We start from the raw sequence: 116,047 nt of genomic DNA on the forward strand, positions 1-116,047 counted from the left end.
ACATATGAAAAAGAATTTAGAAAGACATTAGCAAAACAGATAAAAATTCAAAAGAAAGAATGCAGTTAAAGCCATATACCAGACATGAAATATTTCCTTATTTGTATCTGTGATAGCAGTGGAGTGCATTATCCATTGTCAGTTTCATAAGCATTTGATATAATGAAAGGTGTTGCCAATCTGAGTAGAGAAACGCTCCAGCTTGTTAATAGTGCAACCTTATGCTTTTTTTAGACTTTGGAAAGTAAACTTGTGGATTGACTTTTAAAAGAGCAACTTTTCTTCCTTTCCTCTGATTTACAGATGCCTCGTTATCTTTTATCGCCAAAGGATATATTCCTGAAGGTGCTCTTTGAAAAGCTCTATTATTAACGCTCTTTATGTTGTACAGTTTACAATTTTTAGTGAGATATTACTGGTTTATATTTTTAAAAGCTTTGTTGAAGTATAATTTACATATAAAATCCAATTTACGTTGTAAATTTAAAATTTATTGAGTTTTGATAAATTTTTTGTTTTTTGTGCAATTTAAAAAAATTTTTGAGACAATAAATTAAAATGTAATTTTAATTTATATTATAGTCAAAGGGTTACTCTACAAAATAGACCAACAAGCAAAAGGTTAAAGATCATAGTTCATGAGGTTTATAGGCAAAAATTATAAACAATAATCGAATGGATGTTCAACTTTATTCATATATAACACATTTTAAAATAGTCACAGATGATTGAAATGATAGCAGCACATAATTCTTAGCAACTTGTTTGACAGATATTTAAAACAAAGTTTGACAAAACACTGTATTTGTGATAAAATTTATACACTCTAGCATTTTATTTTTATTTTTAAAAATGAAAAAAAAATTAGCTCCCACATATAAGGGAGAATGTGCAGTGTTTTTCTGTGTCCAGCTTATTTCACTCAACATGGTGCAAACAATAGTCCCTTAATCACCAAAGTCCAGTTTTGGAATTTTTTTTTTCAGTTTTGGAGTTTTTTTTTAAGGGAACATTTCTTTTATCTAAAATGTTTTCTTATGTGTGTGCTCTTATCCCCCGCCATGGGAAATCACTGATTTCTGTCATTCTAGTTTTTTATGTGATCATGCAGCATGCATGCACTGCTTTGTGTTGGACTGCTTATATTTAGCCTGCCTTTGAGGTTCGGTAGGTTGTAGCAGGTGTCGATACTTGATTTCTTCTCATTGCTGAATTGTATTGTGATTCTTAGAAAAAAATGTTGATGCACTAGTTGATGCACATCTGTATTGCTCAGATCTTTTTTTGTTACTAAGAATAATGGTTCTATGAACATTTCTGTGATGATGCATTTTAGTTTCTCTTGGATAAATTTCTAAGAATGGCATTGCTGGATTGTAGGACAATTTGTTGTTTAGTTTTATAATAAATTGTCAAACTGTTTTCCATTGTTGCTGTATCATTTCATGTCTCCACCAACAATGTATAGCAGTTCTACTCTCCCCAAACCCTTTCCATTATCAGTAATGCATTTTCATGATTGTTGCCATTCTAATAGATATTGAGCAGTGTGTTATGGTGGTTTTAATCCATATTTTCCTAATTTTGAGCTTACTGGCAATTTGCATTCTCCCTGTGGTATAATGTTCAAGTGATTTTCTCATTTTTTAAAAGATTTATTTTATTGGAGTGGCAGATATACAGAGAGAAGGAGATGTGGAGAGAAAGATCTTCCATCAGCAGGTTCACTCCCCAGGTGGCTGCAATGGGCAGAGCTGAGCCAATCCAAAGCCAGAAACCAGGAGCTTCTTCCAGGTTTGCCTTGTCGGGGCAGGGTTCCGAGCTTTGGGCCATAAGCAGGGAGTTGGATGGGAAGTGGAGCAGCTGGGATATTAACTGGCTCCCATATGTGATCCTGGTGGATGCAAGGCAAGGATTTAGCCAATAGGATTTAAAGTTAGGTAGCTTGTCATTCCGTAAATCGAAATACTATTTTTTTTTAAAGATTTATTTTTATTGGAAAGTCAGATAAACAGAGAGGAGGAGAGACAGTGAGAAAGATCTTCGTCCGATGATTCACTCCCCAAGTGAGCGCAACGGCCAATGCTATGCTGATCCGAAGTCAGAATCCAGGAACTTCTTCCAGGTCTCAAACATGGGTGCAGGGTCCCAAGGCTTTGGGCCGTCCTCAACTGCTTTCCCACGCCACAAGCAGGGAGCTGGATGGGAAGTGGAGCTACTGGAATTAGAACTGGCGCCCAAATGGGATCTTGGTGCGTTCAAGGCGAGGACTTTAGCCGCTAGGTCACGTCCCCGGGCCTGAAATACTATTGTTGGGCTGAGCTATTGTTCACTCCTTAAAAGTTATTTATATTCTATAGCTTCTTGTTTTTGTGTTTACATAATCTTTATCTTTGTTTAATCTATAGCTTCTTTAAAAGTTTATGTAGTGATTGTTTGTTATGTCCCTGAGGTCTTTCAGTGTATCATTTTACCACTTTTTTGAGGGGGCTATGTTATCCAAAGTTCCAAATATATACGATAAGCAAGTCTAGAGATCTAATCTACAAGGACTACAGTTAGTTATATTGTATTTAAGATTTTTGCTGAAAGAGTACATTTTAGGTGTTTTGCCAAAAAAAAAAAAAAGTCATGATGTGAGCTGATGGATGTGTTAACTTACTTAACTTTAATAACTCTTTTACTATGTATACATACATAAGTACATCCTGCTATATATCTTTTTTAAAAAAAGATTTACTTATTTTTATTGGAAAATCTGATTTATAGAGAGGAGAAGAGACAGAGAAAGATCTTCCATCTGCTGGTTTACTCCCCATGTAGCCACAACATCTGGAGCTGAGCAGATCCGAAGCCAAGAACTTCTTCCGGGTCTTCCATGTGCATGCAGGGTCCCAAGGCTTTGGGCCATCATCTACTTCCCTCCCAGGCCACAAGCAGGGAGATGAATGGAAAGTAGGGGAGCTGGAACATGAACTGATGCCCATATGGGATCCTGGCAGATGCAACAGAAGGATTTAGCCACCTAGCCATTGTGCTGGGCCCTGTGCTATATATCTTAAATATCTACAATAAGAAAATATATACAATAAGAAGGTAACATAAAGGTTATGTGTTTACAATACTCACAAAGATCTATTAATACACAGTAAGCAGAAATTGCAATTGAGAAGCGTGAATAAGGAATTTAAAATGCAAGGGAGGAGTTATTATATGGGATATTGTGTTGAGTGATACCAGAATTGAGAATGTGGCCCAAAGCTGGCACAAAGTTGGCACACACTTTTGGTGTCGCAGACTCAGAAGCTTCCCCGTGTACTCTGGAACAGACACCTTCTGAGGCTTAGGACAGAGGGGCCAAACCAGCTCTGCTGCTTCCAGCCACCGAGACTATCACTTCATCTCTGTCTATTAAAAAAGGCAAGGAAGGTGGAGATGAGGTGATTCATCCAAGTTGCTTTCAATAAACCTGTAAGAATGATAGTGACTCAAAATGCAACAGGGCTGGGTCATGAAGTAAACAGATAAAATAGGGGCTTTATTTCCCACACTGTGGCTTCTCATGCCAGTTGCACGAATGGAGCCTTCTCATGACACAAATCCTTGAGCAAGTGTGCGAAGTTTCACAGATGCACTTCAGAGAAATGGGCATCCCCACAGTGGTAAAAAGAAGATTTTGGAGAAAAGTCAAGTGCAAAGCTGGGCAACTTTCCATTTGGTAAAAATCAGAAGAGCTTTTGGTTAAACCCTTTCTAATGTCAAGTGGGAGCAATTTGGTAGTCAGTGTACCCAAGGCTGCTAAGTGGTCATCTGGCTTGGATCTGGACCAACACTGAACCTGCCTAAGGGATAGAAATGTGGCTTGGAATATTGTGTAAAGATGATGGGAGAGGAACTTCCTTTCTTTGGTGGCTAGTTACTAGCTGTACTGTAGGTATCTAGGTATTGATTGAAGTCATATGTTTCGCTTCTCAGAATGCAGGAAGCTTTCCTTCATCTAGTAGAAGATTGGATCAATATTGAAAAACAGTGCCAAGGATGAAACTCCCCCCACCCTCTACTTCTCTCTCATTCTCTGGTTCCCTCTTCCTCTCTTTCATTATGCAAACACCGAGCACCTGATCCATCATGTTTCATGGTTCACTCTTCAGGAACTTCATCTGCTTGGTGTATGTGAGTTTGAGTATCGTTGCTGATCCCTGCAGGATCCTGAGGAATGTACGATCTTTGTGATGATAAACTGATGATAGCTTCCAATTGGTTCTAGTGTTAGTGGGGAAATGGTTGAAGTCTTGGTTGTTTTGAGGAACTCATTGGGAAGATTTTCACTGGTGGTGCCAGTGGTATAGCGGACCTGTTTCAGAGAACCATAATTTTGGCTTGTATCTTTGCCTAGATAGACATAATTAAACTATAAACATTTTTTCAATGCAAGTACTTTTTAAAAAGTGAGTTTCTTTCTTGTTATTCCTATTTCAGATGGTTTATGAATTGGAAAATTGAGATATGCTTCAAAGTATTTAAGCAGGTAAGATCTCTGCAGGGTTATAGTTGCAATTGCTCAAACTTGATGGCTAGGAAGGTGTTCAGAAACAAGCATAAACTCATCCAAATAGCTCTGAGCAGAGAGAAAAAAGAAAAAACCCCAACACCTACTTGACTAAATATCAAGTAGGTTTTTCTTTTCTTTTTTTTTTAATAAGTCAACTTAGGGCAATGCTGCCTTGATGTTTATGATAATGAATCACATTTATAGAAGTATTTGGGTCAGCTGTAAACTACTACCCGTGTTACGTTCTTTGGAAATGACTTTCTTGGGGAAGAGCAGAGCAGCTGAGACAATGTGCTGGTCTGTGAAACATATGCTAATGATTGACGGTTGAGCAGGTGAAATGATTCCAAATGAGGCACTTGGAATCAGGGTTTCTAAATGTGATACCCAGCACAATTGTTTGATAACTGAATAACTTTGAGTAAAGTTATAAAGTCTTCTACATCACAGTTTCTCCATCTATACGTAAGAGAGACAACCCAATAAAACAAATACCTTGTTTTCAACATTAAGTAAGATTATTCAAGCTGCTCAAGAAATGATTAGTACTTAATAAATGCTAGTTTGATAAGTGTTAGCTGCCAATTCATCTCCTTGCCCATCCTGTTCCCCTTATTATCGTTTGTAGGAGTTGAATTGAATAGAGTAATTCTCTGTGTGTTTCAATTGAAAACAGATGACATATTTAGCTGGGATTTTCAAGGAGGCTTTTAAAAAATGTGTATAAATCTTCCACTAGGAACAATTTGGGGGCTTAGAGAATTACAGAAAAGTTGCAACGATAGTATATGAACATCCACATGCCTTTCATTCAGGTTAAGTTTCTCCAGATTGTTTTTATCTAATCAAGGAAACCAACATTTGTATGTGATCAGTGTGGCAGGCAGAATGCTAAGAGGGCCTGTGTATAAACAGCTTCTGCAGGTATTCAATCAAATGCTAACGTAGGTGTTGATGAGAAGGAATTTTGCATGAGCAACTGAGGTCTCTAAGCAATTGATCCTTTAATAGGGAAATTAACAGAATAGGCCTTATCTATTCAGGGAGTCCTTAGAGACCTAGGACAAGAGTGACATCTGCTCACTTGGCAGGTGGATGGTGCTGGGTGGTGAGGCTGAGAGAGCAGCTCACTTGGCAGGTGGATGGTGCTGGGTGGTGAGGCTGAGAGAGCAGCTCTCGCTACAGAGAGGGCTCCTCCTGCTGGTAGTTTGTAGGGAAAAGCGGTCTTCACACCTCAACGTGGAAGTGAGATTGTGACCAAGGGCTTGGCCACGAATGGTTCCCGATAGTCTAGCCGACTGCCTGATTTCAATTGCGTAAGACAAAGAACAGATAAATCAATCTCACTCTAACCAGATTTCTGACTTGCTGGACTGTAGCTAATGAATTAGTGGTAATTAGTTAGGCAGTAAAAGAAAACCAAGACATTGCTATTAGCTAACTGCTGTTCTTCTTTCATACTTTACCAGCGTTTCCACTAATGTCTTTTTGTCTGCTTTACAATGCAGCAGTCATTCTTATCATGTGAAAGTGTTCTTGACATTCTCGTGACACACTTGCAAGGTTAATCTTGAGCCCTTGATTCAGACTGTTTCCAAGATTTCTCCACTGTAGTTTCTATTTTTGCCTTTTCACACTACATTATTTGAAATCAAGACATTAAGTCCAGCTCATTTTCCTGAGGGGCTGAAGTAAACTTCCCTTCCTGAAACACAAAGTGTCTACATAATTATTATTTGGATTTTTTTTTTTCTGCAAGGACATTCAGAAGATTCTTTTAAGCAGTCAGTAAGATGTTTCAGTCAACTTTGTGAAAAATAAAATTTATAATACACAAAATACACCCAGGTAAAGGATAGGATTTGATGAACTGTGACAGACGGATACAGGCATGGAGACATCACCATAACTAGCCACAGAACACCAGCACCTGGAGTTCACTTGTTCTGTTTTTTCGTCAACCAACCCTGTGTGACTTCAGCCCAGGCAACCTCTGATTTGCTTGTCCTTGCTGCAGGGAATGGGACCATTTGTCAATTCTACATGATCTATCTTTGTAGTATTTTCTTATGAAATTCATGACTTGATTTGAAAAACAGTTATAGACAAACCAGAGAGAACTTCCAAAATGTTCTCAGTGACATGGTCGGCTGAGGTCCGGAGCCTAATTCAGGCATCTTGTAGGGTTGGCAGGGATGCAAACACTTGCAGTGTCACCATTGCTTTCCAGCATTTACAACAGCAGGAGACTGGACTCAGGAGCTGGTGGCGTGTATTGAATCCAGGTACTTTAACCATGAGTGCACTAGCCAACCCCTTAACCTCCAAGTTTGAAAGCCTGTCTTCCTTCTAGGCTTTATGCAAAGGATTCAGGTAATATGTACCTCTTTGTGTTCAAATTCTTTTGCTCGGTATTATATTTTTGAAACTTACCTATGTTTTGGTGATAACAAGGGTTTGTTACTTCCTATTGACAAGCAATATTCCATTGCATAAATAGGCCACATTTTGTTTGTTTACATGTTGTTGGGTATTTGAATTATTTCCAGTGTTTAGCTATTATGGGTAACAGCTTTGAACATTTGTGGGCTTAAGTTCTGTGTGGGAAGACTTTCATTTATTTTGGGTTGATAACTAGAATGAAATGACAGAGACATGTGATAAATGTAAATGTACATCTCAGGAGGCTGTCAGAGTGTTCTCCAGGGTGGGTGGTGGTGGGTTGTGTCATTTCATGTTCCTCTCAGCACAGCATGAGTTGTTTCCATGTCTTTGCAGTTGTAGATTATGTTGCTATAAATATAGTACAGGTCTCTTTCTTACATTCAGATCTCATTTTCTTTGGATATATTTCAGGTGAGCTCTGACCATTGCAGTCACTTGGGGAGTGAACCAGTGGGTAGAAGATCTTTCTCTCTGTCTCTCCTCTCTGTAAATCTGCCTTTCCAATAAAAATCAATAAATCTTGAAAAAAAGAAGAAACATGACTCGGAATAACCATTGCAAGAACTAAACTTCAATTTGAATTATATTTAGCTAATATGTTCTTTGCTTCATTGACCTTATGTATTGTTCTTTTTGATCTCTACTTGGTTTATTTCCTCCCTCATTTTTGTTATTCATTTTTTACTGCTAATCTTGGGATTGCTTTGGGTCCTGCGCAGTGGCTTAGCAGCTAAAGTCCTTGCCTGAATGCTCCAGGATCCCATATAGGTTCCAGTTCTAGTCCTGGTGCTTGATTATGTCCCATTGTTTTGATATGTTGTGTTGATGTCTTCATTTACTTCAAGCACTTTTTTAATGTTCCCTTTGATTTCCTCTGTAACCCATTGCTCATGTAATAGGATATCATTCAGTATCCAAGTATTTGCATGTCTGCTGGGGTGTTTTGACTTATTGGTCTCTAGTTCCACTCCATGATGGTCTGAGATGATGCATGAAATACTTTTGATTTTTAAAAATTTGTTGAGGTTTATTTTGTGGCCTATAAGATGGCCAATCCTGGAGAAAGTTCCATGTGTTGATGAAAATAAGTGTATTCTCTGTCTGTAGGATGAAAGGTCTTGTAGATATTAAGTAAGTCTATTTGCTCTAGTGTCTGGATGAGCTCTGTTCTTTCCTTGCTTAGTTTCTGTTTTGTCAATATGTCTGTCGATGCTAATGAGTTATTAAGGTCCCACACTTATCATATTAGAGTTTATTTCTCCCTTTAAATCCATTAAATCCTTTATCATTTGTTTCACATAGCTAGGTACCCTGGCATTTGGTGCATATGTATTTATTATGGTGATCTCTTCTTGCTGAATGGATCCTTTGATTATTATATGGTATTCTTCTTCATATCTTTTAATGTTTTTCACAGTATCATCTGATATAACAATGACTACATCAGTTACTTTTTCTTTTCTATTAGCCTGGAATACCTTTTTCTATATTTTCACTTTCAGTTTCTGCTTATCTTTGTTGGTGAGGTATGTCTCCTGTAGGCAACAGATAGATGGGCTTTGTTTCTTGATCTAATCTGCTAATCTATGACATTCGATTGATGAGTTGAAGCCATTTGCAGTCAGGATTAAGATGGATAGGTAGTAATTTGATCCTGTTCTTTTAGCAATGGGTTATTCATTGTTTGATTTGGTCTTCTTTTGTCATTCTATTGGGATGCTTCCCACATTTGTCTTTGCTTTTGGTAGGTGCTATTCCTTCTCTCTGTCAAGAGAACATCTTTATGTGTCATTTGTAGGGCAGGTCTGGAAGAGGTGAATTGTTTGAGCTCTCCTTTGCAGTGGAAGAATTTTATTTCATTTTCAAAGATGAAGGAAATCTTCGCTGTGTGCATTATATGGGTTGGCAATTTTTTCCTTTTAGAATCTGGAATATGCCATTCCATTCTTTTCTGGCCTGTTGAGTTTCCTCTGAGGTCAGCAGTGAGTCTGATTGAGGTTCCTCTATATGCCAATTGATGTTTCTCATGTGCACATTTAAGAATTTTTCCTTTTGTTTGACTCCAGAGAGCTTTATTATCATGTGTCATGGTGAATATTTGTACTGGGTGTTCTGTGCCCCTCCTGTATGTTGTTTCCCAATTCTTTCTCCATATTAGGAAAGTTTTTTGTTTATTATTTTGTTGACTACAGATCTGAAGCCACTTTCTCTTTCTGCACCTTCTGGAGCTCCCATATTTAGGAATTTTATATTTGGCCTTTTAATAGTGTCTTTTAATTCCTGAATGCCTTTTCAAAAAAAATCATGACCAATTCCCACTTCCAGCTTTTTGATTTTTTTCACCACTGAGGCAAGCAATATCTTCCAATTCTGAGATTCTTTCTTCTGCCTCATTCATTTTATTAATGAAGATTTTCTACTGAATTTTTAAATTGCTCCCTTGTGTCCTTCCAAAGCTTTCTTCTTCTTCTCCTTCTTCTTCTTTCTTCTTTCATGTGCTAAGCACTGTTTATTTTGCAGACAAGGCTATGAAATGTACTGACAAAAATGCAGGCCGACCACTGTGCGTGGCCATGACTTTAGACACGGCCAGCTATCTTCAGTGACCACAAAGAGGCCTGACTCTCATGCCTTCTCCGTGGAACACGTCTATGTCTACACTGATTCTTTACTTCATCAGCCACCTCCTTGCCACTCAGCGCCTAGACGATGGCTAGTGCGACCTCGAAGCTGGTCTCCAGGCCGCGGCTGGTGAGAATCAGGCCATCCCTCTCCACGAGGCTCTCCGAGTAGCTGTAATGACTCCCATTCATCATTTTGTCTTTGGCAAGTGGGTGCGTTGTAACTTTGCTTCCAAAGCCTACCTTGTGAGCCAGCAGAGCCGTGGGACCTGAACAGATGGCTGCTATGAGGCCCTTCCTCTACTCTTGCTCCTTCAGGATCTCCTTCATGGTAGCTAACTCACTTAGGTTCTGTGCACCCGGGTTACCTCATGGTAGGACGACCACATCATAGGGGCCCTGCTTTCTCGCATCTTCCAGGCTGGCATCAGAGCAGATGACGACATCCTGGCTACACTGCACGGGTTCCTTCCCAGCTAGGCTGGCAACGGTGACCTTGTTGCCAGCTCACCTCATCACGTCCGCAGGAATGACCATCTTCATCTCCTACGCCCCTTTGGCTAGGATGACCAGAGCTCGCTTAGCAGCCATTTTGGGTTTTGCTTTTCTTTTTCTTTTCTTTTTTCAGAGAGGCCCAGCCCCTCAAAACTTGCTTAACGGAAGTAAAGGTTAGTGGAATGTCTTATGAGGCAGAAGGTTTTCTACAGTTACTGATGATGGCTGTGACCCCTGAATTATCATGAATACTTTTAGAAATTGTCAAATTTCCACCTTGCTTTATCAGTATGTATTCTAGGGCCAGTCAGATGGTCATTCAACCTTTGATAGAGCATCCATAGATTTACATACTGTAAAAGCTAGGCTGTAGTGTGGGAGCAGGTTGCTCCAGGAAAGAGTTTTACAAGTAGCTTCAAGAGGCATAGCAAGATTTTCTCCTGCTATGCTGAAAGGACTTAACATTGATTAATATAGGACTTCTGAGAGAATCAGGAGAAAAGTAAAATATGTCTGCTATAAAGTGCAACAGCCTTGATGTGATAAAAGCAAAGACTTCACTTATTGTTTTGCTGTCTGAAGAGACATATGAGACCTTTAATTTATTCACAAGAGCATGCAGATTTATCTTATGTCCATACTTACGAAGCGGTGAGAATTTAATTATTGATAAATGCACTCAACTCGGGGTATCTTGTCATTTCACTGTAGCAGGAATGCGAAGTAGCACCGACATGGTCCTCTCCACTTAGGCTGCAATTGGTGAGTCTTCCTCCCATTTTCAACAAAACCAGATCTCCCGGAGAGACGGAATTTCTGACTTTTGGGATCTGGCACAGGGAGAATTTTGCTACTGTGTTCCATTAGAGCCTTCTGTACTTGACATGGATTCATCATATGCTTTATCTGATCTTGAGTTTCTGAATCAAAGAAAATGTCAGAGGTTGAGAGAGGGATGCAGGACTTAGATGCCATTCTTATCCTGAGGGGGGTAGTAGGCAGTAGTTTAAACCATGGTTTTGAAGTCTCTTGGCAAAACTTACCTGTTATTTAAGGCTGGTGTTATCTTTCTCAGTTTCTCTGATGAGCACTGTCTTCAAGATGCATAGAGATGACAGAAGATCCATGGAGAAAGGGTTGTTTTCTGAGTTACTTCAGACGTAAAGGAGGGTCCAGTGTCACTGCCACTTTAAGTCAGTTTAGACACTGCCTATCTTTTATCCACCCTCTGATATCATCAATAAAGACTGAATCTTTGTAATTATTTGCTGAGGGCATAGTAGTGAAACATATTTGCCAGCCTTCACTTTTGTGTAGGAGTGAGAATGGAAGTGACCTGATATGACCGTTAGTTATTTCATAAACAGAACAGGACCGGGTTACTTCCCCTGTGACAGTGTGTAGCTTTTTCCCTTGAGAAACAATTGGCACTATTCTCCCCTTCACAGTTAGGTAGAGTCGCCTCTTTCCTTAATAATTTTCCATGGAGAGGCCATTGAGAACATGACCCAATGATTTAAGTCTATTACTCACCGACATAGTTAGACTAACTTTGTTGCTGAGTTCATCCTATCTCAGGCACAATATACTAAAGATTTTTATTCTCAGCAGAGGCTGGGGTATTAGAGCCATTTCTACAATCTTTTGTGCAGTAGCTTTTTTTGCTGCTTTATCTGCTAACACATTTAGTTTGCTTGTATGGTTAGCTCCCTTCTAGTGTCTCCTGAAGTTTATGACAGTCACTTCCAGTTGTTCTATGACTGTCATGCTGTTGGAGGAGAGGTAGTATCTCTTTCCACCTCTTTCTCATGTTTGATGGGAAAGTTTCCACTCTCAGCAGACTTCTTTCTCTCCAAATCGCAGCGTGTACATGTAACATAAGGGAAGCATATTTGGAATCTCTGTAAACATTAACTCTTTGATCTTTTCCTAATTGTAAGTTAAAGCAATAAATGTAGCCTATTGTGCTGAAATGTTAGATTTCAATCCTTGAGCTTCGATCACCTGAGTGTGACCTACTATGAAATAGCTTGGTTTTCTAACTCTTTACTTCATAAAACAAGGCCATTAGTAAGTCATTCAGCATCTGAATTTTCCAGAGATTCATCCCATTATCTACACAAAAGTGAGTTAATTCTGCAGTATATTCAGATGTTAGCAAATTGGCCTGACTGAGGACTTAGAATACCTTGAGGTTCACCTCAGGCATCTTCCTGCTGGCCATCAGTGTCCTCTAATTGCTAGAACCCTTGCACCTGATATGTAGCTTGCATGTCAAGTGATTAGACTTACGTAAACTTGGTGGTTTCTTCCACTAAAAGCCCTGTAGCAGCAACTGCCCTTAAGGACACAGGCCATCCTGCAGTCACTGAATCTAGTTGCTTAGAAAAATAGGCTGCTGGACATGAATGTGGACCCCATATTAGAATCAGGGTTTCTAGAACTATTCTTTGATTCTCTGCTCCAGCGTGAATGACTTGTCCAAATTAGGGAATCTAAGAACCAGATCTTCTGTTAATAACTCTTTAAACCTTTAGAAAGTTTCAGGGTGCTCTATTGTCCATTTTAAGTAGATTTGCTTTAGGACCCAAACCTAACAGAAGCATTTGGTTCTCAACCTGAATCTTGGAATCCATTTTCTACACAGATCTTCCGTTCTCAGGAATGTTCTTTGCTGTATTTTTTATTTATGGTGATTCTATACATAATATTTCCTCTTTCTGTCAAGTCAAAGAGCATTCCTTCCTGGGATCAGACTATACCCTAAGTAGTTAGCTTCTTGCTTAGAACACTTTGTACCCAACTTCCCTAAAACGTTTGAGAAATTGATGGTATTTCCACGCGAGCCTTCTTAGAGGGGCTGCAAATAGGAATTTCGTCTATTTTGAAAAGTCTCAGTATTTAACTGGAGCTGTGAGTTCCTTTGCACATTATTAATGTACAAGTGGGGACCATAGATAAAGGGTTACCTTCTTTCTTTTTTCAAAAGGAGCAGCATCTAGGCTGGATTCTTGCTTGCCTCAGTCCTTGCCAGCATTGTAACAACTCACTTAAGAGTGATTTACTTGAGAAAAGCACCAAGGATGGCACCCAATCTCTTCCAAGCAAAGGAGATAGACATTAAGACATTGCCCAAAAATAGTGAGATGCAAGAATATCCTCTATCTGATACACAGAAGCCAAAGTCAATCTCTGAGGGAGAGGTTTACCATCAACTCCCATCATAATACATCTTTTTGACGATGGCGTCCTGTGTGGGAAGTTAGCACAGGGTGACTCATGAATAAGTTTAAACAATTAACCCTCTTACCTGAAACATCAGTGATCACCTGGGGCTCTTGGCATGAGATGGCTCTGCCTGTGGAAGCCTCCTGAGTGCTCAGGTCCCATGAATTCAAGATAAGACCACAGAGGCGTGGGAGTCCTCTCTTTCATTTAGACGAGGTGATGATCCTCTTTCAAAGCACACTTCTCTTGCATTTGGGGCATGGGCTGGGGTTGTTCTGTGGAGGAATACTGCTTGCACCAGTGTCTTAGCTTTCCACACTGTGCTTCTCTCAGAAGCTGATTCTTAGAGGACTGGTTCCAGCCACTGCCATTCTATGAGTCTGCTGTCTGCACTGTTTTCCACAGTGGAATACCCTCTGCCTTCTAGCCTGCAGTCACCCGTAGCCTAGAAGCCTATGAAGAACTGCAGAAGAGTAAACATGGCTACCTCAAATCCCTAGTATTACATGAAATTTGACATCCCCAAATATTCTTTTTGCACCCCAAGTTGGGTGGGTGGGTCATCAATGGTTTAGGCTGTTTTGGGGGTCCATGATGGTTTGTTTAGATCTAGTATATTCTTATTCTATCAGTCCTGAGGTACCAGTGCTCAAGACTAAATGTTTTTGGGGACATTTTAAGAATCATTGCACCTAGAGCTTTTTACCCCTAGAGGGCACTGCTGTGACTGAGGTTCTGATAAACCAGAGGAGGCAGTTGATGTGCACCTGAGATGCAGATCTCAGAGCTTTTCCCAACACCCCAAATATTTTTGGGAGCCTGCAAATATTTAGAGATTTCAACTTCAAGGAAGTAGTAAGCACACACCTGGAGTCTATGCTACAGAGTGGTACCAGGAGAGAAAAATAAAGGCCAGCAGGTTTTGCTGATGTGGCAAATGAGGAGGAAGTAGAATGAGATGTCCCTCTTTCATCCAAAGAGGAAGTACCATCCTCCCTTCACAGCTGGATTGGGAACCTCCACCATAGTTAGGTGTCTTGTCTCCTGATGCCAGGCATGATATTTTATGCAGCAGAACTGCTTCCCACCCCCCACCCCTGGCCCCTCACATCAGACAAAAGAATGTGGTTAACAAGATGGGCACGGATTTGAACATGGGTGAAACCTGAGTTGGAATCTAAAGTACCACCTAAGTTTTCTATGTGAAATCCATCTGTGCCTGCTTCGCAGTGGGGACTAACTCCAGACATTGCAAAAATGAGGGCACTTACACATTATCACGGAAGGCTAAGAAGTGGCATGCTCTCTCTCTGAATTACAGTCAGTATATTTGCTGCCTAATTACTCCACCTTATTATGACTGCCCTGGGAGTTGGCATCCCTTTCCAACTCCAAAGGGTTGAAGACTGACTGGCCTGTGTCCTCTGAGACTGCTACCCATACAGACCCAGAAAAATGCAATTGTGGGTCAGTGCAGTGAGCCCAAAGCAGATTCAGAATGAAATAACTAACAATCTACCTGGCAGTGAATCTTATTTTTACAACTAATTAATGTCAGCCTCACCGAGCATGGACCGATGAGTACTGATAGTCTCCTGTGAGGTTGGAATGCTCTGCGGTTGACAGGGCTGTGAGAGTCCTTGGAGAAAGCTGTGCACAGTTCAGGGAGTGTCACATTTCTCTTGAGGTCTACCTGTTTTTAGTGGGATGTTTTGGTATCTGGTCTTAGTTCTACAGGGTGAATCTTACTTTTCAGTTGCTGCAGCCATAGATGATCAGTTTTCAGTGGTCTAGTTTAATTTGATTCGAAGAATACTCAAACAGGTGCTGTAGAGACGATGACCATGACTAAGCAATCCCTACCTGGGAAGAGTGTCTGGTTTGGTAATGGCAACATGCACATGAAGAAGTAGCAGCACTCACTGACTTTAGTGATCTGGAGGACTAGCATTTGGTTCAGCGGGAGGTTAGAGTGTAGGAAGGCTTACACCAGGGAGGGATGAGAGAGGTGTCTGGGAAGATGATTTCTCCTTACTCAAAGCTACATGTCAGGTGTACTAATTGCAAACAGGTGAATGTATCTATTTGTGTGTGGCTGTATTGTAAACCATGCTTAGTCATCTTGGAACTTCTTCCAGCTGGACAAGTATATATTCCAGACAAAATTATAGTTTGGAAACTTGTTAGGCAAGTAAAGGATTATAAAAACAAAAATGATGTTCCTGAGATGATGACAGCGTATGTAGAGCATGACTTGGATTTGTGAGTCGTCTTTATTTAAAATTGTGTAGTTTTAAATTTTACTTATTTATTACAAGGACACTCACACACAAATGTACATACACACACACAGGCTAAAACTGGAAATCAGAAATTCAGCCAAGGTCTCCTCCACTGGTGGCAGGGAACCAATGACATGAGCCATCGCCTGCTGCCTTTCAGGGTGTTCACTAGCAGGAAGCTTGAAATGGGAGCTAAACCACATTCAAACTTAGCATTCAGCTGTAAGATGAATGCATCTCAACCAGTGATGTGACCACTAGGTCAGATGTCTGCCCGGAGTCTTCCTGATTGATCCTGCACAAGATGGCTATTTGAATAGATACTGCTATATTTTTAGTTATTTTTTAATACTTTTCATGCAAAACTGCATTGTAGGTTCTTCTATCACGAAGGAGAGATTGTGATGATAATCTATCCTAGAGTAGATATATTTTGTGACATTCTCTTTCCAACAGAATATTGGAATCACAGCCCATGAATTCCAAGCATGAGCTGCTACTAACCTGTGAATCATCCTTCCCAAGAAGGCTATTTTGTTGAACAATGTCCACAACATAACATTAATTTCAGAGTTTGTATTTTAGAAAGTGATATTTTTGTGACTTTGTCTTGAGGTTGGTAGTGCCCTGGATACTAAATATAATTAACTATTTTAAACCAAATCAGGGCAACCTGCTTGTTGGAAAATGACGGAACTGAAATGCTCAATATTGATAACCATGAGGGAAATGCAAGTCAAAACCACAGTGGAGTTTATCTCACCCCAATTAGAATGACTATTATTAAAAACTAGAAAGCAAATAGTGGCAAATGTTAGCAAGGATGTGCAGAAAATGAAAATTAGTACACGCATTATGGAAACCAATTGGAAGCTCCCGAAAACTCTCAAAATAAAAGTGCCATATCACACAGTTATCCTGCTTCCAGGAATATTCCCAAAGGAAATATAATAGCCATAGGAAAAAGATAGTGTAATCTTGTATTCATTGGAGCACAAGAGCCAAAACATGGACTAAACCTGTGTCCAGTGATGGATGAATAAAGAAGAAAAATGTGGTGTAACTACACAATGGTATTGAGTTATGAAAAAGATTTGAATCATGTCATTTGCAGCAAAATGAGTGGAACTGGAGGTCATTATGTTAAATGCAATAAGCAAGACACAGAAAGACAATGTCATATGTTCTCTATCGTAAGTGGAAGTTAGAAAAGTAGATCTGAACTTACTATGGTGATTATTTGAGGCCGAGAAAGATGGGACAGGGAGCACAGGCAGGCTAGATAATGTATACCAAGATCTAACAAATAAAATTGAAAAGCTCAAGTGTCCCAAAATACAGTGGTGTGATTGAAGCGCACAGTAACGCATCATATTCTATGTGAGGCTGTGAAAGGGAGGAGCGAAGAGGCTCTCAATGCAGAGAAAAGGAGATGGAAGCCTCCTTGCCTGCTGGTTAATTTATGCTGTAGAAATGTCTTGAATTTCAGAAAAAAAAGTCCGAGTATTACATACTAATAAAATTTTTAAAATAAAAAAAATATATTTTAAAGTAAACAAATGGGATTACGGAATGGTAAGAAGCTTCTATACTGCAAAAGAAATTGTCAACGAAGTGACTAGGCAGGAGAAAGAAATAGAAAGTGTTTCAAACTATGCAATTGATAGAGGATTCATATTCAGGATCTATAAGGAGCTCAATAATCTCAATGATAACAAAGTAAACAATCAAGTTAGAAATGGACAAAGGACATGAACAGACATTTCTGAAATGGTGAAAAATTTTAAAGATTTGTTTATGTTTATTGGAAAGGCAGATTTACAGAGAGAAGGCAAGGCAGAGAGAAAGATCTTTCATTTGCTGATTTACTTTCTAAATGACTTTAACAGCTAGAGCTGCTCTGATCCAAAGCAAAGAACCTGGAGCCTCCTCTGGATTGCCTACAGGGATACAAAGTCCTAAAGCTTTGGGCCATCCTCTAATGCTTTCCCAAGCCATAGGTAAGGGGCTGTATGGCAAGTGGAACAGCTGGGACATGAACTGGTGCCCACATGGCATTCTGGTGCTTGCAAGGAGGGAGTATTAGCTTACTGAATGATTTATTTTTAACATGAAAAATTGTTCAGCTTTCAATGGCCATGAAGCGATGTAAGGTGGTAATGAATCACCTAAGGTCAGTGTTTCACACAGATACTCATTCTTTTCCTTAGACTCTCCCAGTGAGTCTTCCCATGTTCTCAGCACACATTAAAGTGTTGGAGGTATCAGAGCTACAGGAAGCTGAGCTCCAGCTGCCTGGAGGTTCTGAGGGTACCGCATCTCAGAAACCTGAAGAATCATCATCTTTCACATGAGAAATTAGAGGTGAGGAAATCAAAGCTGTTCACTCTTGATGTGGTCCCAGGGCACTCCTGCTCTGAGACTCCTCGTAAGGTAATACCTACCGGTTTGTGCATTGTACATCATATTAGGTACTAATAAGAAAACACAACTTCCTTCTACAATCACTGGTTTTCTTGGTGTATTCTGCAGCGGGATCTGGTGGGACAATGTACTCTCTCTAAAATTGTGGAATGTATTGAGTACCATAACTAAAAAAAAAATCTCTTTCCAATTTAGAAATCCTCTTTGCAATTGTATTGAAGAGTACATTTTTTATTGCTGAGTAAGAATTAAACTGACAAATAGCGTGCATCACAAATTATCTATGAGGAGATAACAAAAGCAAAAGATGTTGTTTTTATGTGGGCACATAGACATAACCCATGGCATACTCGTACTGGAGATAAACAATAACTAGTCCTTGAAGAGGATTATTTGACAGCTCTGCTGGTCAGACTTGATTCATTCTAGATTCACCCTGTAGCTGAGGAGGCCATCTTGGTTAGCTAATTGACTCATACGAGGGAAATTAAATTTCTCCTGTAATTATTACTGCCAGCCACATGGAGATATTGTGTTCTTGATATGTGGCTAATAGACAGAATAATTGCAATTTTCATTTTTAATAATTAATTTAAGTAGTCACATGTGGTTAACTCATAGGGCATTGGACAATGCAGAACTATAGAAAAATGTGCTGATACAGTCTTATTAATGTATTTTTAATTTTTAAATTTTTATTGGAAAGGCAGATACATAGAGAAGAGGATATACAGACAGGAAGATCTTCCATCTGATGATTCACTCCCCAAGCAGCCAAAATAGCAGGAGCTGAGCCAGTCAGAAGTCAGGAGCCTGGAGCATCTTCTGGATCGCCCACACGGACACAGGGTCCCAAGGCTTTGGGTCATCCTCAACTGCTTTCTCAGGCCACAAGCAGGGAGCTGGACGGGAAGCAGGGCCGCTGGGACACAAACTGGTGCCCATATGGGATTCTGGTGCCCGCGAGGTGAGGACTTTAGCTGCTAGGCTACCGTGTCGGGCCTTATTAATATATTTTTGAAAACATCATTTGAGAGAGAGAAGAGGGAGAGGAAAGAGATCATTTATCTGCTGGTTCACCTCTCAAATTCCTGTAACAGCCAGGGCTAGGACAGACCACATCCAGGAACAGGGAATGTAATTGGATTTTACCACCAGGGTGGCAGTGATCCACCCTTTGTGGTATCACCCGCTGCCTCTAAGGGTGTGTGTTAACAAGAAGCTGGGATGGGAGTGCAGCCAGACTCGGGCACAGGCACTCAATGTGGAATGGGGGTGCTCCATGTGGCAGCTTAACCACTGTGCAGCATGCTTTCCCCTGTTAATGTGTTTCTCTAATACTGTAAATATCAGTACTAAATAAATTAGTATCAGATAAAATTATAAATCTGTAGAACAAGCTCATTTCCCATATTTCAGTATTCCAAAATTTCCTTGATTTTCCAAAATTTAAAATTAAATATGTATAGTGGTGTATCTGTCTACCATACCACTCCATATTCTTGTTTCTTTTTTAAATCTCTACTTGACTGATGTGTGAGTAATTCTAAGTTGTCCTGTTTGTGATCAATTACTTACAGGCTATTGAAAAGAAAAGGGCAAGGCAACAAATACTTTGAGCAAGTCAAAGTTTTATTGAGAATGTATTTCATAGATTCACAAAATTTATAAATATATGAAGGGTTCCAAAAATTATCTAGAGAAATGAGGAATTCTAGGTTAATAAGTTTAAAGAAACAGTATAATTTGGGTTGATTCACTTGAGATTGATGACACATTGAATCATATTTCAAATTCAGAAAATAAGGTATTAATATATCCTTTTATCTTAATGTTTTGCCCCAAAGGAAATTTTTAGGGGTGAAAAGGTAGGCTAATGTGTGAAAATAGAGAATGATACAGACATGCTATTTTCACCATTTTTAGTAATGGGTATGACATCAGAAAGGAAAATGAGATAGGAGAGCCTGTTGCTGGCCACTAGAAATGTACAGGAATGACCCTGTAAAGTTTTCCTCAAAGTAATGACCAGCTACTTGCATCTAAGGGGAAGAGACTCGACCAAAGAACAGGATGCTATTGGTCTTATTTTGCTTGATGAAGAATAGGAAAGGGTGATTACAGTAGAACTGCTCTTGCACTGGCATTGATGTCACCCTGGTTACCAGGCCAGTGGCTGCAGCAGCCTCTGTTCCCTCCTCCGTCACCTCCACGAAGGACTTGTGTAGGGCTTCAGACACCACAAGGCCTCGGTGCTCAGCCAGGCCAGATAGGTCGGCATCCCGTGGATTGAAGGCATCCACTATCCCCATGGCTTTCAACATGGAGTTGAGTTCATAACTCTTTTCCATTTTGAACTGAGGTAGGTGTAAATTAACTTCCACATTTTCCATATTCTCTGAGCTCATCCACTTGATTAATTTCTCAGCCGTGAGATGCTGTTCAAGCTACAGAAAGGGAAAAAATTTAAGTAATGTGAATAATTATAAACCATGATCACATCTTAACAATGAGTTGAATATGTGGAAAATCTTCATCTTAATGAATGTAAAATATAAAAAATTCAATTTACTGCATGTTATTTCAATAATCAAAAATAAGAGTTCTGAATACTGAAGCACATTTGGTCATATATGCATTTACATATGTGCACATATGCATATATTAATTAAATCATCACACAAATTTATTCAAAATAGACTGAGTATCAGGTCTTGCTCTAAAATAATTGAAACAGAATGATGAATCTCAGCACCTTGCTTTGAATTTTCCATGATTTTGGAGCACCTAGGTCTAAAAGAGTTCACCTTGTTTATATCTAGTGCCTCAGGAAGAGTTTGCATGACAGGAGGAATTGCAGGTACCAAGTTTTACCTTCTGCAGCCCTTCTACTTCATTTGGCAGCAGCACAATCATGCTCAAATCTTTGCCTTTGTATGGTATTTCCAGAATCCTGGCCTCTGCATCTTCCAGCAAAGCGAAATTGAAATAGTCCACTTGTTTCATCATCCGCACAGGTTTGCTGGTATCCTGCAATGAATCACGCATCAAACGCATACCCAGTTGAGAACCGAGACAAAAAAAGGTAACATTCCGGAGACAGCAAATACATCTTTCAGTTTTGAAGAGAAAACCTGGGAATTTTGTGAGGCAGGATAATACTGTCTTCAAGTATTTGTTAATTAGAGTTACAGAAAGAGAACAAGCCAGCCACAATACACCCTGTTTCGTACTTGCAGTGGTACATCCTATCAGATATGGTAACTAAAATATATTATATAAATAAATATAGACAATACCTTGGTTAGCCAGAATTCGGCCTCCTTGGTCTTGTTTGTATAAAATTTCTGGTCCCACTCCGCTTTGAAATAGATTGCGTTCACCAACACCAGTATGGTGCTGCTGTCAAGAGTCCCATCAGGAAGTAGGTTCTTGATTTTTCCTACAAGAGAAAGCGAAAAATAGTCTGTCATGCAAGGTGCAAGTGGTTTGCCTGAAGACACTTGACAAAAGTTTTCTAGTGATCCTTGATTCTCTCAGATGGCCACCTCAGGGACCCAGCAGCCAGTGCTTCGCTGGAGTATGTTGCCCCATGGCTTCAGCCTGTTAGAGTTACCTGTGATGGAGGAACCCCTTCTGATGGCAGAGGAGTTCACAGCGGCATACAAGTGACTTCATTCATGACTTTATTTACTTTTTAACATTTTAAAAATTTCCTTCTCCCCCCTCCCCATGTTTTCTCTTACTCCTCCCTTCCCCAGCCTTGGGCTCACTCCCCACAGGATATAGGCTTTAGTTGTTCTCAGGACAAATAACATGAGCTCCATCGTCTGAACTGTGTGCTCTGTGCAATCAGACACTACTCTTTGGGGGTAGGGGGGTATTTTTCCATTTATCCTCCTGCGAAATTGCTGTAGGTTTGACCTGAAGTGAGGGGAGTGGGTAGGTTAGGAATCCAGAGGATGGAGGCTTGTTACGCTCCATGCTTCGGATGGGAAAGACAGCTGCACAATTCCTGGGGAGTATGTAGATGGAGCCAGGATTCAGGTGGTTCCCATTGGGATGGAAACAAGAGTGATTTATAGGGCCATGTGCAGACAGTTCTGTAGTATTATTTCCATAGCATTGGCCTTCTGCAGTTCCTTCTTTTTTCCCTTGGGTTCTCTTCATACTTGCTTACTCTACCATCTGCATTGTCTCCCTTGTATTCTCAGCAAATCCATCTAAACACCCTGCCCCAGGTGTAGAACTCACAGAAGGTACTCGAGTGTGTTTCTGTGGAGATCAGCACAATGGCTCAATTGGCTAATCCTCAGCCTATACGTGTTGTCATCCATATGGGCACTGGTTCGTGTCCTGGCTGCCTCACTTTTCATCCAGCTCTCTGCTTGAAAAAGCATCAGAGGGTGGCCCAAAGCCTTGGGACACTGAGCCCATGTAGGAGACCTGGAGAAACTCTTCACTCCTAGTTTTGGATCAGTTCAGCTATGGCCATTGTGGTCATTTGGGGAGTGAACCAGTGGATGGAAGATTTTTTTCTCTGTAAATGTGCTTTTCCATAAAAAAAAATAATAAAAAGAATCTTAAGAAAGGAGTGTTTCTCTAAGTGTTTCTCCCATACTCTACCGTTTGTTTGACTCTCCACCCAGCAATTAATCTTCTTTTCATTTTCTTCTGCATCATTTACAAAATCAACAGATTCTGCATTGGCTAGGTAGTATTTGGTGATAGCATCCACATATTTCTTTGATATATGAAAGAACAAAAGAAGAGGGAAAGGTAATCTTATCGGCAATCTTATCAACAACTGTAGATTACAAGACAATTATTCATAATTACAGCAAGCGGACTCCAGACCCAGATCAAATCCTCTAAATGGCCATTCCCATATTTATGCAAATGCCATGTTGAGAGTAACAAAGGGAAGTGCAGACATTGGGTTACCAGGTTTGATGACATGGGAGAAAGCAGCAGTAGAAGTGGCTGTGGGTTACCAGTGGGGAAACAAGTTGCTCTAATGGAAATGAATTTCTCCTGTGCCCTCTCACGAGGGATCTCAATCCTTACCTGTTTTATTTTTGATTTTTAGGAATTCAATATTCCTTGATCTTGTCCATGTATCCCCAGGGACTCACCCAAACCTGTACATTCCAGTCACAGCCTGTTAGTCACACATTTCCCACGAAAGCATGCTCTGTGCAACTGAATCAGCGCCAGCTGTACGTGTGTTATGTGATCAACTGTTCCCTAACCTCCTCTTTCATTATAAGACAATTTCCAAACCCACACGTCCTTTGCCATTGTATTCACAACCTAGGACGTGTGTTGGTTAAACAAGGGATCTGATATTTCCTGGGCAAATATTGCCCTGTGCGTTAGCCGTGTTCTCTGCCTCAGTCTCTCCTATTTGGCCAAGACCCAGAATTCAGATTAAAGGTATGTAGAACATAAAGAAGACTTACCTGAGAAAATGGAAAAGTCTTTTCTCCATAGAACTTGTTGGCAATCTTCAGCTGATAGGCATCAGTGGGTTTGCTTAAGTCAGTCACGAGCTCTTGGAAGTGGAAATGCACATTTTCTGACCCCTCAACCTTCAACATTCAAAACAAGAGCACATTGACTATTTTGTCATGGTAAATACTGAACCTGTGCGAAGTTTGTAAGATCAATACCCAATCAGTGGCACTTGCAAAGATAACCGATAACCTTTTGCTTATGTGCTGAGATTGGAAGAATTTTATCTCAGATATTATTTAAAGTCCAAGTTACACTCAACCACTTCCAGGAAATTCCCTTTTCCTTCTCTAATTCAAACTTTTCTCTTTTGAACTAAAGTCTACAACTGGATAATCCTCTCAGTGGTTTCAGCTGTCAGGTTTAACTTTTTATGTGAACTCTTAAAGTTCCTTAAGAATTGTTTAATTTCTGGTACCCATGAAGGATAGCTTATATTGATGATTAGATATTTAAATCTGTTACAACATGAAGCCCTACTAGATTCTCGGTTGTATCATCTTCTAAATGCGTTGACTGCAATGCATGGCTTGATTCTCATGATTATCGTTCTGTGTGTAAGGACAGCAAATGCCTGGCACTCAGCTGGGGCTTTACCTCTAAGCCTTTGTTCCAATCTATGTGAGAAGAATTCAATGACCACTCCAAGGAGACATACATGAAAGGAGCCTAAGTTTTAAACTAAGCCTGAGTGAATCTGGAAACTTACTTGCTAACAAAATTTTGTGATACTATGGTCCTGAAGCTAACATTGTTTACTGCAGTTATTATCCAAAACATCCTTATAGATGTGCTTATTCAACTTGATTCTATCAATGCGTTGTTCAGAATGAAATCATCTTGTCAATGCTTTTGTAATCACCATAATTATTATAACCTTGTGAGTAATAATAACTAGCACCTTGCTGTCTTCTCTAGGCTTGGGACTGCTGTAAGCATTTGCATGTTTTTGGGTTTGGTGAGGTAGATCCTTTTCCTGTATGCTGGAGAAGTCACTGTGACTCAGAGCAGTGACGTTGCCTATATTCACTATCTCAAAGGGCAGAGTTGGATTTCTTTTAATTCCACTTCCCAGGAATGTTGTGAAGTACTCTTGTACAGTTCCAAGCTTCTTGTAAAATAAGAGCATGGGATAACAACTAGGAACATGAAATGTAAATCATTCTGTTTCCCATTGTTTTGCTTCAATTTGTTCCCCGAAGCTGCATTTTTGCATTTTACATGAAATTCTCAGTTTAAACTATGACCCTCTCAGATATTTGGAACTCCCTCAGATCAGAAATGCTCTGTGGCTCACGTGGCGGGTTGACTCTTCTTTTGTGTTCTTTGTGTCTTCCTGAAGATGAAGGACCTAGAAGGGACAGGAGGTGGGGCAAGAAAGATTTGCTCAGGATATTTGGCACAGGGTGAAGAAGACAAAAAACAAAAACTTTAAAACAAAGCAAAGTAAAAACAAAACAACAGAGAAAAAAAGCCCCAAAACTTCAATATGAAAGTTTGTTTCTTCAAAAAACATAACAAAGCTAAGTTGTCACAAACCACTTAAAAGAATCTTTGTTCATCACTGAGGATATATCCAATCTTACTTCCACTGGACTTAGGTCCCTGCCTCACTTTCACTAGCAGGCATTGCATTCTAAGCTCACCATGAGTTGTGGGCTGTTGTAGGAGGCCATCCCAGCACCCAAAGTTGATGCCAGGCACTAGGGAGCAGCTGAGCAAAAATCTGGGGATAGTTGGGTTCCCACACGGCTTAGTGATTGAGCTGTCATGGAATCCCTCCGCTTATGCATGCACCACATCTTCTAGCAGTTGAGTGACAGAGAAATTCAGAAACATCAACACAATAAAGCTGACTCCTACCTCTCTGATCTGCTGTGCAGTGTTTCCCTTGCTTCCTAAAAGGAGCAACCTTAATGCTGCTGTGATGCTGAAAGGAGAGTAGAAGACATTTTCTTCCTTCGATTTTCCTAGTTGTTGGAACAGATCAAGCGTGAATTGGGTATGTGCTTTGCTGAATGAGCTCATGTTGGCCTTGGTACAGGCTGGAACTGTTAGAAAAGCATCAAGACTATTTTAGAATGATTTACTGAAGAAAGTGTGACTATAATAAAAGATTCTTGAAGGAAATGATACATGTAGTGACAGCTTTTCTTCTGTTTACTTTCTAAGACTTTCACAATATACATGCATTAATCTCATAGTTGGAAGACTCATGTAATCATCATTCTAACAAGACCTTTATAAGTAAATAATAGAACATATAGACCTTTATTTCCATTATTGGCTGCAGCATGTCTTGGTAGAAAGGCTCTGCAATAACTGCCAGGATGGAGATTCCCAAGGAGGGCATCCAGCCAGCTCTCGTGGGACACCTGTCTGAATTTTCCTTTGCACTGGCACATTTGTTTACTTGTAAATACAAATTATTTATTTGTGCAAATTGTTTATTTTCATTAAGAAAAGAACAGGTGAAAAATTGTTTGAATTCTGCCTTGGCAGAATAAGGAAAATGCAATGAGGTAGAATGAGTAGATGCATGGTATAATAATGTCTTTGCTATTACGCCCCAAAGCAATTTATGTTTTTCAGTTATAGAATTTGGAAGCACTTACCCAAGTTCTTGCAGCAAGCAGAGGTGATCAGGGAGCTTGTAAGTCTCTCTTGAGAATGGTGAGATTCCACATATATAGCTCCCCTCATTCAGCTCCTCCCTTGTCATCACATTTGTCATGTCAAGGAAATCAACCGTAGATTTCTCAACTGGATTACTGTTCTCTTTATGACTATGCAAGCTTATGGGAAAGCACAGGATTACTGTTCTACCACTCTGCTTCCTTTTTAAAGCTACAGAAAGAAAATCTGTAGACATTGACAATCATTGGTACATTTAAAATTCATTGGGTGCCTGCAAATGTCAATGAGAATGAGGTAAAAATCCCAATCTCAACTCGATTCCTCTAGCCCCGATGGCTAAGATCCCCTGAATTGTCTTCAAGGCATACTTTGGACACTGAACCACTACAAAAAAATAACAGGGGATGGACATGGGTGGCTTCTTTTGTACATGGGGCTAGCGACATGATCAAATTCTTCTCCTCAGCTATACCTTTCTCCAAACTTCTGTGTCAAGCTGCCTTATTTTTCACTCCTCAAGATAGGTCTTCTCGGGCAGGTGTGATAGCCTAGTGGCTAAAGTCCTCACCTTGGATGTGCTGGCATCCCATATGGGCACCAGTTCTAATCCTGGCAGCCTTGCTTCCCATCCTGCTTCCTGCTTGTGGTCTGGGAAAGTAGTTAAGGACTGCATAAAGCCCTGGGACCCTGCACCTGTGTGGAAGACCTGGAAAAAGCTCCTGGCCCCTGGCTTTGGATTGGCTCAGCTCTAGCTGTTGTGGACACTTGGGGAGTGAATGATCATATGGATGATCTTCCTCTCTGTCTCTCCTCCTCTCCGTATATCTACCTGTCTTTCCAATAGAAATAAATACATCTTTAAAAAATAGGTCTTCTCTGTTAATGTAAATTTGTTGAATTGTTGAATGGGGTTGTGTTGAGCTGGGATGTGAACTAACAGTGCATCTATATACTAAAGTGTTTGTCCAAAAAGAGCAAAGACAAGGGAGAACACCAAACATGAAAAAATGAAAAATTCAAAAAACAAAGAATGAAGTCTTTGTATTGGTGGTTGCATTCAGGGTTGTAGTAAACTGAAAATGGACTTTCCTCTACATGGAGCAGGAAGAATTTACTTGGATCCTAAACAGAGAAAGTTACAGCTTCTTCGTAGATACAAAGTGCTCAACTCAGCCTGTATTGAACAGACCAAATAGGACAGCAAATCAAGTTCAACTGGGGTTTCCATAGACGGGACCAACTGGTAGAGCAGAACTTCATGACGAGATCTACCATGCAGAGGTTGGATTTGAGCAAAGGGTACCAGGAGTTTGGTGTAATTTGGAAAGTGCTTAAATTAGTACAAATGAGAAATAATGTCATGGTCTTTCCTCCTGTACCTGATGAATGCTCCTGACATGTGACAGACATGATTATCACATCTTGAGATCATACGTTGTTGAAGTTGCAACTGTTCCCAGAAGCTCTTGCATGGGACACTTGCCAGCTAGTCTCTACCAGTATTTCCTAAGCACACAGTAATTTTTGGTGATAGGAATTCAGGAATTAAAATAAAAAACTATGAGGAAACTAGACTTTCAGGAAACATCTTGCTATTACCAATGCCTGTACAGCTTATTAAGAAATAATTTTACATTTTACTTTCCTGTAAAGGATATGCTTATTTCAGTATTATTATATTATGAACCAAAGAAAATCTTTTACTGTTTCTTTTTACCAATAATGTGCTTGTGTTTGTCTACAGGGAAGTCGCTAGTGAAGAAGAGTCTTCAAGCATCAGACAGAAGGACATATGCCAAAATCTCTTCATAAACATTGATATAAAATAGAAATATATGTTCTGAATAATCTTAGGACAAGATTTATTAGCTTTACTTTTTCACAGAGTAAAACAGCTCAAGTAGGGTACAAAAATAAGTGAGTTAGGCAATTAGTCTCATAAGTGAGTGCAACATGGAAGGTGTGATATTGCTCTCCTCCATCCACTTCCCTCTCCTTCCCGCTCCTCCTGTATCTCTCAGAGCAGATGACACAGCCCATGTTTTCAATGGAACAAAGCCTGTCTCCTCACTGATATCTTACAACTATCTCTATGAAATCAGTTCGAAGAGCATGAAGTCATTGGAGAAATCTGTATTTTAGATAAACAAGAAAGGAAGATAGACAGTTCTAGGAAAAGGAAAACCCAGTTCTAATGTGGCTTTTTATTTTTATTTTTTTTTGGCAATAGAACGAAAATGCCAGAAAAACATGGAAATGATCATTTGTGCATGACAAGACTCTTGTTGCTTTCAAGGTCCTCACTTTGTCTTTCTGGAATGTTACGACAGTATGTTGTATGTGTTCATGCACTTGTGTGTCTGGGTTTATTCGCATGGAATTTGTTGAACAGCTTGATTTTGTAGAGCCATGTGCTTTCTTTTTATTACATAAAATTTATTTATTTTAATCCAAAAGGCCAATTTGCAGAGAGAACAAGAGACAGAGATAGAAGATATTCATTGGTTCACTCCTGACATGGCTGTAATGGGCAGAGTCGATCTGAAGCCATGAGACAGGAGGCTCCTCGAGTCTCCCGAAGAGGCACCAGGTCTCGAGGTCTTGGACCATTCTCTGCTGCTTTCCCAGGCCAGAAGCAGAGAGCTGGATGAGAAGTGGTGCAGCCAGGACATGAACCGGTGCCCATGAAGGATTTTAGCACCAAATGGTAGAGGATTAGACTGTTGAGCCACAATGCCAGCCCACCATGCATTTTCTGAGATGGCAATACTAACACTAGATAAAATAGAATTATGTAAAAATTGTAAAATACAGAGAAATATATTATGTATCAGTGAGACAATTAACTAAGAAGATACAATAATTGTGAAAATATATGCACAAAATTTTGAAATTCCAAAATATATAAAGCAACAAACTTGGATGGATTTGAAGGGAGAAATAGTTTGTAAGATGCACATATGTGCACTCAAGGCAACAACTTAACTTTGTATCTTGAAGAACTAGAGAAAGAAGAGTGAACTATAAAAATTTTGAAAGTTTCAAAATAATTAAGGTTGGAGCAAGGATTATCCAAACACAGAATAGAAAACAAAAGCCGCTGTGGTGGAGGACTAGGGTTCTTCTTCTCTTCCTGCCACTATGGCAGAGGGTTCGGCTTCTTGTCCTCCTGCCACTATGGCAGAGGACTAGGGTCTTCTTTTTTACTTTTCCTCCTGCCACTGTGGCAGGGGACGGGGGTCCTTTCTAACTCGGGGCCCCCTCCCGTCGCTGGGACTGGGGTCTTCTCTTCTCGGCTTTTCTAGTGAATCTTGTGTTAAAACTAAAAAAAAAAAAAATTATTTAAACTGCACAATTGGTCATTTTGGTATGTCCACAAATTGAGGTCTAGTTGAATTGACCCAACTGAAACAGACACTTAATAAAATCAGAAATAAAATAGGGACACTTTTAGCTGCTTTAAATAAAGAAAAGCGATTGTAAAGAACCATTGTGAACAATAATAGTTACGTCAACACATTGTATTACTTAGGTGGAAAATTCCTAGAAACATGTAAATTACCTTGAGTGAATCATGAAGAAACAAACAAACAAAAAAATTGCAATGGACTTCCGATCATCATGGAGTGGTAATTAGAATAAAACACCTCTTAATGAAGCTCTGGCCTGGATGAATCCATTGGCAATGCTGAGAATGTCAATCTTCAAGAAACACTTTCCAAAAGCTGAAAAAGTGAGAAAACATCCTAACTTCTCCAAAGACATCAGCATTATCTTGACAACAAAACTATATATAACCAAAAGCATACCAAGGGAAGCAAACTGCAAACAGTCTGTTTAAAGAAATCCTTAAAAATGAGAACAAATTGAACTCAGTAGCATGCTAAACCTATCACAAGTAATTAAGTAAGACAATTTTGGAATATAAGAATAGCTTAACACGTAAAGCAAACTCCTCCTAACTGTACCCTGTTTCCCATTATCTAATCTTGTTCTGTTTCTCTCTCCCCTGCCCTTTCTAATCTGATTACTACTTTACTATTTCTATAATACCAGCTTTAAAAAACAAATCTTCCATAAAAGAGTGAGCATACGATTTAGTTGTCTTTCTGTGCTTGACTTATTTTACTTAACACTCAAGTTGCTGCAAATGATAGGATTTCATTCTCTTTTATGGTCAGGTAATATCCCAAGTGGCAAATATATATAAATTATTCAATTATCTGCCAATGAATGAATTAGGTGATTTCATGTTTTGGCTATAGCTTTTTAAACTATACCAATAAGAAAATTAAAATAAGCTGCAAATGGCTAAGGAATTATATATTTGACAAGCAATTGTAGTCAAAAGATGTGAAAACCTTTTTTAGCTTAATTATCTAATTTGAAAGTGGGGAATTTATTGGGGTGTACATTTTAACAAATAACTTATATATATGGCCAATAAGTACATGGAAAAATGACGTTAACATCAGGCAGTAGAGTACAACTGAACGAAGATTTGAGAAATTAAAGTTCCAGGCACTAGACCATGCCTTGGTGGTGTTCTGGGCTTACACTTGAAACATGTTGCTAGGCATATATTCAGTGACACGGTGTCAACGACTGTAGCAGTCAGTCAACAGTACAAGACTTTCTGGGTACTTAAAAAGCTAAATTTCTGGTTTTTCCTCTTTAGCATAAGATCAAGTCTGACCACTTCCTTCCACACCCCATCAAGATAAACCCCAAGGGGTTCTTAAAGTTATTAAGAGAGGGAGGACCTGGAAGCAAGAATGACACGTTAATTCGTAATGTAGAGGTGACTGCCTTGTCATCTAATTATGAAAAAGAATACAGCCTCATTCCATACCTAATACTTTTTCTTAACTCTTCCCCGAACAATGCTTTCCTATACATTTACTGTTCTAGCTCAACTTTTTTCTTTTTTGTGCCCAAGATCCTGAAATTTTATTGCCATTTATAAACTCTCTAATGATCCCCTAAATTCATAGCTTTCATTTGATGCCTTGCCTCCTATTTCATTAAAGATAAAACAGAAATATTTACCTGAAATTTATTTGAATTTCTATTATCTTGTAAATTATAAGCTTGGTGTCTTATTTCTCTTTTGTTTTCTCAGGAACCATGCTTTATCAGTTACAAAGCTTCCCTAAATGAATCTTTTAAAAAAAATCTTAGTGAAGTCCTTCCCTGACCTAAACAAAGAAAGGAGTAGACAACTGGATTAGCCTTTATGGGTCACACCCTGCGTACTTCTCTTGCCATTCAAGTTTTGGAAAGAGTTTAGATTCTATGCCTCCATTCTTCACCCACTTCTGTTTTAAAACATTTAGTGTACATGTTTTGTCTAAGCTAATCGTAAAGTTTCTGATCAAGGGTCCTCCACTTGTTCCTTGAAAATGCCTGGGAATCACCGAGTCAACAAGAAGAAAAGTTATTTGCATAATGGTCATAAGAAAATATTTACCTTTTGCGTTGTGTTATGATTTGTGTTAACTTTCAAAAACTGGTGGACACAGTCATTAAACAAAATGTTCGGATTTCAAGGTGAGGAGAGCTAATGGCGTCAGTGAAGACTGGGTACCAGCTGGTCTCAATCCTAGTTTACCCATCATCAATGTGTGGGGTTAGCTAAATTCTAAACTGCCTTCATTCCTTCTGTAAGATTAGTGATTGGGCTTAAATGACCTTTGGGCTTCCTTGCTCTTCTTGTGTCTATAAGGTAAAACCCATTTTATTTACACTTAGCTAAGTGAGGGTGAGGAGGTGAGTTTTCTTCAGAAATTTCTCCCAACAATTGAGGCATTTAAGTTTGGAAAGGACAGAATGCTTACCCTAATTCTGGTAGATTTGCATGTGCCAGACCCCCAGTTTTATTATTTGTTTATTAAATATTGAATCATTCATTTGCTTTTCCATCACCAATTAACCAAATGTTCGTATGCTTTCTCTAAGTTCTAGAAAAGACAAAAGTAAAAGAGACAGCTTCTCCCCTCACGTTGCCCAGCCACTTATTTGGCATTATGTACCGTTGAATACAGTGAAATAACATGAGCAAGTAGCTTGCTAAAATGCCAAGTGGATTCAGGCTCAACTTGCAAAAATATCAACATTGAAGCTTTGTGAAGCTGCCCAAGAATCTGTGTCCGGTGTTTACATACACTGAATCTCAAAGCCTTCGCAATGTTTGCACAGTTCACTCTCCGTGGACAGTCTGCATTTACTCTGCAAGCTTTTGTTCTGCCCTAAGACACAAGCTGTAAGTGCTGTCCTTTTGTCTGTATGCAGTATGCTCTGTAACGGAAAGAAAGAAATTCTTGTTTGTCTCTCCACTGTGATGCAACCAATCTTCCACCTGAGTTAGACGCAAAATCTGTGGATTCAGTACTTTGTAGTTTCTTGCTTGGTTAACAGCACAGTGTCTCATTTCCCAGCAGTCACTGGATGATGCAAACAAGCTGTGAGAAACAGGAAATCAGAGTCCTTAGGTCCAGTGTCATAGACTCCTGGATCCAAAGGGACTTCAGAAGCAAGCAAGCAAACAAATAAACAAAAAGCAGCAAGCATAAGTGAAATTGCAACATATGTGTAACCAGAGGAAAGTGGCAACTAACAGGTGATTTAGTAAAATTCATAGCAATCCATATCTTCTAGCAGGTCTGGTGAGCTGTAGCCACCATACCAGGGCAGTTCCAGGCCTCCGAGATGGGATGACACCAGGACGGAGAAGACTCCAGAAGTCATTCGGTCCACTTGTCTTGAATTTCAACTGAAGAAAATGAACGTCAGAGAATTTTCCTGAGACTACCCAGACAACAAGGTTACCCACCTCAATCATCAGGAGGGACCTGCTTGGGCTCTCTCCCATCACCTGCTTCTTGCTCTCAGGCTCCCAAATCCTCTCTTCTGTGATTTCCCTTTCTTTCCCCTCTCTCTGCTCCATTTGGATCCCTCCACGTGGATTTCTAGCTCTCTTCACTCTTCTTTCTACAGATAATGGTATATCCTTGTGTTTATTAGGTCAATGGTCTATTTTGAAACAAATTTATTAGTGGATATGCTAGCTATTTTATAAATGTCTGTAAAGAATGCATTAACTACATTTCTATATGACCCTGCATTTACTCTTATTAGAATATGACCCAAATTACAGGGGCATCTGAAAGAATTTCTTTTTCTTCCTGCTCTGCTCTGCTTTTCAACCCTCTTCTCTCCCTCCCTCCTTCCCTCCCTTCCCTCCCTTCCTTTCTTCCTCCCTCCCTCCCTCCCTCGCTCACTTCCTTCCTTCCTTCCTTCCTTCCTTCCTTCCTTCCTTCCTTCCTTCCTTCCTTCCCTTCTTATCTTTAAAATAAGACTCTGGTCTACACAAACCTCAAGTAATAGCACAATGCTCACTATTTCCTGCACTCAGCATGACTCATGTATAGGTTGACAATCTAAAAATGATACAAACGCGTATTAACCCCCATCAAGTAACCTGTGTGTTTTCTGGGTAAGCCTTTTTTTGAGAAACTGAACTTGGTCTCCCTCTCCCAAGAACAATACACACTAGAACTTACTCTTTAAGGAGCATTGGAAAAGATACAAGGAAGTGCCAGTCTAGGGATGAGGGGAGGTGATTTTTTGAGAGATTGAGAAACACAGGAAGCTGATAAGCCTTAGTAAGTTGGATCAGATAGAATGTTCTATCTCCAGGATTTGTGCCCATTGAAGGAGCAGCTGGACGGGGCTCTGTAGGAGGATCAGAAAGGCTTGCCTTGGAAGCAAGGGTGTTCTATTTCATCACAGTCCCATTTTGTACAGTTTCAGCTAGCACATAAGTAAAAAGGTGCCTGAGTTGTCGAACACAGTTGTAGGACAGAGGCTGTAGGAGCTGCAGTGTCTGTTGGGTCCTCGGCTTTCAGGGGAGTGTGTGGAAATGTTGCCTTGAAGATTCAGCTTAAAGAATGTTTTTAGGTCAGTCAGTAATTAAATAACTTTTAGTACTTATTCACTATTTGCCATTGTTATTTTTTCACATTTATTCACTTTTGTAACAACAGCACCAGAAACTGTGTGAAAGCGTGACAAAGCAAGATTTGCAGAACTTGTGTGTCGTAGGATGAGTTGAGGCTAGCCTGACAATCCCACATGATCCTGACCCTTGGTTCCCCAGTGGGATGCTTGGGGGCCCTGGGTTCCCAAGAGCACAAATGGAAGACTGAGGCCCAGGAAGAGGTACAGCATCACTTTTACTTTTAAATGAATAGATGCTTTATGTTTAGAGGAAGACTGAATAGAAAGTGTAGAATCGTCCCACTTTCCTAATCTCCTCTGCCATATTTTGTGTTGTTACAGTGTGCATTTCTGTGGCATATTTGTTGCATTGGACCCACCAGTACTTATATACTTACTAAATTTAATGTGTACATTGAGGTTAACTCTGTATTGTGCAAATCTGTGGGCTTTCATAAATTCACACGAAGTATCCACCATTCCAAGGTATAGCAGAATAGGTTCTCTGTCATAAACACCCAATGTACCCCACATGTTTTAGTGTTTCAATCAACTTATGGCATCTTCTAACTATTTTATATCTGTATATGAAAAAGAATTAACTATTTTGATCAATGCAGTTTGTGGGATGGATCTCTAGATAATCATGCAGAGTTAAAAAATACCAATCCCAAAGGGTTACCTGTATTGTATAATCTGAGTTATTTGACATTACTGAAATGAAAACAATGAAAACAGGGAAAAGATTAGTGGATGCACAAGTTAAGGCATGGGAGTGAAGAGGAGTGGCTGTGGCTATCTGTCGCAGGGAAGCATGAATAAATTGTGTGTTGACGGAAATATTTTATCTCTTGGCTTCACTAATGTGAGTATCCTGGTTATGACATTGTCCAAGATGCCGCCATTAAAAGAAGCTGTGCTGTTTCTTACAACCACATATGGGCAAATCTGTAATTGCCTAAAAATTGAGAGTTTAAGATAAAGCATTATTATTGCAACATGATTTACATAGAGTGAAACCTTCATATCAGTTAAGTTAGTTTTGGTCAACACATGGGCTCATGATCTGCATTAACTAATGCACAGAGTACAAAAATGTAATCACTGAACTTGACATTCTGTAATTTGTTTATTGTTTACAACCTTTGTCTTCTAAGGAACACTGGCCCTTTTCTGCTTACTATGTGTTGAGTTCTTTCCCTAGTGAAGTGGTAAGCCTGAGATTGCGAAGTGTACTGAGCACGTATCATCATAAACAGTGGAAAACAAAAACTAGGAAAGAGGAGGGTGGACAGGAACATGGGTGCGAGGGAGGGCAGTGCAGGAAATAGCACTATGATTCTAAATTTGTGTTGTGAAACTTACAGAATCTATTTGCCTTCTATAAATAAAAGAAAAACTAACATTACTCATACTCCGATGAAGATGTGAAATAGTTCCATCGTTCCAGAAAGTTTCTTCATGCCCTTTCTTTTTTTTTTTTTTTTCTTCATGCCCTTTCAATCAATTCTTTTCCCAAGGTGAGAGCCACTGATCTGATCTTTGTTATTGCACATTAGTCTTGCTAGACTGTTTGAACTTCTTGTGGCTGGCTCCTTTATCTCCACATAAAACTTCTGAGATTCGTTTGTGTTGCTTGTAAATCCGTGTTTTTTTTCCTTCTATTTTCTTTAGCATGCTGGGTATGAACACACCACAGTACATTTTAAATGGTTTTCCATTCTGTGTTTAAAGCTAGTATCTGTTTTCTAAAAGGTTTATTGTACATATTCTTTTATTTGTCTTGGGAGAATGCTTTAGAGGAACTGCCAGATCATGGAATAAATAAATATTTAACTTTTAAAGAATCAAGTGGTTTTTTCAAAGTGTTTGGGTGATGTAGGAGAATTCTAGTTGTGCCATTTCCTTGCCAATCTTTCTTATTTATTCATCTTTATGGGTGTGATGTGGTTTGTCTTTGTGCTTTTAATTCACACTCTACTGATGACTAATGATGTTGAATGCTTTGTCATGTGCCTTTGGCTATTCATAATATTTGAAGTGTTTATAAAAATATTTTATCCCTTCTTTCTCTTCAACTTTTTTGAGTTGTGGTTCTTTGCACATTCTGTACACATATGTATTTTAAGGTCTGCCTCATGAACATTTTCTCCTAGCCTGTGCTTATTTCATTTCTTAATAATGTCTAGTCATAGCTTTTGTGGGAGATTTTTAAAAGGCCAGTTCTTTCCCAGTATATGTTCTAAGTAGTAGATTCCTCTTGACTTAGCCTAGAAAAATACTCCAAGAGTGTACACTAAAGTAATGAGGGTTCTGCAAGGCTTGAGGAATGCACCTGCTGAGACTAGAGCTATTCATTGCAGTTGAAAGGCACTCTATACCTCCTGGAAAATAAAACAGCATTCTTGTTGATTATTTGTCTTTGGGCTGTGCCTCTCACACTTTTTTTTTTTTTAACTTATCTAGAACTTTGTGAAGAGTTAGTTTGACCAAATGGAAAGAGCTGCAGGTATTGTAGGTGCTTTTGATTTTCACATGATGGGGCAATTGAAATAATTGATTTATGTGTGGGAAAGTAGAAGTTTCAGTGTCCCACTGAAAAATTCTTGCATTTAAAAAAAGTGTCCTGTCATCAAACTGTGAAGCTTTTGCCAAAATGGAAGTTGGTTGTAGGGATCACGATCCTGAGAAGGGGGAACTTAGCAAGTCACAGCACAATGGTCGTGTTGACAAATCATCCCCACTTTATGACACTGATAGCACCTGATTCCGGCTTAGGATGGCAGTCAGTGAGGGTGCCTCTGTGTGCTTTTTTTGTGGTTGTTTTTTCTTAAAGCCATTTATTTATTTGAAATGAACTAGGGATGTCTCCAGGTTCTTTCCTAAATTTCCTTCTTTTTAACATTTGAGGCAGGCTGTCTTTTATAGGTGCTAGAGTGTCCTGCCTAAGAGAAGAGGGTGGCTGGATAGGGAATTCAGACTGCAAGCTGCTCTTCATCCCATGCTCTCCACTATAAGTGATGACTCTAGCAAAGGTCTTTTTCACTTCCCTTGTGATCTGAAAAAAAAAAAAAGAAGAAGATAGAGAAAGTAAATAGAGAGAGAAAGTAAAAGAATTCATATTGTGGGGAGAGAGACACAAAAAAACACATTACAGGTAAAGATAGGTCGAGGATGGGGATTTGGTAGGAATCAACAATGGCATGTTTGTCCTTAGAACATGACAAATGTACAAGCTGGTCACAGGAGTTACTGGAGTTGATACTCATGTTGGTATCCTGGGAAAGCAAAGATAAGCACGTGCACATCCTATGAAGGAAACTGGAGTGACACATTTTCCCCAGATCTGCTGATGGGCCATATCATGGGTTTTGTTAGTCACTGCATACTGTGTCACTGTGCTTCTTTTTCTTCTTTTAAGCTTTACGTAATATTTTTATTGGAAAGATAGACCTGCAGGGAGAAGAAGAGACAGAAAGATCGTCTATCTGCTGGTTCACTCTGCAAATAACTGCCAACATCTGAAGCTGAGCTGATCCCAACCCAGGAGCCAGGAGCCTCCTCCAGGTCTCATACACAGGGGCAGAGTCCCAAGGCTCCAGGCCATCCTCCATTGCTTTCCCTGGCCATAAACAGGGAGCTGGGTGGGAAGCAGGGTGCCGGGATTAAAACTAGTGCCCATAGGTATCTCAGCTCATTCAAGGCAAGGACTTTAGCTGCTAGGCCACCATGCCGGGCCCAATTTTTTATAAGATTTTAAAATGAAATAAGAAAGTCCCCATTCACAGGGGCAAGGTCCCAAGGCTCCAGACCATCCTTCCTGGATGCTTTCCCTGGTCACAAGCAGGGATTGGAAATGGAACAGCTGGGACACGAACCGGTGCCCATATGGGATCCTGGTACATGCAAAGCAAGAACACCAACCACTAGCCCACTGTGCTGGGCCCATGATTGTGCTTTTTAATCCTGCTGCTATTGAGGTTACCAGTTTTGCATAGTCTTCCCCCCTCACCCCAGATTTATTGATTTCTATTGGAAATAGATAGATATGTAGAGAGGAGAAGAGACAGAGAGGAAGATCTTTTCATTATTCATTCACTCCTCGAATGACCACAATGGCTGGAGCCAAGCCAATCTGAAGCCTGGAGTCAGGAGCCTCCTCCAGGTCTCTCACGCAGGTGCAGGGTCCCAAAGTGTTGGGCCGTCCTCAACTGCCTTCCTAGGCCACAAGCAGAGAGCTGGACTAGAACTGGCAGTCATATGGGATCCTGGCATGTTCAAGGCAAAGACCTTAGTCGCTAGGCTACCACGCTGGACCCTGCATAGTCTTTTAATAACTTCATTGCTACCATCTTATCTCATCTCTCATCTTTCTTTGTGTCCCTGGGTTTTTCTGATGCATGCTTGGAGTGGGATGCACATACTTGTCATGCAGTGCAACCCATGATTAATTCTTACATGACCCTCTTTGGCCAACAGGGATGAACAGCCATGGGAAATCCTCCCCTCAGCTTTCCTTTAGGAGACAGATCTAAAATCCAGTTTGCAAGGTTTCTGTGATGTTTCAAGTCACCGGAGGTGAACTTGATAGAAGTCTTATTTTATCCTTCACTCCTTCCCTGCTCCACTCTGCTTTCACACTTGCATTCCCTGATTTCACTTCCTAAAGAAACCACACACACACATATATAGGAGATGTTACCTGCTGTTTGCTTTTAGCAAATCCAGGACAAGATGCCAGGGGAGGAGTGAATGGAGGGGCCAAGAGTGTTATGCTAATGAGTGCCTTCCACTTCGAAAGAAAAATCAACAATCATTGTTTCCTCTCTAGAGGGAAAACTGGAGGCACAATCTAAGTCAAGATTACAGGAATGCTTTCTTTAATGCGCCTTATTTTTTAAAGCTTTATTTTTATTGGAAAGACAGACCTATATAGAGGAGAGACAGAGAGAAAGATCTTCCATCCACTTGTTCACCTCCCAAGTGACCACAATGGCCAGAGATGAGCTGATCTGAAGCCAGGAGCCAGGAGCTTCTTCCAGGTCTTCCAGTTGGGTGCAGGATCCAAAGGTCCCAGGCCATCCTCTGTTGCCCTCCCAGGCCACATGCAGGTGGATCAGCAAGTACATGAACTGGTGTTCATATGGGATCCCGGTGCTTACAAGGTAAGGATTTAGCCACTTAGTCATTGCACTGGGTCAGAGCCTAATTCTTAGTACAAACAAACAAACAAACAAACAAACAAATTAGGTCCAATTCTTTTCTTTTGAAATCGCAAGAGACATGAAAACAAACTCAAGAAGTAGAGACTCAATCCAATAATTGTATAGGAACCTCAAGTGATGGGTACCTGCAGTTAGAGTTGGCTTATGTTGGGAAATACTTGCTTTGAGTAGAAAACAGACTGGGCTCCTTTGAAATCTCTTTTAGTTCTGCATGATTGGTTATACATTTTTTTCCCTAAAGATTTTTTTTTAATTGGATAGGCAAATATACAGCAAGAAGGAGATACAAAGAAAAAGATCTTCTGTCTGCTGTTTCTCTTCCCAAGTGACTGCAATAACCAGAGCTGAGCCAATCTGAAGCCAGGAACCAGGAGCTAGGAACTTCTTCCCGTCTCCCATATGGGTGCAGGGTCATGCTCTACTGTTTTCCCAAGCCAAAGCAGGGAGCTGGATGGGAAGTGGAGTAACTGGGACACAAACCAGTGCCTATATGGGATCTCGGCATATGCAAGGCGAGGAGTTAGTCATTAGGTTATTGCTTTGGGCCCATGCAATTATTTTTATGAGTGATTATGGGACACAATTTGAGCCCCAGATATTCTGGATCTTCCGTCTTGCAGAATAGTTTAATTTTGACTAAGGGAAGGCAGATTACTTCCAGAAAATGGAGGGGAAATCATTGGCCCTGCTAGCGTTTATCCTGTCACAAGTGCAGAGCAGACTCTTCATCAGTGATTTGATCCTGGGGAGGCTGGGTTGTGTTTTGCATGAACCAACTGGCTTTGGGAAGCCAGGCATATCTTACAGTACTCATTATGTTGACTGCACACCCCTAACATAGTCTATCTCCAGTTTTGTCCCTATCCTTGAATCTGCAGTCCTATTTTTTTTTTTTTCCTTTTATGAGTCATACCTCGGCCTCTGGGCTTGTGTTAGGTGAGGTGTCTTGTTGCTCCTACCAAGCTTTTAAACTGAAACCACATAATAATTCATGCTTGAGTACACATTGCGATCTGTTTATGGGACAGGATTTACCTGCCAGCCAATTGCTGAGGCTGCACATAAAAACACACACTCCTCGCAGAAGAGCCCAGAGACTCAGTCTAGGAAGCATCTGTCACAACTGGAATCTTCTCTGTTGAGTGGCTTTGTGTCATGTACTCCACCACGGACAATCCTTGGCATTTGGAGTATGCCACAGCTTACTCGGTGTGTTGATGTTACTCTCTGTAGTGAGACAGCTTGTTTGTCTGGAATAGAGGCTAGGATTGTTAATGCGTCGCCACTAAAAAATAGGAGGGTTAGAGCTAGTGCTGTCCCGAGAGTCTCTGGGGTTTTGAGCCTTCTCCTCAACTTCCCGCTTAGGGCTGTACCTGCTGCCTGGCAGGTGGGGCTGAATCATTCAGGATGCATGGAAAGGGAGGGGCAAAAAGTGAAGGCTTATATTTCCTTTACAGAGTCACAGCTCTAGTCTCACCTGTCTGCTTCACTACCGGAAAGCAGCAAAGGTAAAGAGAAACATTTCTGTGCTTTACTATCTCAACGGAGTTTGCTGTGACAGGGGAACAAATAGGAGTAAGTCATGGTATCTAGTCAAGTAGGTCCTGAGTCAAATAAGGGTGCAGCCAATGTAATTGAGTGAGGCTGTTGCTGTTCCCTTGATGGATATGTGAAAATGTTTGGATGTCATTGAGAGCATTCTTTTAGAAACCTCTGAGACAGCTTCACTTGATTTCACATATCTGATTTGCTTAGCAAAATGGAACTTCTGGTATTTTCTACTTGCTCACAGGTAACGCTTGTTTAAGGCCAAACTTCTCCAGCATGTCTGTGTCCTCTGGGTAATGAAACACTTCTTAGCTTCTGAGGAAATCTGAGCTCGATGGAACCAGGCTTATTGATTACTGCATTTTAGTAATAATTTCTCTATTTTTCTAGCTCTTACTTTTTTGTTGAGGCTTTGGAATTAGCCTCTTAAATAGAGCATGAATTCTTCACATGGGCTAAAGTGTTAAAGCTCATGTCAGCGTGAAAGGAAGCACTTTCTAAAATTCCTTTTCTTTCTAGGTTATCTGAGGTTTAGAGAGTTTGAAAAATAGCGAGAGTAAAAGAGCAGCTGTTTAGGGAAGGGGAGGATGGCATTTGGTGAGCTGTCCTGAGGAAAGTGACTTTGAGAGCGGTGGGAACCCACCCAGGCTGCTCCGGGTCTGAAGAAGTTGGGTATTTGCCTGCTCAGGAAAGAGATTTCTTCCAGAAAAGCAGACCCACACCCTCTGCACCTGTGCAGTGTGTGGTTTCCCTTCTGAAACCTGCTCCCCTCTTCCCACTTCCTGTGCAGACCGTCTCTTCCGGAGCTCCCCCTTCTTAACCTGGAAATGTCACAGACTTGGGTCACTTTCTTCTTTCCCTTTTCTGTCCTACTTACTTCTAATACATCTGGTTTGCTAGGAAGATTTTCCCATAAAGGGAAGCAAAAGCTCAGTCAAGACATTTTTCTGTCACTTGTCCATCACTAGGGATTCAAGTAATAGCTCTTGTACCTCTAGGATTTTTCTAACTTCCATTTTCCACCTGAGTGTGAGTCTTTGGTAAGTTTGTGTTTTCCATTGGGTTTCTCCTCCTGAAGCTGACTGGGAAATACTAACTAGACAAGAAACTGTAAGCTATTCTAATGCTGACTTCCCTAATGAATGTTGACTCCTGGGTGAATGTGAAAGACATTGATAAGTTACACTGCATTTGCCCTTGCCATCAAGGAACGTGCAGTCTAGTAAGGGAAAAAGACCAAGAAAATCCAATTAAGCCAACTTGTAAACCCATCTAACAACACCTTTGGATGTTTAAAGGCAATTATCTCGATGTGGAGGGTGCAATCCATAAAAGCCATTGCAAAAAAATCACTTCGATATAAGATTAGCAGAAAAAGTCAGTTTTGAAGACACTGTGCTAACAGCCAGAAAGGTGGAATTTTCAGAAAATGGCAGAAGTAGCTATCTTTAATGCTAGATCAGTAGTAATTAGAACTTCATCTTGCAAATGACATGCCATATTTCAAAACTCATGGTCTAATTGTAGTTATGTATTTTCTGTAACTCTGGTATTTTTTTTTATTTGAGGAAAACCTAAATTTCAAGTTTCACTTCTTGATTGTGTGAATGGAATGCTAGAAGAGTTGCAATATCCTAACTGTGAAGCTAGTAAAAAAGAACATCTAATAGCCATTAGTTATGAAATTAAATCTGTTGATGTTTTGTGTCTTGATACAATTTCTTAGTTTTCTATTAGATGCTATTATTAATATACAAGAATGATAATCATAGTGTAACAAAAAGAAATGAATTTTACCTCCAGTAACAGCTTGTTTGAAAAGCACATGGTAGCAAGTGGGAGAAGCCGAGGTTTCAGGAAAATTGGATCCACATTCAAATCCATTCAGATCCATCCAGATCTGTACAGATCCTTACTCTTGTACTTCTGGGTGGGTCCTCTCTAAGGACCTGGTGTCTTACCATTAAAACTGTAGGAACTTCATGTATCCTTCGGAACTTAGAATCCTGAATGACGGACATATGGGGTTTGTTATACATACAAACCTTGTGTTTCATTTTTTCCCATACTAGAAAATTTACACACAGGTAAGTAAGTAGAGTTGTGTGATGATGCTTATGTTAGCACTGTTTACTATGATTTTGAAGTAGGCCACTTGGTGTATTTCTATGGGGAATGGTTAGATAAGACTGGTGGAAGCATAAAATGTACAATTAAGTGAAATATGGAAACGCTCTTAGTACAAGCTTGTCTATGAAGATTTAAACTAAAAGGATACACTTTCAAGGATATGTTTTAACTCAGTGTTGCCCATTGAAGCAGAGGGGAAAGAATGTGTTAGATCCAAGCTGCAAGCCAAAGACAGAATCGACTCTGTAACCTAAGAATGGCAAGAACTGAGGAATATGACATGTCCTATCTTCTAGACTTGCGATTATAAAAAAGAAACAACAAAAAAGATGAATAAAAATGGCCTGAAAATAATAATTGGCCTGTCAATATATTCCAAACTATTTTCTTCTGTGTCCCAGCAAGCACAGGTTAACTGTAACTATGACCTTTGGGATGGCCATTTTATAATAATTTTTTCAAGATTTATTTTTTTTTATTGCAAAGTCAGATATACAGAGAGGAGGAGAGACAGAGAGGAAGATTTTCCATCTGACGATTCACTCCCCAAGTGACTGCAATGGCCAGTGCTGTGCCGATCTGAAGCCAGGAGCCAGGAACTTTCTCCAGGTCTCCCACGCAGGTGCAGGGTCCCAAGGCTTTGGGCCGTCCTCGACTGCTTTCCCAGGCCACAAGCAGGGAATTTGTCAAATTTGCTCTCAGACTTTCTATTTGCTTGAACAAGAATGGTTAGTACAAAGTCGGTCTTTGAGGTGGCTAAGGTAGGCCATCAACTGGGAAAACATTTCATTTCGTTGAGGTTTTATAGCTCAAGAATTTTCTGTGTAGAACTTCTCTGCACAAATTCCAGAATGGAGACTTTCTTAAAGCATAAAACTTAGGAGCAAAAAGATCTGGTTCCTTGCACACTTTTGCTGCAGGACAACAACAGACTGTCCTTAAATGTACACGTTTAATAGTGAGGTAATTTTGTTGTTTTAATGAATAGTAAATCTTTCATTCCTTAGATGGTAAAAATATCATGAATTCCCCTTTCTAGGATTTACTAATTCCTTAGAAAATGCGATAAGGGCACATTCGCAATTTTTCATGAAGTGTCTTATTCAGACAATTACAGTTGTGAAAATATAGAAACTGGATGTGGACATTACCTGTTCTTTCAAGGAATGCTCTGACATTTCCTCCTTTTTTGTACTCAAGCAGGGTTTAACATAAAGATGGATTCCCTCAGCACAGCAGGTGTTGAGTTTTGCCTGGATGTGCTCAAGGAATTGAATAGCAACAGTGCAGGAGATAACGTCTTCTTTTCCCCACTGAGTCTACTGTATGCTCTGCATATGATCCTTCTCGGTGCCGGGGGAAACAGCGCAGAGCAAATCAAAAAGGTATGGTACCTATCAGAGAGCCCTTCCACGAGCCCGCTTTGCGTCAGCCAAGGTATTTCTACTTTTATATCAAGAAAATCCACCAACTTCTAAAATGGAAAAAAAAAAAAGAGACTGCATTTGGAAAAAACTATTTTCCTCCAAATAGAATATGGCTTAATAATGTAATATAATGGAATGAAAATAATACAGTTACTAGTGGTACCACAAATAAATGTTTCTGGTTGTAGAATTTCCTTCTTGAGTGACTTATGTGTGGCAGAGAACATCGGCATGCTATCATTCTTAAACTCTGGATGTTTAATCTTACAATAAAACTTACTAGCACCTTAGAAGTGTTATGTCCTGAAAGACACATGTCATTGCATCTTTTTCATGACAGTGCTGTGTGGGAGTGGGGAATGTTAACCCCCAAATGCAGGTGAGAAAACTTAGATTCAGTCTACATGGAGTAGCAACAGTGCAGAAGGCCCAGTGCTGGAGCCTGGGAGCTTAGTAGCTGGAGCCTGAAAGACAATGTGTGGGTCAAGCTGTTGTGTCTGTCTTGAACTCAGTTTCTCCAACAGAAAATGTGGACACTCACAGCATTGTTGGGAAAGTAAATCGGATATGGTTATGACCTGATTCAGGACTTGCGTCCTAACAATGTCAAATGTGAGTTTGTTACTAATATTCCTGTGAAATGGACAAATAATATTTATAATTAAGCTTTGCAGACTGTATTAACTTCGATGTTGCTTGACTCTTCTCTGCCCCCCCCCCTAATCTTCTTTTCCAGGTGCTTCACTTTAATCACATTGCAGAAGCATCAAAATCAGAATTTACAGACTCACTTGAGGTAAGGTAACATTACTGAGCTGCCAAATGCCCCTTCAGTCACAGCACCTTGAAGTCACGAGGAGCTCAGCTGCAGAACCTCTTCGGCCCAGTGGGAACTGGTCACATCTTCCCCTGTCTCCTCCTCTAATCTTCCTGATAATCACTGCAGCCTAGAGAGCTTGACAATGAGAATAACGAAAGCTAAAAAACCCAACAATTTCCAGATTCTGTTATCTGATTTATTGTCGTGCTTACTGAGAGCTTTCTGGACCATTTCTGGACTTTTTCAGCCTCATCTTTGCAGTGCTGGATCTTTTTGTTTGTCTTGGAGTGACTGAAATGCACCCTATTCATTTCCATGTAACTATACACGGGGTCTGATGTTGCCCAATTGGTAAACTCTGGGAATTTAGTCCTTAGTTCTCTCAAGTAAGAGAATACTTTTTGACATCAAAGTTGACAGAACTCCTACATGAAAACAGAGTGCTTAAGTGATGGCTCAGAAGATACATAAATCCATATAGACACAGGGACCACTTGCTTCACCTAACTTATCTTAGAATATCAAAGACCAGGTTGGTCACAATTGTTTAGAGAATTTAGGCAACGCTCCCCCACCCCCATGATCGTGTATTATTGTCTTTCAAAGCGTCAAAGCTGCAACAGCAGAATTGCTATTGCTGAGGGGCAGATCAGAGTACAAGGTGTGTTCACGCAAAGGCTGAGGTGTCTGATTAAAAAGCCATATAGAAACCAAGACAATGGGAAGCATGTGACAGGAAAAGAAACGCTCCTACTAGAAAAAGGGAGAAACAAAACTCAAATTATTGTCCCGAGTATCATCCCACCAGAATCTCTTTGACTTGCCTTTCAATTAGCTAACAACTGAGTATAGAGCTCTGCAGTAGTTATAATTCTGCTCGCTTTGGCAACCAAAGTCACAGAGTTACAAGATTATGCTGGAGGACGCCTAGGGAAGAAAAGTGCTTTAAACTCTTCAACCTCTCCTGTCCACTGGCCTTTTGTTCTAAGGCTCTCTAGTATTGTTTTCTCATGGCTAACTCTCCACTGGCGAGAAACCAAGCAATTCAATACCTCGCTATTTGTTTACTGTCTTCAGTGCAGCCAAGCTGGGAGGACTCATTCAGACTTTGGAGTTTTAATCTCGCAGATCAACCAACTAGACTCTAACTATATCCTCAGTATTGCAAACAGACTCTATGGAACAAAAAAAATGGCATTCCATCAGGTAAGTAAATCCAGGATGGTGGGTGACAACTTTAACACCCTCTGAATTTCATAACACTGAAGACAATGAAGAGTGAGAAAAGTCATGCACTGTTTATCTTTTTAAGAGGTTGAATTTGAGGGCCCGGCATGATAGCCTAGTGGCTAAAGTCCTCACCTTGCATTCCCTGGAATCCCATATGGGTGCAGGTTCATGTCCTGGCTGCCCCACTTCCCGCCCAGCTCCCTGCTTGTGATCTGGGAAAGCAGTCCAGGACGGCTCAGAGCCTTAGGCCTTGCACCTGCGTGTGAGACCTGGAAGAAGCTCCTGGTTCCTGGCTTTGGATTAGTTCAGCTCCAGCCATTGTGGCCAACTGGGGAGGAGGATCGTTCTCTTTATAAATCTGACTTTCCAATAAAAATAAGTAAACCTTGTTTTTTTTTTTTAAGTTAAAAAGAGGTTGAATTTGAGTTGGCTTAGAGTTCCAGTGAAATGATTGTACCAAAATTCGCATTTAACGTGGTGAGATATCTCATAAAATCTATTTGTACAAAAATCCCTAAAGCCATCCAGCAAGCAAGGTCGGGGTGAAGAACAGAACAAAGCAGGCACGAACGATTTCTTACGGACCAGAGGAGAATGCACTAAACACGTTGCTCCGATCTTACTCAGAGCTGGTAATGGCAGAGCACCAAGAGGTGGTGGGGAGCGCTCTGGACAGTGAGTGAGGCGGCCGAAAGCCTGCTCTCACTCAGGATCACTCCTGTCGCTTGAGCACTGTAAACATGATTTCAAGTGTATTTGAGAGCAAGAGATAGAGATAGAGACAAATAGAGAGAGAGAGTGAGAGAGAGAGAGAGAGAATCTGCTGAATGTCCACCTGAATGCTCACATCATCACATCAGCTGGGCTGGGCCAAAGTCAGGATTGCATTCCAGGCAGGAACCCAATTAATTAAACCATCAATATGCCTCCTTCCAGGGTCTGCATTAGCAGATAACTTGAGTCAGGTGCCTCAGGCAGGAATTAAATCCAGGTGCTAGGACATGGAATGGAAGAATTTTTAAATTGCTAGACCAAAATGTCTGCTCCCATTCTCCTGTCATTAACATGATAAAAATTATACTATCTTCTAGCTTGAAAACTCAAGCACTATTTTCTGTCGCAACAACATTACACTACATAGTTTTAATGTGTGCTTAGTATTTGCCAATCCTTCTACTGTTTTTCCAATGCCTCTATGTCACTGGCATGATCTAATACTATCTTTGCATAATGTTAAGATACGGGTACAAAATTGTCATTAATTCCAGGACAGGAATCTGGTTCTAAAAGGTAAAGCTGTACAGATTCAGTTAAATGGCAACACCTGGATGGGAACTCCTTCTAATCCACCTCCATGCTTTTAGAGGCCACATCCTGCTGTGACTGGTGTGGGAGGCTGGGCAGCCATATTGCTTTTGGCCTTGAATACCAGCTGAGTCAGGAAAGATGAGCCCTTCTCTGGCCTGATTGCCCATGCTGTGTCTTAGATCTGACAAGATTCACCTTTCAGAGGTATGTGCTTCTACTGCCCTAGGGATATATAGGTAGGGGGAGTTTTATGCAGAGTGCCTGAAGTGGGGGGATTGGCAATGAATATTCTTTCAGGTTGGAGCCCCCTCTTTTACTCTCTCCCTGTCCCCTCCACCCACTTACCTCTGAACAGTGACCCAGGCATAATGGCAATAAATGCCAATCTGGAATGATGGTGAGAGTGACTGTACCTGAGTGAGGTGCTGCTTGTTAGCATTGTGGTGATGACTATAACATGTGTCACAGGCCAGACCTTACTATCTCAGGGTTCCTCCTGGGGAAAAAGTCCCATCTTGTAGGCTTTAGGGATCCACCAACGGATGTGCGAGGAACAGCTGGACCCAACTCAGGACCAGAATTATCCTGAGGCCTGCTTTTCCTTCCTAGTCAAACTCAGTTTCCTCCCACATTGGATTTAGGCACAAAGAGAAGTTAGGCAAATGGAAAGACAAATCCCATGCAGTCACCTTCACAACTCCCGTGCTCAGAAAGCTTTTGTCTTAGAACACAGTCCTGGCGGCCTGTGGAGGCATGCTCCTTAGTTCTCAGCGATGGAATCACTGGTAGTTTGGTTGAGCAGGTGCATTTGGCTGCTGTCTTGGCAGTGAGATGTGCAAAGCTTCCGGTTCTAGGAATCAAGGTAATATAGGTGGTAATTAATAGAGAAGAGAGAGATTGCTATAGAGGAGCATTTTTCCTAAAGGTTTATTTATTTAAAGATTTATTTATTTTCATTGGAAAGGCAGATACACAGGGAGGAGGAGAGACAGAGAGGAAGAGCTTCCATTTGCTTATTCTCTCCCCAAGTGGCTGCAACTGCTAGAGCTGAGTTGATTCAAAGCCAAGAGCTTTCTTTCGGTTTCCTATGCAGGTTTAGGGTCCCAAGGCTTTGCGCCGTCCTCCATTGGTCTCCCAGGCCACAAGCAGGGAGCTGGATGGGAAGTGGGGCTGTTGGGATGTGAACCAGTGGCCATATGGGATCCTAGCCCTTGCAAAGGAAGGATTTTAGCTACTAGGCTACTGTGCTGGGTCCCTTGGGAATAGTTTTAAAGGAGAAGTCTAGATTCCTTGTACTGAATTTATCTACTACTTTCACCTTGATATTATGTTATAGGTAAACAAAATGGTAAATTCCTTAAGATACTTTTGTTTGCACTTTATTCCCATTGTTGAAAATTTGAAAGGCAGAGTTAGAGATTGAATCTTAATATAACTTTTAACAAATATCAATTATACAAGTCAGAGAAAGTTATTATTTTATTTATGGTGGCTGTGGGAAGACTTTCTGCTAGACTTCAGACCAGTAGTCACTTAATCACTCTAGTTCTATATTTTCCTGTCTGTAACATGAGAACAATCTCTATTGTTTGTGTACTTTGAAGAGGAAAAAGTAGGGAGAAATGAAAATGTGCTAACCGATCTCAGGGTGTTTTTTGGTTTTGTTCTGTGTTGCTTAGAATGTTTTAGAAGCAAGAGGCCATTGGTATGACAGAAATAACAAGCAAGCAACTCTAAGTATTCTTTTTGACTTCTGTTTGATTAAAAATAAGCTTAGGCAGGTGTGCGTTCTTGCATGCTCAGCTGCTCCTGGCTGCAGGTTAGTGCTTAGAACACGCTGAGCTATAATAGGTCTTTGTGTTCCTTGCATCACTTCTCTGTTGTTCAATTGTCCTTTCCTTTACAGAAATATTTAACCTGTTCTGAGAAATTGTACCAAACTAGGTTGCAAACAGTTGACTTTGAAAAGTCCACAGAAGAAACGAGGAAAAAGATTAATGCTTGGGTTGAAAGCAGAACTAATGGTAAGTATCCTCACACATTATCTGTAATGCGTTGATCAAAGCTCTGAGTCAACACGAGGAACCTGCTTGAAGCTGAGAACTTGACAAAGGCAGAGCAAAAAGGAAAGAAGTAGGGTCACAGTTTGGAATAGCTTTCAGTCATTTTCCTGAATGGTCTATGCCAAATGACTTAGAAAATGAGGATGACCGGCATTTCCATCTTAGGTAAGTGTTGGTTTGTGACTAAATTTGATTAAACTTAAGTGCACTGTCTACAATTTAAGAAAAATACCTATTTCTTTTTATTCTACTTAGGTTTTTATTTTTAGTCATGTGAAAAGGAGAGAGAAAGAGAGAGAGAGAGAGAGGAAAGAATCCTCTATGGCTTCACTGGCTGGTTCATTCGTTCAATGCATGAGTCAGCTGGGTCTGGGCTGGGCAGAAGGGCTGGGTATGTGTCCATATGGCAAGGATTCAAGTTAATGAGCTATCACAACTTCCCTCTAAGTTGCACTTTCCTACAAAGCTGAAATTGGGAACAGTCTTAGGACTTGAACTTACTTATTCTGAGATGGAATAGGGCATTGCTGTGCTAAATGCCATCCTACCTCCAGTACTACATAGCAACTCTATTAACTCTATTTTTAAATATTATGTAATTGAAATCATAAAATACATGTCAAGTAAATAATTTGTTTATGAGATTTATCCCTGTAGATTATACGTTTTTCTCATTTTTATTGTTTATTTTGTTCTTTGAATAGCCCTAATATAGTTACTCACTCTACTGTTGATGAACACTTTTTTTTCAACTCATCTCTACTACAAACAGGGCTCCCATGAGCATTTCAATATAAATCTACGACACACAAATGTATGCAATTTTGATGGATGTATTACTTCATGATGGAATTGTGTTCATAAGATACATATTCACACTTAAATAGCAGGATGATGGACTTGTGATTGTCGTTGAGGGACTAAAGTATTGTTACAATATAGGGGGACACAGTGGGCAGAGGCGGGTGGAAGGAGAAATCCTTGAGCCTAAGGAACTATATCATGAAAAAATAAATTAAAAAATAAAAATGATGAGGAATAAAGGGAAGAGAAGATATGCATTCATTCAATTTTACTAGGTGCCATTTTTTTTCTTAAATTATAGCAGCCTTCATTTGCCTAAGCTACAGATTGAAATTTTACTTTTTCTCTGTTTTCCAGTAGGTGACAATATCAGTCTCATGGACTTTAACTGCTTCAGTTTTTCATTTAATTTACATTTCCTTTACTTATGAATGTTCGAGCACTTTGTCATGATCTTTATATCCTCCTTTGCAAGGTGCTTGTCTAAGTCTCTTGCTCTTCCGTAAGGATGATTTGTCTGTTTTTCTTAGAAATTTTTAGGAATTCTTGGTACTTCTCAAATACACACCATTTTGTATTTTGCCTTTCTCTTCTCTTAGTGGTCCAACTTCCTGATTTCAGGAGAGTAAAATTTCTTAGCCTTTTCCTTTTGATGCCCTTATGAACTTTTAACAAAATCTTTGCTTATTTATACTTCTTGAGAATATTTTCATACATTGTGTTGTAAAGTTTTACTGTTGTACTGCAATTAACAATCATTTCAAAAGTTGTTTCCTTCAATCTGGGCATCTCACGGACAAAGCACTATTTACGTAAGAAATCCTTTCACTACTCCCTGCAACACACACTTGATCCTCAGTTAAACAACTATGTGCGAGTGTGTTCCTCATTGTGTTCCCTTCAGCTGTTTGATGACAAAATCAAGAATAGCTTGTTGTTTTTAGTCTCCATAAGTCATCCCTGCTGAGTGTGATAATCCTTTTGGAGTGTAAGTCCTTTGACACTTGACATTGACCTTCCTCTTCTAGGGTTTCTTAAGCTAATTGCAATCATTACATTTCCATAAATATTATAAAGTTAAGTTGCAAGTTTCCATAAAGTGTATTGGTTCAGATTTTTATTTGAATTACATTGAATTTATAGATTTGGATGAACATCATTATTCAGATTTCAATCTACAATCACAATTTTTTGTTTAGTTGAATATATTTCAAAATAGAAAAGTGAAAAATATTATTGATAGATATCATACAGAATGTCCAATTACTTAGTTTGGCTGAATCTCCTAAACTTTCTTAGTGGGCATAGCTAAAAAATACATTTATTTTATAAGATGCATTTATTGATTTGGGGGCGGGGAGAGAGAGAGAGAGAGAAATCTTCCAACCATCGATTTACTCCTGGATGGGGCCAGGCCAAAGGCAGGAGCCAGGAGCTCAGCCTGGGTGAGAGGGACCCAAGCACTTGGGTCACAAGTGATGCTTTCCCAGGTGCATTGCAGGAAGCAGACTGAAAGCAGAGTACCACAAACTTGAAATAGCACTTTGAAATGGGTGTAAGTGTTGCAGGCAGTGGCTCAACCTGTACTACAGTGACTACCACCCCCACACATATTTTAAATTAAAGCATAATCTCTTACTGATATTTCCTATTTAAATGTAAGTGCTGCAATTTTTATTAGATGCTGCTTTACGCCTGTTTCTCTTTTATCTTGTGTTCAAGTCACCATTTTCTAATGTCACCAATATTTTTGTACAATTATATTCATCCCCATAATATAGCCTTAAAATAACACCACTAGCAAAACAATGAAAGATTATTGCTTAAGATATTTCTGCTGAGTCATTTGCTTCTTAGGATGGATCCTACTAGAGGCATATAGTCAAATCCTCCTGTTGCAATACTCCTTTGTGAGGTTAAGCCACAAGGAGCATTGGTTGCTGAAGTCTCAGGACTCAGGCAAGCATATTCTCATATACAGGAGAGAACTGGGCTGATCAAATAATAAGACAGAATGGAATGGCATCCAAATACAAAATCAGGATTAATTATATCTATGTAGAGTTTGTCAGTATGAAAAATGTATGCTTTTGTGGGTATAATAATCATATTTTTCTTGTATTCCATTAAATTGTTTAATGAGGAAGTCTCAACAGTAACTTCTTGATTAATGGGCTGACAGATGTTATTCAAGCTTAGTCATAGGTGACCATTATTTAATTCAATTTGAGTGAGGAAATGCTGGGACTAGTGCTGTGGTATACAGGTAGCACCACTGCCTGGGATGCCAGTATCCCATAGAGACACAGGTTCCCATTCAGGCTGGGAAAAGCATCAGAAGATGACCCAAGTGTTTTGGACTTCTGGTTTCAGCCCAGCCCTGGCTGCTGCAGACAGGAAGGAGGCGGATTAGGAAATGATTATGACTTTCATAGTTTCAGGTCCAGTTATCAGCACACTTACGCTAAGTAAAATACATGTGCAAAAGGTGTTTTTAAAAACATCACTAATAACAACCTGTGTTAAAGTCATGTATGTTTGGGCTACAGTGCGACATTTCAATATGTGCCTGTCATGTACATTGATCAGGTCAGTGCAGTCAACAGTCATTTGACCTTACTTCATGCTTGGGGCTTGGAGCGCCTCCCTTCTGTTTGTTCATGGCATCTCTGCACTACTGCTGTGCGACAGTAGGAACTTACTCCTTTGTTCTAACTATGACTTGGTAGCTATTCTTTGAATTCCTTCTATGCACACTACCACACAATCTCAACCCCAGTGTGTGGTAACAGCTTGTCTGTGTTCAGACTGAGGTGTTTTATGTATGTTTTAGATAGAGGGTAGTAAATGTGGTATCTCTCTTTAAGTGTCTGGGTTTTCTCACTTGAATTGATGCTTTCTAGATCAATCCCTTTTGCTGCAAATGTCTGGATTTCATTCTTTGTGATCACTAAACAGTATCTCATTGTGTATTATGCCATGTGCCAAACATGGACCCGCTGACAGTGGCTACTGGCGAACTCTGCCTTGAGCAAGAGTGTGAAGTTTAATGTAGCATTTCCTGGAAAAGCCCACAGCTAAGATGCCAATTTCATGATGTAGGGATTTTCTTCAGGTTAGTGTCGTTTAGTCGTAGTTCTGTAGCGCCCAGAGGAATGCCTGAAACACAGAAACGACCTGCCAAAGTGTTTCTGAAATCATGATTGGAAACGTATTACTGCGTTCTGATGAGTATGAACTAGAATGTTTGCTTAGAATGTTGATTATTTTATCATCCAATTTTATATTTCTGTATGCGCTAAAAAGCATGTATGTAACACTTCAGTTTAGATATTTACGTCAGAAGTTAGTGATTCTGTTAAGCCAAGATGTTAAATGAAAATTAGTCTTCATCAAGCTTGTAGTCTGATGTTGCAAATAACCACATGCCTGATTATATTCCTTAAAGGCTTCATGAATTACAATGCACTACAACACACCAAGAGGACTGGGTGTTCCCGTTTGATTAGAATGCAGGGGATCTTTGAAAACTTTATGGAAAATGTTCATTATCAAAATAAACTTATCTTTTAATTCCATTTCATAATCTTCATGTTTGAATGAGAGAACTTTTTTTTTTAAAAAAAGTAATACATTTAAAACATTTTATAAACATAATAAACTTAATAAATTTGCATAATTGTAAGGTGTTGATTGTATGACACTTGCAATTATTAAGGATAATGCACAAGAAATAATCACAAGAAGTTAAAATAGGAGGCAGTATGTAGGTCAAACTGATCATCACTAACTTACTGATTAGTTCCCAGATGGCGCCTTGTGATTCGAAATAGCAAAGCTTCAATACTAAACCTTCATTTGACAAAGAAGACTGCTACTGTGAAATGAAAGGTTTTTGGCCTCCAAACTTAAGCTTTGCTTTATAAAATAGTGGTTATAAATTTCTGTGACTACTCAACTAGCGTCAAGTACAAATCCAAATATATTTAAACAAAAATTTCATTCAAGGGAAAGTCACCAACCTCTTTGGAGAGGGCGCGATTGACCCTTCCTCTGTGCTGGTTCTGGTGAATGCCGTCTACTTCAAAGGACAATGGCTCAGCAAATTCCAGGCAAGGGAGACGGTGAGGGCGCCCTTTCAGCTAGCTGAGGTGAGTAGCTCATTTTCAGAAGGACTTTGTAAAGGTGGTCTTGGTTTCCATAGATGGCTTCGTATTTTTATTTTTCCACAGGAAATATGAGTAAGCATTCCCAGATGCCCTGGCAGGAAAGAAATGTATTATTTCCAGGTGTTCTGTATGTCTGCCTTTTCCTTATGTATCATTTTCTCAAGCAGTACAATAATATCATCTACTGGTTTTCTTCCAGGAAGTCTTTGAGGTTTTAAAAGAAAATCACCCCCTGTAGATTTCTTTATCTGTATAATTTTAGCAAGAAAAGTGATTCAAGGCTTTCTCTATATTACTAGAACAACTTAAACTCTTGTCATTTTCAAATTAGAAAACGATAGTAGGGAAGTGGTAAAAGGAGTTACCCGTGTGCTTGGAGTGCTAATGTAAATGTTCATGTTATACAAGGGTGTCGGGTGCTCCATATATGCCTACCTGTGTAACTATGTAACTGCATGGCCTAATGATAATCTTATACAATTTTTTTAGGGTAAAAGTGTACTCGTGGAAATGATGTACCAGACAGGGATGTTTAAACTGGCCGTCATCGAGAGGCCTCAGATGCAAGTTCTTGAGCTGCCCTATGTCAACAACAGACTCAGCATGCTTGTTCTGCTTCCAACAGGCACAACTAAGCTTGAACAGGTACAGTGACAGGAGTGCTGCTTGCTGGGAGGGCTTGTGCATGCACGTCCACCCCAAAGTCCCTCTGCTTTAGGACACTGGACTTAGAGAAGTTATTTTTACATAAAGGGAGGCACACAGTGGCAGAAGCACCCTCTTGCAGAAATCCACACACATCCTGGTCCTTTGATGCTTGGTGACACCTGCCATAACCATGAGATTTTATTGCTGGTTGAGCGCCTAGTCCACAGAGACAACTCGTTCTCACGGGCAGTTTTTCTGCTCCACTTGTGACATATAGTCATGGGCTAACAATTTTTAACTTCCTGGTGTCGTGTGTGTATCTGGGAGTGGGGAGTGGGGATAAGTGAACGCAACCATTAAGAAGATACCAAGGTGAGATAGGGTGTTTGGGTCAAACTCCTTCTCCCAAACTGCCTAGCACAGGGAAGGCAAGCTTGGGAGTAAGCATCCCTACATCACCCAGTGGGACTTCCCAATGCTCTGTTAGAAGACAGAGCTGCTTAGGAGGCCTGAGTATCTGAGAGGCTACAGAAGTGCTCGCTTTCTCTCTAACACACACACACACACACACACACACACACACACACACACACACACACACACACACACACACACTCTGATGGGTGGCCTCAGGTGGAGGGGTCCCAAATTAGAATACTGTCGTCATGAGATTAAAAGCAGTGTCACAGATGTGTGACCTGGGGACATGAGGAGCTTCCTGGAAAGGCTGGGTCTGGGAATAAACAGTTAAAAAAACACGAACTGGGACTATGGTAAGTGATGCAGGTTAGGGCCATGAGAACAGGTGTGGCCAGTTCAGAGGCAAGTGGGACCCTGGTGTCTGCAGTCAGCTGCAGTAAAAGATACTTGGATACACATGAGGATACTTCAAAAACTTCATGGGCAATGGAATTAAAGAGTTTATTCTGCTGCAAAAATTTTCAAAACTCATATGTGGTTTTATCACAACATTTATGTCCATGGGTATTTTGAAGCTCCCTTCATATGGCAGTTTGGCGGCAGTTTGGCAGCAGTTTAGCTCCTGTGGAAAGTCCTGGGGCTGGATGGCTCCAGTTGGAATGAGCGGCTAAGTGAAGCGTTCCCAGAAGGATACTCTCAAAGCAAGCTTTACTAAATGAACGGAAGATGGACAGAGGAAAGGGAACGAAGAGCACCAACAAATACTTGAAGAGTGCTTGTGTAATGAGACAGGCTAACTTGGATTAAGGCAAAAGAAGAACTGTTTTTCTGTCAGATTTCCAGTGCCACAGTAGGGAGATACTGGCAAACATCTTTTACATGGTGGTTGTGAAAAAGCACTGTAGCTTGAAGCTCTGGGGAGGGCTGCTTACAGAGGTTCCAGTGCCCAAGGACAAACGTTCAGAAGAGTTGAGGAAAAATGAGGAGCTTACTGGAAAGAAGTCAGTGTGATTCAGGCTGATCTGGAAATGCTGGGCAGAGGTAGGAAGGGTGTCTGTGTTCAGCTGCAGGAGAGGCACAGCAGAGGCACCAAAGGAAAAGGACACCCGAGGTCAGAGTTGGCAGAGTGGACTGGTGACCCCAGCACCCTGGGAGCCACAGGAGGACCCAGCTCTGAAGGGAGTGTGTGGTGAAATGTGGCAGATATGAGGCATGCGAAGCTATCGTGGAATTTGTCCAGGACATGGGCACGCTGTAGCTTCAGGGGTAGTAGAAAGACAAGTTAAGATGCACCATACATGCTCAGGTAATCAAGGCTGAAAGCTGGCTGGAGTGCACTGAGAAGCTGAGTGATAAACTGTGGAGGAGAAGGGGGGGAGAAGTGGACAATGACAATGGGAAAGGAATGTGAAATTAAATGTAAGACTTTTTTTTTTTGCCTACTGGGCAAGGTATGGGCATGTTTTGAAGGCAGAGATAAAACCGACCCATTCAGATTGAGAATTATGGCAACCAGCAATGTTCCTTGTAGAGGCCTGGATTTGGCTCACGCAGGCTCATCTACTTTTTCCCAGATAGCAAAGCAGCTGAACGTGCGGACATTTGAGAAATGGACAGGCCCTTCCAACATGGTGGAGAGAGAAGTGGAAGTACATTTGCCCAGATTCAAGCTCGACGTCCAGTATGAGCTCAATTCCTTGCTGAAGTCCCTGGGAATGACAGACATTTTCAACAAGGACAAGGCTGATCTTTCTGGGATGTCATCAGCCAAGGGGCTGTACCTTTCAAAAGTCATTCACAAATCCTACGTGGATGTCAATGAAGAGGGCACGGAGGCCGCTGCTGCCACTGGGGCCAACATTGCTGTGAAAAGACTCCCCATCCGATACCAGTTCACAGCCAACAAGCCTTTCCTGTTTCTTATAAGGGACAACCCTTCCAAGATGATTGTCTTCTGTGGCAAATTTGCCTCTCCATAATGAATGGGCTGAGTGATGCTCAGAGTCACCAGGGAGGTGCCTGGGCAGTCACGTGACTACCTTGTAGCCCAAGAACCGTTGTTTCTCACTTACCTCCACACCTTGGTTTGCTGATGTGCAGAATAAGTCTAGGATCTCTGCCAACTTACTGTATGAATTGGTAATCACAGAAGATGTACAAACTCTCCTCTGGCTTTATCTCTGGGGTTTTGTTTGACTGCTTGCTGCCTGGGTGATAGGACCAAATTTAATGAGAACAGTTTTTTGAGAATTAATTTCTTGATTTTTATGGATAGCAGTAGAATCTTGAACAAGTGATGGCTTTAGAAAACTACTTTTATGAGCTTCAACTTTGCTTGGATATTTACATATCATGATTTCACTTGTTTACGTAAATGTAAGATCACAAATTTTAGATCAAAATTCTGTATTGGCTCTAATAAATTTAATGAATAGCTTAAACCCCTTGAAGACTTTTAATACCCACTCAAATGGCTTTCAGAAGGAGACTTCAACTAAGCGGAAGACTATGCAGTGATTTCTGTTGAGTAGTGGTTTTCCAAATCTTTGTTAGGTACTGAATTGAAAAATATAGTTCTTCCGTTGAAAAAAGTCGGCGAGCAAAATGTTGTAGCAATTAGAGATAGACATCTGTTAGAGACTTTTATTGTAAAGAAGATACCCTGAAGGGTCAGTGCTGGGATGTACCAGTGCCAGCATCCTGCATGGGCATGCAAGGTTGAGTCCTAGCTGCTCCCTTTCTGATGGAGCTTCCTGTTTGTGTGCCTGGGAAGTTAGCGGGTAATGGTCCAAGAACTTGAACCTCTGACATCTTATAGGAGAAGCACAAGGAATTCCTGGCTCCTGGCTTTGGCCCTGCCAGACCTGGCTCTTACGGTCACTCATGTGGGGAGTAAACCGATAGATGGCATTCTTTCTCTGTTTCCCTCCCCATCTCCCTGTTACTCTGCATTTCAAATCAATCAATAAATTTTGTTTTAAAGAAAGTCTCCTTATTTTCTATGCAGGATACCTTGGAGTGGCAATCAGCCAATGGTGGCCTAACACATTCTCTAGATTTGGTGGGGGTGATGTAGAGAGACATGAAGCAATGATGGTGTGAGAAGAAAACATGAACATGTATCTTAGCTTCTCCTGAACATTAAACATCCTCAACACACCACAGTGAAGTCTGTGCAGTGATGCTGGTCTCTCTAGGAGGCATGTGGACTGTGCTGTAGAGACCAGGAGTCCACATGGGTCAGGAACCCTGGGTATGATGATTGCAGGGCTGTGTGGCCCTTTCTGAGTTTGTCCAGTCAAAAGGCTTCAGAGTACCTGGTCGTTCCATGCCAGAAGCCTGTGTGCCCTGAATCAACTCTGAGAATCTAAAGGAAACCTTTGCCAAAGATGAAGGTCTCACATCCCTCAGAGAACTCCTTTGCAGGCACCTCTTCCTTCATGGCCTTTCCCTTGCTCTTTTTATCTGCAATGAAATATGAGCATTCAATAGTATCAGCTCTGCCCTTCCCCTTTTTTTTTGAGTGAGAAGATTATATTTGACCAAATACATGCTTTAGAAGAGAGTGCCTAATTAACTGGTACTTCTCCTGATCTTAGCTGGGCATCCTTTTGCACTCATTGTCAAGCTGAGTATTTCTGTTTACTTATGCAATAGTGGCTTAAAAAGTGCTAGGAACAGGGTCTTCACTGGTCAGAACATTTTATTGAAATTTACTGAAGCAGATCTCTGAAGCATATGTTTCTTGGAGAGTGAAATCTTTCCAAGTATGGAGGGAAAATGATGAAAGTGGAGAAACATCAGATCACTCCAGTGAACAAATCCACTGGCCAGAGGTCATGCCAATGCAGAACTGAGAGAACCAAGACTCCAGTGAGCTTTGTGTTACTGCTGAGTTAAAAGGAAAGCTTCAGAAAACCCAACATAATGCTTAAGAATAGAACAAGACAATCAGTACTTGCAAGAGTTACCTTAAAGCCATAGTAATCAAAGCAGTGTGATATTATTGAAAGAATAGACAAATAGATCAATGAAAATAGAAGAGAAAGCCCAAAAATAAAACAATAGCTTTTTGACAACGATATAAAGGCAACTCAATGAAGAAAGAATAACATTAGCTCCAAATAGAATCAAAGGATTTAGTGTAAAGTGAGAGAAACAATGAGATTTTTAAATAATTTAAGAGTTGTTTTTGGCAACAACCTTTTATATATAACACCAAGAGTATAATACATGAAAGAATAAAATGGACTTTATTGAATCTAAAAACTTCTGCTCCACAAAAAATGCCATGGTAAGAACTATATTTAAAACATATTTAATAAAAGATTGGTATCTAAAATATAAGAGGAATGTTGAAAATTAAATTTCAAGAGAATAATTCAAAGCAGGGAAAACACATGGAAAGTTTTCCAAACAAGACACATAAGTGACCAAACAAGGGACTTAAGGAACAATAAGCAAATGTCAGTGTGCTCCAGGCATAAGGCGGGAATTGGGAGCGATCCTGACAGCCTCTTAACAGGAGGCCGTGTGTATGGAGCAGAGGGGAGACCCCGGAGTGGAGCGTGTGGCCAGGAAGAGGCTCGTATCCCAACCCTGAAGACTCCCAGATCCTCACCAAGGACTATCAGTACGGACACCAAGGACTACATCCCAACTGCCAAGGAGACCACGGGGAATAGGAGTGCCTTCAGAGGCCGAGAACTCTGAGGTCACCCACTCCCATCTGGAACTTCCACAGGGGATGGAACAAGTCCAAACTCTGCCATGCAGAAATCAGTGTCATTGAAATGACAACCAGGAGCCCTGAGTGGTCTGCAGAAACAGAAGAATAATAAACTTCCTTCGGGACTAGGGAGGCGAGCTTTCTCTGGTCCTCACCTAGTTCCGGCTCTGGGTCCCCACCCTCTCTTGCAATGACCATTAGGATCACTCCAGAAACCCCTCAAAACAAACAAATAAACAAACATACAAACAAAAAACCTAGAAGGGACAGACAACAAGAAGGAAAGCTTAGAATCAGACAGGAAAGGGTCAGCAGGGATTCACTCATACCTCACTAGGTGGGACACAAAGATTAGTTATGCCTCACTGGGGTATTGGGGATTTCTCTATACACCCATCCTAAAAAAAATGTTCTGTACCTAAACTGATGACACATGTCTTGCTAGAGTTATAAGCCAGTTCAGACCATCCGAAAAACAACCAAGTTCAGCAAAATCATGCTTCAACACTATAAACAGCTAAGTACTAAAATGAAAATAGATACAAGACAGCTGAATAGTAATCTATAGCCATTTTGAGGTGTATAGAACCCAGTTGAATATAAACCGAAACTGAAATGTCTATGAAGAAGTCCCAGGATGTGGTTAAGAACCTGCATTTTCCTTTTAACATATTGGTTAATCAATACTATGTCAATTAATGCCATAATGTAAATTGTTGCTGATGTTATGTTGGGGCTTTTAATTGATTGGAATGATACTCTGCCAGCTCTACCTTCAGACCAGAGATGGTCTCTCCAAGAAACCATTGAACTTACCAGGACAATAAGATGCTGGACTTTATGCTTGGTGTATACTTCTAATGTAAGAATCTCAACTGAATTTGAACTGTGGTAATGCAACAGGGTGGAGGAATCCACCATGCAGGAAGGGTTTGGGGAGGGGTAGGGGGAATACCAGAGCCTATAACATAATGCAATGTAATTAATAAAATAAAGGTAATTTAAAAAAATGTCATTGTGCACAACATCTTATTTCCTTACAAAATTTCAAGACTGGTGTGTACCTGTTAGAATTACTAAAATCCAAAACACAGCACATACTGGTGATGTGATCACCATTCTGAATCATTGCTAGCACCAATGCAAAATAGCATATTGGAAGATAGTTAGCTATCCACACACACACACACACACCCCGCACATCACACACCACACACACACACACAAATAAATGTACTGCGATATAATTAAGCAATTGCATTCCTTGGCATTAACTAAAATAAGTTGAAAACTTACATCTGCACAAAATCCTGCTTACAAAACTTGACACAAATGATCACTATTTCCAGAGCTCGGAAGAGAAGCAGATGTTCTTTAACAGGTACACGTGTTTTACAAAAGTCAGTATATTCCTGTGGTGGAATATTATTTGCCAGTAAAAGAAATGAATGATTAAGTTCTGAAAAGACATGAAGGGTTCTTAAATACACATTGCCACGCAAAAGAACAAAGTCTGAGGGGCTAAATTCTGTGTCATTCCCCTGTATGACATTCTGGGGAAGGCAAAGCTGTGGCGACAGTGCAAAGATCGTGGTGCCTGGAATCAGAGGGAGGAAGGAAGTGAAAAGCAGGTGAGGTATGTAGGATATTTGTGGCAACGAATGTGTTGTGTGATATCGTATTTGAGACTATGAGTATACTCCAAAAGGCTCATGGAACGTAGAATCAAAAGAGGCATTTATTTTGATATAAAGAACTGAAATATTTGCATAGTTTTTTTTTTGGTAGAATGTATTGATTTACAAAAATAGACATGTTGCCTAATTCCACTTTCCATGAACTTTTTAAAGTACCCTTGCACATTCCACTGAAAGTTAGGGCAAACTATAGAATTTATTCCATAGTTCACATCTTATTAATTACAAAATAATAAGCTAATAATAACAGTGAGTTATCAATTGCAACAAAACCTGTCATGATAATGAAAATGATTAATGATAGACGACCCCACTGGGGAGGAGATCCACGGGTTCCACGGGGGCTCTACCTTATGATGAATTTTCTGTAAACCTAACACTTGCAAAAAAAGGTAAAAACTTATTTTTTTAAGAAGAAAGTTGAGTGGACAATGAGAAGTTAGAGCTCCTTTATCTGGATTTTAAAAATGGAATCAAAAGTCTGTATTATTCTTCAGATGCTCTTGAACCTTAGTTTGTTCTAATTTCTATTGTTTTCAGAACTTGTGATTCATAACTGATCTTCTGAGTTTACAAGTTGTTTTTTCCACCTCTAATTACACAAACACTGAGCACTCGGGTCTGTCTTTGGTGTTGTTTCACAGGGGTTCTGAAATACTGCTGCTTTCACAAGAACGCTCACATCCACACCCCTCATGGCCAGGAAGCATGGTGTTTCCCCATAGGAAGAGAATAACGCCAGACCAGTTCCTGAGTCATGGTGCATCACTAGGTCGTAGGAAGGGAAGGGTGCTTAACGTGGGAAGCAATGACAGTGTATACTCAGGGGACTCTTCCAGGTTACCTCACGGAACATTTAAAAACACAGGGAAAGCCACCAGCGGAGCAGTGGTGCAGTCACAGTTTTTCTCTACTTATCGAAGAGTCCAGTTTTTTCTCTTTCAATCTTCTCAGAATTTTTTTGGGAGTAAAGTGGAATAGCAGAAATCAAGAATAAATGGAGATGACTCCCTGGAGAAAACACTCCCAAATATCTTCATTTGAAGAATTTCCACCTGTTGTCCCTCGACATGTTTGCATTAACAGGACAATTACTTGCCTGGTCTGGCTGCTCTCACCCTGGCCTGCACAGTGATCAATAGCTTCCCCTTTCCACTGTTGGAAGTGACCTGCTTTGGTTGATGAACTATACAATCATTCTCTCTTCAGGTTACTGGATATTATGTCATGGTCTGGCGTCACTCTATCGGTTAACCATTGATTACAAAAGGCAGCAACATGAGGGCTGCTGGTGTGAGACGCTACTCTTCCCGGAATTGAACTATGGCATCTAGCAGAGTCCAGCTCTGCCCCATTGTCCCCCTAATCCTTCCATTCTCCTCCTGGGAAGACTCTTTGCCTTCTTCGTCCTTCTTCCTCTGAGGCTTTAGTTTCTAGAGGCAGCTCCCCCTTTTATTCTGTCCATGGATGGAGTTGCTTATTTTGATGTCAACAGAGAAAGTACAGATCAATGTGGAATCCATTTTAATCTCAACAAGACTCAGAAGTACACAAATGCCTCCAGTCAACATCAGATTCAGCCTCAGCATGAAAACTTCCACAGATTCTTGACATTTTGGGCCCTTAATAAGTATTTCTTAAGCAGCTGCTAAGTTGCAGAGAGCATGCTGGATTACACAGATAGACGTTGATGAGTTCTGAATCCCAGTCCTTGCCTTCATACGCTTACATTAGCAGAGAAGAAAGACTTTAGGAGCCACAGTGACAACTGGGTGATGGGTTTTCTGGGGAGGCTATTAGGGCCAGTGGAGAGTCTTAGTGGAGCATCCCTTAAGCCACCTCAGGTTCTCTTCCAAGGAAAGTTCTGTGGGATTCCAACTTACTACATTTTGACAGGGAAGGTATATTATATACCACACGAAATAAATCAGAAGAGCATTTTCCATGCTGTTAGTCCCATTGGCAAAGGCAAGACACTTTAATAATGGATATAAAAATTCCTAGTCATGCTTTATTTTGATTATATGTAGATAGCATCTCTGATAATTTGAGCATTACAGGGACAGGCGCCATTGGGTACTTAATTGGGTGATGGAATTGTCCAGTAATGTGTGCATGAGTCAGAGTCACTCACAATGGTCATGCCTTGTTCATAACAAAAATTCCTCAGTCTGGTCCCCATCCTCTCTGCCCATCAGTATTGAAAGGTTCTTTTGTCGTGGAGCGAGGAGACTACTGGATGGCGTTACCCGGACAGGGCAAGGGTTCTAGGTGCTATCTGTAAGGCACAGATTTATTTTTGCGAACACAACTTTCTGTTAACTTTCGCTTGACCTTGTATGACTTTATCTTCAAGACCACATCAAGCTAACACTCTGTGTCTGGATTAGATCTCATAGACAACCAAGGGTTTTCCAGGGTCTGACTCCTCCCTCCTGTTTTCTTGGCACTCCGTCTCTGGGATTCACCACCCTTCCCTTCCTCATGTTTGATTCCATGGAGGAATTCACTCCTACACTCCTGGCTACCGTAGAGCAGTGGTTACTTTACCAACAGCGTCACGAAGGAACCACCCTTTCTTGGTGCCAAAGCTAGGACAGCACCAGGCCATGTCTCCCTGCTCTTGGAGCTGCTGCTACCTACCTTCCTTGGTGGTCTGAAGGTTTGATGTGGGCAGGTAGTTCTGTGATCACAGTGGAATGTGGGGTGTCGCTCGCCACCTGCTGGCTTTAGCTCACTACGGAGCTCCCCCTTGCTAGTCTTGCTCAGAGAAAGGTTCAATGGACTCCTGTATCCTGGACTCATGACCTGAGTCCACAAGCGGGCTGCTGGTCCCTTGTCTTCATGCCTAGGTCACTGTGTGGGAGAAGAAACCTTTAAGTTTCACGGAGTGACACTCTCTTGTCTGTTGTAGAGACACCCCCCTTCTCTTTTGTCTCAGCCTCTGCATCTGGTAGCACCCCACTGGCCTCTCTTGGGAAATTCTCTTTGATTTGGCTGTGATTTCCTTATTTTATGAGGCTTAAGATTTGTACAACCTTGCAAAAATGTCTGGAAAATGTCAGTGTCTCCTGGCAAATACCTCTCTGAGTGTTTCTGTTAAGTGCAGCCACCTGCCCTTCACGTAAGTTTGGGAAATTTTCCCTTCATTGTTCTTCCATGTAGAAAGAAGTATCCATTCCCATTTTCCTTCAAAGAAATTCTCATTTTCCATCTCCACCATTAAATCTTCAACATCCTCTCCAGTGCCATGGATGCAGACTTTGAGCTCAGTGTCATAATTCCGACGTCACAAACTTTTGGTCTATCTTGAGCGGATGCTCCAGAATCCCTCTTTAAGAAGGGTAAATCATTTTTAGCCACTATTTCTCTTTGGACTTTCGATACAGTTCAGCATTGGGAAAAGTCACACTTCACATTTACACACATTTTAAATTGTATGTTGATTTATGTATGCAGCTCACTTAACAATAACTAAGGTATGTTATCAACCCAGATGCCCATCAACATCTCTCTCTCTCTCTCTCTCTCACTTACACACACAATGGGATGCCACTCAGCTATAATAAAAACGAAATCTTGTCTTTTGCAAGGAAACGGATGTGACTGACAACCATTATACTTAGTGAAATAAGTCAGTCCCCAAAAGACCAGTATCATGTCCTCCCTGAGCTATGGTAAATAATTCATGGGGTATAAAACATGTAATCTGTAAAAGAGAGACCAACATTGTGGGCTTTAATTAATTATTGCAGACAAACTTTGTGGATACTCTGAGGAATGGCAGGGCTCTTTGTTATCTTTATTATTATTATTATTTTCTACTTGCTATGTGTTGATATCTTTAACTAATGAAGTCATAAGCCTGTGATGTCAAAGTGAAATAAAAGTATGTTGCTTTAAAAATTAGGGGGAAAAAGAGGGAATAAAGAAAGAGGAGGATGGGTGGGGAATGTGGGCAGGATGAAGGGTAGGTACCACTAAGCTCCTCAATCTGTACTGCGATGTTTATGAAGTTTGTACATGCCACATGATGAAGAATTGCTTTATCAGAGATTGGAGCTTCCAGAAGTGGATCTTGCTCTGAAGCCTAACAGGCACTATGCAGGGCTTAGGTTGTCACTGAGAAGTTGGGAGCTTGTAACACACACAAACACCTGTTTGCTTAATCATACTTTGGGACAGCCCCCTTGAAGGTGTTTATCTTCTCGCTATATGCAAACAGGGGCTCAGTGGAGAGGACGCTCAGGGGTACGTTGGGCTGGTGACAACAGCAGCTCTTTGCTAAGGCTGGTGCATCTCAGGGAAATGAGAATGCTCCCAGTACTTTTGTAAATGGACCTCTTAGGATTCTTCCACGTGCCTGATGCCATAGAGTCCAGTTCCTACCCCTTAAACTTGAGAAGGCTTGGGATGTGTTTATAGTCAGCAGAATGTGGTAGAATCGGGGGTTCAGAAATAAATACTTTGGGAATAATCTCAACGGAAGATAAAGAAAAGTACAAGTCACAAAGTGGCAGTGATGGCTCAAGAGTACGTATTGCTCAGTAGGACCTCAAAACCAAGAGCGCGACAGTTGTCTCAGGATTTTAACTATCCCAAAGGACAAAGAAAGCAAGAAAAAATAGGTTCACAAATATAGACAAGAACCAATAATGCGTTAAAATTCCCAAGTAAAATTGTTGAGATCTTGCTCTGTGCTTGGCTTGCACTGAAGTGCCTTATGGTTATTTTTTCTGCAAAGCAGCTCAATGATATGCAAGATACTTTCACTCCAGCTTCAAGTTTAGAAATGTAGCGCGGAGAGATGAGGGTTAGATCAGGTTTACCACAGGACGTACGGGAAGTGGAGGGGTTAGGATCTAAATTCAGATCATGTTCCAGTTACTACTGCTGCAGTGACTTCAGACAGCAACACTCACGTCTTACCCATCACGCTTTTCGTGAAGGGCTTGTCTGGTTTGTTCTGAGTCTGGCATCCCATTCAAGCTCAGATGGGGCTGAAGCTGGAACAGTAAGGACAGCAGCTTCTAAGAGCCTGGGGCGGGGGGCTGGCTTCATCTCTCTTCATGAAGTTTCAGGGCTTTTCTATTTGCTCTCACAAGTTCTATGGGGCATGCTCAGAGCCTTGGCAGTTTCCAGGCAATGGATATTTTAAAATCTGGGAACATGGAACATGGAGCTCAGCTTGAAGGTTAGAGACCTCCAGGCCCTAAATGATCTACTCTTGGAAATTGTGCAGCCCAATTCCATGCTATTGGTTACAAAGCAATTCTAAGCCTGCTCAGGTTCAACAGGAATTAGACTCTACCAATCCAGGACAAGTGGCAGATTTCTAGGAGGCAACGTAGGTGGGAGTTTTATTTTAAACATAGCTGACACACAGAATCTCCTGTAGGTCTGTTGATCCCAGAACCTGGTGCACTACCACACAGCTACACTGTTTTCCTGATGTGGTGTTGGAATTTCAGCCATAATCTCGATTTTCTGGCTTCAATGTCTTAGTGAAACCACCTAAGCCCCTGGGAAAAGAGTTGGTGCAGATTCTATTGAACTATGAATGGCAGTTGATGCTCCTGCCACTAGATGGCAGAGTTGATTGCAAGAGGGAGAAGAGTGAGTGTGTGATAGATGCATGGGATTCAATTTGTAAATCTTCCCTTTATCCTTCCTAATACATCTGTACTAACCGCACCCTCCTCAAAGGTTCTTTCAGCATAAATCTAATCTCCTTTTCCCTCTTGTTCAACATGTCTGAGTCTGTAAAAGCAGTTAGCAGAGTAGGGAAGTTCCGTGCCACACTCGTGCCCACATGTGGAACAGTATATGGAGCAGTACGCAGCTGACGGGGAGACTAGAATGTTCGAATTGCGTCTCCCGTCTTGTCTTCATGTTTGAAGCAGGCATTTTTTAAGAAAAAGCTGTTATTCACCTTATTGCTATTCTGTAGGCCCTGGTGTTCATTCCTGTGCTCACGAAACCAACAGTACTTTTACTGGAGAGAGAATAAGAGAATGTGAAGTGAGTATATACCATATTTTCACTTCCTGGTGACTGGCTTTAGATGAAGTTTATATTTTACGTATTGGAGTGCACTCATTTTCTCCAGTAATTGTATTTTTTTTTTTTTACTAAAGCATAATTATTTTCTCCAACTAGATCTGTTTGAATCTCTGTTCTGATATTTCTAAAGTGAGAAGGTATGACTTAAAAAATTGGAAGCAAATGCCAATTTAATGCAGCGGACTCTCTTATATCCACTGAACTCATTAGGAGACATTGTAATTGCAAAATTTACTCAATGGTAAAAGTACTAGAAAACAGAACCACAAACAAAAACTCATTAATTGATCATCTTCCTATCAAGCCTAACTCTGGATAAAATTATGCAAAGTGGTTTTATATTTAGTATAATTTTGATTTTAAATAATATATCTTTTTTGCAAAAATACCTTTTCAAACTTATGTTTCAGTTGTAAAGAGGAGGAGGGAGAGAGAGGAGAGAGATAGAAAGAGGAGGAATTCTCTCCCTTTGGCTCATTTCCAGTGAGAGGGCCTGGCTGCAGTCAGGGGCTGAGATTCCATCCGGGTCTCCTTCCGCTGGCAGCCGCTGCATTCCAGGGCCATTCCCACTGCCTCCTGGGGCTGCAGAACAGGAAACTGGAATCAGGGAGCCGCAGACAAGCATCCAACTCAGGTCCTAACCACTCATCTCAATGCCTGTCCCTACTCCATGCATTTTAGACATATTTCCCAGTCAATGGGAATTCTTCATGCAATAGATCTTGGAACTATACTCTATTCATGTTACAGGATACAACAAAATTTATAGAAAATGCCTTTATTGCATACTTACAATTGTTTTGCCTTAACATTTTTTAAAACAGCACAGAATATTTTGAGATACTGTTCAGAGCTGCTTTCCTTCTTGACTCTCTGTGTCCACTGTCTAGGTTCACTGCCTTCATGGGAGAAGGGTATTTCGACACATTGTGAGGCTCACAGCAGTGACAATAGCTGTGAAATCAAATTTGCTTGATATATCAAATTTGAAGGAGAACGGGCTCTTTACATTTCTATAATTTGGCATTAACTACGTAGGCACAAGCTGAGGGAACCAGAACAGGCAAATATCTAGTTACATATAAGACTGCATTTCCATTCAGAACTGAAACAGCTCAACTCTGTCCTAGTCTTAGGATTAGCTTTACAAGATATTGCCGGAGTGTTGCAAGTCACTTTCAGCTGCTTTGTATCTTCCACCATGCTTGGTGTCAACCTTATTAAAGACTGTCAGTTTGGTGGGTGTGGAATGGTACCTTACTGAGTCTTTAAGCTGCATCTCTCTGCTGATTCCATGCCAAGACTCTATTCATATACTGTCAGACATTTGAATGCAAGACATTCTAGCTGCAAGTTCACTCCCCAAATGGTTGCAACAGCCAGAGCTTAGCTGACCTGAAGCCAGGAGCCAGGCCCCAGAACAGCCTTTGCCTCCCTACAAAAGATGGCTCTGATTTTCGGCTCTACTGGGGATCTGGGCTTTGCAATCCACCTTGTTGCCACACCACGTGTATGGGATCTGCTGTTCTTTCTTTGCTCCTGGTCATATCAAACAAAGCAGCAGGATGGCAGTTCTTTGGGTTTACCTCCTGACTTCCAGGTGAACTCCCTTTTCCACCTGGCTGCTGGTGGAATTCAGATCACCACTTGCTGAATGCCACTGGGGTATCTGGTCATTGCAACACCACGCTGTTGTCTCCATTGTTTTCCTGTGTCCATCAGTCTCGAGGTGCCCCTGTGCTGTCAGTCTGTCCTCTTCTATTTCCTGGAATGTGCCATCTCTGCCTCACTCTGCCTAATATTTCACTGTCTGTTTAAGCATGTCCTTTCCCTATTCTGTCATCTGATTCTCTGCAAGCTGTCTTTAAATCAATGTTTGCACTTAATTAATATCTTTGAAACAATCACAGACTTCCAAAATTTGAATATTCTTTCAAAAGAGATTGAAACTCTGAAGTGAACTTTGGAACACTTTTTCAAAGTTGCACTGATTTGTAAACTAGTTATAAGTTTTTTTTTAGTACCAGAAGCAGCATTAATTTGTAATATCTTTCTATGACTATCCAAAGGTAGAACTATGAAAACAACTAACTTCAGCCAAAGTCAAGCCTCAGGGAAGCAGCATAGTCATTAAAAGAAAAATGTGGGGGAAAAAAAGGAAATTTACCTAAACATAAAAAAAAATGAACCTGCCATAAAAACTCAGAACAAGATAATGATTTCTGAGATTATTCAACATTTACCAAAGAAAGTAAAGCAATGAATCATTTAAATCACACACATACTGAAGTCATTAAAATGATTTTTGATTGGGCTTTTAAAAAATGTTGATCCCACAGGTTTAAAAATCTGAAGAATTTGCTGACTCATGCTTAAAAACAAACTTGAAAAATGTGACTGGTCATTCTCCCTGCAACTCAAAATATGTTTCCCTGAATCAAGAATTAACTGATAATTGTGTAGTCGGAAATAGTTGGTTTTGAAAAAAAAAATCTAGGCTAGAGATTTGGCACACTAATTAGTGAACTTTAGCAATCACACTGTGGAAATAAAATTGTACGGAAATCTCTGCAAGTGGGGTCAGGACGCAGGCAACCATCACCAAGCGTTTTTGTGAGATTGCCGTGCCTGCTTTCATTTCTTAATCTAGCTTTGTTATTTGGAGGAGTGTGTGTGCTTAGATACGTAGACTGAAGAATGTCTACGCTAGGTCTCCCAGATCTCCACATCTTGGTCCACAGAACCTGTGAAAATGTTACCTGGCATCATTGGTAATCACTGTGACAACATAACTTGAGAGGGGATTCTCCCGAGAGTAATTAAGGGTTAGATTGAAAAAGGGGATGGACATGGGCGCGCATGTGGGAGAAGGGATTTCACAAGGAGGAAAGGGCTCATAGCAAGATTTCTAGCTATCAAAGAATTTATATTACTTTATAATTAACTGTTGAACTCCACTGTGTCAAAGAGAAGCAAAATTTATTTCTTTCACCCGACTGTCACACTGTTCCTTCCAGAAAATTTCAGTGCAATGGGAATTTTAAAACTGTATGATCTGTTTTTTGCAGTTGGGAAAAAGAACTTACAGAGATGATCACAAGTTGTAAAATTGTAGTCAACAGGTGGAAACACTGGACAAAATTACATAACCCAAAGTTCATCAGCAACAAAGACATCAATGTGGTCAGAAGACTACACGGTAGCATGAAAGACGGCAGGAACTGAGACCTCCGGAAGTCCTTGAGCAATAGGCCACGTATAGGAAGAAGAACATTCTAGGTGGTGCACTTGCACATTCAGGATCTTCCAGTGCTGTGTCAACCTATCATTATAATAATAGCTGTGGTCATCAAGTGCCTGCTCTGTTGTATGTACCTTACATGTTAATTATAATCTTCTCAAGTATAAAGTTACTAGAATTTTCCCCATTTTTCTAAGATGAGTAAAGCCAGACACAGAGGTGCTGAATAGCTTTCTAAAGGTCACAGGGCACAAAGTGAGGAGCTGGATTCGAACCTGTGTGTGTGTTCCCATAGCTTTTTTATCACTCCATGATACTTCATGTAGTCTTTCATTAAAAACTCACTTTCCAGAGGAGGAAGCCTGGTATCTGGTGCAGAATGGGTGGTCTCTGCTCTCTTGTGTGTGTACGGGCTGTTGTTGGTTTTTTCCAGAGTCTCACGCTGCCACTTGCTATTGCACAAACCACCCATATGTTGCAAACGTATCATGAGATCTGAGAGATGAGTCATTTCATCTTTCAGGGACACCATTTGGACCCTAGATAATGACTGCTCTGGAAATGGATAAAACAGAAGCATGCAGCCTTAGTCTCTGGAGGAGGGCTGGGTTGTCTCAATTCTCAATTCCCCTCTCGGCTCTGGCTTACTCTGGTGTCTGTCCCTCTCCTGGATTCTCTTCTGCTGGCTCTGATTCCAGATGGGAATATGAAGATAAGAGTCTTCAGAATCTTTTGCTTCTCTGCTTTGCTGTTTTCCTTCACCATGAGCAGGGGAGGGATGAAGGACGTGATCTTGCTTAGCAGGGAGATGCCAGGAGCTTCCAGGGCTGTCCAGGGCTGGACAGGAGTGCCCATCTGGAGCCCCTCTTCAGCGTCTCTTCCATGATTTCCTTCTTAGTGCAGTCTGGGTTGGGGGGTGAGAGGGAGGAAGTTCTCATTCATTGCTGTCACCAGGGCTGCTCTTGTCACCAACCCTCCCTTGGGAATTGAGCCAATGGGAAGTCTGGGGAATTTTCTCCGAACCTTGGCACAGCATGTGGGAGGAGGGCAGAGTCTTAGGAGGGAGGAGGCAGGAGGAGCTGGAGCCCAGCAGTGAAGGCCGCAGAACTGCAGTGGGAGGAGGTGAGTGGCATTCTTATGCATGCTGGGTTACTCTAGGCTTCTAAGTGCGCTAAACTCTCAAAGACAGATGAACAACCCCTGCGCCCAAGACTTTGCAGATTGTGAGCACTCATTTACTGCCAAAGTGGCAGCATCGCCTCTAATATCTGGACTCCTGGCACTGACACCTCCTTGCTTGGTAAATCACAGCCTCCCGTACTCCCTTGCAGCTGTCCTACGCTCCCCTGTTCAATCTCTGATTGCTAGAGTGTTACAGACCAATTGTCAGGATTAAAATGATAGTGAATGGCAGCATCTATCTCATCAATCAAAACATTGGATGTAGGAAAAAATAAAGCTTTATTATTTCTGAGGAAAAAAAGCCTACCAACTGCTGAACAGATCCTAAAGGTTCTAAAAGAGAATTTACACACTGACTGTATTTAGTCCCTATGCCTGGACTTTCTGTTCCAGGGAGTGACAGCAATATTGAAGAAGTGCCTGTGAATGAATGAATGACTTAATCAATTGATATTAATAAGGACTTGATAGTTTTGTTTAGAGTTCGAAGTTTTTCAACAAATTCAAAACTGGTTAGAGCTGAGATTCGGAAATGTGTCATACTTGCCTTCTTTCATAGTGATTTATAACCTTGACATCCTTCAAAGCAGTTTTCCACTCACTTGAAGAGTGGGCTGATTATACAAAGGAAGCCCATTGTTTGTATCTGCGGGGACATAACACTGGGGGCGTTATGATAGAAATTAAAACAGCAGGGAACTTCACGTTTGATCCTGGTGTGCTTGAAAGCTTTGACCCAAGGTGTGTAGCGGAGTTCTCGCTGCTACTCGATGCAGAGAGATGCTTATGGTTGTATTGATTTACAAAACCACATTGATTCCTTGACAAAGTAAAAATATTCTGGGAGCTTTTCTTTAAAAGGAAATGTTTCTTATTTGTCTGGAGCACTCTAGAAATCAGCTGATGGTGGATACAGGATGAAATAAATTCTGTGAGAGGGGGATGTGTCTTTAATGAGTGAGAGCTGGGTTTGGGTTTGAACTCGTTTACAGTAAACACACATCTCCTCCTTCGGTGTTTGTGAGCAGCTTATCTTTTCCTGCCTGAACTTGATTGTGTAGTCATGGATAGGACTGAGTAGAAAACCAGTAAAGAGATAAAATCTCAGTGCCATTTAGTGGGGACAAACCCCCTGGGCACAGAGTTTTCCTTGGATGCACCTTGGGCACTGGTCATGGACCAAGCTAGTCATCAGGGTGTCCTGAGAGAGGCTTGAGCAAGGGGGCTCAGCATTCTCCTATTCCCTCACTGGAGTTCCTCTCATCACCCCCAGAGACCCTCGCTCCCTCCTCCCTTCCTCCTGCAAGACAGTGCTGGAATAGCATTTCTACCAGGAGGCCTTGCTCGGTTCTCCCTTCCCACACTTTACTAATGCTTTCACCATCACTGTTTGTATAGCGTTGTTTAATTTTCAAATTTACTTCTGGATTATGGACTGTCACTGGGGAGGGACACAGAAAATGTCTTGATGCTTGCTTATTGTTCAGCGATGTGTGCTCTGCAGTGTTGACTTGAATGTTATTGAAATATAAGCAGAAACTTCATTTTCTCTTACTTTTTAATGAAATAATGGAAAACACTGCATATTTCTTTTCTTTTTTTTTTTTAAAGATTTATTTTTATTATTTTTTCATTGGAAAGGCGGATATACAGAGAGGAGAGACAGAGAGGAAGATCTTCCGTCCGATGTTTCACTCCCCAAGTGAGCGCAACGGGCCGATACTATGCCAATCCAAAGCCAGGAGCCTCTTCCGGGTCTCCCACGCGGGTGCAGGTTCCCAAAGCTTTGGGCCGTCCTCGACTGCTTTCCCAGGCCACAGGCAGGGAGCTGGAAGGGAAGCGGGGCTGCCGGGATTAGAACCGGCGCCCATATGGGATCCCGGGCGTGCAAGGCGAGGACCTTTTTAACCACTTGCGCCACCGCGCCGGGCCCCGTATTTCTTTTCAATATTTTCGGTTTTCTTTAATTCTGTGAAAAGTCAAGCAAAATCAGGAGGCATGAGTAGGGACAAAAATGAGGGTAACAAAGGAATTTGATCCTAATTTCTTTCTATTTGTCTCTGTTGTACTGGTGGTTGTTTCAATGGAAGGTGCTGGAGTTTAGGAGTAGATGAGCAAAACCAATTTGGAAAGCAGCATTATTTAGAAAGTGAGCTGCTGGGGCAGAATGTACTCAAGGGGTCTGCAATTTGAGGAACTTTTAAAACATTGGTAAGATTTGCATCACTTTATGAACAAAAGACATGAACTTTTTTACTTTGGGTTGTTATTATGGCTTACCTTTACAACATAACCTACCATAAAACATGAAAGCCAGTGACAACATATGTGTGTATTTATTTATATTAATTTGTGCCTCCAAATTTGTGAGCTTAGCATGTGTCAATTCAGCAACCAAATATTGAAAGTGTTTTTAAAAAGTTTCTTCTGTATGGAAAAGGTACCGAAATGTTTTTCTTGTTATTACTTCCTGAACAATACCATGTAACCACTATGTACACAGCATTTGCACTGTATTATGCATTATCAGTATGACTGAGATGATTTGAAGTATACAGAAGGATTGATAGATTATACATAAATACTGCACTGTTTTATATAAAGGACTTGAACATCTGCAGATTTTGGTACCCCATAGGATTCCTGGAAACAATACCCCACAAAAAATCAAGTGATGGCTTTACATCTGGTTTTATATATGAATATAAACATAGCACGCTTTCCTCCAACACACACAGATGTTATGTAATAAGAACATGCCTTAGAGGATGCAAAATAAAGACAAAACTACTTTCTCCCACTGCTGTTATCTATTTTAGTCTCAGATTGTGAACTTGACCAAAATGCCAGGTCATGTAGAATCATGACATGGTGCAGGTTGGTTTGATATGAGCTTTTTGGTAGATGGTGAGGTCACTTGCCATCTTGGCCCATGGGACGTGGAGCACCAGCTTGTGAGGGGTGGTTTCCAGATGCTCATGCTGGATCAGTGAAGCACTCAGTGAAATCAAAGCTGACAAAGCCAACTCTTTGGAAGCCATACAGGCTGTTACTGTGGCTTCAGATCTCCACTCCGTCTTGGAGAAAACTGGATGGATGATCAGACTGAGTGAAGGAGACTGAGTGGTTCGAAGTCTTTAAAAATTAAGTAGGGTAGTGGAACGGGTGCCAACCGGCTTCTTTCAAAGCGTATCCAAAATTCTATGTTTTGTGAGATGCTTCCAGGGTCATAAGGTGGATTCTGTGTGCATGTGTGGGTGTGCTCATTGTGTAAAGATATGGAAAAACTTACAAATGCTCCAGTTTTTGTAGTTGGCATTATTGAGAATTAAAACCATTCTTCCTCCCATGTTTCTGCCTTTGCTACCAATGCACCATAACCACTTTGAGAGTTTTTCTTCCATACTAAGAGTTAGAAACACAAATTTCTAAGAAATGTCGTCAACAACTAATGGTAAACTAGGATTCTAGCTTCTCTGATTCTTATACGTCTAAAGGGTCAGGTATCAATTCTTTTCCATCCATTAGAGCATGTATAACTTCAGAAATCAACTGAGTAGCTTGAAGTTTCATTTCTCATTTTGCAGCTTGGGAATGATAACATTAAACTAAATTATAATAATAATGTCTGTACTTTTGGGCATCAATAGAGATGCTAATTTTCTACTATTGTTTGCTAGACTGAATTGGTGCAATAGTTTTTGATGATAAAGCCAGATATGGGTCTCCCAAGAATAGATTGTGTAGTTTGCCAAGGCCTTTAGCCAACACCTGATTTGTAGGATGCTGTTTAAATCCCTAGGATAGGGATTGGTAAATTCTGGCTCTTTAAGTTTAAATGTGGTTCCACCATTTATTTTCTAAATGAAATTTCATTAGAATGCAGATATGTCTGTGCATCTTTGCTTTCATGTCAAAATCAACAAAATGAAGCTGCAACAGATGATCCTATAGCCCACAAAGCCAAAAATGTTACCTAAAAAGTTTTATTCAAAGTTTTTTTTAATTTTAATTCATATTAAAAACAGCTAAAGGCAGGAAAGGAGGGAGGAGAGAAAAAGGAAGAGAAGGTATGGGAGAGAGAGAGATACAGCCAGACAGATGGGGACTGGGCCAGGCTGAAGCCAGGAGCAGAGCCATTAACTACTATTTCCTAGGGTTCAGATCTGCAGGAAGCTAGGTCAAAAGCAGTGTATATACCACTTGAACCAGGTGGTATGCGAAGTTGAAATATTCATGTCTCCAAGGGCTGGCTTAATCTGCTGTCCCTGCAACACAGCATAACTATCTGGCCTTGAATAAAAAATAACCTCTTATAAGGGTATCCTGAAGAAACACATTTTTCAGGCCCCTAAATGCATGGCTTCAGTTTTTATTTAATTGTAAGCATAGGGTATTGTGCTAAGCAGATTATCAGGAGAGCTCCCTAAAATGCAGTCAGCTTTGATTTCTTGATGAGATTTAGTTTTCAAGGGATCGTTTCCATTTCACTTGCTCATCTCTTACCTGCTCGGTTAAATACAAGTAGCTTCACCAGGAAGGAGTGTTGTCCTTACATTGTAGGAGGCAGCTCATCATCCATGCAGTGAATGTCTTGGGGCATGGAGTATATGTGTCTCTATGCACATGCCTCTCTTGTACACACAGCACATACTGACCCACATTTGTGTGATCTGTCTGATGATCAACTTAGCACAATGTGAGCACACAAAAAGAGACACATGGCCAGAGTGACCTGTTCACAGATATTAAGCCATGAACAATTTTTATGGCCATGACTTATCCAAACTGGACAATGATGGCCAGAGCCAGCTAGCAGCTAGAACAATGGGTTCTTCCTTTGGGTGTCTATATACTTCCTGGATTGTGAAAAGCGTACTGTGATGGCGACCAAACCTTTATTGTTCAAAACAGATTGGGCAAAGCAAAAAATCTTGCTCTGTTTATTTTTCAAACAATTATTCACTTGGGTAAATGTGTGTCGGAGAGAGAGAAAGAGAGAAGGAAAGAGAGAGGGAGGGAAAGAATAATGAAGGAAAAGAGGGCAGGGAAGTAAGGATGGAAAGAAGGAAGAAAGAGAGAGGAGGAGGGAGAGAGAGAGAGAGAGAGAGAGAGAGAGAGAGAGAGAGAGAGAGAGAGAAATGAATGGAAGAAACTTCTACTTCATCCATTCCCCAATGTCTGCAATACCCCTGGATCTGGATCAGGCTACAGCTGGGAGCTAGAAACTCCATTCAGGCTTTTCATGTGGGTGGCAGGAACCCAAACCCTTGGGTCGTTACCTGCTATTTCTCAGGCACATTGTCAGGAAGCTGAATCAGAAGCAGAGCCAGAAATCGATCCCAAGCACCTATACATGGAATGTTCTAGTGGTGCCCCATGAATTCCTTCTTATAGAAGGTCTTTGCTTCACGGGAGCACTCAGGAATCTGCCCACATTGGAAACCACCCCTAAGTGACAGTGCTTGCTTCTTGTCGGTCAGTTTCCCATCCTCTGTAGCTGGATCTGAAAGGAGTGTTTCTTGACTCTAGTAAGATGCTTTCAGAACAATTTAAGAAGGCAATGATCTAGGGTCTTGCCCCTCAAATGATGAGTTCCTCATGTAACATGAAGAAATAGAACCTCTCTCCCAGCATTCTTGGTGGTAATCTGCGAAAGCTCAGATTCTTTCAACAAAAAGGTTATACTCTGCAAGAACCCAAGCACACAGAAAAGCCGAGAGCAGAAGCTTGGGTTTGCGCGTATGCACTGAAGGTTTGAGTATGAAGTCATACATATTGAGGAAAATTTCAAGGTGAGTGTGAAAGTCTTGGTAGAATCATCACTGGAACAGGACTTGCTCTTGGTGAGGGGCTATCAGTAAGTCTGACCATGGCCCCAGTAGCAGTGTGATTGATCCCATGCGTGGTGCACATTGCATTATTCAATACTTGACCTTACTGTGACTATTCTCTCAGCTACTCTATTACATGTTTCCATTCTGATCTATCCCACCCTAGTCCAGCCTGGCCTATCTTGTCATATTTACTGGATTTCATTAAAAAATATTTGTGCCCCTGCACTAAATGTGCTTAATTTTCCCCAATGCATAGCATCTTGCCGTTCGAAAAATAAGGTTTTGAGTCACATGGGCATTTCTAATTGATCCTGAACAGCCAATGATCTGAAATAATTTTTACTTTCCTTTACCCACGTGCTTGACACATGGACTTAACCGAGAGTACTAAGATCTCTCTTTGGACATATAAACTTGTTTCTCTTTTAAAATTTTTTCTTAAAAGATATTTTTCATTTTGTAAACCACATTTTATCCTCCTTTATTTCTTGTCCCTTCTGTCATTTTCTGTCTTTGACTATCAGTGCTGTTGGTATCTTTCAGGGCTGCCTTATTCTCTGTTTTGCTCAAGCCAGCTAACCCTGCTCAGGTTTCCTACCTGCCACTCTAGGGCCTGATCATCTACAGTGCTTGGTTGCTAAAAACAGCACCCCTCCATGGTACCTTTCATGGTGATTTGTCAGTGCTTCTAGACTATCTCCTTACCACACTTTGGACTCAGAAAGGGTAAGGACTGTGCTACAGTCTCCACAATGTCCCTACACTGAAGGACAGAATGCAATATCTACTGTGCCCATTAAGAAAATTTGCGCAGTAGTTGGGCGGATGAATGAGTCTACTGACAGGAAGAGGGAAAGGCCACGAGATGAAGGATGAGAATGGGCAGATTAATTGAAATAAATTCTAATACAGATAATACTGTTGATTTTCTGTACACTAGGATTTCCTTTTGAAACAAGATGATGGCACTTTTCTTTAATCTCTGATGATGTAACCTTTGTGTGCTGATCCAGAATTTATTTGCCTAAAAGAGTCCACTATTACTGAGTCTGACTTATAGATAATTATGTGTGACTATCAGATGTCAGGAGACCCTGACGTCTCCTGGGTATGCTTATGGGATAAGGGTTATGGGAAGGGATTAAGAATCCTAGCTGTAAGTACAGTTAAGAAAAACAGCTTGTGCCAAGGATCCAGTTTGCCCTGTTTTCCCTTGAATGGTTTTGAATTGCACATTTTGGCTCTCCTTGCCAGCTCACAGCGCAGTTGCTACTTGTGAGTGAGCCATTAGCCATGATTATCCAATGGAGTAAATAGCAAGAAGGAAGGATTTTTCTCCACAGATGTATTTCATTTCAAATCCTACACAGATTTACTTAGATCCATTTTATATCTGTGGATTACACTTTGTTTTCTTTAGCTGAATTTAACTTCAATGTGTATGATTAGCTTCAGCCAACATAACATGGCACAAGATGTGTCATCATTCTGGGGCTTGGTATTCTCATCAGTGAAAGGAGACAATTTGGTCCCTCTGTATCTGCAGTTTCATTTACGAAAACTATTTTGTCTAACTATTTTTAGTGTCTAGCTACTTTCACCTCTATACTAAACACAAAGCAAACACAGGCTTTGCCCCTATGGAGTTTAAAGTCTAATGGGAAGACACACATTCAGCAAAAGCACAGACATAGTTAACCTTCTCAGAAACCCAGGATGGGTCTCTGGGTGCAGGAGAGTCTAACTATCATACTAAGGTTATAGTGTTCATCCTGATGGTGCTTAAGAACAAAAAGAGTTTGACCCTTTTCAAAAACTGTATGATATGTTTAGTTGAACTGCAGGGTGTGTGCAGTTTCCTAGGACTGCTGTAAAAATTGTCGCATGATTTTTGGCTTAGAACAGTAGAAATATATTTTCCCATTTTTGTGAAGGCAAGAAGACTGAGTTGACATGGCAAAAATCTCTCTGAAGGGTCTAGCAAAAATCCTCACTGATTTTCCTAGTACCTGGTGGTTCCAAACTTCCTTAATCATTGGCATATGATTCCAATTCCTGCCCTTTGTCTTCACATGTCTTCTACTCTGCGTCTGTGAATCTGAAATCTCTTCCTCTCTTCTCTCACAGGGGTGCTGGTCATTGGATTTAGGGCTTGCGCATTTTGGGATGTTCTCATCTCAAAGATTTTGATGAAGTTGGCAAGTACTCTATTTTCAAATCCAACCACATTCAAAGGCATCGGGGGTTTGGTGTTGTGCATATATTGAGTGATGCAATTTGATGCATTACAGGAGCGAAGAGGACAATGTAGGAGGAGAGTGGGCATAGTCAGATCATGCAAAGACTTTTTAAGAGAATACAGGCAAGTGTTTGAAAGGCTTACAGCAAGGGTGTAAGAGGCTTTGTCTTCTCTCTAAAGACTGCCTGGATGATGTTAGAGAACTGATTGAGGGGGCAAGGATGAAGAGGCAGGTCCAGTGAAGTGAAAGTGAGTGAGATGAAGGCAGTATCTGGAGAAGTGATAGGAAGTGGACGGCACTCAGATTTTAAAGGAGAAATCAGAAACTCTTGACAATGGATTTCTTGAGGAAAGGAGAGGTTATGGAAGATCAATGTCAGACTTCATCCTCAGATGGCTAGACTGATGGAAACCTGGTTTCCTGAGAAAGGGAGGCTGGAGAGTATGAGCAAGTTGGAAAGTAGAATCCACAGATGGGATTTTACATGAGCGGGCTGAGATGCCTGTGAGATGTCAAGAAGGCATTGGATAGAGGATTCCAAGGGGAGCTGAGGTTGAGGACATGGGTGTGGGAGTCATCTGCAGTGAGTATGACTGGAAGCCTTGAGGGTGGGTGAGGTCTTCTGAGAGTCAGGAGACCGGCAAGTATCTGGAGCATGAAGGGATCAGCAGGAACCAACAGATATTGCAAAGGCCCGATGTGAGTCCCACTGGACTGCTCTGCCTCAGAGGAATTGTATGCATGGCAATAGGAAAAGCAGGAAAATACGCAGTAGACACCTGATTTTGTTCCTAAGTTGGCCCTCACTCTCTTCACAACCAATTACTTTGGACATTATTAACTTTAAACAAAAGATATGTAAAATAGGGGTTCATTAATCTTTGTCTTTGTTTGTGAGAAGTGATTTATATGGTGACCTCTTCCACCGTATTTTGCAGTGCATCCTGGATTCACTCTTATTCTTTAATCATCATGTATTTGCTCAGAAAGTGGACCTTTCTATTTGAGCATTGAATGTAATTTCCCTCATGCCAATACATCAGAAGATAATTGTGGATGTGATAATTGATAATGTAAATGGATGTAAATGGTATTTTCTCAACATTAGTTTATATCTCCTCTTTTTTTTATTACATGGGATAAAAAAGAATTTCTGGTATTGTAGTCTGATGTCAAGCACAGTCCTTAACTTGGACCTTAGAAATAGTGGAGTTGGTTAGAGTTAAAGGAAGAACGAAAACTTTCTGGTCAGGACTGGGTACCATTGGTAATACCACACAAATCTCTGTTTCTTGTTATCATGATGTTTATATGTTATTTTTGAGGGGATGCTGAAAATTCTACATCTCCCAGAGCTTTGTATTTTAAACCTCAATAATAATTTCTCTGAATATTGACTACCATGTGGAAATAAACAATATAACACTTTTTGCAAAAAAGTTTTATAGCTAGAATAAACTTGTTATTTAAAATTTTGAATCAAAATGATTTCACATTTAAATGGGCTGAATATTATGATTTTAAAGGAATTGGTAAATGACACACATTATATATTTATGAGAAATAAACATAGAAATAATCCTGGCCAAGTTATAACCACAATCTAAATTTGGTGTTGTTCAAATTTGTTAGATGTTTCAAATAAAGGATGACTACTAGTCCAAAACTTAAGTAGTTGATGGTAAAGCCTTGTAGGAATATAAAGCATTTGTAACAAGTTATTTAAGTAACAAAGTCAGAGAAGGAAACTGGCTAAAACAATGTAACTGAGGGTGAGTTGTTTTTGTTGCTTTTGATTTAAGTTCAGTGAAGGAGAAGTTATTGGTCAGTTGGCAAAAAAATACTGTAGCTACTCTTTTGTTAAAGATCATGTCCTTTATCATGTCGTGCATTAATTAGTTTATTTTACTGTGGCAAGGATTAATTTTGGTGTCTTGAGTCCTAACATCTTACCACATGATACTATGAGAATTCCATGACATGGGAAATTCTTTCACGTCAAGGAGCCGGGAAAAGAACAAGTTTGACCTGTGTTACTAAATAGGTCACAATAAAGAATTGCATTATAATATAATTACAATTGTATAGCACTTCACAGGTTATGAAAACAGAAACTCTGAATGCCATTTATATGGTATGCGTTAAGTCAAGGACAGGTGATACAGAGTAACTTACTCAACCTTCCGAGAAGCAGAGATCTGGGTTCAGACGCATGCTGGTAACTGGATATGCTTGATGAATTTGTCTCAGTCACTTACAACCTTGAGTCCAAATGTCTGGGATACAGTGATGAAAGAGAACCTAGGTCCCCAGGACGGGTGCAGGGACCCAAGTACTTAAGCCTTTATTTGGTGCCTCTCAGGTACCATTAGCAGTAAGTGAGAACGGCCGGGACTGAACCTGGGCATTTCAATACAGGATGTGGGGATTTCAAGTGGTGTGCTCACCAGTGTGTGTTGAACACTCACTCTTGAAATATACTTTATTCGTATATAGCTGGCAACAAGTGAACAAATAGTTGGCAATAGAGAGTAGCTCAAAAATAGGCAACTATATAACTAAAATAAAGTTTGCTGTGAATGAGTATTGTTTTTTAAGATAGAGTTTAAATAATATTGGGATTATTTATGAAATATAATTATGTGTGTATAGTATCATATCATATACAATTATAAAATGAAAGAAAACAAAAGCCCAGAAGACTCTATTAAATCATAGAGTAAGGAAGGAGTTTCTAAACATGGTATATAAGAAACTCACATATATATACTAAATATGTATATTACCAGAAAATTATTATAAGAAAACTATTACCAGAAAATTAAAAGGCAAGGAACAAGTGGAATAATTTATGGAAAATACAGATTTTTTTTTATTCTTAACTTTCTAAAGAATTAACATAAATTAGTAAGCTGAGGACTAACTTTCTATGGAAAAGCAGAAGAAGGAGAAAAAATAAATTAGCAATAAAAATATTCAAATTTTTTCAATCCCTTTCTTACTCAGCATTAGTTACCTTCTGCTGCATCAGTCTTCACCCATCAGGGTGTGCTGTTAACATTCACCTTAAAAACAGATCAATGCTCCACTGGCCCCTACTCTGTCCATACAACAGTGCGCAATTGTAGCAAACCTTTTAAAAAAGTGACCAAGCACACACATTCTATGCACCTTTAACTCATTTAATCTTTATCCTTCCCTAAATTGGCTTTCCCCTCCACCATTCTACCCACATTAGACTCTGTAAGATCAGCTCTTATCCCTGTATCGCTGGAGACAATAGGCAAGTGTCACTTTCTGTGCCACTAGAGCCTTCCTGGCCGCCCTCTTGCAGCACCATGATTGCGCCCTGTTTTTCAAACACCATTCAACTCCCGAATTCACTGAAACCACCGTGTCCAGGCTCCTCAGGCTCTGATCTCTGCTGCTGAGTCTCCTGCAACGGCTTATGCTCCCTTGTTCAACCTCCTCACACTCTGAAGTCCTCCGGTTTAACTCTTGGCGATGCCTGCTGCTCTTTCAGAATCCAAGCTCACATGTCAAGCCCGTCACTCTCTTTTATATTCTCAGATTATAGACACAAATGCCTCAAGTTGAAGTCTCTAAACCATAATATTCTCTGCCGTGTCCCGCATGTAAGTGGATGCTTGGACCAGGACTATGTATCCCAGTGCTGAACTTTTCTTCCTTTCCCATAACAAATCTTTCGGTGTCGCCTGTAGCTTCCACCTCCGAAATTTTCTCAATCTTTTTTCCATCTTTGTAGTCAACCCCTTCCTTAACTATTGAAACAAGCTCTTGTTGTTGTTGTTGTTTTTTAAAAAGATGCATTTATTTTTATTGGAAAGACGGATATACAGAGAGGAGGAGAAATAGAAAGGAAGGTTCACTCCCCAAGTGACCACAACGGCTGGGGCTGAGCCAATCCGAAGCCAGGAGCCAAGCGCTCTTCCGGGTCTCCCAGGCGGGTGCAGGGTCCCAAGGCTTTGGGCCACCTTCGACTGCTTTCCCAGGCCACAAGGGAAGGGAAGCAGGGCTGCCGGGATTAGAATCGGGGACCACATGGGCTCCTGGTGAGTGCAAGGCGAGGACTTCAACCACTACGCTATCGCGCTGGGCCCTGGTTTGTTTTTTATTTCTTTCTGCTCTTGTCCAATTCTGATGTGTTCTGTACAGAGCAGATGCAGAGTGTTCTTTAAAAACAGAAACAAAGATATTTTTGATGTGTTATGTGAGGCACTAGTTAGGATGACTGCATTTTGAGTTGGAGTTCCTGGGTTTGAGCCCCAGTCATGTTCCCAACCCTCTTCCTGCTGCTGTGTGCTCTGGGAGGAAGCAGGTGGAGGCTCAGGTACGAGGGTCCCTGCCCCGCAAGTGGGAGACCCGCAGTAAGCAGTATGCTGCTTAATTGGAGCTTTCTCTGTGGCTCATAAATGCATATTTTTAAGATAAGAAAAAGCTATTGTCTTGCTGAAAATCTCTCACTGGTTTCCTTCCTCATTGATGATAAAATCCAAGCCCTGCAGATGGTCCCAGTCCTGCCAGCATCTGAGCCTGATTCTCTGAGCCCTTGACATCACAGCTCCTCCTGCTGCCCCTCCTTCTTCTCTGACACCCTCTCTTCCCCTACCACGCCATTCCCAAGAAATGCTCCATCTTCACTTTTACTTCTGTTTTAATCCTCAGACAACATTATTTCTTTAACAGAACTTCCCTTGACTGTTCAGTCTAAATTGATGATTCTCATTCCGTTATAGTCTTTCTAGAAACTAGAAATGTTTAAACTTCACAGCAGTGTTTATTAACAGTGAGCATGAGCTTGTGTATGTGCTTCACATATCAGGATTGATTTGACAAATTTAAGCTGCGAAAGGCAGTGTTTTCTCATCTAAGTAGAAAACCAGAGTTCCGTCAGTGGTCTCTGGCATCAAAGATATCAGGACAGCTGTCTGTTACTCCTTTGCTCTTTCCTACATGGTTACCTCTTGATCCCAAGGAGGTTGCCCTACCTCCAGCATCCCACCTTCCATGGAAGGAGGCAGGGGAAGAGAAAATAATAAAGTGGGCATATAACAACGGAGTCATTGTTGTTTAGGAAAAGTTTCCTGGAGTTACCACCCAGTAGTCCCTACTTGTCAACCAGAATCTCGATACATGTTTGTGTCCACCTGTAAGTATGGCAGGAAACAAAATGTATTTAATTGAGCACAAAGGTTTCTCCACATGACATCTGGTTTATCTGGTTTATTTCAAAAGAATAGAGGCAAAATGAATGTTGTATAAGCAATTAACATTCTTGGCTGTAGGATTGTTTATCAAATGCCTTATGTTTTGCATTAGCTCCTGAATTGGTTACAGAAAGAGTTTTTAAATTTTTCAAAAATGTATACACACTTTAGTAAGCACGCAGTAAATTGCCAAACTGATCACTTTTGACTGGTTATCATGATATAACATTTCCTAACCACCGCAGTTCAGGTAGAATACTTTGGCTAGGCTGTTTTCCATCAAGGACTACGCTTCCACAGGTCCTCTTCTGAATCACAGTATAGCTCACGCAGCATAATACTTTCTTCTGAGGCTGTCATCTTTTTTCTATTATCCTACCAGTAGATTGTCCCTGTAAGCAAAGAAGATCATTGAATATCTTTTAATTTAAAAGCACTGATGCTAGCTTGCTTTGACATCTTTAATATAAAACTTTTTGAACGTGAGATGTGCAATGACACTCACCTCCTGTTGTCATCTCGGTTTACTGTTCAAGGCTTCAATAATTGTAGCCACATTTTGCTCAACTCACTCATCTCTCGTCTGTTCTTACAAGACTACTGCCCTTTCCATATTTGTTTCTGTGCCTCATGACTTCTTTCTTCTGGTCACTCCACCTTAGAGCTTTCCCCATGGTCCTCCACTTTCCTTAACTTGGTGTCTATACCTAGGTGACTTCACTTTGTGCCCATGATCTGCAATGATCCATATGCTAATTGCTACATTTCTGATTCCAGCTCTGTTAGCTTACCTGGCTGGGAATAACTGTCTGCAAACACAGCCATCTACATGATGGCTGAAATGATCAAATTACTGACAGATCGAATCAGAACATTCGGTTCTTTCCAGTTTTCCCTTTTTAAGTGGAGAACAAGGCATCTATCTACCTCGTTATTCAAACCAGAGTATCTTGTTTGGGGTGATTTTTTTACCTTACTCCTTTCATTACCATCCGATTTTCCATCAAGTTCTTTCCAGCATTCCTCAACTGTGGAGTAAGTTCAACTGCTTTCCCCATCTCCACTGTTAACAGCTGTGTCCCAAGTCATGATCATTCCTGCTTTTCTAACGCACAGATACCGTGGCTTCTTGTTCCTTATCTGGTCTCCAGTCCACTCTTCTCATAGCAGCTAGAAGAATTTGCTTCTTAAGGGATTTTGAAATTTTGACTATTTCAAAGTTACATAAATTTTGTCAAAAAAAAATCAGAAAGCTCCTCCTCCTTCCACCAAATATGACAAGGAATCAGAGTACATTGAGTAAAACTGAATAATTAGCCCTAAAAAATTACTCTTCAGTAATCTATAGAACAAACTCACAGATTTCTTCACTTTCTTTTCCATATCAGGACCCTACTCTGGCTCTCACATAGAATGTATTAAGTTCCTGTAGTCTGACATCTCATTGGCCTCCTTTACCTGCCATGACCTTAACATTTTTGAAAACTACTGATGAGTTACTTCTAGAATTTCCTTAGATTTTTTTTCATGTTACAATGAGGTCATGCATTTTGGGTAAGAACACCACAGAAATGGGGTAGCCTTCATGATATCAACACTTTTTTACTGTTAGTATAGGTCTAGATCACCTGCTTAAGTGAAGTTTTTTCGATTTCTTCGTTGCATCGTTATCTGTTTCTTCTGCAGTTTATTGATATTGTGTGTTGGGAAGAGGAGGTTTTTATGATTATGCATGTTATGTTTTCTCTTCAAAAGTTAACTTATTAGTGAAGCTTGTCTGCAAAATTTTCTGGTGATTATATAATGAATCTGCTGTTCACTAATAACATCTAAAAAATAAAATCAAGATGCAATTATATGATGGTTACCAAAAACTCATTTCACCTCTGAGATTGTGCATTGATGGTGAAAGGATGGAGTAAATTATTTTATTCCGTTAAGTGGAACTTGAAAGAAAATAGGAGTAACCACACTTCCATCATGTAAATTAGATTTTAAATAAAAAACATCAAAAAGAGACACTTAGAGCATTACATAATGATGAAGATTTCAATTATACAAGAAGCAGCAGCAATTGTAAATGTACTTGTACCTGATACTGAACAGCCAATCACCTAAGGAAAATGCTAGTATGTCAAAGGGAGAGATGAACTATGACACAATAATAGTAGGAGACTATGTAGTTCAGCTTCGGAAATGGACAGATAGCCAGGAAGAAAAATGAAACAACAGAGGACTTTGTACCCTAGATCAATTTGGTATAATAGACATCTAGAGAACATTCCATCCAGTTACAGAATATACATTCTTCTCAATCGTACATGGGACATTCTCCAGGGAAGATCATAAGTTAGGTCGTAAAACAAGTCTCAACATACTTAAGAGGATAGAAATCATATTGAGTGTTGTTTTTTTCCTGACCACAATGGAATAAGGCAAAACAGCACTAAGAAATAAAACTTGGGGAAACTACATTAATAAAGGGAAATAAACAATTTGTGAAAATGAATGAATCAAGGAACAAATTGAGTAAATTAAAAAAATGTTGAAACAAATAAAAATGAAAAGATAACATATCACTGAGATGCAATAAAGCAGTTCTAAGCGAAATGTTTACAGCAATCGATGTTTGCATTGAAGAAGTCCAAGTGTCTCAAATTAAGAACTCGTCCCTGCAGCTGAACAAATTAGAAAGACAAGAGTAAGTCAGTTCTAAAATTAAGAGAAGGAAAGAAGAGACAATACTCAGAACACAGTAAATGACAATGAGATTTGAAAAGCTAAGTGAAACAGAGTTGGCATTTTGAAAACATAAGGAAAATGGAATAGCTTTTAGTCCAAGTAAGAAAAAAATTCCCAAATGCATAAAGTTAGATATGAAGATGAACACATGATGACTTATACTACAGAAATACAAAGAACTGTTAGAGATTAGTATCAAAAATTATACAACATAAGTTGTATAATATAGAAAAAATGGACAAATCCTTTGTCACACATGCCTTATTAAGACTGAATAATGAGGAAACAGAATACCTAAGTAGACCAATAATGAGTAGTTAAAGCTTTCATTTATCATTCATTATTCCATTGGCAGGACAACCTGTTGGAACAACATCGAACAACTAAGTGGAAGCCAATAAGGCTTACAGCGTTTATAATTCTAATGAGAAGACATCATGGAAGTCTCAACAACCATATTCATTCAATATCTGAGAATAATTTATCACAATATTTACAATCAAGTGAAAGCTAAGGCTAATATTTTTTTTCAAATAGAAGAGAAGAAGAAAAGTGGAAAAAGAATGTATAGCAAGAGGAGTAGACAGGGTAAATATTTACACGTAAGCAGGAGCTTTAGACAATTGAATTCTTTTGTGCCTTGCCCATATTAGAAAAAAAAAAAGGAATAGTGTATCAAGAAACAGAAATAGAACTAGTATGTAACCACTTAGGATGAATTAACTATGACACAACATACAATTAAGCCATGGAACTTGTTACCGCCAGATTTTTATTCAAATAAATAGATTAGAAGGATTAGATACGGCAAACACTGTTTATATATAAAACATTTCAATGCCTAGGATTTGTAAGGAACAAAATGCCTAGCAGACAAAACACAGCTTGTCTTCAGATTTTGGGGAAATAGACTAATATGCATGAAGCTGAGCAGAGAATCTCTGTTAATCTGAAATAGTTATGATAACTAGGTCATATCTTTTGGCAAGACTCTACATCTTGCACCCTTTATCCTGTTCTTTACACAAGACTCTGTTACAAAGAACTTTTTGTTCTGAACTGAGATGTAGAACTCTAACCAGAGTTTATCGGCAGACTCGACTTTTCAACTACTTTCTCCAGTTGGATATCTTATGAGCATCTCCAATTCAATGTGTTCAGAGCCTAACTTGACATGACTTCTTTCTCCTTTCATCCACCCAGAGAAGCTGAAGAGCTGCCATTGCTTAGCACTGGCTCATTTGCCAACTACTCTCAGAAAACATCATATATGTTAATCCCCATGGACTTGGACTTCTGCAGATCTCTCTTCCTGCAGTGCCTCCTCACCTTTATTCCCCTGTACTGGAACAGATTGTCTTTCAATTGTGACACCCGCCTAAGATTTCTCTACCTAATTATTCCCATCTCAATGCTTCTGTTTGCTTGCTTTTCTGTCCTAATACTTGTTTTATTTTATCACAGTTAAATTCATTAATGTAGCTGCAGTTATAAGACTGTTAAACTGGGGGAAAGAAAAAGAAGAATACAATTGATTGCAGGATTTAAGGAGTGTGTTTTCAGTGTCTAGCATATAGTATTATAATTGTGGGCACCAGCTTTATTGAAATAGAGTTTTTTTTTTTGTTTTATTCGGGAGCAAACCTACTATTTTGCTCTATTTTGAAAACCTTTTGGGCTCTAGCGTGTTAGATTAGTGACTAAAGTCCTCTACTTGCATGTCCCAGGATCCCATATGGATGCTGGTTCTTCCTGTCCAGCTCCTTGCTTATGGCCTGGGAAAAGCAGTAGAGGGCAGTCAAAGCCTTGGGACCCTGTACCTGCATGGGCAACCCAGAAGAAGCCCCTGTTGGCTCCTGGCTTCAGATTAGCTCAGCTCTGGTTGTTGTGGCCACTTGGGGAGTGAATCAGCAGACAGAAGATCGTCCTCTCTATATCTAAAGTCTATATCTGACTTTCCAATAAAAAATCTTTAAAAAAATCTTTTTGGAGTGGAAATTTTAGACCTGTTTGTGGAATGTCTTTCTTCATATAATAAATTTATTTTATTTTTGATGATGTTTACATAGTTGAGGAAGATGTATACCCATGTGGACCACAAATTAAGGTGGGAAGCATCAAGGAATGGGAGAAAATGGGAAAGACAATTGCTTCCATTCTTTTTCTTCCTGTATCTGAAGGGGGTGAGGGAGAAGGGGAGAGAGCTGCTCCTAGCAACCTAACTGCGTTAGTACTCAGGGATGTGGGGCAGCCCCTCAGTGTCGTCCTAGGGTCCCTGATGTGGAGCATGATCTGAGGGTACTGCTTAGGGGGCTTTGGCAGTTCCAAGATGTTGTTGGTTTTGTTGATTCAAGGTTGAGGAAGACCCTCCAAAGTCCACTGGCTGACACAGTCCACCCCAGAGTCTCCACTTGTCCAGATACTTGCTGTCAAAGCTTTGTTAGGAGAGTTCTTCAATTTGTTCTGCTGGTTCTACCATGGGGGGTAGAATAAGTATGGAATGTCTTTAAAGAGAAAGTATAGGTTAGGGATGGGTGTTAAAAGGCTGCTTGAGGTGCCCATATCCCATAATGAAGTGCCTGGGTTCAAGTTCTGGCTTCATTTCCTGACTTCAGCTTTCTGCTGACACACACCCTGGGTCACAATTGATGGCCAATGTTATGTCACTCTTGTGCAAGAACTAGATCGAGTCCCCCTGTCACTCATGTGGAAGAACTGGATTGAGTTCCTAGTTACTGATTTTGATCTGGCCAAACTATGGACGTGTAACATTTTGCAAGTGAACAAACAGAAAGAACATTTTTTTGTCTCTTCCTATGTTTGTCAAATAAGTTTTAAAAATATGGAAATTTTAAAAAGGGAAGAGAATAAAAGTTAGTGACTTGTTGGAGACAATAATGGAAGCATATGCTTCAGATAAAATTTTAGGGAAAGAAAATTCAGTGGAAAAAGTAGACACAGAGAGTCATATAATGACTTCATAGCTCTCCAAAATGTCTTTTTGTAATCCTTAATATGAATCGAGGCAAGAAGCCTACAGAAAGAATGTTAATGCGTGAATGGCTGTGTGTAGACAGGAGGAATTGAACGAAGAAACACAGAAACCTCCCTGTCATTCCTTTAGCCCAAGGATAAGTGTCAGCCAAAGAAAGTTTGGACGATAAGCTCTAGAAGAGGCAGAGACAACGGAGCATAGTAAGAGTGGGGAGGGCCCTCTCTTTACTGCTTTTTCATTCGATCAAGTGTTGGTGCCAACCCTCCGTGTGCTGATGTCATGGATGGCATGAGGAAATGGTGCTCTTGAGGAGGTGCTGCTCTCAGGGACCAGGAGCACTGATGGGGGGCAAGAGCAGCAGAAAATACAGTCCTGAGCTTTGACTGCAGCCAATGAGCAAGATTGTTTTCTTGGGAACCTTCATATTTTATAGCATATGTAAATTCAGGATATATAAGTGAGGACAACAGACATAAACTTTACATAATTATAGTTAATGAGCGTTCATTGGTATTCACTAAGTTGGAAGGTCTGTGGAAATTCAGGTCATGAAAGTAAGTATGGCAAGGAAATGGAAATGCCACGACAAGCCAGTTTCCGTGGCTTAGTTTCTTTCCTGGGCTAATGTCACTTTGAGGCTGGCTAGTTGCAAAGGATCTGTTGCAAACACCCAAGGTAGGAGGTATGTCAGTTTAAGTTGAGAAGAAAACAATGGTGAGTAGATCTTTAATTATGGCTGACTCTCAGTAATTCCAGGAGGATTATCCAGTTTGTGTGTCATTTGGGCCCTTTGTTTTTTAAATTGCTGACCATTTAGCACTTGGAAATATTTTATCCTTATAATGTATAGAAAACAGAAAGTCTGTGAAGTTGGAAATATTTCATCTAACTGATCACTACGATTAGCATAGAGAATACCAAAATTTTTGCTTAAATTTTATGTTTTAATAATAGCATTCTCTGTCACAGGGTTTGCTGCAACTCTACATGCTAAATTTGGGGATTTCTGTAACTTAAGTTTTCCCTATTATTATGCATAAATCATCATGAAAGTGATCAGTATCTACTCGGTTGGATCCTAGCTAAGCTTGTAGGATTTCTCTCTCTTTCTTTCTTTCTTTCTTTCTTTCTTTCTTTCTTTCTTTCTTTCTTTCTTTCTTTCTTTCTTTCTTTCTTTCTTTCTTTCTTTCCTTCTTTCTTTCTTTCAGAGGAAACTGGACAAGATTGAGCCAAGCAATAGTAATATGATCATACTTTTTACAGTGATGGATTTTCACAATAGAAGAGCAGTCATTTGGGAACCCTTTGGTAATGTCATCTAAAATAACTAGGTTTCTGCACATAGTGAAGTTGGGTAAACATCCAGTCTAGCACTGTGGTAGGAGTGATCAGACTGAAATGCTTTGCAGTCCCTCTGTTACGCGTTGAGTTGTTGAGTTGGCAAAGGCGTAAGCAATCAGTTGGTCGTTATCTGCATTTCTCTCTGTCTGGCCGCTTTTCAAAGGTTAATCCCACCTCAATGAACTTGAGCTTATGCTAAGACAAGCAGAATCTGGGTGGTGTAGATGTGACTTTCCATGGCCAGATCAGAAGGGTGGAGGAAAGACTGGCAGGGTGACAAGAATGAACTGACACCCAAAGTTTCAGCTGCTCTCTGAAGCTACATGATTCAGGTAGCCATCTAGAGAAATTGAGTGAGATAACTAGTTTAGCAGATGTAATACCGGAAAATTCCACGTCCGAGCAAACTGGGAAGAAGGGAGAAAAAGGAAGCATCGGGGAAAAGTACACGATAAACTAGCCAAGAGAGTTAAAGATCCAGATGATTGTCCGAGTTTGAGGAATTATAAACATTATAATAATTTCTATTTTAAGTCATTTTGTGAAGCAAATTTTCACAGGGTAGAGTTGAAAGAAATTTGGTTACTATTGGCCTCAAATCCTTGCCTTACAAGAGCTAAAATCCTATATAAGCACTGGTTCATGTCCTGGCTGCTCCACTTTCCATTTAGTTCCCTGCGTGTGAGCTGGAAAAGCAGTGGAGGATGTCCCAAATCTTTGGGACTCTGTACCACATGGGAGACCTGGAAGAAGCTTCTGGCTCCTGGCTTTGGCCGTTGTGGCCATTTGGGGAGTGAACTAGCAGATGGAAGATCTTTCTCTCTGTCTCTCCTTCCCTCCATAATTCTGATCTGCCTTCCCAATAAAAATAAATGATAAAATCTTTTTAAGAAATTTGGTTACTAAAGAACAAAGATATTTTGCAGTAAAACTGGATAGTAAGCTCATAACCACTGCTGTCTTGCTTTGGTCTACCAATAACTGTTTATTATTCAATTTTACATAGTCACAAGATCCAGTATTCAGTATTTATGTAGTACTCATTAAATATTTGTGGTATATGAAAATAAAACCAGGTTTGTTAGCATTTTATCTCCTTAAAAATTTAAAAATTGGGCCCGGTGCAATAGCATAGTGGCTAAAGTCCTCACCTTGCCTCTCAGGATCCCATATGGGCACTGGTTTGTGTCCCGGGCATCCTGCTTCCCATCTAGCTCCATACTTGTGGTCTGGGAAAGCAGTCAAGGATGGCCCGAGGCCCTGGGCCCCTGTGCCCGCTTGGAGACCCGGAAAAAGCTCCAGGCCGCTCGCATTGGATCAACTCAGCTCAGCTCCGGCCATTGTGGCCACTTAGGAAGTGAACCAATGGACAGAAGATCTTCCTTTCTGTCTCTCCTCCTTTCTGTATATCTGACTTTCTAATAAAAATAAACAAAGGTTTAAAAATATTTAAAGATTATTTCTCTTAGAAACATTTTGTATTAATGTGTGATTCCTGCACATGTCACGGTTGGCAGTGTCACACTGCATGACTTCATGTGTCCACAGCATCAGTGACCACAATAGCACACATGAAGACGTGTGGTGGACCTTTATGACTGCACACATTCTATTGATAGAGACAGATGATAAATACTTTTGATTCTGAGCTTCCATTTGCGAAATTAGAACAATTTCATTTAATACAGAATGTCAAAAATGCATTTGAAAGATCTATTGCCTTTATAAAGAACAGAGATGGGAAAGTTGCCTCTTGCAATGTGATTCATGTGCAAACCAAGTGAGCCGCATAACGACTGCCTTAGTCAGACGCTATTTTGAAACCTGCTGTAAAAGCTCCATGCTTGTAAACCTCTTTAGGGACAGAATTGTGCTCTGAGTCACAAGGACAACACCTCAGGACCTACGTCCACACATCGGTCGGGAAGCAGGTGAGTAGGAAGGGTGCAGACTGCACGATTCCAAATACTGAACCGGAATTCTGCGGATGTTGGAACACAGACCTAGAAATGTCTACTGGTGTGCAGTAGGCAGTGAGAAATCTTGGTCCTATCTCACCTCTGCTTTGTTGCCCTTGTAAGTATGGGGGGGAGGTGAACATTTAAAACTGAATAGTTCACAAATATGCAGAAATATTTTCTCTGTGAATGCGCAGTGGCCACTTAGAAAAAGGAAGGTAGATTTGCGTCGCTGCCTCTGTGTGTTAGGATGCTGGCGTGATTCAAGCACGCTGCACCTGTGTGCTGTTTAAGTAGGAGACCATTCACTTCTGAACTTCGAGAATGATGTGCATGTCTACCAGTCAGGTACAGAATTTTGAAATCACTCCAGCCTGCTTCTTGGAGGATTTGCTTTGGGTTGGGGCTGCCTGTGCCCCCATAAACGGCCTGTGTGTGTTTGGGAGCTTCAGGAGGAAACACTGTGTTTGACCTCCAATCCTTGTCATAGAATGTGACTAGAGGTTATCCTTGCTTTGTTTTATGTTCTTCTCTTTACACAGTTGTTATTTGTCTATCAGCACAGAATCTTGGCCCATCCTCCATCCAAATATTCTACTAAACCTGGTTCATTTATAGTTGTACATAAGCATGCTTCAAAAAAGTTTTTGGTAAAATGAATTTGAAAGATAAGCTTATTTTGGTTGCAAACACATGCACTTTTTTCATACACATATTTCCATGGAAGTTTTGAAAGCTTCTAGTATATAATGCAGCATGACCCTGTTTCTGAGGAATTCATTTTTTTAGATGTTTTTGTGCAATGTGGCTACGGAAAGGCATACCCAATATATGAATACAATTTGGCAGAGGGAACATGTATAGAATCCCCAAAGTTTTCCTTTTGCATCTCTTTACCAATGAAACTTCTCCCACTTAACAGGAACTTGGGCACTCCTTCCCACAGCACAGTGGGTTCAGCTATGCCGTTATTTTTAAGGACACAGTTTTGTTTGGCTTGGTTTTTTTTCACAAGGGAATCATATGATATGTCTTCTTTGTGATTCATTTACCGTATTTTTGCATTTCGTATCTCTGTCATGGTGATTTCAGGCATCAGCGAGTGGATTAGGCATCCTCTGAGATCAGGGATATACTTTCTGTGTGTCTCGAGAGTGTGAGACTTGAGTGACTGTGTCCTGGTGTGGAGTTTTGAAGTATACTAGATAAGCAAAGGTCTTTTGGGCAGCTCTGGGAAATAGGGCTGAATGAAGGAAATGGATCCAGTGGGTGTGTAAGGACTCAAGGAACTCCCAGAACCTTGGTGGCTGCAGGCAAACCAGGACACCTTGGTTATACGAACCCTTTCCTCCACGTGGTGGCCTATGCATAGAGCAATCACCTCTTCTTGCTGAATATTGAACCTTCACACCCCACCTCATCTTCCTCCAGTGATTAATGTTCCCACAAGGAACAGAGGGGTGGAACTGTCACATCAGTGGAATAGTAGAAGAAAGATCCTACATTTCAGGAAACAAAATGCTATTTATAAATTGCAGAAGTGACTCCGTTTCTAACATTGTATGGTGATAATATACAATATAGCATGTAACAATGGCAGAGGTAGTGCAGAGGAGGTTACAAAAAAGAATCAAAAGTGTTGAGGGCCCATCCTTCAACAGAAATCATAGGAGTGATTGTATAGTCCTGCATAAAATGAAGATGTAACTGGTGTGGATTCTTATTTTATAGATGAGATCATGGGAGTACCGAGAAATTAAGGTAGCTGTTCAAGGAGCAGGGCTGCTAGTCAAGTAGCTAAGCTTGGATTTATCACCAGATTTAGCAATGGCTGCTTGATTTCATTCCCTCACTCTGCATGATCGCAGTAGTGAGGAGTCCTTGTGAGACTAAAAGTGTGTGTAACACAGCTCATTGCTTGCAGCACCCACATCCCACTCCCTTCTTTATTTCTCCTGCAGTGGGAATAACTCTCAACTACACTTAATGGCACTGTTTGTCTTTCCTTCTAAGTGCCCAAATAAAATTTATAACACACTCACTTCACTGCCTTGCATGGAAGGTTAATGTAAATCTTCTTTTAAATTTATTTTTATTGGAAAATCAGATTTACAGAGCTAAGGAGATACAGAAAGATCTTCTGCCCACTGGTTCATTCCTTAAGTGGCCTCAATATGCGGAGCTGAGCAAAATGGAAGCCAGGAACAGGAACATCTTCTGGGTCTCAGATGCAGGTACAGGATCTCAAGGCTTTGGGCCGTCCTCTACTGCTTTCCCCAGCCATGCGTGGGGAGCTGGATGGGAAGTAGAGCAACCAGGACACAAACTGGTGTCCATATGGAAACCTAGCCTGGGCAAGGTAAGGAATTAGCCACTGAGCCATTGTGCCAGGCCCTGATACTTCTTGAAAACACTGTTGCCCATCTCATCCCCAGAGAGATAAATAGTAAAGTGCTGCTAGCACAATATTTACATAATTACAGCTGAGCTAAAACATTGTGTTAGGATATATATTTCACAGCATATTTGTTTTGCCTGAGGTTAGAAATGATCAGATTCTCTCATTTAAAGAGAGCACATTTACTTTTTCATGTTCCTATTGTTAGTATATTCCTCTTTTGAAGGAGGTACTTTGATGCATTCAGTATATTCTAGCACATCCATCCTTGTGACAGAATATTCACCTTACAGATCTTCAGTTACTAAAATGCTCAGTTTTAGCACTAACTCATGCTACTGATGGAGGGCAGTGTGAGCAAACGTTTGTAGCAATAATTTGCAAGGTGAGGCAGAACACCAAAACCAACTCTTGCTCCTGGAAGGATCGGTTGTGTTTTCCTCTGTAAGCTAAAATGAAGCATCTCCCCAATTCTTAGCCTGGTCCTTTTTCATAGCTTGCTTTCTTCACGTCTTCTGGACTACGCTGCTGCTTCTCTATGACGGTTAAATGCATGGGCTCCAGGATACAGTCCTTGAAGCCCGAGTCTGCTTATGTAGCTCTTTACATATAAAAATCAGACGGGGAACAGTTGAGCAAGTAATAGCAAAAATTAGTGGTTGAACTTCTACACATAAAAAGTGCCAGTGGTGCACATTGTAGGAATAGCCACACACACCAAACAAAATCACCTCGTGATGTTAAACACAAAATAATATCTATTTTGGATACCTGGAATTGGAGCCACAGCTAACACTCTACAAGATCTGTCAATTTCACTATAAAGGGACTGAACATAATTTCATTTTAATGGCATTATTTAAAACTATTATGGTCATTGCTGAAGGAAACAGGGAGTGTCTGAGTCACAGGCTTTATATTTCAGAGCAATGCAGACTCCTGCAGACTCACCCAACCAGCTGCTAACTCCCTCTATGAAGACAGGAAGGTAAATATTTCTAAAGCCCACAACTTGAAGTCTGGCGAGACACTGAGAGAGACAGGGAAGAGGAGAGGGAGCGAGGGAGAGAGAAGTGAAAAATCCTGGTTGCGTCTCTCTAGCTGAGGTATGAAACTCATCAAACAGTACCATGCTTGCTCTCTGGCATTGCGTTTCTCTTCCTCACTGCTTGCCCGTGGCTGATTTTAAGTGGAGCCATGGAGGAACGACATATACCACGGGGCAGGGGCCAAACCTCCGTCAGAACTTCAGCTTACACCTGGAGTAGAGAAATCAGGATTTTTTCTTAAAATCTAGATTCTATATTTCCAGTGTTCTTATGTAAGTCGTTAAGGGTTGGAATATAATATAATACTTGAGATGAGAGACGAACTTTTAAAATTGTATAGTAAGGTTCTCATCAGATTAGTGATGTATCAACTTTTGAAACCATGTTTCTAAGAGATGGAAAAAATTAAAAAAAAAACTTTTGTAGAGCACTATTTTTAGAGCATTGCTTTGATTTAACGATAAGAATAAAAGCAAGTATATTCAATAATTACTCACTTTTTTCCAACATGTATGTTTTAATTCATTGAATATGAACGCTTTCTTGCTAGTGATATACTGTGAGCTGCAATTCCTTTTCCTTGTACTGTCAAAATTATTCTAAGATAAAGTGGGTTTTTTTAGCATGAAAGGTACACAATTATCTTTCATTATAACAAGTTTAGATCCATAGAATATTTTCATTGTCATTGTGTGTTTTATTAGACGTGTTTTGTCTCTAGTTTTTATGTTTTATTTTAATAATTATTTTCTTCACTTCTTAGAGTTTAAAAATGCTTCAATGAGAAGATTTTTTTTGTGAGATTATTTCGACATAAACACTATTGTCAGTGATAAGAAGGAACAGATAAAACCTTCTCAGCTTGAAATAAACTGCAAAAATTAGACTTCAGAATATCATGGGTTTTAAGATAGGAAGTTTGGTATTTTAAAAGTTGGACGAGTATTTGCTAATTTCTGCTAACTTGAAAACCATAAATTAATTATATAATTGAATATAAATATAACCTATTTTGCAAGGTTCCTAAGAATATAATACGTATTTGGTACAATGAAAAAGTATTCTCATAAGCCAGTGTTTTGTGATTTGAAAATTTTTTTTCATTTCTATCACTGAACAATTGCATAGTGGGTGGCATTACGCGGGTTTATTTAGCAACTTTCATATAGCTTATTTTCCTTTTTTGGAGTTTTTAGTTGATTAATTAGGACATTTGGTATTAGTTGGTATGCTTAAAATTTCCATGAAAGTAATTAAAGGAGAAAAGAAAAATTGCAGTTTTGGTTCCATGGCAATTTTTATTCAAAGATATTGGGCAGAATACTGGGATGTAAAATAATTCATCTTTAAATATAATTATCTATTTGCCAGTGGGATTTTGAATTCTCATTAGATGAGGAAAAAAGCTTACTTTGATTTCTGAAAGCTACAGTGCACCTGCGTGTACAAAGATAATAAAAGCAATTATGTGAAGTGGAACATGTCTTTTGGAGCTTATTTCTAACATGCATTAACATGTCTGTACAGAGTATTTAAGCATATACTATTTAGTGTCATCCATCATTTTCAAAGCTGTGTCCTGAGAATTTATAATTGTTTAGGAATGTTTGGGCTTGTGTTTTTCTGTAAAATTGACGCATGTTTCATTTTATGTATTGAATTGTTGCCTGTTAGTTTTGATCTTATTTCTCCCATGCTTCAAAGTAACAATTATTTTGCAGGTCTACAGTATGATTCAGGTCTCTAAAAGTTGGGGAGCTTAGACTGTCCATTCCACCCACTAAGTTGCCTGAATCCCACTATGTCCAGTCCTGTGTACCCCAATTCTGCTGGGTTTCTTGTAGCTCTCACTAACTCTTTGCCCTGGAATACTTTAGTTTGATAGGAAAGAAGCATAGTTTTTAAACAATAACTTCTAAAACACATAGGCATTATTTCTTGGAGGAAAGGGCTCATGGATGGTGAACAAACTTTACTCTGTTGCTGGGGTATACCTGGGAAATGGGGAATATAACAAATCAGAAAAAACCGAACGATAGTGGCCATGACTTCCTGGCTGAAACACACTCATTGGACTTGGAATTCCAAAGTGAGGAGTGTGGGTTCCTCAGAAAGCTCTTCCTGAAAATGTCCGATTTGTTGTCTTCTGGACAGAGCAGGATTTTGTCACCACAAGGAGGTACTACACGTAGCAGTGTCCATGCTCCGAATGTCTACTTTCAGTCAGGCATTAAACAAAAATCATTGCTTTAAAATTTTCTCTAAACTCAAGCTCACATTTGACAAAATGAAAATGCAAACATTTAATTCAATCTCATTTATAATGTTAAAAGACATTCTTTTGCGATGTAAACCAAGACAACACATTGCAGTTTTAGAACTGTACAACCCAATGAAGACGCATTTAAAAGGAACTCAGGAGAGAAATACCAGAGTGGGTCACTAAGTAATTCCATAGTCGTGACAGCCCTCTACATTTTGAAACAACACCTCAAGAATTCTAAGGCAATCTCATTTGCATCCTTGTCTCTGAATTTTCTGTTATACCACATTTTCTCTAGCATAGGATACAGCTCTGTGTTGGGGGAAAATCGTGTGCATGGTTATGGTATATTTTGTTATGACAACCACAACTTCTGTTCAAAATCAAAACATTATCTTTAAAAAACTGACATGCTTATGGGAACAAAGGTGCATAGAATTTGAAACCAAGATGATCTAAAAAAATCAAGGTTGCGTGATTGCCATAAGAATGTGTACAGAGGGCATAATGAAGAAAAAGGTAACAGAATTATGTGTCAAACCTCCAAATTTTATCACTTTGTTAAATATCATATGGTTTAGAAAACCAGATCTGTAATGCCTTGAAAAAAGTGTCCTTGGAACCACTGTCAGCCTCATCCTGACCTGCTGGCCTGCTGATCTCTTCAGTGTGTTCAGTGTGTTCAGAGACTCTAATTTTGCTCTGTAAAAAAAAAAAAAAAAAAAGAAAAAGAAAAGAAAAGTCTGTCTAATTTTGTGATATTTCAACAGGACTTCTGTCTATTTCAGTTTAGGAATATGGGGTGATTCAGAGCTAGCATTCCCATGGATGTTTTTGTGTGGAATGTAAAAGACATTTAGGGGCAGGCATTTACTGTAGTGGTTGAGGGGCTGCACTGGGTACCTGCATCCTGTACCACAGTGCCTGGGTTCAGATTTTTTTAAAAAGGTTTATTTATTTTATTGGAAAAGCAGACATACAGAGAGGAGGAGAGACAGAGAGGAAGAGCTTCTGTCTTATGATTCACTCCCCAAGTGGCTGCAATGGCCGGTGCTGTGCCAATCTGAAGCCGGGAGCCAGGAACTTCTTTCTGGGTCTCCCATACAGGTACAGGGTCCCAATGCTTTGGGCTGTACTCGACTGCTTTCCCAGGCCACAAGCAGGGAGCTAGTTGGAAAATGGAGCTGCCGGGATTAGAACTGGCGCCCATGTGGGATCCTGGCGTGGGAAGCGACGGCCTTAACCATTACACTGTCACGCTGAGCTCTGGGTTCAAATTTAAGCTTTACTTCTGATTCCACCTTCTTGATAATGTATACCTGGGAGCTGGTCGTTGTGGGTCAATGTGGGAGTCCTGGATTGAGTTCCTGGTTCTTGGTGCCACCCCTTGCAGACATATGAGGAACCAATGGATGGGAGATCTCTCTGTGTCTCAAATAAAAAAATATGCAAAAAACATCTGAGTATAGAGATGCCACATCAAGAAGAATTAAGGATTTGTTTTGAATGGGTGGAAATGGTAAACAAGAGAGTATCAGTGTGAGAGAAATAAGGGTATCAGAGTATGCTCTTATCAGAGTTCAGAATATGACAATGATGCTGGGATGAAGAAGCAAGTTTTTCCTTTTTGTTGTAAGGTATTCAATGATTTAAGGTCGAAAAAACCCAAAAGTTTTGAAGCTTTGAATTGAAAAAAGAAAAAGTCAATAGACAGCATCAGATTCCTAGCAAATGTACCAAAATTGATCTAATTTTCTCATTGTTCCTAGGCTGCACCCTATTTCACAATGGGCTCCCTTGCTGCAGCAAACGCAGAATTTTGCTTCAATCTCTTCAGAGAGATGGATAGCAATCACAGTAATGGAAACGTTTTCTTCTCCTCTCTGAGCCTCTTCACAGCACTGGCACTGGTCCGTCTGGGCGCCCGAGGGGACTGTGCTGCTCAGATTGACCAGGTGACTGTTGATTTTGCAGCTAAGTGGGGAGGAAAGAGGACTGGTCTCCCCAAAAGATCTCAGAGCATTGGTCTTTGTCAATGATGGGAGTCAGGAAGACACAGGTGTTGCCTGTAACACCTGCACACACCGCTCTGCAGGTGTAAAGAAAGCAGGGAGCATGCTGCACCTGTTTTTGAGCTTGACACCCTAGGAGTGCTCCCAGGACCACAGTTTTGATTTTCTGCCTTAGTGTAGTGGTTCTCAGGGAGTGTTTCACAGACCAGTAACTTTGGAGACCTTGTTAGAAATTCAAATACTTGGGAACCACACCAGACATACTCCATCAGAAGCGATGGGCATGGGAACCAGCAGTTTTGGTTGTAATAATCTTTTCTAACGCACACCAACTTTTGCAAAATACTGCCTGAGTAGACATGAGCAAGGCAGAATAGAAAGTCCCAGGGTCTGACGCCTCTTCTTTTAGAGGAAGTTAGAAGCCCCTGGAAGTGTACATCAAGTTAGTATTTCCACAATGACCTGGGCAGCAGATGTTTGGGCAGTGCTGTCAGTAATGACAGTGGGAGTGATTTAAAAACTGTCAGCTGTAATGACATATGCATCCACAGTCAGAAAAATCCTCTCTCCAATAAATAGGGTCTTTTCTAATGAAACTCATGCCTGATACACAAAATGTAGTTTTAAAACTCCAATCAGTACAAATGTCTACCTGAATTAAATTTTAGTGACTCATTTGAGTGTGTATGTCCAAAATAAGCAATGTTAGCAAAAGTTTGAATTTCTGTGCTTTAAGATATTTATTGGGTAAAATAAGACGTGTATTCAAATAATCTTGAGGTTTGCATTATTAGTAACTTGAGGTTCTTACGTGACTGGAGGTGGGTGTGGGAAGACAAAGACATTAGCTGTTCAAATGGTGATGACACAGCACTTCAGTATCTAATTTGGTGGAGCTTAATGCAATTTTATATAAAATTTCAAGAGATTCAGAGATAGTAATTTGTAGGAAATGCTGATAGATCCCATGATTCCTTAATGGCAGAAAATTAAAAGGGAAAATCTGGTGAGTGAAATTTAATGTTCAATGAACACATGAGTTGATGACCTCATTTGTATTGGTCCAAATGTAAAGTTATAGTTGTCAAATCATTTTTAAAGAGACCTAATCATTCTGTAAGTCACAAATCAGTCTACAGGTGCTCTGAGTTGGACCGAGCAGCTGACATTGTCAACGCTGAAACTGTAGAGCTCAGCTTCTTACACCTGTGAAGTTAGGGGCAGTGTATGAAATTACACCAGCTATGTGTGGACTGACCAGTCAAGCATACTTTAGTGAAAGTAATGCCACTATATAACCTGATCAAGGTGAACCCACGAGAAATCAGACATGACAAAGCAATGCATGTTAAAGCTCCTTTTCAGCCTGTTAGAGTCATAGAGAGAATTATCTTTACATTACTAGTGAATTGAGGAAGAAGCACTTGGATTGTTCAAGCCTCCTGGTGTTTCCTAATCTCTGTGGTTCTGATAAGCTCTGCTTGTGTCCCATCTACAGATGCTTCATTTCCACAGCTCCTCAGGACACAGGAACTCCTCCACCAGTCAGGTAAAGACAACTCAGAGAAAAAATACTGACTCATGGAAATATTGACTTATGTTCTCTAGTCTTTCAAGTTCAAAGAACATGCTTCATGTGGCTATTTCATCTAAAATGTTTGATAATATATCTGTTGGTTATTAATTTAATAGTATTCTACTTGTATTGGACATGTTTTTGCCATAGAACTAAACATTTCGATTTTCTCTTGTTATGTTCACAGTTAACCGCATGGATAACGGATAGTCATTTAGAATGAGTACTAGCAAGATTCATTGTCCTTTTAATAATTTTATTCAAAGATTGGTTTTTGAGTAAATAATTTGGTCACAAACACTGAGGAGGAGTGAGACACTGTAGGGAGGGTTAAGGCACTGTACATGGCATTATTTGCTGCCTTTATAGTGCTGGTATTCTTTAGTTTTTTTTTTTTTTGTAGTATCACATGCCTCCTTTATTTTATGTGTAAGTAATACTATATATATCTTTGAAGGCCACAAATAAATTTTTGCATACATTTTTATTACAGCCAGGACTCCAATCTCAACTGAAAAGAGTTCTTGCTGATATAAATGCATCGCACAAGGATTATGAACTAAGCATCGTCAATGGTGTTTTTGCAGAAAAAGTGTTTGATATTCATAGGGTAAGTGAGACTGCCTATATTAGAAGGCTATTTCTACTCTGGACTAGATTGCTGGCCAACCCAACACAAAGCCTTGTGCCATTTTTACCGAACTAGATAGAAAGGTGATCTTTTCCCCTTTGGCTATTAATCATGTTCCCAGGTGTCTTCAACACATCATCACCATTTTCAAATTTAACTTTCCATCCATTGAATCACATATTTGGAGTCCCCTGGCTGATGAGCTCCAAAAGCAGAAGAGAATTTGCCCACACCAAGTGATGTAGAGCTGTAATGGTGGGTGCAATCCTTCCATTTGTAAGAGTATATTGTAGCAGAGGAAAGCATTTATTATGTATCCAGAGTTTGAGGTCTACTGACAGGTCTGCACTCTACCTGGGAGTTCTTCCTTTTCATCACTTTTTTTCTTATCTGTTCTTTTCATCTTTCCAACAGTCACTTTATCTTTTCAGAATGGGAAGCTCAGACCTAACACAGAGGCGGGAAACAGGCTTGCTCGAGCTACTCTCCTTTCCGTATGGTGTTTGTGTTGGAAATGCATTCGTCATTGGGCTAGGCGGCCTGGGATACACTTTCCACACCACACATCATGATTAGTCTGTGCTCTGCAGTGTTTATTGCTAGGAGAACCTGCTGCTGCTCACCTTGTTGCTACTGTTAAGAAAACAGTAACCGTGTTTTCTTCCCCTGAATTCTCCACTCCCTATATAGGAATAAAACTCCACCTCGGTGACATCGCAAGCTAATCATCACCCGCAATTTTTCCAGCTGCTGTCTTACACCCAACCATTATGGCTCCGTCCGTTTGTCACCCACCTGAATTTTTTGCACCTACCCAACACCACTCCCAAATACCTTGGTAGCCTGTCAATTATGAAGCATTAGCTTGCTTTCTATTTTTGAATCTTTCCAAGAGAGTTATTTACAAAGGAATTCCTATTTATTTCTCTTGCTTTCATAACTTCTCCTCTGGCTGCTTCATCTTAGGGGTCTTTGCTTTTATTTTTCCCTTCAAACATGTGTAAAATTTGAGTGTTCTTTGGGATTTTGACTCAGTCATTTGCCATTTTCTATATGGGAGAATTGAACTCCTAGGAGAGCTTACAGTCTGTGACAGCATCCACTGTGTCTGGGTCTCTAGAGCTGCAGGATGAGTCATACCTCCCAACTTAGCTTTAGCCTCAGCTTCACACTTGCCGTTGAAAGTGCTCAAGTGGACATGTGCAGGTTCCTCCACACAGCGCTTCTCTAGACCCTGGGGCTTCTCTGTGTCTCAGTTAGTCATCAGCTATCTTTGACTTCTCTTACAACACTCAGAGTTCAGCAATGAGGAAGACCTGTTAGATCCTCCTTTTATTTAAAAAGAAAGTATTTTGAAACACTTTCATGCTTACATAAAAGTTGGAAATATTGTAGGAATAACTTTTTCCCTGAAGAAATTAAGAGGGAATGTAGACATGTGCCTTGAGAGAAATGGAAGTAGAAAAATGTTGCACACACTTATGAGATGCAGCAAAGAAAGAAGCTGTAGGAAAGTTTATAGAAGAAACTCCCTTTGCAACAAAAAGAAGGAAGTATGGATGCTTGGTCCAGTGGTCAAGACACCTTCTAGCTGTATCCAAACTATCATTGAATTTATATTGAGAAAGACACATATTGGAAGTAGACACAAAAAATGAAAAATATCCTGTGTTCAAAGGCTAGAAGAATTAGTACTGTTAAAATGTTAAAATGTTAAAATGTGAACTACAGATTCAATAAAATCCTAATTGAAATTTCAATGTCATTTTTCACATAAATAGAATAATCCTAAAGTTCATGTGGGGTCATAAAATACCACCAAGAGTCAAAATAATCTTGAGCCCCCCAAAAGACATCAGATTAATCTCACATTAATCTACAAAGTTGCAGTAAGTCAAACAGTATTAGCTAAAACCTACGGATAAGCCAGTCCAGAAATAAATTTGTACATTTATAATTAATTTCTAAAATATTTATTTGAGAGGTTGGGTTGCAGAGGAAAATGCAGAAACGGAGGGAGAGAGAGAGAACACAAGAGAAAATCTTGCATCATCAGCTGCTTCACTTCTCAGATGGCCACAGTGGCCATGAATGTGCCAGGCTTAGCCCAGGAGCCTGTACGTCCCCTGGGATAGAATTGGGCCATCTTCCACTGCTTTCTCAGATGCACTAGTGCAGAGTGGGATTGGAAGTGTAACAACATTCAAGACTTAAATTGGTGGTCAGATGGAGTGTCAGTGTCACGGGCAGAGGCTTAATCCCCTATGCCACATTTTTTGACAATGTTTCCAAGAACACACAGTGAGGAAATGACAGTATATTCAATAAATGACATGGGGAGAACTGGCCAGCCAAATGCAGAGAAATGAAATTAAGCTCCTTTTTCATACTAGGCACAAAGAGTCAAGTTGACATATATTAAAGACTTAGACTGCATTCCCAAGGTAAATGGATGGAGATGGAAGGATGGATAAATGGATAGGAGATGAAGGCATATTGGAAAAGTTTCAATCGGACCAGATCATGATACATAGGATATGACCTGAAAGTCACCAACAGAAATAAAACTAGACAAGTGGGATTACATAAAGTTAAAAAGCTTCTTTCATGACAAAATGAAGTAGTCAACAGAAAGAGATCACCTCTGGAATGGTAAAATATTTGCTGATCATGTATATGATAAGGAATGAATATTCAAAATCCGTAAGAAACTTAAAGAAAAAAAAAACTTCATGGCAAGAAAACAAGCAAATAAAAGTTAGGCAAAGGATTTGAAGAGCCCTTTCTTAAATACACAGATTACCAATAATATGAAATTATGGCTCATTTGACTAACTGTTAAGGAAACAAAAATTTAAAACTAGAGAGAAATATTACCTCACACATACTAGAAAGAGTATTATGGATGTTTTGAGTCTCATCCTGAAGGTATACAGCAAATAATCAGACAGTTCTTGTCATCAGAATTGAAAATTCTATTAAATTTACCAGGATAACCTCTGACAATATATGGTTTGCAAAATTTCTTTTGTATTGAAATTATGAAAGCCTTTTCTGTAAAACTTAAGTGTGTATTTTTTGCACAGCTGGTGTGATAATAAGTTAGATAACTTTTATTTAAAGTTTATTTTTAGTAAAATCATTATTATGTAAAAGATAAGGCTTGGGGCTAGAAATAAAATAATGAGAATGCATAAATGAGCTTGACTTCACAGAATTTACTGTCTTATGAAGGGCTCTTAAGGAAAATGTGTTACAATAACAGTTGTAAAGAAAAATGAAGATAAACCGACTGAAGACATGGAGAAATATGTGGAAGGAATCTATCAAGTAGAGTCACAAGTGCTTGGAACCAGAAAATAAGACATAACTGTGGGAAATAAGACACATACAGGCAGATTTAGTGCCCAAAGACCTTAATAAGAGGAGACGAACTAAGTGCAAGAGTGTGAGGGAGGAAATGGCTTGAAGTGATATGCCAGCTGGGGAGCAATAGACTTGAGTAAGCTAGGTTTGTGGGCTTGGACTTTACCTGAAGTGCAACAAGTAACAGAGGATTTCCAGCAGGAAGAGAGTGGGACAAGGAAGGGAGACAGGGAGGTAAAGACAAAATCATGGCTGGATGGTGATGATCCGTAAATGCAACAATTGTGCTCTTATTCCTAGAATTACATGGAGTGTGCCAAAAAACTGTACAATGCCAAAGTGGAACGAGTAGACTTTACAAATGATATAGAAGATACCAGATATAAAATTAATAAATGGATTGAAAATGAGACAAATGGTGAGTGCAATACTATAGTTTTGTAAAATATTTGCCAATTACAGATGAATTCTGAGAAATTCAACTTTAACATTGGTGCTGTTTGTACATATAATCCTAAGTAATGATTGCTAGTTTTAAAATTGATTTAGTATTTGTTTTCAATGTGATTTGTTGAGCAGTCCTCGTAATTTGAATTAAGTGTCAGAAATTCCATGTTTATGTGATCTCATATTATCAAATAATAACTGATACAAATGGGTAGTGTTAGGATCATTTCATAAATTAGCAATATGTTGAGTGTTTACTGAATTAGCTTCAATCTCTTACCCTTCTTGATGGCTTACACAACACTGTTTTCGATTACCACAATGTAACATTTCATTCTGTAGGTGTGTTGTTAGTCTGTTGTAGCCAATATCCTGGTTGTTGACTTCTCAATGCTGCACTGTGAGCCCAATGATGACATGAGCTATGTCTTTCATTGCTGTAATTGAACATGGCATGGCAATTCAGAGAAAGGTTCATTAATAAAAGAGGCGATTGCTCTTTCAAACGACTAGAGGAAAATTACACTTGGAGTGTTGTAGTGACTGGCTATGGCCTGGGCAATGAGGTAAAGACACTTTTGTGTCCGTGAGGTCTGACTCTGGGGGAGGTCTTGCTGGTTGTACTGTGTCATGTGTGTGTTGCCCATTCCCTCTATGCCTTAGCATCTTCAACAGGAGAAGAGGCTACAGAAGAGCCTACCTTGTTGGGATTTTGTGAGGATTAAACAAAATATTACTGTCAAAGTATTTAAGCAATACTGGGTACATAAACACTAACTAGTTATCACTCATATCTTAATTTTTATTACAAGTATTGCATGGTAAGAAAACGTCATCAATGAATGGTTTCTAAGATATTCTTAATTTTTTTCTTTAAAAAAAATGAACATTTTTTCCACTTAATTGTTCTGAAGGCAAAATCAAGAGTGTGTTTTCTGATGGTAGCATAAGCTCATCCGCCGTCATGGTGCTTGTGAATGCCGTGTACTTCAAAGGCAAGTGGGAATCCGCCTTCACCAAGAGGGAAACACTCCATTGCCGTTTCAGATCTCCCACGGTATGGAATCTCCTACTTAATTTAGCAAGTTTTTTCCCAAGAGTATTCCTTTGCAAGTAATGAAAGTACTTACATAACTAAATGCTGGATTCATCACTTTTAAACCCAATTATTCTCATGTGTTTTTCTCACATTGATTCACATTTTCAGTTGCTTGATAAAGCATACTTTTCATTTTTCTGCTAATACAATTTGTTAAGCACAACCAAAACTGTCCCATAAACATTTAAAAAATATCTTCAAAATGTAAAGAAATACAGAAGTTAGAGACCTATAAAAAGAAAACATGACAACAATGTGTTTTTAATGTTTTCTGATTTTAATTGTGGGATCTACAGTTGGGAATGACTTATTACCAATATTTTTTTTCTGAAGTAAAGCCAGGATACGCTTTTCCTTTACTGGTGAAATAGATACGTTTGGTAATGTTACATCCTTCCAAATATAAATTGTATCTCTTCATCTGAATATATTTTTTTGTGAAACATTATGATCTTCACAGAATAAAATTTTTAGCCAGTTTCGAAGTTTACTAATTATATTCCTGATAGGAGATAAAGTCTATAGATTCATTTTCCAGTTTAATGCTGTTTAATGATTATAAATACTTTACTATACAAATTGTTTCCATTAAACATTAAGCACGAAGTAATGTTCCAAGTGCTAGATACACTAATGTATCTAATCCATACAGTGACCCTGCAGAAAAAAGACTCTTGTCATCTACTGACGAGGTTGCGGAGACAGAATGGCGAACTCACTTAACAGAGATCACACAGTTAGGAAACGCAATCAGCAATACTTAAGATTTGTGTTTTTACCACTGAGATGCACACCAATGCATACAATATTGAATCACTTCAAAAAATCTGCAGAACTGATTGAGCAAAAGCATGTTGACCAAGTATGATATTTATATATGTCCAGGAAAAATAGGTAAAATGAAATGGGATAATGAGTAACGTTTTGCAACTTGACTTTCAGTGTTGGGGGAAATCAGTGGCCATGATGCATCAAGAGCGGCGGTTCAACCTATCTTCCATTCAGTACCCACCCATGCAGGTTCTTGAGCTCAGATACCATGGGGGCATAAGCATGTACATTTTGCTGCCTCAGAGTGACCTGTCACAAGTAAGTTATTGTTGTCATCTTCCCCACTGGGGAAGAAAAAGAATTTTAGAATACTGTTGATTGTATTTTCATCCACTAATTTTAGAATTTCAACTTTTGGGATATTAGAATCATATCCATTTATTCATTTACTTGATAGATATTTAAGAAGTATCTATTATCTTAGGCATCATTACAAATATGAGGTTGTCTTATTTCAGTTTAGCATAAGTTTCGTCCAGTGGCAGAAAGTTGAGCCCTCTGAACTCTCAGCTACTGGGTTCAGAAGGCACAAGTTTAGGTCTTTATGCTTTACAATGACAACAGCCCTGTGTGTGTTGCTGAAATCTTGATAGACTTAAGCATCATGATATGATGCAGTCTTGGATTCGTAAGAATAAAAGCACGTGGTCCCAGGGTGTACTTCTAGTTAGATAATTTCCAGTGTTTTAGGGGGAGGAGCAGATGAGCACAATGTAGAGTTAATGCCAGCCAAACGCATCCATACTAACACAGGTTCTGATCTTTCAGTCTCTCCTCCTTGTCTCCTTCTGGACTTGACTCTAAGTCTCTTGTCTGCAATCCAGAGGCATAGATATATTCTAACTTCTATATTACTCTGATAATAAGAAATGACAGACACTGTCTGTTCAGCCCTGCTACATGCTTGCTTTCATGCTCTGTGGTTCACTAATTGGATCCTTTTATTATTATTATCATTTCATTTTATGACACAGTTTCATAGGCTCTGGGATTCCTCCAATCCCTCCAAAAAGCCCTCCCCCCATATCAAATTCCTCCATATTGTTACAGTAGTGCAGTTCATAACCAGTCCATGATTCCTTCATTGTGGGTATGGACCATGCAGAGTCCAGCATCTTATTGTCCAGATAAATTCAACAGTTTCATTCGGAGACCATCCCTGGTTTGAAAGTAGAGCTGGCAGAATCTCATCCCCTCCAATGAAACACCACAACACAAATTCAACTGCAGGAAGAAACATGGAAATTTACAAATCATGAAGTTAATTAACATGGTATTGAGAGACCAAAATGTTAGAAAATGCAAGTTCTTAACCACATCCTGTAACTACTTCATTGACATCTCAATTTTAGTATATACCAAACTGGCTGCTATAGACCTTAAAATGGTTATAGGGTACTATTCAGCTATCTCATGTCTATTTTCATTTTTTTATTTAGCAGCTTATAGTATTCAAGAGTAATTTTTACTGAACTTCGCGAATTTTAGGATAGTCCAAACAGGCTTATAACTCTAATAAGCCATATGTTAACGACTGAAGAGCAGAAGAGTTCTAGGAGGGGTATGCAGAGAAATCTTCAATACCTTAGTGAGGAGTAACTAATCTTTGTGTTCTACGTAGTAAGGTATATGGTAGTCCAAGCTGACTTTTCCCTGTCTATTCTAAGCTTTTCTTATTGGTCTCTGTCTATCTGATCTAATTTTGGGGGCTGTGGAGTAACCCTGATGTCCATTGCAAGAGAGGGTGGAGAGCCAAAGTTGGAACTAAGTAAGGACCAGAGAAAGCCACTATCCCGAGTCCTGATGGAAGTTTACTGTTGCTCTGTTTCTAAGGACTGCTCAGGGCTCCTGGCTTTGTTCCGATGACATTCAATCTTGTGAGGAAGGATCTGTGTTTCTTCCATCCCATGTGGGAGATCCAATAGGGAATGGTTGACCTCAGAGTTCTCGGCCTACAAGGGCATTGCAATTCTTTGTGATCTTCTTGGCAGTTGGGATGTAGTTCTTGGTGTGCATACCGATAATTCTTGATGAGGTACTGTCTTCCTGTTCCACTCTGGGTTCCCCTCCTGCTCTGTGCATATGACCTCCTGTTAAGAGGCTGTCTAATGCAGATTTGAGTCGGCTGTCTGTAAGTTACCTGTTACAATCTTGATAGATCATACTTAACATCTTCCTCACACACTCTAAAAAGGTGAAAGATTTCTCTGCTCTCTCGAGCCATTGTGGAATAACATAGGGTATTAAAAGCATATCAAGTTTTTCAGTTCTTTGATGTAGTTCATAAGCAGTCTGTCATTGATTATTGGTTCATTGGTTACATCACAATATCTTATTGCATGTGATGCAGGCTGTTTGCGGTTGTAATATGTTACAATTTATAGGTACTATTTTTTGGATTGAAATCATTTCATCTTAAATTAAGACAAACATGTGGTATCTAACTTTTTTTGGGATTGGCTCATTTCCCTTAGCATAATGGTTTCCAATTGGGCCCACTTGGCCATGAAGAAATGCATTTTGATTTTTTTTCAATAGTTTAGTAGTATTCCACGGAGTAGGTGAACTATAGCTTTCTTATCCAGTATTCTGTTGAAGGGCATTTCGGCTGCTTCCAAGTTTTTGCACACTGATTGGATCCTTACCACAACCATATGACATATGGAAGGGAGCCTCATGGAATTTGCTAATTAGATATGTATTTGTGTGTGTATCCTTAAGTATCTCAACCACATGGAAAAGTCACAAAAACACTTTTAAATTTTTTGCTGTGTTTTGATTTGGAAAATCATGCATAAGTATTATCAGATAATCAGAAAGTGGAAAGAATATGTAGAAATTGATCTTTCTATTATCCAGAGACATTAATTTTATCTTTCTTAAGGTTTATTTTTCTTAAATTAAAAAAATCTATTTATTTATTTGAAAGGAAAATTTACACACACACACACACACACACACACACACACACACACACACACACACACAGATTCACTCCTGAAATGGAGATAATGGCTAAGTTTGGGCCAGACTGAATCCAGGAGTAAGGAACCTCTTCCAGGTCACCCATGTGGGTGCAGGCCCCAAAACATGGACCACATCCTCTATTACTTTCCCAGGCCTGTTAGCAGGGAATGTATAGAAGTACAACCGGGGCTTGAACTGGTGCCATATAGGATGCTGGAATCATAGGCAATGGCTCCATCCTTTATGCCACAATGCTGACCCCTTTTCTATGGCTTAAAAACATAACTTTCAAGCTTTGAAAATACAGTTTCTTCATTTTGGAGGGTGTGGATCAAACTAACTTATTTAAGCATATAATGATTTTAATCTTCAGACTTTTTAAATATAAGCAGGAAAGAGAAATGTCACAGGGTTGGCGCTGTTAAGGTGTGACAATATGCAATATTTATATTAACTGAACCAATAATTAGAGAACTTCTATAGTAATCAAATTTAGTAATATCAATTATTCTAGCCTAAACAATGTACATTAATAGAAAAAGGATGCCAGATCAAGCAGACAGCAGAGAGGTCAAAGGTAGACTTGTCCTTGTCTGCATTTTCTTCTCCATAACAGTTTTTTTTCTAACAATGTGTGACTCAGACTAATATAAACCTGCCTGTTATAATCTTAAATATAACTGATTGCAAATCTCAACATAATTAAATATAATCTCAAATATGTTTCTAACTCTTTAAGCATAATAATGAGGAACTTGGTTCTTCAGTGGGCTAAACTGAAAAAAAAATCCAATTCTGAATAAAAAAGTTAACAGATTAACTGAAAAGTTATGCAGAGAGTTTTGAAATCTGGCTAAATTCGATTATATAGATTATTTCCTTGATAAGAATATAGGTAAAATTTAATATCTTTGGAAAGATGTGCTAGAATTTCAACGAACTAGGGCTTGAAAAGACATATTCATATACAATATTTATAACATTATAATATTTATGAACGGTCTTTAATAAAAGCGCTTTCAGTCTAAATCTGATGACTCTGTTCAGTTCTCAGTATACAGAAGTTGGTGAACACAGTCCGTGATTTGTTTTGGATCTATAAGGTGCTGGAGAGCTTCCTTCTCTTAACCATGTAACTAATAGGATTTTCTATGTACCCCGTACTTCTTTCATCTTCTTGTTTCCCCCCACTACATAATCACATCAGTTCAGATGCAAGTTATCTAGAGGGTAGCTGATGGACTAGGAGGTGTTGATCCCTCAAGCTCTCAGGGCCAAAGCTTGTGGTCCTAATATTAGGGTTTCCTGGAGCTCCACTAGTTTACTCCTGCAAGCCAGGCAGACATAGTTATTTTTAAGTCTCCCATGATGAGAGGATGAATAGAAAAGTCTGATTAATATTACAAATGAACACCTTACTTTCAACAATGATTTCAGGTCCCCGTATTCCTTTACTGGCCAGTGCTCCATTCTGGCTATGTCAGCTCATATGTAAACAGAGAGCAGAAACGTCCTGCAGTGTAAGGTATGCCCTGTCACAGAAGAACAAATGAAACATGGGATGTGTTAAGAAAGTGTTTGATCTACTCATTTATATCATTTTCCATTTCAGAGTCTCAGAGGGCCCATTTACACAAAGTTAAATAAAAAAATTCCACGACAGACAGGCAGCTCTGGAACACCCCATGTCCTTGCAGTTTTTGTTTCATCTGATTCTGAACTGTATGATTTTAAGTCATTTTGAAATTATTTCTGCAGATTGAAAACAACCTATCCTTTCGGAATCTAATGGAGTGGACCAATCCAAAAAGAATGAAATCTCAGTATGTTGAGGTGTTTCTGCCGCAGTTCAAAATAGAGAAGGATTATGAAATCAAAGAACACCTGAGAGCCCTGGGGCTGAATGACATCTTTGATGAATCAAGAGCTGACCTCTCCGGGATAGCCTCCGGAGGCCGCCTCTACATATCGAAGCTGATGCATAAATCGTTCATAGAGGTTTCCGAGGAGGGCACCGAGGCTACGGCCGCCACGGGAAACGACATCGTTGAGAAGCAGCTCCCCGACTCCACAGTGTTTAGAGCTGATCACCCATTCCTGTTTGTTATCCGGAAGGATGACATCATCTTATTTAGTGGCAAAGTCTCTTGCCCTTGAACATCCAATT

The 116,047-nt window shown here is 40.0% G+C and overlaps 3 protein-coding genes and 1 pseudogene across 7 annotated transcripts; 2 read left to right on the forward strand and 2 right to left on the reverse strand.

The window, feature by feature from the left end:
* Positions 1 to 9,576: 9,576 nt before the first annotated feature.
* On the reverse strand, positions 9,577 to 10,252 carry LOC121159523 (annotated as a pseudogene).
* Positions 10,253 to 19,601: 9,349 nt separating this feature from the next.
* On the reverse strand, positions 19,602 to 25,605 carry LOC121159581 (serpin B4-like). Of its 3 annotated transcripts, XM_040984757.1 has the most exons (8): positions 25,425 to 25,605; positions 24,859 to 24,912; positions 23,510 to 23,638; positions 22,674 to 22,791; positions 21,347 to 21,489; position 21,269; positions 20,922 to 21,013; positions 19,602 to 20,494 (listed from the first exon to the last, which is right to left on the reverse strand). In XM_040984757.1, exons 1-8 carry the CDS (start codon positions 25,587 to 25,589, stop codon positions 20,090 to 20,092), a joined length of 1,107 nt encoding a protein of 368 aa, XP_040840691.1. In that variant the 5' UTR covers positions 25,590 to 25,605; the 3' UTR covers positions 19,602 to 20,089. The 3 variants fall into 3 exon arrangements, with proteins under 3 accessions (XP_040840691.1, XP_040840690.1, XP_040840689.1); XM_040984756.1 differs by lacking the exon at position 21,269 and having other exon boundaries at positions 20,922 to 21,077; positions 23,510 to 23,632; XM_040984755.1 differs by lacking the exon at position 21,269 and having other exon boundaries at positions 20,922 to 21,077.
* Positions 25,606 to 44,316: 18,711 nt separating this feature from the next.
* On the forward strand, positions 44,317 to 57,967 carry SERPINB11 (serpin family B member 11). 2 transcript variants are annotated; one of them, XM_040984758.1, is made up of 7 exons: positions 44,317 to 44,484; positions 45,263 to 45,322; positions 46,424 to 46,552; positions 49,791 to 49,908; positions 54,760 to 54,902; positions 55,410 to 55,565; positions 57,563 to 57,967. In XM_040984758.1, the coding sequence occupies exons 1-7, from the start codon at positions 44,317 to 44,319 to the stop codon at positions 57,965 to 57,967; spliced, it is 1,179 nt and encodes a 392-aa protein (XP_040840692.1). The 2 variants fall into 2 exon arrangements, with proteins under 2 accessions (XP_040840692.1, XP_040840693.1); XM_040984759.1 differs by lacking the exons at positions 49,791 to 49,908; positions 54,760 to 54,902.
* Positions 57,968 to 102,738: 44,771 nt separating this feature from the next.
* Positions 102,739 to 116,037, forward strand: SERPINB7 (serpin family B member 7). Of its 2 annotated transcripts, XM_040984760.1 has the most exons (7): positions 102,739 to 102,906; positions 104,462 to 104,512; positions 105,033 to 105,149; positions 108,837 to 108,954; positions 109,898 to 110,040; positions 111,025 to 111,171; positions 115,639 to 116,037. In XM_040984760.1, the coding sequence occupies exons 1-7, from the start codon at positions 102,739 to 102,741 to the stop codon at positions 116,035 to 116,037; spliced, it is 1,143 nt and encodes a 380-aa protein (XP_040840694.1). The 2 variants fall into 2 exon arrangements, with proteins under 2 accessions (XP_040840694.1, XP_040840695.1); XM_040984761.1 differs by lacking the exon at positions 104,462 to 104,512.
* Positions 116,038 to 116,047: the final 10 nt, after the last annotated feature.

The sequence above is a fragment of the Ochotona curzoniae genome, unplaced genomic scaffold (genome assembly GCF_017591425.1).
Source record: "Ochotona curzoniae isolate NIBS_2020 unplaced genomic scaffold, NIBS_Ocur_1.0 contig_43, whole genome shotgun sequence".
In the NCBI taxonomy this organism is placed as follows: Eukaryota; Metazoa; Chordata; class Mammalia; order Lagomorpha; family Ochotonidae; genus Ochotona; species Ochotona curzoniae.

Coding starts and splice junctions, on each gene's coding strand:
- SERPINB7 (XM_040984760.1), top strand. CDS start 102,739: ATGGGCTCCCTTGCTGCAGCAAACGCAGAATTTTGCTTCAATCTCTTC. Junction 104,513..105,032: donor GGAACTCCTCCACCAGTCAG/GTAAAGACAACT, acceptor TTTTTATTACAG/CCAGGACTCCAATCTCAACT. Junction 111,172..115,638: donor CTCAGAGTGACCTGTCACAA/GTAAGTTATTGT, acceptor TTATTTCTGCAG/ATTGAAAACAACCTATCCTT.
- LOC121159581 (XM_040984755.1), bottom strand. CDS start 25,589: ATGAGCTCATTCAGCAAAGCACATACCCAATTCACGCTTGATCTGTTC. Junction 23,639..24,858: donor AAGAAGAGTCAACCCGCCAC/GTGAGCCACAGA, acceptor TGAATGTTGAAG/GTTGAGGGGTCAGAAAATGT. Junction 21,490..22,673: donor GGTGGAGAGTCAAACAAACG/GTAGAGTATGGG, acceptor TTTCTCTTGTAG/GAAAAATCAAGAACCTACTT.
- SERPINB11 (XM_040984758.1), top strand. CDS start 44,317: ATGGATTCCCTCAGCACAGCAGGTGTTGAGTTTTGCCTGGATGTGCTC. Junction 44,485..45,262: donor GCGCAGAGCAAATCAAAAAG/GTATGGTACCTA, acceptor CTTCTTTTCCAG/GTGCTTCACTTTAATCACAT. Junction 46,553..49,790: donor AAAAAATGGCATTCCATCAG/GTAAGTAAATCC, acceptor TTTCCTTTACAG/AAATATTTAACCTGTTCTGA.